This window comes from Sceloporus occidentalis, unplaced genomic scaffold, assembly GCF_023333645.1.
Source record: "Sceloporus occidentalis isolate IW3139 unplaced genomic scaffold, rSceOcc1.0.p SCAF_173, whole genome shotgun sequence".
Classification (NCBI taxonomy): Eukaryota; Metazoa; Chordata; class Lepidosauria; order Squamata; family Phrynosomatidae; genus Sceloporus; species Sceloporus occidentalis.
In genome coordinates, this window is record NW_028317153.1 from 941314 (window position 1) to 1085492 (window position 144179).

The 144179-nt window shown below is 43.9% G+C and overlaps 5 protein-coding genes and 1 pseudogene across 6 annotated transcripts in view; 2 read left to right on the forward strand and 4 right to left on the reverse strand.

Annotated features, from left to right (window-relative positions):
- Positions 1-1917: 1917 nt before the first annotated feature.
- Positions 1918-33589, reverse strand: LOC149279279 (guanine nucleotide-binding protein G(s) subunit alpha). 2 transcript variants are annotated; one of them, XM_089501343.1, is made up of 12 exons: positions 33475-33589; positions 13619-13691; positions 10085-10139; positions 9876-9995; positions 8153-8250; positions 4063-4117; positions 3678-3751; positions 3524-3582; positions 3247-3367; positions 2807-2937; positions 2403-2470; positions 1918-2064 (listed from the first exon to the last, which is right to left on the reverse strand). In XM_089501343.1, exons 1-12 carry the CDS (start codon positions 33566-33568, stop codon positions 1918-1920), a joined length of 1095 nt encoding a protein of 364 aa, XP_089357469.1. In that variant the 5' UTR covers positions 33569-33589. The 2 variants fall into 2 exon arrangements, with proteins under 2 accessions (XP_089357469.1, XP_089357468.1); XM_089501342.1 differs by lacking the exon at positions 33475-33589 and adding an exon at positions 18290-18428.
- Positions 33590-53434: 19845 nt separating this feature from the next.
- On the forward strand, positions 53435-82050 carry LOC149279280 (piezo-type mechanosensitive ion channel component 2-like; annotated as a pseudogene).
- A 795-nt stretch (positions 82051-82845) lies between these two features.
- Positions 82846-86864, reverse strand: LOC149279281 (putative aminopeptidase NPEPL1). The gene is made up of 12 exons (XM_089501379.1): positions 86715-86864; positions 85928-86113; positions 85608-85778; positions 85439-85528; positions 85101-85182; positions 84876-85018; positions 84623-84700; positions 84237-84337; positions 83774-83897; positions 83488-83664; positions 83235-83345; positions 82846-82998 (listed from the first exon to the last, which is right to left on the reverse strand). The coding sequence occupies exons 1-12, from the start codon at positions 86862-86864 to the stop codon at positions 82846-82848; spliced, it is 1566 nt and encodes a 521-aa protein (XP_089357505.1).
- A 2710-nt stretch (positions 86865-89574) lies between these two features.
- LOC149279282 (syntaxin-16-like) lies at positions 89575-94320 on the reverse strand. The gene is made up of 9 exons (XM_089501375.1): positions 94195-94320; positions 92740-92751; positions 92054-92161; positions 91705-91845; positions 91459-91621; positions 91033-91124; positions 90539-90682; positions 90272-90352; positions 89575-89679 (listed from the first exon to the last, which is right to left on the reverse strand). The coding sequence occupies exons 1-9, from the start codon at positions 94318-94320 to the stop codon at positions 89575-89577; spliced, it is 972 nt and encodes a 323-aa protein (XP_089357501.1).
- A 19603-nt stretch (positions 94321-113923) lies between these two features.
- LOC149279283 (protein APCDD1-like) lies at positions 113924-139688 on the forward strand. The gene is made up of 4 exons (XM_089501391.1): positions 113924-114305; positions 137794-137968; positions 138109-138640; positions 138936-139688. The coding sequence occupies exons 1-4, from the start codon at positions 113924-113926 to the stop codon at positions 139686-139688; spliced, it is 1842 nt and encodes a 613-aa protein (XP_089357517.1).
- A 4063-nt stretch (positions 139689-143751) lies between these two features.
- Positions 143752-144179, reverse strand: part of LOC149279284 (vesicle-associated membrane protein-associated protein B-like) — a 6616-nt gene continuing 6188 nt past the window's right edge. Inside the window, exon 6 of the mRNA XM_089501368.1 lies at positions 143752-143940. Coding sequence (XP_089357494.1) covers positions 143782-143940 — 159 coding nt within the window. The 3' untranslated portion in view covers positions 143752-143781. The remainder of the gene's footprint in view (positions 143941-144179) is intronic.

Consider the following 144179-nt stretch of genomic DNA (forward strand, 5'->3'; position numbering starts at 1 on the left):
GGGATTATTCTGGCAGAATGTATTATTAGGCGTAGGGTTGCAGTGAGCGTGTTATGGCCGGAGGGCGCTGCGTTTCTGTTCTACTAGAACCCCGCGAGGCTTAAGCCCACCTGAACCTCGGGAGGGGGAATGTTTGTGCTAATACGATGAATCACAAAAGCTGCGGATGTTAATTTGTAGCCAATTTCGAGATTTTTTTTTTTTTTTTTTTTACGCAGTAAAATATCTAAAATACTTTTAAAATTGAGGCCAGATTGGGAACGTGCTACACGATCTAACATTTATTACATTTTTTATTTTACGTAAAACACATCTTAAATCGATGCCCCGGCCGGCGAATCATTCCGAATACATTCAATGCTGCTTTAAGGTGGATTCCTATCTTTGTACGATTTGTTGGTTTTTTTTTTAGGGGGTCAGAAACGACCAAGACGAAGGGAAGGATAAGAAGACTAGCACTTATTTGTAGCAAAATTTGGTTTATGTAGAAACAAGCCAGGTTTTTGCATTTGGATAGATGTAAATGCGATAAAGCTAAAATAAAAATAAAAAAATGCACGTTGAAGCCGTATGGGGTCACATCATGAAGACCTCACTTAAGTGGTTAAGTTTGCAACATTTGTACAAGTTTTTGTCGTTTGCTAAACAGCTTTTTGCTTTTGTAAACCAGAAAAAAAAGTAGATATAATTAAAGAGTACAGGTAAAAGTGGCCCCCACTCCGAGCGGCCTCGGGGGCGCATGACACCGCTGTTTAGAGTAATCATACTTACATCTTAGCACAGCCAAAATCAAGGCACAAAAAAGATCTTCTACAAGTTTGTTTTTTTTTTCAATAAAGTTGTACAAAATAATACATTTTACAGTCTGTACAAGAATAATCCAGCAGTAAAATAAAAATAAAACAGAAAAATTAAAAAAAGTGAGGGGTGTTGTACAGAAGAAAAGAGGGGGTGATCATTTTCGTGAGGAGGTCGAACATTATGCTTATGATTTAAGATCACACAAGGATGTCTCAGGAGAGGAGGGGGTGTGAAGTGGAGGGGGTGTTGGAGAGGGTATGAAGGAGAGGAGAAGAGGGGGTGAGAAGGACAGGAGGGTATGGGGAGGGCGGAAACAAACAAAAAAAAAAATATTATATATATATTTATATATATATAGTGTGGCTAATTCAGCGACCAGAAGACGCAAACGTCCGAGACCTTTTGAAATAAATACGTTGATATGTTCAAATTCATATCCAAGTATTTATTGTTTTTTTTTTTTATTATTTAAAAAAAAAAAATGGCACCCTTGTGAAAAGCAGCAACCTTTCTGCCACTCCACTTCCCAGCGAGCGTTTCGGCTCCGCGTCAAGCCACAATATCAGTCCATAGTCCGTGTGTCCTTCCTCCAGCTCCAGGCAGCGAATGGATACGAAGTCGATAGAAGGGGTGAAGGGAGGCAGAAGTGATGCCCACGTCTCTCGCCGCCGAGGGGTGTCGGGAGAATGGACGGTCTCCTTCCCCCCGGGACACGCACCCCCCCTCGTAGAGCCGTGACAGCGTTTATTACGAAACGATCCTCTGCACTTGTGATGTTGCCGTCCGAAGGGAACCCGTTTGGGCCAAACATTTTGGTTCTGCCCCACGCTGTTGTAGGGCAGTGGGGTGCAGTAAGCGAGCAAACAGCTTCAGAATTCTCCGGCAGCAAAGAAAGCGCAAAGGGGGTGCAAACTGGAGAAGGCGTCTGTGGGCAGCCCCCCCTCCCCAATTTGTTTCGTTTCTTTTTCATTTTTTTATTTTTTTTTAAATCAGAATTCATTTTTTTTTTGTAGTTGTGTCTCTTTTATAAGAATTTGGAGTCCAGAACACAAGATAGAGAGAGAGGAGAAAAAAAAAAAATAATAATAATAATAATAATAAACTTCAAGCTCTCCATCACAAGAGCTCGTACTGACGCAGGTGCATCCTTTGGATAATGTCCCGACAATCATTAAAAACCCTTCGGATGTTTTCTGTATCCACTGCGCATGTGAAGTGTGGGTAGCAATAGTGTCTTCCGTCCCCACTCGCTGTGCTGATTCTCTGGAGAAAGGGAAAAGATATATTTTAATAAATCACTATCGATATTCAAAATAAATAAAAATAATCCTCCAAGCCTCTCAACTTTAATTTTTGTTCTTTTTAGACCCTGGAAACGCTGCTCATCTTCAAAACCCCCACACACCGTGTCAGGACGGCGGCAGAGACAGTAACGGTTCTGTACCCTGGGAAGGAGCGGAGCTTAAACACCCTCCTGAGTTTGAAATGGGGAAAAAAACCCTGCAGGGTTCAACATCAAAATCGCCCCCATCTCCGGTATCACCCCCCCACACACACACTTCGGGTATCTGAGTGCCACGAATGCACAGGTAAATACTTACAAGAAATTCATCCCTAATAAAATACTTGGCCCTCGTAACCCTTGGATCCTCTCCGGGCTCCGGTGTGGCTGAAGAGAAAAAAAAATATATATTTATATAAAAATCAAACTTTACAGACAGCTTTCAATAGGCCAGGATTGGAAAAGCTGCAATAATTTGGCTTTTATATAACCGGACGTCTTGTAGTGCGAGGGTTTCAGGGAAATCAGTTCTGCTGCCCTTGATTTTAGAAAGGTAGTTGCGACAGTGGAGCGCCTACAGGCTCTCCGCTCCCTGTAACCAATCTAGATCACAATCCTGAAATCATCAGGACGACGACTGGAAGGATTTTCCAAGACCGATTACATATAGACCCGAAGGCAAAAACGCAGACAGGTAAATAAACACATTTTCAGGTTAATTACCATCGTCCGGGGTGGTATAACGCGCAAACTCGGGAAAGTAGTCTTCGATTTTGGATTTCCCGGCCAAAACCTTCTCGGCCAGCAGGTCTTGTTTATTCAGGAAGAGAATGACTGAAATGGTCCGTAGCCACCTGTGGGAGAAGTAGGCCATGAGCGCTCTGGGGAAAAAGACCCTGCGATGTGACCGACACCAAGAAGCCGGACAGGAGCCGAGCCCCCTGGAGAGAAGAGGAATGCCGGCCCCGGCAAGTAGAACGACGGCGACTGAAAGCAACAAACCCCCGAGTCTACATTTCCAACGTGTGTGGATTTAACATGAATAGACTGAGTGTAGAGATTTGGATCTTTGTTCCCACCCATGCATTTTTTTTAAAAAATGTTTTACCAATATGCACGGAATGGGCCTCGGCGCGCCCCGTAATCCCCGCCGTGCTCTGTACCTGTTGTTCCAGATGCTCTTGAACAGGTTTAATGCTTCTTGGAGTCTGTTGGTCTGATTGTCCTCTCGAATCACCATGTTATAACTGCTGCTGGCGACCACAAATATAATCGCGGTGACATCTGAACCGGGGGAAAAAATCCAAGTTAGGTTTCAAACGGCTGATAGAACGGGACGCCTGTGCCTCATTACCCGGAACAACAAACTGCGATATAAATGTCAGATTATTACAGAAGGCCGGCTAAACACCCCGAGGGATTGGCTTTTTAGGGACATACCGTTGAAGCACTGGATCCATTTCCGGCGCTCATCACGTTGGCCTCCAACATCAAACATACTGCAGCAAAGGAAAGGAGACCCAGTTACAGCTAAAAACAGGAGCGCCGCAGAACAAGCCAGAATTTTTTTTTTGTTTGTTTTGTTTTAACTTACTGAAAGTTGACTTTGTCCACCTGAAACTTTGTTTCAAATATTCCTGATGTCAGTACCCTGCATCGCAGCAAGTCCTAGAACAGAAGAAACAAATGAGACCTTTCCGGGCACGGAGACGCAGAACAGAACGTCGCGCCTCGAAATCCAGTCCGAGGACATACACAAGATCTTATTCAACCTTAATGTCCTCAATGACGGTCATTAGCTTAAAACCGTTTCAGGCATCTATGACCAGGAGTTTCCTATATGCGCTCCGGCCATAATAAGTACTAGCTGGAAAAGATCCCACTACTGGAAACTCGTCATGCGTGTCTGGCGTGTACGATCCTATGTATGTTCAGGCTACGTGCAAAGGGACTAGTGACATACAGCAGGTGGCCTTTACCTGATCGCTTGGAGTGTAATCGTTCTGCTGCACAATGTCAATTTTGTCTAGAAAGCTGGGAAGAAGAAACAAAAACACAATCAGTTTCCAGGTATAAGAGCCCCCCCGATATTTGTAGCAATAGCGCGGCGCACGATTATAGCAATAGCGGGCCGGGGCTTTTATCTGCTCCATGTGCAGATGACGGCTTTATCCATTATAGATTAGAGCATATACCTGTAATGCCATACACGCACGTACAGGACATGCTAACCCCATACACACATGTACAGGACACGCTAACCCCATACACTAACACACAAGCTACAACATTATATGCCGACACACACTCACGCTAACACCATACACTAATACACACAACAACACTAAATGCCGACATACACACATGCCAATGCCATACTGCAACATACACGCTAAACACCACACTCGTATCCACATACTATACACATAACGTGTATTAGATGACCCTGGCGGGCATCACCCTGCCCCCACAAGAAAGCATACGGGGCCGGATTTACACTGGTGGTCCTGGGAAGTTTTTAAACAAAAACGTCCAACCCCCCCCCCCAGTATAGTTTTATGCTGGGGGGGGGGGGTTGCATGAATTCTTGGGGACGGCAGCAGAGCCGTTACCGCACAGACTCCGAGATGGATACGTTGTTACACCTCTGCTTCCGCTAGAACTCTACAGCTTATCTAGGATTTTGGGGTTTCGCAACCAAAGCTTCAAATTCAGCGGGGGGGGGGGGGGCATATTCCTCCCACACAGAGGCAAAAGAAAGCGTTCTCGCCTCATTATGATGTTTATATAGAATTCATCAGATGATGAAGAATAAAAGGAATCCTCTAGAAGAGCCCAGAGAACGTATATTTTACCCAAAAGCCCAGAAAAAAAAAAACCCCAAAATCGCCACGGAGGAAACGCTTGAAACTCATGCAGACGTGGATCGACGTTCCCTCCACAAGACGGCGGCCGGTCTTGAGTCGGACGCGTTCGAGGATAAACCAACTTCCCCGGTTTTACATTACAGGCAGTCCAGAAATAGCTTGCAGCCGCCCTGGCCTGCGGCTCGGTTGCCATGACAATGAGACCACATTTCTATAAATAGGCCGTCAGCACTAAGCCTTGTGAGAGACATCTGGAGCGCGGCCAAGCGGCACAACAAAGGCTCACCGTTTAGGTTTAGACACAGAACCGTAGCCATGCACAACCGCACACACACCCACATACAGACACACACACACCCCCGTACCCACACATACATACAGGCGCATACACGCACCCACACCCGTACCCACACATGCATACACTCACCCATACATATACATACAGGCATATACACGCACACCCGTACCACACACACCCGTACCCACAACCAACACATGCATACACACACCCGCACACCCAGACACATTCACACCCGCGCACGCACATACACTAGCCACGTACTGAATGCAGGCCTTGCGGAGCCAATCAATCATACAATGATTCAAAAGTGGACCTGAGCCTTTTAGCAGATGAGAAGTTTTGCTCGGTTAGGGCCACTGTTTTGAGCGATTAGAATGGGAAGGGAACTCATTCCGGACTCCAAGGAGTTCTGCACGTTCTGGCCAAACCTACAGCTTCTCGGTTCCAGACCGTTAAAAATTTATCGGCGCACGAGTTAAACACCATGACTGCTGGAAAGAATGGCCGTCGGACCGGTCCGACCGGCGCTGGAATACAGATGTATCGGCTTACAACAACCAAGCGGCCAGGAGCCTTCACATGTATTCAGGGAAGAGAGCGAGGTCAGGAGGGCAGCTTCCAGCATAGAAAGCACAGCCGGTGCTCCTAAAGGGATCCCCAACACACAAACCCACGAGGCAGGTTTCCATTGGTAAAATAAACAGCGGCAGGGCCCCGGGGCCCCCTACAAGAGCTCACACACGGAGCACATCATTCCAACCAGCCCCATATATGCCACCGGTTCAGGTCATAACGTACTGGATGTGAATGAGCGGCGTGCAGCAAGACCGTGGAATCTGTAATGCACCAAGCAGCCTGCAGGCCCCCACAGCGCTACACCCCACCACGAAGCACCCCCCCTCCACCGCACTGTACCCCACCGCAAAGCACCCCCCCTCCACCGCACTGTACCCCACCGCAAAGCACCCACCCTCCACCGCACTGTACCCCACCGCAAAGCACCCACCCTCCACAGCACCCCACCGTGATTCACCCCCACTCCAAAGCCCACCACTACAGCGTCACTATAAATAGCCCTGCTGGTTTTTGGCCGCTGGAAGTTTACATAAAGCTGTACGGCAGGAGGGGCCCCGCTGCAGGCTTAGGAAGAGTAACCCTGCTGGGACGGCAGGCTTTCTATAGTGAGAATAACCATATGGCTGGCGCTAACCAACTGCACACGGAATGCCCACCTGGCTAGCCCTGCCAAGGTAAACTATATCCGGTTCTGCCCTGATCACCAAGCAGCACACACTGGGGCAATACAGGCCAAGTGCTCCCTGTTGGGGCACATTTTGCCAACACACAGAGCTCAGGGCCTGGACTTCATACACAGAATCAACTCATTTCCACACAGAACCGGTTCAAAGGAATCTTCCATTAAGCAGGCAGGGGGTTCCTGGCCCTCGTTGCCATCCTGTGGCCGGTCCCAGGGCCACTACGCGTTAGACACATACGCCATCAAATCACATTAGTAAGAGTATTCGGAAGCAAATAGACCCCCCCCACACACCTGCAAACACAATGCCACACGGCCCATTATAAAGACCTTACATTTAAAATCTGGGAAGCCTCCCTAGCTGGGCCCCTTCCATCAGGAGGAGGAAGAAAAATGGAGATTGCAGCAGCCAATAGTATGGCATCTGTGCGATCAGCTGTCATGACATCAGCCAGACCAGCACGAGATCCACCCAGTGCAGAGGTTTGCACGTCACAGGCCGTGTAGCTGCTATCGAATGGTTAGCTCTGCAGCCAAGGCAGATCATGGCGTCCATCAGATCGCAGTGCGTTACGTACAACCGCAGACAGGACCAAAAACACACAAAACATCCCCCCCCCCAAAAAAAAACAAGCTCCATCCACTCAAACCATTCAGAAAACAAAACAGATGCGTCAGCATTTAGCAATAAAATGTGGAAATCGTGCCCATTTCCACAGGGATCGGTAAAGCAATAAAGGTGCGCCACGGGCCCCCCTCCACCGCTACCGCGCCAGGTGCACCACGGGCCCCCTCCACCGCTACCCCGCCAGGTGCGCCACTCTCCCATGTCTCCCCCCGCTGCCCCCTCCACCGCTACCCCACAGTCATTGACAACCAGCAAGCTTCTCATAGAAACATCGTGCTTTGTTACAGGGAAGTTTGAAATGATGAAACTCTGAGGAATCCAGGGTCACCCGGAACAGCCGGCGTATTTACACTCAGTGTTTATTAGAAACTGAACACACGGGGTGATTAGACCGGTATTTATCCCGCGTCAAGAGTTACTACAGAAAAGGCTTGTTTAAAAATTCATGGGGGGGGGGGGCTAATTTTATAAACTGAACCCTAATCACGTCCCCTCGGAATACGTCCGTCTGGAGATTCCACCAGAACAAGGTCATATGTGGGACAAAAATGTGACTTAATTTGCCCGAGACTCTGCTGCGTGATCCCCACGGCCGCGCCGAGAGCAGCCCACGGATCAACGCTTTACACTCGTCCCCGGCCAAAACGCGCTTCCAGCGGGAGAGACACGGGCCTTGTCCGCTCAACTGCGAGTCAAACCCAGAGCAGGGAAACGCGCACGGGAGGTCGATCTCTGTGCCGTAAAGAAACCTCTCCAGGGATTCTAGAAATGGGTAAGATTAAACGGAAAGCCGACTAAAAAGCTGGCCGAGGGTCATGGTATTTCTACTTCAGCAGCGGCCGACGGGCAACATTTTTTGGCCAACCCCGTTTTAGAGTATTCCAAAAATAACAGCATTTTCTGGAGAACACTGAAGCTGGATACAGTTTATATTCAGTATTTAGCATTAATAGCCCCCAGCGGGCTGCCGCAGGGCTACCACCCCCCGCCCCGATACAAACAGGAAGTCACTTACTACTGCGCGCAGTCGATCAGCTGGTACTCGTTGGAGCGCTCGTAGCACGCCCGCACTCCTTCGTCTTGCCAGAGGGTCTTCGTGTGCTCGTAGAACTCCTGGAGAAAACGTTGGGCAGAGGGTCGCACGTTAACGCAACTCTGAAATTGGAAAAGGGGCCACACAAAATTTTACCGGCGATAAATCTAGCTAACGGTCGCCTCGCGGAAGCCGAGATCAGTGTCCGAATGTGGCCCCCTCTCCCACCCTTACAACGGCTGTCTGAACCAATCAACAGCCAGCAACTTAACAAAAGGGGAGATTTAAAGGAACGGCAGCACCCTGTAAAACATACACACATCTTCCTTGTTTTCGTGGAGTCTCCTGAATTATAAAGGGGAGAATCAACAGGCTCACCCCGAGACCGTTATTGAACCCCAGAAAAGGAAGCCGGGCGGCCAGACGGATTGGCGGGTGCGCCGACGCATATTCCCGGCAGGGAGACGCGGAGGGGAGGGGAGCGAGGTTTCCGCCAGAAGAATGCTTTCTTCTAAATAGTTAGCATTTGGCCCCTTGCGGCACTGGTTAGACTGGTATGAAGCGTGGGTGGAAGACGGAGGGTTAGTTTATTGAGACGCTGCGGACGTTAGGGACGCGCTTTACTGGAAATGGGACCTCAACTGGCCCTCGTTTTCACATCTTTAGGGAGAACTCTATCTGCCGGCACCGTCGGCAAAGCTGGTTTGTCCTGCTATTTATACAGAGCTTCTCAAACCACTTTCTACGGCACAAACTAGGGGAGGCTGCAGTAACGGAAGGCAAGTTTCAAACAATTTCAGTGCCAGATGTGTTATAGACTTAGATAAACGTTAAAATAACCCACTAGGTTGAATGCTTCTAAGGGGTCACATGCTCCTTTTGGAGACCCCTGACCAAGAGGACACCATTTGGACAGCTCTTCAGTCGCCACAAATGTATTACTTAAAAAAACAAAAAACCTAAAGGCTGGAGTTTTGGGGAAGGTTTTCCACATTTATACACCCAACAAACGCACAAACGCAGCGTCCCGTGGGTTTTCTTAAATAACAATTTGGCGTGACATGTCACTTGTCCCCCGGCAGCACTTCGTGCAACATCTCCTGGGTTAATTAGATTCAATTAGTTAAAAGAAAATACTTTTTATTTACAGCCTAGGAATCCCCGTGTGCAACCTCAACGGCTAAACACTTACTAATCAACTCCCGGCAGATCTGAAGATGAGCGAGGCGTCCCTGATCCAGGGAAAGCAAAGAGCATACGCTATATATACACAGTACAGGAGAGAGGTGCATACGGCACTATAGAGGACCCCCCCTCTATCCCCCCGACCCCACAGAGAGCCCCCCCAACCCCACAGAGAGCCCCCCCCTTTATCCCCCCAACCCCACAGAGAGCCCTCCCTTTATCCCCCCCAACCCCACAGAGAGCCCTCCCTTTATCCCCCCCAACCCCACAGAGAGCCCTCCCTTTATCCCCCCCAACCCCACAGAGAGCCCTCCCTTTATCCCCCCCCAACCCCACAGAGAGCCCCTCTATCCCCAGCACCACAGAGAACCCCCTCTACCCCAAGCCCCACAGAGACCCCCCATCTATCCCCTCTTCCGAGTAACCCCCAGACGAGCCTTTCCGAGTAGCGCGCCAACGTTCGGCACACCAAGGAAAACGATAACGGAGCTGGAGAAGGTTTATTGCGCTGGGAACTTACCGGGGAGAAGTCAAAGTCCTTGTGACTGGGGAGGTTTAGGATGTAATCAATTCGGAACCGATTATCCGGATTCGCCAGCTCCACGGGGGGAACCAGGTTTCCCATGGCTGTGATTATGGTCTAGAAAAGAGACAGAACTTTTAATAAGTCCGGACGTCAAAAGACCGCTTTCCCCGTTTCCGAACTATCTGTAGGAATCAGCCCCTTACCTCTATAGCTTCTTTAATGTTGTTTTTTATATCTTGCACTTTTATTTTCTTTTCCCTGTAAAACAAAGGAAGGGGTGTTAATAACCGCGACTCCTGTATCCTGGGAGGACAGAAAAGGTTGAGACGGATTAAGATTACTGCCGGGCCGGACACGTTCGTGTAGAAGTAGTCATACGGACTCGCGTTATATGTTAAGAGCCAGATCTAAAAGTCTGAGAGCCGCGGCTGCCGTGTTCCTGGAACCTGCCGAGCCCCAGGTTACCGGGAGATCTAGCCGGTGGTTCTGATCCATTGAACGGTTAGCCTGAGCGTCAGAAGGAGCCCAAAACCGGAAAGGGAGCGGTTTATATGTTTTCACCGCAGCCAATAAAGCGGACGAGCGTTGGAAAGATGCGGTTGTCATTTTGGGGTCTCCCCCCACGGCCAAGGACATGGCCCGGCGACCAAAACAGCGGCAGAGAAACGGCAGCCATTACGGGCTGCGGGAGGGCCGATAATCGCACGTCGCCATCTACCAGCGGGACAGGACTGACTGCATTTCGCAATAACGCGGCGTTCGGGGACTAAACGGAGTTCACGCTCAGACCCAGGAAGGGACGAGCAGCACTCGACGGCCGCAGCCAAAGATCTTCCAGAACAGGTTTTCGACTCCATTGAGTAACCGAGCTGGAAGGAAGAGAGAGACACACTGTGTGTGGGAGGATGCAGACGGCAGCGACATACCGGCAACTTCTCTTGGCAGATCCACCGGTAAAACTATATCAATCTGTGCACCGGGAACAGAACACGAAACTGAAAAATACTTTAACCCTTTCTCTTACACTCACTACAAAACCAGAGCCACAGGTCACAAACCTCCCCCTCGCCGGCAGAGAAACACACGATTTGGGCGCCGGACCCCGCGCCCCATGTTTCCTGGTGGCAGTAGGAGTGCTGAAGCCTACGGGGTTAATCTCCGTGTTCCATATAACTATACAGGTTTGGCAGAACGCAAAGAGATTACTGGCGTGATTGAGATGCGTGTTGAAGCAAAAAGGCAAATATATTCACTAGCCGCTGCGGCAACTTAACGAGCCCAGCAAGTTCGTTCGAGAGAAAAGCCACTCGGCCCTTTAGACGGCATTAATATTCATGCTTAAAAAGGAAACTCAAGCCACCACATGCACACGATGGCTCAATAGTCCATTTATCATACAAAGGGCTCAACGAGCCGTGCCGATAGGTTGTTATTTTTCTGCCCAACGCAGAGATTTGGCAAATAGAATGATAGGATTCTACGCTTGCGTATGGCGGATCTTGGGTGCGTTCGCGAGCATCGTAGTTTATTTAAAGTCACCGGAAGTCCTCGCCTCCAGTCTGAGCGACCGCGAGACACGGCCGACCGCGAGACACGGCCGACCGCGAGACACGGCCGACCGCGAGGATGAATTTCCGGGGAAACACCCTTTTTTGCCATTAAACGGATCACCAAATCAAAAAGTAAAACCAAGACGGAAATGGCGTCTACAAGAGGAGGACTCTCTAAAAAGGGAAAGACCGAAGGCGACTTTTATACCAAAAGATTCGCGTGTGGGCAGCGTGGCCGGACACTTATGCGCAAGCAGCACCGACATGTAACCGGACACCTATGCGCAAGCAGCGCCGCCGTGTAATTCCTAAGGCATTATTTTCAGGTCCTTTTCTTTCTATATTCTGTGAATTAGTAGAAGTTGCGGATTCAATGCATTCATGGCGATTTGGTCGTCGCAGGCGGAGCGTGGCTTCTCCCCCCGGCGGGGCGTCGGGTCGGCAGCGTCTGCGTTATCAGAGATCCCCAGTAATGTCCAAGTCACGGCAACCAGACGAGCGTTTAGTAGATAAGATCCCCACCCTGTTTTTTTTGGGGGGGGGGCATCAGTAAGCAGGGAGTTTAATAAGATGATGGTATTTCGGGGAATTATATGACAAATGTTGGTTTCCATACAAGCCGGAGGGGCTTCCAGATCTTTGTGTGCATTTAAAACCCGCACCAGCAAGACACATCAAGGAGGAGACCACCACCAATGCACCACCGATCACGGACGGGTAAGGAGGACATCCTTGGGGGGCGAACGCTCGTTCTGTTCCACGGCGACCCAGAAAGACCGGCTTACGTCAAACGGATTTTTTATTTCTTTTTGGAGGTTTTCAGCCACCTTAAATAGTCCGTTTCCATGGAGCGAGTAAACAGATGGAAGATTTGCTCGCAGGAGTTGGCAGGACTTCTTTCTCAAGCCGGGGCTCTGGTTATTATTGCAATAAAAGTCAAACAAGCTTTAAAAAATATGCAGTTTGCAACAAAAAAATAAATAAAAACATCCTCAAAAACTACAGGGACCCTTTTTAGCTTGTTGTGGGGGATCATTTAGTGACCCACCAACGATACTCTGCTGTCTCATAAGCATCGACATAACCAAATGAAGATTTCCCATAATCCTCCTCTGTAACATCCCAGCTGGCTGATAATCGCATGATCTATCTGGCTGTCACTGACGACCCACTCCTAAAGCAAAACTACCCCAGGATAGCGAAGCCATTCCGACTGTAAGCTCTTCGCTAAAGATCTCGAACGGGATAACCGAAGGAGTTCCTCGCATGAAGCGTTTCGTACGCCCCTCGGACACAGCTGCACGATCCGGCCGTCCTAACACCCGGAGGGCACGGCACAAAAGCCAAGTGTGGTTTTAAAAGGAAGCGGTATCAGAAGTTTCAAAAGCTGCGATCCAAGATACAGAGAAGCAAAACCTAAAATAAACGTACCAACAAGACAACATCCACCAGTATGAACTTCCACGCATCTCGACGGAACGCAAGACTTTAAACCATAGCGGAAGGTCATTTACCGCCGTGCCAGCGACGGCCTAATCCGGTCCCGGCACGGCTACTGAACCGTCAGAGGGAGACGGCATCCCCACGACTGGCCGGCATCCCCACGACTGGCCAGCATCCCCGCCACTCGCCGGCATCTGCACAAACCGAGCGTCGCTCCGCAGCCCGGGAATAAAGACCCAGAGTGCTGGAGATCGACACATTGCCGACATTAGCCGAACAATCCTGCGGACTTCTTCATATCGGTCACGGGATTGTAGAATGTGAGCTTGCAATCAATTCATGTCCAGGTCCAGCGATGTAATGTTAGTTAGCGGACCCGCTCCGCAGGAGACCGAGAGATCAGGGGTAACGTTTAATCTTTACAGAAACCTTGCAATAAAACAAAGCTAAGCCAATGTCTCCCAAACCGAGAGCGAGGGACGCTTCAGATCCACCGAGGAGACGCCAGGGAAATCACCAAAAGCAGGAAGCAGGAGGCGGCTGATCCTCCTGCAGGTGACGGCCGTTCGGCCGGACGGGTTGGTAGACATTTCTCGCTGCGTGTCAACATCAAAATATCTGGCTCCGGCACCACGTCCCAAACACACCTAATGGTCAAGCAGCACACCATATAAAAATACCAAATACGTATGGATGTACGCGCGCTCGCTCACACACACACTTCAGACCACTAAAGGTACTTACTCGGCATTAAATCCATTCACATGAAGAATCCTCATCTGTTTCACGATTGTGCTTTTTCCAGACTCTCCTGCACCTATAAAAAAAATACAAATTATACATTATCACAAAAAAATAATAAATAGTAAAATAATCCAGTGATTCGTTCAAGTTACAGTTTGGGGATAAAAATAAAGATTTCTCTCCGATGGCATTATTATTGCAACAATAACACACAAAAAAAGTTCAAGCAGTCAGCCATGGGAGAGTTTGTAACCCCAAGTCTGCAAAATCTTCAAAAACACAAAATAATAAGCAAGAAATGTAAATGCCACAAAGGGAGGTCGTTACCTTTAACCCTTCGGTGAGGATGGGGCTATAAAATGCAGACATTAAAAACCGACCTACCCTCTTGGTATAAGTACATTGTTACAGAATATGACGGCGCCATATAAAATAATAATGTATGTCTCCAGTGCGCTCTTAATTCCGTTACTCCCTTTATATACGTCAGCCCAAGCCGAGCAGGCAGCGGCACGTTATCACTTCCGAATTACACGGACGGTGCGGAAGGAGCCGGAATATTTAGCCGAGACGCGGATCGCCAAACTTCCAGCATTTTAAAGCAATACATAAGGAATCAGAATCAGAGCCGGCCTTCGCGAGCCAAGCTGAGCTCGCTGCCGCCCCAACCCGCTCTCCGTATTATATCACCAACCGGAGAATAAGGTCCGGCCACCACGTCAGCCTCTTACCCAGCCTTTGTACAGTGCTGCGGAATAGGACGACGCTACGAGGATACCAAATAAAACCATGTCTAACGATGGCTAACAGCAGGATCGGGGGTCAGCAGCTCAGACTGCGGTTCCAGCTCTGCCGCGCATGGAACGGATGCACACAAGGTCCAAAACACCGAAGTGGAATACTAGCCTTGACGGACAGTTGGCGCTCAGGGTTTCAGCAATGCGTGATGAGGGGTACCTGTCCATGACACACGGAGGTTACTCCCCGAAAGGTGCTACACACAAAAAAAAAAAAAACAGCTTCATAGTAAAAAGGTACCCGGCCAGCAGGGCCATGTGTGGGAGCAGCAGTTAGTCAGGTGCAAGAAGACACCACTGAGAATGGAATGCTGAGACGGATTGGGGATAAGAGACATGCAGGGCTTGGAGGTCTCTCCGTGACCCCCATCCGCCCCATTGAAAGGCCCGTCCTGAACATTCCGTCCGCAGCAGTAAAAGGGCTATTGTGCTTCATGTAATCTTATCAGCGTCACAGGAGTCCACCAGCGTAAAGCAGTCGTGTTTGCTGCCGCCCGGCAACTTGTAGAAGACGGGCAGACTGTTAATCCAAAGCCAGGAGTAATGCGCTCTCACGAGCTCCCCGTGCAGGTAACAGACACCGGGGGAACGGAAGCTCGGCGGTAGGCTGCTATTAACACGTTCTAGAGGCGGTGATGGGGAGCCCAGAAACAAGATCAGGGTCAGAACATACAACGTGTAACGGCGGATGACAGGGTAGTTTTGTGTAACTTTTCACCCCGGCACAGAGATAGCATGTTTAGTAAGATCACAGTGCGTGTGCATGTAAATTCCCAAGGGTGACACGTTACAAAAGCAGCCCCGCACACGCTATCTGGCGACACCAAGCAAAATCATTTAAAGGGTTACTATTTATTTATGACAATCTAGAACAGGTGAGCAGATAACGACTCCTGAGCTCCAGCGGCATCCAATCTTCTAAACTGAATCGCTAAGGACTTCAAAAGGGAACTTATCCCAAATCATTCTCCGGACCACGGCTGCCACTGAGCCGGGGGTGGGGGGGGGGTTGCTTTGCCCCGCGCAAGCAAATCGGCTGGGCTCTCGAGAAAAGCCAGGCTTCAGGTTGGGCAAAAGGTTGGTTATTTCCAGGACCCAACTATCTACCAGCGATAATAAAATCCCTTTGGTGGTCCGACACCAAAAACACAGCGGTCTGTCACACCAGACCCAGCTCGGGAATACAAACACATCGGAAATAACCATTAGTCCGGACCACCCAAAGCTCTCATCGACAACAACGCAGACATTGGAATTTTTGGGACAAAAATTCAAATACCAGAAGAAATTGTTAAAAATGAGGCTTTGCCAATGAGACCGATCCACCGCCACGTACAGTTGCGCCATCTGTATTCTGGTAAGGGATGTGCAATTACACGTGGCTCCATAACCAGGGGTCCCTGTGCCATCACCTCCTCAGTGGGTCCTAGTAACAGAGTAATGTTATCCAAATCAGCCACAGGCCTGCATCTCGTTGCTTGACTAGACAAAGCGGGTTTACCAGACGGACGGACGGACGGACGGACAACCAGTGGCCGAGAGGTACGTGGAAACGCCACCAAAACCGTACGTCGGGGAGAGACAGACGCCGGGCTTTACAAAGACTACGGGCGATCTGCGGCCACCAAGCGAGCGCTCCGGGCATGTTTAACTTTATACACCTGGCCACGTTAAGCCTGAAACTCAACTCCGCTACCAGAAAACATTAGAAAAGAAGGAGAACTAAAAATTCCGCCACGGCTGCACGCGACTCGTAATGAATGGTGAGGGACATGCAGCGACCTCGCCAATAAACCTGTAAAGTGAGGCCGGAAACGAGGGGGAGGAAAACGGGACGACTTCACACCGATGCCAACAATCCCGGTGGTCAAGGCTTTCCTCGCATTAGATACTACGTCGGAGGAGGTCAGAGGAGACGGGGAGGGGGAGAAGGTGAGAGGAGACGGGGAGGGGGAGAAGGTGAGAGGAGACGGGGAGGGGGAGAAGGTGAGAGGAGACGGGGAGGGGGAGAAGGTCAGAGGAGACGGGGAGAAGGTGAGAGGAGACGGGGAGGGGGAGAAGGTGAGAGGAGACGGGGAGGGGGAGAAGGTGAGAGGAGACGGGGAGGGGGAGAAGGTGAGAGGAGACGGGGAGGGGGAGAAGGTGAGAGGAGACGGGGAGGGGGAGAAGGTGAGAGGAGACGGGGAGGGGGAGAAGGTGAGAGGAGACGGGGAGGGGGAGAAGGTGAGAGGAGATCAAGGGAGACGGGGAGAGGAGGAGGAGGAGATCAAGGGAGACGGGGAGAGGAGGAGGAGGAGATCCAGGGAGAGGAGGAGGAGATCAAGGGAGATGGGGAGAGTTAGACCCGAATGGCAGATTATCTAAACGGGAACTACCGTCCGAACTCTTTAACAGCCATTCTTAACTAAATATGTAACCTTGTAGCTGGTGCTGGACTCGGCACGGGACAACCCCCCCCCCCACAGAAACGAGATTACAGATTACAATTAAATCAAATCCAGGACAGGTTAAGGCGCATTCTGCGATCGAATCACGTCATTTATACCTCTTAACTGCTAAACCTTTTTAAAGAAATCGATGAGATTGAGATTGTTTCTCTGCTGTAACGATTAAAGTTTTCCTTGTTACGGGTCCACATATAGAATTTGACACGACCACGACCCAAATGTCACGACCACCACCCAAACAGCAATCAGAAGTCGATTTACCATAAAGTTAACGTCATAATTCATTTTAAAAATTCATCTCATTTACCGCTTGCTTTTAATCCCATTAATAGACGGCGTGGGGTCAGCGGGTCATACCATTCGGTTATCTGTGGGATTATCCAGTTATCGCCATCAATGTGCCACACAATCTGGGCCTTCCAATTGGCTAGCTGATTTTATTTCAGCCTATCGGAAGCAGACTAAACCATTAACAAGGGAGGATCTCCGCGTAATTCACCCAGTAAAAGCTATGACATCACTTTACAAGCCCCTCATACTCAAGGTTAAAAAGTATCATTTTTTCCCCAAATTCATTGAGATGATTTGAGAAAAGAAAATGGAACAATGGAAAAAAAATGGAACAGACTGAACAGAAATGAACGTTTTGGAGATTACAAGGGACACGCGGCATAAAGCAATTGGCATATCTGACCTGTCAATATGGGGGGGGGGGGAGAGATTAAGATGAACCACGGCAGAGCGAAGGGTAATTAGAAGAGCGGAAGCCAAAGGGGCAGGAAGGGTGTAAATGGTAGAGGTGGCAGGGGTGGGATAGGGGTACAGTGGACCATAACGCTAAACCAGCACAGGGGTGTCAGCTGTGTGGTTTAATGTTAATAGTATGAATGAGCAGAATACGGGGGGGTTACAAACGGTGGCTTGGTATGAATGGATTGACAGGCCATCAATGCTGTGAGTACTAGAGTGCTGGGGGGGGGGATTTAGAGCAGAAGCACAGTTTGGTTACTGATGGTCAGTCTGGGGGTGACATGCGGCTGAAGGCTGGGGTGTTGGGGTAATTGGTGGGGAGGGCTGGCTGGCTACTGATGGTCAGTCTGGGGGTAACATGTGGCTGAAGGTTGGGGTGTTGAGGGTCCCTTGGTGGGGAGGGCTGGCTGGTTACTGATGGTCAGTCTGGGGGTGACATGCTGCTGAAGGCTGGGTTTTTGGGGGTCACTTGGTGGGGAGGACTAGCTGGTTACTGATGGTCAGTTTGGGGGTGACATGCGGATGAAGGCTGGGGTGTTGGGGGGAGGGATGGCTCGGGTGGCAGGGTGCCTGTAAGGGGACACTGTCATGAGTAGGGGCTCCAGGTGAGAATCAGACTAAGCAAAGTGTTTGACAGCTTGGCATCAGCATGACAGCGGCCCCGCCCTGGCCCTTACCCAGCAGAAGTAGTCGATGCGTGGCCCGGTACACCTGCTTGTCCTTCTGCAGCTGCTTCTCGATCTTCTTGTTGGCCTCCCGCTGGGCCTTCTCCTCATTGCGCTGGTCCTCGGTCTTACTGTTCCCAAGACACCCCATCCTGTCCGTCTAGCGAGACTCCCCGAAACCAGACCGACCAATCTCGCCCGACACCTGCCGCTCTGCTCACTCCAAAGGCCGGCAGGCGTGTTCAGGAAACACCGGGAACGACGGAGGATGCAAAACAAACAACAAGGCCGCGGCCCTCCCTTCTGTCTGACACACCGGGGCGAGAAAAAAAACCCCACGCTAAAACTCGGCTAAAAACACGCGAGAAGCCCGGGTATGAGATAGTCCGACAGGCCCGTCCCCCAGCGAATTCGGATTAGAGGTGCAGAAGTGTTGGGGGGTAAATCAGGGGGCCAATAGAGCGCTCATTAGCCCCAGGGGCTTTAATTGGGGCTCATTAATGCAGGAGGGTGGGGGAGATCCCCGCGATGTAGGGGTCACAGGCCCCTCCCTCGGGAAGTACAGCAGGCTGGAGTCACCCCCCGAGCACCATTTGCCTCCGACCCCCCAATATCGGCGAGTAGGATAAATATTAATGTATATGTCAGGGTGCCTCCCCCTCTCTGCCGCTTCCTGTCTTAAAATGGTCGCCCTGTGAGTCCTCCTCCTTCTCCGTCTGCTCACAGGGAGGAGGAGGAGGTGGGGGGCATGCCTGCTATACCGGGGGACTGGCTCGGGGTGCTGGGGGTCCCCGTCTCCGGCACGGCCAAGCCGATCAATAGGGACTACGCCAAAAATATGGAGGGAGGGTCCCCTATAACCCGCCGGCTCAACGACAGCTAAATAGTGGGGTGCACCGGGGAGCTCTGTACCCGACGGGTTACCGCGCAGCGGTGGTACCCCTTAAAAAGTGCGAACCCGGATTTAAGACGGGGGGCGGGACCCCGGTAATCTAATGAGGTGGAGGAGGGGTCCCCGAGTTACGGTACGGACTGTACCCCGAGATCCAGGTGCCGTGCTCCTGTGCGCGCTCCCGGTAGTGGCCGGTGACAACTCTCGGGTATTGGGGTGATTTTCCCGGTATTCGGGGCGCCTGATTGCTCCGGAGAGACGATCTCGCCGCGGCCCAGGCCTCTGCGGATGGCTCGTCTCCCCCCTAGAAGGGGCAGTGGTGTTCCCCGGGCTACTGAGCGGGGGATGCGGGGTGCCCCGGTCCCAGGGGTGCAGCAGGGTGCTGGGTGTGTGCCCTGGCTCTCATGCAGTATTTTTGCTCTGTTTCTTACGGCCGAGACGCGGGGTGGGGCAAACCGCTCAAACTGCACCATGGGAACTCGCACACTATTCGCATGATGGCCAGCGTCAGGACATGCACCCAGCGGGCGGGCGGCCCGGATACCGGGACCTCCAGCAACTGCCCCCCCAACTCACCGAGAAAACCCGGGACCCCTGCAACTGCCCCCACATACCGAGAAAACCCGGGACCCCCCCCCGGGCAATTACCCCAACAGCGCTCTTTTGCGTGACCCAGCCAAACTAAGGGGCACGCTCCCCGATCGTGCTGCCCCATCAGAACACGCTCCCCGATCGTGCTGCCCCATCAGAACACGCTCCCCAATCGTGCTGCCCCATCAGAACACGCTCCCCAATCGTGCTGCCCCATCAGAACACGCTCCCCAATCGTTCTGCCCCATCAGAACACGCTCCCCAATCGTGCTGCCCCATCAGAACACGCTCCCCAATCGTGCTGCCCCATCAGAACACGCTCCCCGATCGTGCTGCCCCATACACCCCACGACTCCTGTCACTACCCCAACAGAACACACTCCCTGATCATACTGCCCCATGTACCCCCTTACTCCGCTGCACGGGGGGCATTTGGGGATTACTAACATGTTCTGTAACCATACTGACCGATACACCCCGTTATTCCACTGCAAATACCGGGGGGTACATAACGCTGAATTACCAGTAACCAAGGGCTTTATTCGCTCGATGGCTGAGCCATCTTTGGGAGCCGTGCAAGTTCCGTTCCCTGACTTAATTACAAAGGGGGACAACCTCAACGAGCGGCCCCTACGGGGGGAGTTTGGTGCCGCATATAAAGTCCCCTCGCTGGTTATCTATGCATTATCCAGGGCCACAGCAGTCCCACCATAACGTACAGTCAAAGAGTTTGAGTTTAGTGAGTAAACCCCACAGCGGCCAGAGTACCCCTTATACAGCACGGCGCCCAGAGGTGCCGACTCACCCACCGTATGCCAATACAGTCCTGCCATTCCATGTACCTCATGCCAAAGGGCGTCGAGGCAGCTTATCGCCCATTTCCTTCCAAGCAAAAAGCTCAGTGAGCAGGGGAGCGCTCCTTAATTATCTATTACTGTATCTGGTGAGCGGTGGGGACGCGTTACCGGCGCTAAAATAAACATCAATAACTGAGGAGCTCTGATAGGTGTGCTTCTCTTTCCGGAGTTACTTGCGCCCCCCGGGTGGGTATGATACCCCATGTCCGGTGCTGGCGATTGGGTAAGATGTTAACGGCGCGGTGGCCCCGTGCCGGGATCCGGGGTTTGTTTCGCTGACAGATAGACAGGAGCTGCGGGGAATTCTGCCAACTTAATGAAGTCTTAAGAGATCCCCAAGTGGAATCCCACGCGGCGGCAGCCAGGTGTGACACGGAAGCCCGCAGGAGTTCATTCACTCGCAGCCGCGGGATTTCCTCTAATTGTTTCGCTGCAGCAAGCTGGTGATTCTCTCGCTATCGATGCCCAATAGAAGCCGGAGACACGCCACTCTCTCGATAATCCATTGCGCCGCTCGCTTCGCACTTTCTCCGTCTCCCGTGGGGGAGTATGAAGTTGTATCGAATGTAACCCAATCACGCAGCGAGAGACACATTCAGGGGGCAGTTATAGGATTCGGGGCCCCCGGGGTCGGGCGCATAGAATCATCGTTCTTATCCAAGCGGCAACAGAACAGCCACCGCACTACCGAAACAACCATCCGTTTAATGGGGACTGGCCCCAGGCCTTGGGTGTCTGGGATGACTACTCCAGCTACTCGCCCGTGGCCCTTGATTTCGCGTAATGGGGGCCCCCTGTCCCAAAATAACACAACGTGATACAAAATTCCTGTTTTTATAGACAAAGTAACAGCACGTCGGGGGCCGAAACGCGAAGCGGGACGGATTTATAACATGCAGCCGACAGCAAGTGCTTATAGGCAGCAAACAGAAGTATTTATTCTATGTGCATGCGCATACATCCAGGATGGCAGCTTTCCAGCTCGAGCTGTAGGTGCCACTTAGATAAAAATATTTACAAAGTTCTCTGGTGGAACGTCGGGGGCGTATGAGTTTTTGCCCTTCGCTTCTCCTTGATGGCTTCATGGAACGACTTCTGGTTAGATATTTGAGAAACATCCTTCAAAATCAATTGACACCCAAAAAAAACACTGGTCCCAAAACTGGTTTATCCAGCTTGGAGTTACTCCAGAGGCTCCATGACTTAACGGGCAGTAGATGTGGCTCCCATATGGCTGGGATACCCCATCACCTTAATCATTATATGATAATAGGGCCACAATAATCCTAGGGCAGGGGGCTACATGTGGGGCAATCACCATGGCAGCCACTGGAATGCCCCTGCTGATTCCTCTTTCCATTATATTCATGTATAAGGCCATGTTTGTCCCTCTATCACGTGGCGCAGGGTTAGGAGGGAATGCCAGGCTCCGTGGGGGGCATGAGTTTCTTCGTGGGGTATCGCCCCCCCCCTCCAGTGATGCTGGTGCAGTATCACGGCCGCTGTCGGGCCGGCGAACAGGGCTTCTTTAGCCGGATATCGACCCGTTTTGGCAGTATTTGGTCTGCGCTCCTGATGTTTTTCTATCGCATCGATTGTTTAGGCTGCTTTGGTCACTTATCAGAGCCGGGCACAGAAACTAATCAGCGCCAAGCTTCCAGACACTTTTTTATACGGCTCTGAGTAACCTTCAAGATACTAAATTAGGACAAAGCCAGCACCTTCATACCCGTTCTCCGTGGAACGCAGCAAACTCCCTCAAAAAACCCCCAAAACATTCTAAATATAAAGCTTCTGGGATTTCTGCACTTTTAACGTATTCCGGTTTGTGTCGGATTGACGGCACTTACAGCCCGTGTACCCAGATGCACCTCCGACCGCGAACCAAACGCACGGTGTATATAGGGTCAGTCATGTCACGCAATGTAGTCTGGAAACGCCAGCTGTGATTGGCTAAAAAGAAAAGAAAAAATATTCAACCGGCGAAAAGAGATATCAAGGCTGTATTTTCCTTTAGAGGACTGGACAGGGATTGGTAAAAATGTCCAGGTTTACAACAAGGGCCCGGCCGCGCGGTAACCACACGCGGCGCTATATATAGAATTGTTCAATTAAATGCCCAAACCGCACCCATTTTAAATAACCGCAAAACAAACCGTCCTTCATTCCGTCAGAGCGTCGTTATGGTGATGTTTATATGTATCTCCCTTCCTCTATCTATGCCGATAGTATCTGAGTCACGCTAAATAGGCCGTCGGGTAATCGGACAATGACAGCCTTTTGGCACAAACTCCAATCGTAAACAACAACAACAAAGGTACGACGTAATTCCACGTCACGAAGAGCCCCACGCGACCGAGCTGATTATACCCGTGTGATCAAACCAGCTCGATCAGAAAAGCTTCACACATCCCTATGTACCATGGAATAACGAGTCACTGTGCACGCTCTTAACAGGAAGTGAAGTTGTGACATCACTTCCAGGGTAACGGTGACCCTACGAATGAAAGGTGTATGTCTCCAAAGGCCTGGCTGGCTGACGGCGGCGGAGTACGCATCAAACGTTATACCGGACTGCAACTCCTACAATTACTTTCGCCATTGCTCCGCCTTACACGAAATAACGCTGAGGCTTTGGTATGTTTGCCAAACCACGCGAGCCCAACTAGCACGGCCAGGCCCTAGCCCCGCTTATGTGCCCATTTTACTCACCCGTGCTTTGCGGGTTTGTTGTTCTTGTTGCCACCTTGCCGTATAAAACCCCTTAGCCGTTGGCACTCCCAGACCGTTAACTGTTTTATTGTCTATTAATAATTAGTGCAAACAGTTCCATCTAGATAAAAGGAAAGAGAGACCCCCCCCCCAAAAAAAAAGTATAGCCCGGTGGCAAAACGTCTATCACCCCGATTTATGATGCAGATGAAATAGACGCATTTTAAGCGGAACTGACGCCAAGCGTTGAACCCCATACATGTATTTGTTATTGATTGGTGTGCCGGGGTCTGGGGTCCCCGTACGCTGGCTGCAGGTGACTTTATATAAATATAATTAAAAAGCAGAGGGAACTTAAGGCTCCGACTCGAAAATCGGTGCACAAGGTCTTTCCAAATCAGGAGTGAAACTTAAATGTCTACACAATATGTGTACATGGCGAAGAAGGAAAGGGTTAACAAACCCTAATCACATGCTGGACGAGGAATCTGTCTCTCGGCGGGACTTTGCTGTTTCGGCAAGTAATGAAATTGTTCCTTGGTAACTAGAAACGTACTTCGCTGTCCGGAGACTCGCCCTCGGCTCGCGGGATGAGACAGGATTAAGCTGCTAACAATTCATTCAGAAATTCATCCCGAACCCCCTCGCCCCGCTGCACAGATATTACATACGTCTACTTTCCATTCAGAAATACTAAATCTCTAGATTGTAAGCTCCTGTGTGCAAGGCCCTTCCTCGCCTGATGTTTCTGCATGTCATCTTGTTAAGTTATATACTAATTGTCCTGTCTGCCCTTTGTACAGCGCTGCGGAATCTGACGGCGCTATATAAAACAATCAATAATAATAATAACCGGCATTCATTGGCACCAAATACTGGCATCCAGTTTAAGAAACAGGAACCCCCCCACACAAAAATAGCCCGGCAACCAAACCTCCCGCGGCACCTGGTCAGCGAGCGAAAAGCAAACTTTTCCATTTTACCCCCCCAAAAAACCCCTCCTGTTATCAAGATTCGCAGCTGGAAATGAGTCACGACTGCAAATATCCCGCGACCTTCTAAATTTGGAAAAAAGAATAATAATCGGGAGTATATATTCCAATTTTACCCTAAACTATAATTTCATAAATTATAATCTGGCCCCACGCAAGCAAAAACGGGCTGGATGCGGCTGAATCGATTTATGGACGGAATCCAAATTCTGTATTCAAATCTAAACTTTTTTTTTTAAAGTTCCTAAACTTAATACGAGATAAAACAAGTAAAGAGGATATTTTGTGTTTGTGTCAAATTATTGGGGATAATCTTCTATTTTTTCCTCCAAAGAAATACCACATTTTCAGTAAATTTACTGTTATGAAAAACAGTTGTTTTTTTTATCATTGAATATTAAGGTAAACTACTTTGGGCTTTATATTCTCAGCGTTGTAAAAGTCTCCTAGGTTTGAAATCTATCCGCTAGATTCTATTAAACGACATAAAATCGCTGTTTTATTATTGTTATTATTTTTAATTATTATTTTATTATTGGGGGGGGGGGTTCTCGCTGATAATAATACCAGTATTTTCTATACTGTATCCATTCATATATATTCTCCCTATATCATGCATTCCAAAATTAAACATCACTTTATAAAAGTCTGTAATCACTGATTCATATATATATATACAGTTGGAAAAAATGTAATGTTTTAATGGATAAAGTTGGCTTTTCTTTCAAAAACATGAAAGTTTCTAAGTGACCCCAAACTTTTGAACAGTATTTATATGTAATATATATTTATATATATATATATATATATATATATATATATATATATATATATATATATATATATATATATATATATACACACACACCCTGAAACACCTTATATATATATATGAGGCTGTCACATAATAAGATTAAGAATTTTATGTAGAAACAATGTGATACGGACAGGGTTATTTACCTGATCTGGGGCCTGATAGAGAATTTATTATTCTTAAAATTATATGTTACCAGCATAAAGAGTATGAAGTCCACGGAACAGTATATTATACGGTCACCTAAAACATACGCAAGATTGCGTCTAGTAAAACCCTAATAATGAGAAAGGAACAAAATGTAAGTCTGCCATGATGCTGTATACGGAACTGTACAATCTATACTTTCTCACTGTCTCTAGATTAGATAGATATATATGCTGTATATGGTAAGATGATACAGGGTGGCATCGTATATATATATATATATATATATATATATATATATATATATATATATATATATGTACAAACAAACAGAGTATTGCAGAGTATGCAGTGATACCTTTTTTATTGGACTAACATAATATTTAAAAGACAAGCTATTGAGAGTTATCGTCTCTTCATCAGGTCGGAAGCAGATATATATATTATATATATATACTGCATATGGTAAGAAGATACAGGGTGGCATCATATAGATATATTTATATATAGATATATATACTGCATATGGTAAGAAGATACAGGGTGGCATCATATAGATATATTTATATATAGATATATATACGGCATATGGTAAGAAGATACAGGGTGGCATCATATAGATATATTTATATATAGATATATATACGGCATATGGTAAGAAGTTACAGGGTGGCATCATATAGATATATTTATATATAGATATATATACGGCATATGGTAAGATGATACAGGGTGGCATCATATAGATATATTTATATATAGATATATATACGGCATATGGTAAGATGATACAGGGTGGCATCATATCCCCAGGTATGTATTGGCTTTAATCTCCACGCGATGTATATTATCTTAATAAATACATAGAAACACAGCGATGGGCTTTGTGCTGCAAACACCGCTTCGATGCCGCGAGCAAATCTGGGTTAAAAGCCTCAATTGTAAGAAATAATTATAAAACACACCAAAAATGTTTTTCTTTTGTGCTCAAGGCCCCAAAACAAAGTATTAAAAATGCTTCTGTTGCTATGTTTGATACTTAATAACTCTTTTCTATTTACAATCACGAGCTAAAATTAGCTCTGCCTGGTGCATTAATAACTGCAGGGAAAAGCCAAATACTTTCTACCTGAGATCATAGCTCCCCCACTCCTCGACTTTAACCCCTCATCTGCCTGGACACTGCAAAAACAAGGCAGACCAATCAGCGACACGCTGGGCGGCCCACCTCTCTGCAGCAGGGTAAGGGTTAGGAAAGATAACTCTAAATGTGAAAATGCACAACTCTTTCAGTGCCAAGCTGGTGACATCCACTCACTTGCCCCTGACACCCAAGGGGTTAAACATATCTATTCCTAACGCATATGGCAGCAAGGAAGCATCAGCTCCCAAAAACCGCTATATTTTACTCTGTATGTATATATACACACACATATATATACATATATATATATATATATATATATATATATATATACCGTTATAACCTACATAATACAAGATAAAACCTTAACTTTAATCAGGAGAAAATAATAATATTTTAATTACAGTTAAATAATAATTATAATTAATTATATGTATTCATTTAAATACAAGTATTGTGAATAAATTATTTATTATCAATAAATTGATTTTAAAATCTAATTATAAGTAAATAAATATTAAAACAATCATAAAAACAATTAAAACCAAAATGCTTAAAAAACAAAAACAAATAAAACACGGAAATAACAAAACGAGGACGTATTTGCCTGGAGTTTTATTTTTAATAAATGAAATCAGGAAAGCACGAGAAGTCTCGGAGTAGCGTGTATCACAGGATGATTATGTAATCACCTTACAAAGATTAGAAGGGGTTAGAATTGAGAGGGGGGCAACGTCTTTGGGATTCTCTCGGGAAACCACAAGATATTTTTACGCTAGGGAATTGCATTTTAAATACAAAATATCACGTGGGTTTTTATCTTAATAAACAGGTTAAAAGCCGATCCGTAGGAAAGCGGTAACCTATCAACGAAGCTCCGGGATCCACTACTAAAAACACTCCTTTTACGCAGATAACTAGTACTGAAAATTGAGATGATCTTTTATTTAATTTTTTAAATTCATCGTCACTTTAGCCAACGATACGGCATTAACACATGATTTATATATATATAATATTGTTTATTGCTTCATACAGCGCTATCATAATCTGTAGCGCTGTAGTGCATCATATAGCAGTCTGGATTTACAGATACAAAAGGTGAGAAGGATAACTTCTCGGAGGAGCTTGCAATCTAGACGCCGGGCATGTGAGTGAAGTCTGATGGAGATCGCTTTAGAGGCCCCTACGGTTGCGGAGACAATTCCTGTAATATGATACAGGGTGCAGGCTACAAAGACGGATTGTTCTTCCTCGCGGATTTATCGCTTGTCGGTAAGAGCTGGAATAACCGGCACAAACACGCCGCTGGCTTCCAGATCTTGTGCCATATTTCCGATTCTAATTTACTGCTTGACAAACGGCTATCAGAATATTAGCCATTAACAAAAAAAATGTATCGATGAAAACCTCTGAAAGGTACCTCTAAACAAACTCTTTCTTCCGACCTTCTATACTTGGGGTCTACCTGTCCCCCCCCCCCAATCCACGCGTGGCCTGAGGCCAGATGCGAATGAAAAGTTTTTGCCCTCCTCCAAATACCCCAGTTGACTTTCTGGGATCACTTAGGGGTGCAGTTTTTATCCTGTAAGGCTTTTTATAGAACGGCTGAGACGCTCCTCTTATCTCAGCCGCCGGGGTAAACATTGTTTTTTTTTTAAATCTCTAAAACATTCAAGGTTGTACCAGATAAACCATCGAGTATTTACCAGGCCGAGGATAAAAATAAGGAGATCTTCTTGGCGGATGAGCTCACTCACTTTACACTTTAAAGAAATCTGAGGATAATTGTAAATACTATCCTGTAAATGACGATTGTGGTCCCAGAAAATGGCCTCTGGAGAAATCACCTGATTTCGCCGGCGCTTATATGATTATTCACCTTCATCGTAACGCAAGTAACGTATGTAATACGGACTGTCTTTTCCACGTGTCGGGAGCACTGGCTGAGAATAAACAGAGGCTCCTCTCTGGATGAGCTGGCAACACACATAATCACAGACCTTCAATGCAAACGGGATGGAAAAAGTAGAAATAGCCCAAGATTTGCCCTCCTCTGGTCGGCAGTTGAGATTCCGTCTTGGGGAAGTGCCAGTCACGGAGTTCACTGAGGATACAGGAGATTTCCGAAGCAGAGAACCTGATAACCTCTCCAGAATCAAAGCAGAACCTGCCACGGATGCCACCTCACGTCCACGCTCGCTCCTCGGACAGGCTGTCGTGGTTAAAGATGTAGGCAGAGTATATTGAGACTCTTACAGGCTCCAAATTAAGTCCATAAAATAGACTCTTGTATGTTGAGTGAGGTGAAGCTCCGTATAAACCACGTTTAGAAAATAATTCCGCGACATAAAAAATAAACGTGGGGAAGACGAAGGTGCCCGTTACGGACAGGCAGTTTGAGAGGGTATTGCCACGTTCAGCGAGTTAAGACTTACTGAATAGCTACTAATACTCCTAGGACTGAGACGGCCTCCTCCTGACTCAGTTTTCCCCAAAATGATTGAACAGCCCCCCAAATCCCACATCTCTTATTAACATATCCACCGGTTGCTGCACCTGATCCTATCAAAGGGGCTGTGGGCAGCTAACCTAAATGAGTACCGGTATAATGTGCATTGGGGTCCTTCTGATTGGATCATTCCATTGGTTGCTATGGTGATAAGGATGCTTTTCAAACTCAAAACACTTTAAGACACCAAATGAGGGGTCATCAGGTTCTTGAAGGAATAGGCGGGTGAGTGTGGAGACACAAATGGAATTATAAATATGAACCAATAACAATTTCCCGATTTTTAAATAAATCCATATTAACTCATTTTTTTAAGGAGCGAACCCAACCCCCCCCCCCACGGACGTTTATGAATATACTTTGTGCAGAAGACATATGACAAGGAATTGTATCTCGTGGTGGACGAGATCGCAGCCAAACGTAATGGGACGTAAAGCAACGATGAGAATTAGACGGCAGAGAGGGATTTTTTTTAGTCTTAACCACCGTGGGCTCTGGGAAAGAAAAAAAATGTAGCCGATCGAGACAAGGCCACATTTTCGACATCGCAGAGAATCTGTAATAGGACTCTGAGACCCCCTAGCGCCACCTGCTGGTAGACCCCATGCACTACCGCTCAGCCAACAGGCACTTCAAAACAGTACCAGCCGTGCACTAGCGTCACCGAAAATCTATTCGTTTATCATAATTCTGTGGGACACTGCCCCTTACGTAATGTGTATCACTTAAACCAGCTTTACAACAAGAGCTTACAATCTAAAACTAGAGGGTTGGAGATTTAGATGTAACGTAAGTGTGGTAGATAAGTGGAACAACCTCCCAGCAGAAGTGGTAGAGGGTAATACAGCGAGGGGATTAAACATGCATGGGATAGACATACGGCTCCTGAATCTAAGACGAGACCAACGACAGATTAAGGTTTGAGTCTTTATAGCAATTCAACTACTAAATACATGTGATGGAGAGGAACAAGGTCTCTGGAGGTCCCCGCTTGTTGTGGAGTTTGCAGGTTCTTAATAAATAAAACATCAGAATGATATAAAATGACTGTAAACGTTATTATTATGTCTGTCTGCGTTGAGACAAATTAAATATCACATCAGAATCTTATAAATCATCTTTTTTTTTTAAAGATTACAATTGGCAAGCTCAGCAATATTTTATTGGTTTCCATATCCGTATGTACAAGTTTGCCCCAGAACTGACCTTCAGAACCCACAGCCCATATTTTTATAAACATTTTAATAAATAGATTAATACTGAACATTAAATAAAATGATTATCCTTTTTTTTTTTATATAGGATCAACTATTTTATGTAGTTATAAATATATATTTATAATAAATATATATAAATAATTATTTCATCACGTAAAATCTTGCCTGATTGTATCATTTTATTCAGGAACTTTTAATAGTCACGTGACACAAAAGCAGACGCTAATAAGTTGTTGCCGTAGAAACGGAATTACGGAATTTGGATGTGAATAAAGGCAAGAATCAAGCGACGGACCTGCTACGGTTTGTTTGCTTAGCATCCGAATGCTTTGACTTAGTGGAACAGCACCTTTAAATCGTTCAAACTAGTCGTTCCCTGCGCCATATTTCACAGATAGGCGTACTTTGCGTCGTATCCTTACGTTAAGGACAGGAGCGCCACGCGCGGGGAACACTTTCCACAGGAGCGCCACGCGCGGGGAATTTAACACGGTAGATGAGGTATCTAGTTAGAGAGACGCGGCCGTCGCTTGGCTGTCACTATGTCTCTGGCGGAGCCGACGCTCACGGAAGACTCTCCTCTCCAAATGATACTTTTTAATGATAGCACCGGGAACACGATCAATATTACTTCTAAATGCCCAAATCCCTCAATTATAACAGTAACTGCTACCGTGTTATCCTTTTTTTTTTTATATAGGATCAACTATTTTATGTAGTTATAAATATATATTTATAATAAATATATATAAATAATTATTTCATCACGTAAAATCTTGCCTGATTGTATCATTTTATTCAGGAACTTTTAATAGTCACGTGACACAAAAGCAGACGCTAATAAGTTGTTGCCGTAGAAACGGAATTACGGAATTTGGATGTGAATAAAGGCAAGAATCAAGCGACGGACCTGCTACGGTTTGTTTGCTTAGCATCCGAATGCTTTGACTTAGTGGAACAGCACCTTTAAATCGTTCAAACTAGTCGTTCCCTGCGCCATATTTCACAGATAGGCGTACTTTGCGTCGTATCCTTACGTTAAGGACAGGAGCGCCACGCGCGGGGAACACTTTCACTCTGTTCTCCAAACTCCTGCAGACAAACTAGGTCTGTTAATATTTAACACATGATGTCACTTGAGACTGTCCAAATATCCCCGGGTGACATCACCGTAAATATGAACGGGTCAGCCCACACCACGAACATTCGTAAGGAAAGGTGTATGTCCTTGGGGAATTTAACACGGTAGATGAGGTATCTAGTTAGAGAGACGCGGCCGTCGCTTGGCTGTCACTATGTCTCTGGCGGAGCCGACGCTCACGGAAGACTCTCCTCTCCAAATGATACTTTTTAATGATAGCACCGGGAACACGATCAATATTACTTCTAAATGCCCAAATCCCTCAATTATAACAGTAACTGCTACCGTGTTGTCGCTCGACGACGCAAAGCGTGCAGATAACTCGAAAGGCTTTGTTGCCGTAGATGCAGAAAACAGTCTTGGTGTTTTGTTTTTTTATCAATAAAACCTATTTTAAAAAAAACAGCCTGCTGAGATGTGGATCGTGATTCTCGCAGGACGTTGCCCGACTTAGGGCATGCGCGATCGGTCAATCTGCCTTCAACCAAAACCTTGGAGACAACAATATATCTGAACAGCAGATAGTTTGAAAGTAGAAATATGTATATCCTGAGGGAATGACGGGCACATGTCCTGGGTCACACATGCCGTATCATGAGCCACGGGATAATGTTAAAGGCGTCTAAATAATATTTAAGAAAGAAGCTTCGCTGATGTCGGGGGCTGGGGGGGGGGGGGGAATAACGTAAAGGAACGGACCTAATAAAACACAGAAAGTTACATGATCTCAGGTTTCTGCATGGACCATCTGCCCTGTCCTTAGGAGGAAAGCGCAGGAAAGCCCGTTTCTCCTGCTGTAAAGACTCAAACCTTAATCAGTCGTTGGTCTCGTCTTAGATTCAGGAGCCATATGCCTATCCCATGCATGTTAAATCCCCTCGCTGTATTACCCTCTACCACTTCTGCTGGGAGGCTGTTCCATTTAAATACCACCCTCTCCATTTTTACACTGCATGTGTATTTTTTTTTCATTGCACATACTTTTTGTCGTCGTACGAGCTGTTTATGATATACTGCGTACATAAAAGGATGCACCTGAAAATGCCAGAGCACATCAGCGAGAACGTAGGTGAAACATTACGGCCCTTTAACGGTTGGGGGTACGTATGTACTTAACACATAGGCCGTAAAAAAAGGTGATGTATTATTAAAAACAATGGGAAACAAAGAAAAGCCAAGAGGTAAGGAAGGCAACAGGTTCGACATCTCAGTACATTAGTGCCGAGTAGTCACAACAATTGCTGCTTACGACGCATGCAGTTATTGGGGGTCCGTAATAATTAATTCTGGTTGTTCCAATGAAATGCGTTAGTAACGAGGATCCTTTTATCGTAATCCGACGCAATACAGACTGATGTCCGCAAAGTTAACACGAGCCAAGGAGACCAAGTTTGTGAAAGAAATTCTCCAATGCGGTTGGCAATTCCGCGGGATAAAATTCTCAGGGCAGTAAAGGGTGCGAGACAGGCGATATATCTGATTTCCAGTTTTAGAGACATTAAAGGGGCAGATATGCTGTATATATATATATATATATATATTACATATGCATTATATATTATGGGCTAGATTCCATTATCTGGGATCCAAGATTTCCTATTGGAAAGCCAGGTGTTAATTACCAGCGATATATTTTTATCTCAGGCCTACAGCACCTCTCTACTAAACAGGATAGGTGGTATACGCAACCAGGGCCCTTTCCTTCTGTACACAGGTCTGCGCAGGTTCATTGAGTTTGCGCTGTTAAGCAGACAGAACCCTCAGAAATACTAGTTGCAGCGACTGAAATGACACTCGGTAACTGATCTGTTATCAGCCAAGCAGCTAAAACGGACGGCGATGCAGAGGAACGAAAAGGGATTTCTACGATACAAGGAGAAATAAAAGGCTTAATAATACAGTGAGATAGCAACAGTTGGTGCCAGGAGTGGTGGATACATGGCAGGTACTCCACATGGACAGTTTTTATAACCCAGCAGGCATGACAGACAGGGAGCGCCAACTGGCTCGTATCTCTTATCACATACTATGTTTGCAACTCAATTACGGGGCAATAAAATATTGGAAATTGGGTATAAACCACAGACAAGTTTTGGCAAGATATATGCACTTTGCAGAGTTACAGCCTTTCGCTCCTCTTTCTGCCGGCCGAAGAGCTTACATCTGAGATGGACCTACCTAGAAGCAGCAGCCTGTGGATCTGTTTGTATTCCCGTTTCTCTGCCTTTAGGGTTTTGTCGATACTTCTGCTCCTTTTTATATCCGCTTTCATCCTGGCTTTTATTTCGGCCCGCACCCTGGGGTCAGACGGGTCCAAAGCGCCCAGATCTTCGCCAGCCCCAGTCCCTGGGGGGCAGTTGGTGGCCGTGTAGGTTAGCGAGTTGTGGTCGCCTATCAGCCGGGGCCTGAGACTGTAACACATCCCCATGGTGGTACTGGCTCGGGACTCGATGCAGGGAGGAGATTAGATCACCATAATCCTTAGGAGCTGGGTGCCCCCCAGAGATCACCGGACAGACCTCCGCCGGCTGAAACACACACGCCTGTCTCTCTTCTGGACTAAAAACAGCTCTATAACGTGCTTATCTCCTTATACAGAGCTGATACTATACACTTCAGTATCTTGATCCCCCCTCTATACTGCCCTCCCCTCCTCACAGAGATCTATACTGTGCTAATAAAGTCGTATACTGGGCTCACCCCACTCTATACTCGTCTATAGATCGCTCTCTACTCTAAAGCCTTTGCAGAGCTTTGCCGTGCTTGCAGGTATATATATAATAACCTATCCACTTCGTAAACAACTCTATACTTTACTCTGAACAGTATATACGGTCCTATACTGGTCTGCCTGACTAGCATACATGCTGCGTACGACCAGCTCCGTAAACAGCTTTAATAACCTGTAGTTTGTCCGCGTCCCTCGTCCTCTCCCAGCTGGAAAGTTACTCTTGAGCTCCCCTAGCACTCGCTCTCTCTCTCTCTCTCCTTCTCTCTCTTTCTTAATTTGTTTTAGAGGAGAAACATACGCTTCGGAGTCACGTGATTGGAGATCACCCTGTTTACCGTAATGTTTAGAAAGACAGGTCCCTGCAGAGCTCCAGGTGGCCTCTGAACCAGCAAACACAGGGGCTTCATTTAAATGACACCCGAGCCCCCGGCGATACCGCTTCTATTTACTGTGAAAATACACAAACTTAGCAAACATGGCCCATCTCAACAGGACTTGGAGCTGGAAGAAAGGTCACACAATGTAGTCCCAGCGAGGTTGGGACCGACCAGCAGGATCACAGTCAGCCAATAACAGACTAAATCCCTGCTTTACTTGGCTCCTATTGGCCACACAGCTATTCTTCCACTTTATATATAACATATTAACGCAACATTTCTAACACACCAAGCAATACAAGGACACATCTTGGTATTGTTTTTTTCCATTTTGGGTATTTTTAACCCCCCATATCCTATTTAATAAATAGAGACGTTAGGACAGTATCCTAGTTGTGGATACAAATTGCTTAACCCCCCCTAATAACAAAAACATAACATAAATTTAAAAAGCAGCTATTACTTTGTTTCGGGAAAGAGTATAATATATTAATTCGGATATTTACGCTATGACGCTGTCGCTCATTTGCATTGAGGGTACCCACAAATAATGTATAGAGTAGATCTATTTGTAACTATATTACAGAACAGATATACGAGTATCACGGCTCGCGCGTCACTCTTCCACTCCGTAAATCTGGATACATCGCCCCAAATCAGACTGCGGGCGATACGAAGACCCCCTTTTAATAGCGCTAAAGTAACAGTATCAGTAATATCACCTGATACAAGTAATAGCGGCACGCACACTCCATATTATTCCAAACATCCATACTTGCCTTTTCTAAAACAGTCACTCGATAGGGGGCATCCCCAAATTGAAGCCGTATATTATATATATATATAAGTCCTAATTATTTATTTATTAATCTTGGGCTGGCTAGTCGCTCTGGCTGCTGATAACTTCCATGGAATACTGTAGCACTAGATGAGGCGTTATACGCCCGGACGTTACACAGAAGCCTTTGTCATGCGCTGAATGGCCTGTCGGGGGCCAGCATGCAATAAGTAACGTGCTGGCTGAATGCGCGGTTTGTTTATAATGGGAGTCCGGGAAACCCACTTCACAACACCGGGATATGTACTTTAATGTGTCATAGCAAGCGCTGGTAAGAACGCAGCACCATTTCAACAATGTACACACGGCAAGCCCCCCTTTTGGGGGTACAAATGGTGCGCAATGCTAGAAAATGACACAGTGCCCTAAATGACACATGTATGTTGGTAAGTAGCACGGATAACAAATTATATTCACAACCTGAAACTAAGGAGGTTATGCGTAAAAAGCGATCCAGGTGCATAGACCGGGGGTCACTATTCCATACAGACCAAAAGAGTGATCCATTCGACACGCAGTTCCACTGCTTCACTAAAAAAATTGTTCACCGCGATCACTTGGCATACGTAACGTAACTGCAGACAATCAAACCGTATCGTACCTTTACCATTACCTAATTGTTCATCCAAACGCACAGGAGGATTCCTTAGTATCCTCTTTATACATCTGGCAAGTTTCCCCACCCAAGAACCCCTTTTCCCATGCTCAGAACTGTGCAAGACACCCTCTTCCACCCCTCACCTGCACAAGTTTTCCTGGGGGTCTAACAAGACCCCCCACCATGCACTTTTGGCCCTCCTGCTGATTTCAGTCGCTCCGTCTTCCTCTATTGTGATTGGCTGCATTGGGCAGCGGAAGCCACGGAGAGGGGGTGTTTTTTTTTTAACCTGAAAATCCTGTAGTTGGTGTCGATTTTTCAGATATTACTTTATCTCGAGATGTCTTTTACCAGGAAAATATTTCTCTAACAGATACTACGAACATTTTCTTTCTTTACTCCTGAACATGCCAGCCTTAGGTTTTTATTTTTCGGTTATTAGAGTACATCTTGTTTTTTCTTAGAATCATATAGTTATAAGGTAATTCTCTATAATATTTAACGCTGTTAAATGTTCTCGTGCAATCCTTAGAAAATCATCTGCGTCGGGAACCAGAAAACATAAGGGGGGGAAATATCAGTGAGGAGGAAAAAGAGGAAAGTTCAGATTGAGGAATACACAGGCTCACAAGCCAGTCACAGCCATTTAAATTCTTCTGGTTCGTTTTATTATGGCAGTTGAGGTTGAGTCACAATGAAGAACTAGCTTATCTTAAAATGCTCCTAAAATAGACGCTTGTTTGCATATTATGATTAATAAGTTAAAGTTTTACCAGCGGCTCCATCTTTTAACTCCCTGCGGCTGAGAACGTAAAAAAGAAACTCCAGCCGTGTGCGTATTGCCTCCATAGAGCCCCAGCGCACAAACGGTTAAAAACAAAATCATGGAGAGACAGTCCTATACTGTGCAACACGCAGCCAACGGAAACGTGACGATGCAGACATGGAGCTGCGCACCATAAAACCGACTTAAACGCTAAAAAACTAAAGTAAACATTTTTACTAACAGTCAAAAATATCCTTTAGTATTCAACAAACAGGATGGGTACAGAGCCAGCTCTCCATATTCACTACGGAGCCCCTTCTTTATATGGAGCAGAGATATTCATTACAATGCAGCCTCTTTCTATCAGGAAGTCACATTCACTATAGAGCATCTTCTTCCTATGGAGCAAACACATCCACTACAGAGCAGACATATTCACTACAGAGCAGCCTCGTCCTACAGAGCAGACATATCCGCTACAGAGCAGACATATCCGCTACAGAGCAGACATATCCGCTACAGAGCAGACATATTCCCTACAGAGCAGACATATTCACTACAGAGCAGACATATTCCCTACAGAGCAGACATATTCACTACAGAGCAGCCTCGTCCTACAGAGCAGACATATCCGCTACAGAGCAGACATATCCGCTACAGAGCAGACATATCCGCTACAGAGCAGACATATCCGCTACAGAGCAGACATATCCGCTACAGAGCAGACATATTCCCTACAGAGCAGACATATTCACTACAGAGCAGCCTCGTCCTACAGAGCAGACATATCCGCTACAGAGCAGACATATCCGCTACAGAGCAGCCTCGTCCTACAGAGCAGACATATCCGCTACAGAGCAGACATATCCGCTACAGAGCAGACATATCCGCTACAGAGGAGAAATATTCACTACAGAGCAGACATATTCACTACAGAGCAGACATATCCGCTACAGAGCAGACATATCTACTACAGAGCAGCCTCGTCCTACAGAGCAGACATATGCGCTACAGAGCAGACATATCCGCTATAGAGCAGACATATGCGCTACAGAGCAGACATATCCGCTATAGAGCAGCCTCTTCCTACGGAGGAGCCAAATCCACTAAGGAGCAGCCTCTTCCTATGAAGGAGCCAAATCCGCTATACAACAGCCTTCTTCCTACATACCTGCATTCTGCACTGATCTAACACACAGTTATGTTGGTGAGATAAAATGTCCAAACTCACCATATACTGACTACTGGCCATAATCCTTGATTCCAGAGATTAACCCTTAAAGAGTGGGGTGAATTAGAAATGCCTTGATTAGTATAAATGTACCTTGCGGTCCCTATGCGCAAATCTCTGATTAAATCTCACAATTTCCACTCAATTTGTGAAAGTTTCACTTTGACAAAAAAAGAATATGGCGGACTGGATAGTTCCACCATTGCTACCTGCTGTCAAATCATACTCCTCTAGGATATATTTGGAAAGTCAAGCAGATGTTTGATAGATTAAACATCCGCTGCAGGATTATGTACAAACTGGCTGGCTATTATAGCTCTTGTGATAAATGTTCAAAAGAGGGGGGTGAGAGATTTCTAATTTCTCAGACTATGTATTCCAAGAACGGCCCCTTGTAACAAATTTCAATCTCCGGCGTTTGATGCGATTTCTTTTTCCTGGGATTCTGATTGAAGTGAGACTATCCATTGGCTCATTTGGCAAACTCATGACTTGTTATTGAGGTTACATACACTATGTTACGCTGAAACTTTGGGTGCTTACATTAAAGATTAAATGCCTCCACCCTTCATCCTCATATGATGCCTTATATTAAACGGCATGTTTGTGAATCCAGAAGAAGTGTACTTCCCTCTTCAGAACATCCCCCCTCCGGCACTGAATGGGTGAATGTGAACAGTGTCTCAGATTTTTTATAGCACTCGTGTTTTTTGATTCTTTACATTTTTTCTGACGGCATCTTTACTTGAGGGGATGCTTTAAAGGGCTTATTTACTGAAAGGTAATTTATTCATTAGAGGAAGCATTGAGCAGCGATAAGAAAATGAATGTCATATGCTAGAAATATTAACCGTTCGATGTCATATGCTAGAAATAATTACCATAAGGAATAGTCCACTGACATGCTTACGTTCCTTCTTTCTTTCTTGCCCTCTACAGCCAACATTGGTCGCTCTGTGATCTAATATGTATCGGCAGACTGACCTATAAGGCTGCGGTGGAACTTGGTGGCCATATCTGCATAGACACAAAGTAAACTAGTGGTCCATGGGTATCACTAACATTTATCTATATAAAGACATTTATATGCTATGCAATAACATAAGAACAAACACATTCCTAGTTAGAATCCGTTATATCAGAAGCTTACACAAAAAGTGTCACATTGTGGAACGCTGCGGTGTTTCACATTTTAAAGAGGTAATGATTATAATGTAATCCCTTGGCTGCTAAGCCATTTCCCACCCTGGTGCTAAGCTGGTTTGCGGCATTTTGGTGCATCTCAAGTTTAAACGCGTTTATAAGTAAATTTCTTGGGAATAAACTATACAAACCATATATTGTTTTTTTCAGCACACCCAGCAGATTCCAAATATACCATTTTTATATGTGTATGTCTCATCAGGTTTGCAAAATACAGCCAAAAATGAGAAAAAAGTGTAATTTTTCACTTCCGACTCAATAAAAACTAGTTTGTAATTTTATTTTTCTAAACTCTAATATCAAAAGCTGTGCTGCTAAATATTTGTAGTAGGTAACCGGTCTAAAATAAACAGAAATTGAGAACAGTAGACTGTGTTGGGTAAAGGGAGAAAAAAAAAAAATCACTTTTACAGCAAAAATAAGTTTTGCAGTAAAAATGCAAGGCGCTCTAGGAATGAGATGGTTACTCACTTACCGCACAGGTTAAATGGCTGATTTTAATAATATTTGCAGTTCATCAGGGTTTCAAAAATTGTCTCCCTCTACCATTGGCTAAATTTAACCCCATGATCAAAGGGATCATGGGGTTAAAATTTAGTATCGGCCATTTTTAAAAAGGGAATGTGACTTTTCATAGCTATATGATCACTGTGGTAACACATGGTGCCGTCGTTAGCACCTGACTGGGACTGCTAGCGACGGCACCATGCCGTCGTTAGCAGTCAAGGGGTTAATGGAAGTTTTATCCATTCTTCGCTGCCTAAAAGTAATCATCCCACAATGCACCTCTTTTAAACCCATAATGCAATGCACGCGCCAATGGGTTACACAGGAGTAATTCATACTTGTAAGCCTACTGCCTGTAAAGACATAAAGCCATATACACATGAGTGCAGAAGTCTCATCAATCTTTTAGAAAGCAGAGGCCTTTTATTCTTAATAGAGGTCGTTTGTGAATTTGTCCTTTGAATTATGGTCCTCTGATAGTATCATATGCCAGCAACAAGAAACTTCTCCAAGAAGCAACGTTTCAATTTTAATTCCAAATCTGAAGTTTTTCTAATAGAATCTCTATCGGGGGCAAAAGGCTCGGATGGAAAAGTAGACACTGTGTTACAGGATCACAGAGGAATTGGCGAGCTGATTAAGCGTATTTACTCTGTGTGTTAAAGCTTAGTTAATCTGTGCATGTTTTATCAGTATAATTCATGTTACAGATAGTGAAAGAGGCCAACAACTGCTTGCTGCCTGGAAAATAATGTCAGTGAGGGGAGACGCTGCCACACACCCATGGTGCTGTGGTTACAAGAATCAAACATCCCTACGCAAGCAAGTGACCTTTTTTATATAATAAAAAATGGATACAAATATTTAAAGGAGAAACATTTTATGGAACCATGATTGGAAAGTATCCAAAACCGCACACGAGAAAAACATAACAAGTGTACAATATAGGAACCTAAATAAAGATACAGACACTGAAGTTGAGGTCATGCCTGGGAATTCTTAGGGTTTTCCACCAAGTCTCAGGGTTTTTGTTCCATTGTCAGGGCGAAGGGGCAGATTCTCAGGGTCACACAGCCTGGAACTGACTCTTTCTTATTCTACTCAGCTGTGATCATATATATGTAAGACTCCTAATTGGTGCTTATGCTACCAGTATGTTACGCCTGATATTCATATTTTGAATACAAGTAAGTCAAAAAAGTGTGTTTTAAAATAATGACAAGTCAAAGAAAACCGGTATTAGGGCCATTTGGTTAACAAATTTGGCGTGTCACTGTGTAGAACTTACATTATGGGCTATTAAAGAGTTAATATTTCCAGAGTCTCACGGCCAGCTTGTTGAGAAAGTTCTTAGGTATGGATCCGGTCTGGACTGCTATAGGAAGGATGTCCTTAGGTGACAGAGAATGCTGCATTAGATTGAGCAAAGTGACTTTGTGGGTTTTATGGTTGTTGCGTGATGTGTGAAGGAGGGGACGGCATGGCTTCTGTGTCGTAAATGGACGGAGGGAGTATTATCAATTTCCCGTAACAAATACTGTAGTTTGGGGTAGCCGTATTAGTCCAGTGTATAAGAATGCAAAAAAACAGAATGTTGCAGAATCTTGTAATACCTTTTTTATTGGACTAACAGTATTTAAAATAATAGACGAGCTTTCGGGAGTCCTCCCTTCATCAAGTCAAAAGCATTTCCGTAACAAATACAAACACATAGTAGATGCTTAGCTTTATCCACTAGAGGATGCTGTTATTACACATTCCAGGAGCTGAAAATAAAGGCAACACACACTACCATTATTTTTCCCCTTCCAACCTAAATTGTAGCGAAATAGATTTAGATTAATATGGACGTCAGATTTCAGAATACCCAGAACACCATAACTCACTGATGTTGTTTTCTTTTACGAATTGTCGGAGTTCCCATTTCTGCATCTCTTCACCCTATAAAAAGAGGTATTGGAAATGTATCTGATTACATTATTGTACGCAGCAGGGCAGCCCTGGTCTTAAGACTGTAAGAAGTGGTGGAGTACAGGAGGAATAATATATTTCAAAACCATAGGGTTATGTAATTCAAGCAATAAGTGAAAGATTTGCAGTCCTTCTGACAGTTTTATGGTTATTACAAAATTAAGTTTACCAACAAAGTCAAAACATCAGAAAAATAACTGCATTTATGTCGTTTAAACATTTTTACTTACAGTAAAATATTTCCACCTTCTAAAAATGTTTCTCACCATGCAATGTCTTTACCATATAGTACCATATTTGCTTGAATATAAGAATAGTTGTTTTTAGAAAAAAATGATATCATAATCATATTTAGACTGCCGATCCTCCAATATAGCACTTCTGCTGATCCACCAAATCAGCTCTATACCTGCTTGAATGCAGGTGACTCATTGAAGTGAATCCTTAAATAATGATGTCAAGATTTCCATGAGGATCATGAGGAACCGTTTGGTTAATACATTTGCTACACAGAATCTTTACGATGGGCAATTAAAAGGTGAAAATTTAAAGACTTTAACACAGCGCATCCTCACCAGGGTTACTGATAACATCGACAAGGCCCACGTTTATTCAGGTTCCTTTACACGTTGTGATAGATGTACGTCTGCAGTCGTATCAGGACATCACATTTTCGTATTTCAAGCAAAGAAAAAATATTTGCAGAACTCTCCTCCAGCAAAAACGCAAGCATCTCCCTGTGCTATTTGATGGGGAAAAGATTAATTCATTAGTAAATAACAAACAGCAATTCTGTTTGTTTTAAGCATTTTAAGCATGTATACAGACACTCATTGCACTTAATGTTCGGTGGTTAGACTCAGACTTTCCCATCGTTGTCGTTTAGACATAACAGAGAATGAATTGGGTTTAGTTGGTGGATTTAAAATCAATTCGCAATCAGAAGGTAAGAGAAGGTAATATGTAATTCCCATACAGTTCTATAACTATATAGAATATTATGTAATATTCTGTGCCGATACTTCCATAATAAATACAGAAGTGATTGTAACTACCTCGGCTGTTTCTTTAACAATTCCATCCTTCGTCGAGTGATAGCGGTACATATGGTGGACAGACAGCTTGAAACAACTGAACTATCACGCATCAGTTAGGGCCACTACTTCTAAATGTAGGCATATCCGAAACGTACATGGCGTAGCATTTTGCCGCGTTCAGTGGCAAGTGCCTCAATGAGCGCTTCTGTCTAAAGACCCCGGTACTCTCCAGGGTACTCAGCAATCCATCAGCAGCTCCCGAGAAGAGGCCTTTGGGACTCGCTCAGGATCACTAATCTTTAAGTTAGTTTACAGACCTCTTAGTGAGTCCCCAGACATTATACATTCAGATACAATGTGCTCGTCGTAGACAGTAAGGGGAAAATGCAGCGACAGCAACAATCTACCACTAATATTATGGACACTCAAGAGCCATTCTCTCATTTCTTCAAGAGGTCTCAAGTGGGTCGTTATGGACTCTCCAGTCAATCTCCTGTCCATGAGGTTAACCCCTTCACGCACTGAGGCGGGAGCTTTTCAAACAAGGATGCACCTGAATTTAGATACAAAAAAATATTTGAGCACAATGAAAAACCTCTCTCTCCCTTTACTTCAAAGTTATTATATATTAGAGCAGGTTCTAATTTAAATGCTAGCAACGGCACAAAAGAGACGATCTGATTATTTTAAAGAGACAGTTGAATATTTGTTAGCGTCTGTAAATTATGTGTTTCACTTACTTTATTTTCTTTAAAAACAATTCCACAGGAAGCACTATACACATACTGGTTGTGACGTACTGGTGGTGCCATCTATCCAATGGTGGGGTCCAGTTGGGGTAAAATGGCTCAATGTACTCACAAAAAGGGCTTAATCTGGTGCTTCAGGAAACAAAAGTAAAATCAGTTCAACGAAAGCCAAATGATTGATATCTGTGTTACGCTTCCATAATCTTCTAACATCTGGAGAAACAGAAAACAAGAAATTGCACTCAAAAGGGACAAAAAAGCAACAGAAAGTGAATCGTCGATCAGCGAATATTATAGACCCCACACATAATGCCCACTCTGTTATCTACCCCACACACACATAATGCCCACTCTGTTATCTACCCCACACACACATAATGCCCACTCTGTTATCTACCCCACACACACACATAATGCCCACTCTGTTATCTACCCCACACACACACATAATGCCCACTCTGTTATCTACCCCACACACAAACATAATGCCCACTCTGTTATCTACCCCACACACATAGTGCCCACTCTGTTATCTACCCCACACACACACATAAAGCCCACTCTGTTATCTACCCCACACACAAATATAATGCCCACTCTGTTATCTACCCCACACACACATAGTGCCCACTCTGTTATCTACCCCACACATATAATGCCCACTCTGTTATCTACCCCACACACATAATGCCCACTCTGTTATCTACCCCCACACACACATAGTGCCCACTCTGTTATCTACCCCACACATATAATGCCCACTCTGTTATCTACCCCCACACACATAATGCCCACTCTGTTATCTACCCCACACACATAATGCCCACTCTGTTATCTACCCCCACACACATAATGCCCACTCTGTTATCTACCCCACACACAAACATAATGCCCACTCTGTTATCTACCCCACACACATAGTGCCCACTCTGTTATCTACCCCACACACACACATAAAGCCCACTCTGTTATCTACCCCACACACAAACATAATGCCCACTCTGTTATCTACCCCACACACACATAGTGCCCACTCTGTTATCTACCCCCACACACATAATGCCCACTCTGTTATCTACCCCACACACATAATGCCCACTCTGTTATCTACCCCCACACACATAATGCCCACTCTGTTATCTACCCCCACACACATAATGCCCACTCTGTTATCTACCCCCACACACATAATGCCCACTCTGTTATCTACCCCACACACACAATGCCACTCTGTTATCTACCCCACACACACACATAACGCACACCTACCCCATCACACAGGCCCGGACTGGGACAAAAAATAGGCCCGGGCATTTAAGCCTGAGCAGCCCATATTTATTTATTGTTAAAGCCCACCCTTCATGTACCATCTTTGCATTTAATCATTCACACAAATCATTAAGACATTCATTAATGCAGTCTCACAAATCATTCAAGCAATTCATCCACACATGAATTCATTAATTGTCATACGCATTCACACAATTCATCCACACATTTATTCATTCATTCTCATACGCATTCACACTACCCCCTCTCATCATCTTATCTGCCCCTTCTCACTATGTTCCCCCTTTTCACTATGTAACCCCCTTCCCCACTTCTCAATATGTACCGCCTCTATCTATCCCCTCTCCCCCTTTCTCACTACCTAACCCCCCTCTGCCCCTTCTCACTGCAGCCCCTTCCCTCACCCTATTTACCTTGTTGCCAGAGCAAGCAGCAACTGCGACCGCGCCTGTGGCAGGGCAGGATTGACTTAGGGGCTGATGGAGCTGCAGCTCCAGGCTCCTACCTTAAAATAGGCCCAGTCAGGACCGGACTGACTGGGCCTATATGGCCGCATTAAGGCAGAGCCCCTTAAGCCCGCCGCAACTGCAACCGGGTCCGCCACTCTAAGGCAGAGCCGGCCTTAGGTGTTCTGGCGCCCTGTGCGGACTACTCCTCTGGTGCCCCCCCATCCCAAAAAAAGAAAGGAATAAAAACTTGTAACAAAACTCCCCTTTCTCACTATCTATCCCCCTGTATCACTATCTACCACCTCTGCCTCTTCTCACTGTTATTATATACTGAGGCAGACATTGACGGTGGTACAGCATAACACCTACCACTATATACTGAGGCAGACAATGACGGTGGTACAGCATAACACCTATCACTATATACTGAGGCACACATTGACAGTGGTACAGCGTAATCCCTATCACTATACATTGAGCCAGACATTGACAATAGTGCAGCATAACCCCAATCACTATATACTACGCCAAACATTGTTGTGGTGTAGGCCTACCACTTCATTGTCTGGCTTAGTAGTAGGGATGCACCGAAACGAATTCTGGACTGAAACCGAAAATGCAGCATTTACCTGTCCGAAACCGAATATGACCTCCCCACACCATAAAAAAAACCCTTTTATTTAAAGTAACACACCAAAATAGGACAAAACAATTAAAAAACAATATTATATGTATATATATATGATTGTTAACAGCAATCACATTCCTATCATGCCCAGGCATACCCAGATTCCAGGATGTACTCGCAGACTTGGCATGATAGGAGTATGATTGCCCTATCTACCCCTTCTCACTCCCTTCTACCCCATCTACCCCTTCTCCCCTATCTACCCCCTTTCCCCGTCTCACGCCCTTCTCCCTATCTACCCCCTCCCTCTTTGAAGTTCACTTACCTTTCAGGAGTCCTGCGGTGAGGGTGCAAGGCCTCTGCCTCCCAGCTCTGCCACTGTATGGAACAGTATAGAGTGATGGGAGTTATGATGTACTTTTAGAGCATAATTAGATCATGAAAAAGACATTGGAAATGGTACAGCATAACACCCATCACTCTCACACACTTACCAATCCACACATATATACCAATCCACGCGTATATACCAATCCACGCGTATATACCAATCCACACATATATATATATACCAATCCACACATATATATATATATACCAATCCACACATATATATATACCAATCCACACATATATATATACCAATCCACACATATATATATACCAATCCACACACATATATATATACCAATCCACACATATATATATACCAATCCACGCGTATATACCAATCCACACATATATATATACCAATCCACACATATATATACACCAATCCACACATATATATACACCAATCCACACATATATACCAATCCACACATATATACCAATCCACACATATATATACACCAATCCACACATATACACCAATCCACACATATACACCAATCCACACATATATACTAATCCACTCTCACTGAATATTTTCCTACCTTTCCTCTTTTCTCCTTACAGCTCCTTTTCCTCCTCTTCAGTTCTTCTGTCTTCTCTGTCTTCTTCCGGGTCAGAGGGCACGGACAGCGGTGGGCGCGGCTTCAGTGTTGTGCGCCGGGATCTAACAACAAACCCCGGCGCACAGCAGCTGTTGCCGCGCGGATCATAAGGGAGCGGTATCGGAGGTCTTTAGCAGACCTCCGGCTCCCTTGAGTGAACCCGGCTTAAAATCACTCAAGGGAACCGGAGGTCTGTTAAAGACCTCCGATACCGCTCCCTTGCGAGCCTGCTCCTCCAGCGGTGGACATTACTGTCCGTCTCTGGAGGGGTGCCGTGCGGACCGCCCCCTAGAGTGGGTCGCACACCCCAAAGGCCGGTCCTGCTCTAAGGGGCCGGGAAGCCCCCACCAGGGCCGGCCTTAGGGGTTTGCGGCCGCACAGGGTTTAAATTAAAACATCGGGGTTTTTTTTCAACTTTATTTAACATCCTCCATGTTAAATAAAGTTAAAAAAAACTTTATTTAACATGGAGGATGTTAAATAAAGTTAAAAAAACCCCGATGTTTTAATTTAAACCCTGTGCGGCCGCAGACCCGTAAGGCCGGCCTTGGTGGGGACTTCCCGGCCCCTTAGAGTGGCGGACCCGGTCGCAGTTGCGGCGGGCTTAAGGGGCAGGTGCCCCTTATGCCCTGCGTTAATGCGGCCGTAGGTAGGGTAGGGGCCTGGAGCTGCAGCTCCATCAGCCCCTAAGTCAATGCGGCCCTGCCGTGGCCCGGCCCACCGGGCAAACGCCCGATGGCCAGTCCGAGCCGTCCTCACACATACCATTAACACCTCACTATGAAGATCAAAGCCTCACCCATTGGTTTACGGGTAGCCGTGAGGGTCAGTTGCCCGCAGAGCATGCCGGGAGCTTTCCCTCGCGCACAGCCTGGGAAGCGGGAAACTCTGGTTCATGGAACAAGATCCGCAGGCACGTGACCTGTCCCGCACACCCCCTCGGCGAAGTCACTTCCAAAATGGCGGCACTGCGTGTGAGGATATGGCACATTCAGAGGGGGATATAAAGCAGGGGAGGGGTGATGTCATATACAGAGGTGTATGTGACATCCATAGTGGGTATATAGCTTGAGAAGGTGATAGACAGGGTACATGGCTAGTGTAGGTGGTAACATAGTAACATAGTTCATAAGGTTGAAAAAAGACCAAAGTCCATCAAGTTCAACCTATATACATATTGTGTCCCTACTGTGTTGATCCAGAGGAAGGCAAAAAACCCTTATGAAGCAGATGCCAATTGCCCCATACCAGGGGGAAAATTCCTTCCCGACTCCAAATATGGCAATCAGAATAAATCCCTGGATCAACGTTCTGTCCCTATTAATCTAATATCCATAACTTGTAATATTATTGCTTTCAAGAAACACGTCCAGGCTCCTTTTGAACTCTTTTATTGAGTTTACCATCACCACTTCCTCTGGCAGAGAGTTCCATAATCTCACCGCTCTTACTGTAAAGAACCCCCGTCTGTGCTGGTGTAGAAACCTTCTTTCCTCCAGCCGTAGAGGATGTCCCCTTGTTATAGATACAGTCCTGGGTATAAATAGGTCCTGGGAGTGATCTCTGTACTGTCCCCTTATATATTTATACATAGTTATTAAGTCCCCCCTAAGCCGTCTTTTTTCCAAACTAAATAACCCCAATTCTGATAATCTTTCTGGGTACTGTAGTCCTCCCATTCCCCTTATTACTCTGGTTGCCCGTCTTTGAACCCTCTCCAGCTCCACTATATCTTTCTTGTACACTGGTGCCCAGTACTGTACACAGTATTCCATGTGTGGTCTGACTAGTGACTTGTACAGGGGTAGAATTATTTCCTTGTCGTGGGCATCTATGCCCCTTTTGATGCACCCCATGATTTTATTTGCCTTAGCAGCAGCTGCCTGACACTGGTCGCTACAGGTAAATTTACTGTTAACTAAAACTCCTAAGTCCTTTTCCATGTCAGTCGTCCCCAGTGTTTTCCCATTTAATACATATTCCCAGCCTGGATTTTTCTTCCCCATGTGCATAACCTTACATTTATCTGTGTTGAACCTCATCTGCCACATCCCAGCCCAAGCCTCCAACCTATGCAGATCCATTTGTAATCGTGCGCTGTCCTCTATTGTGTTAACCACGTTACAGAGCTTAGTATCGTCTGCAAAGATTGATACTTTACTATGCAATCCCTCTACAAGGTCATTAATAAATATATTAAAAAGAATAGGACCCAAAACTGACCCCTGTGGTACCCCACTAGCAACAGTCACCCACTCAGAGTATGTACCATTAATAACCACCCTCTGTTTCCTATCACTGAGCCAGTTACTTACCCACATACACACATTCTCCCCCAGCCCAAGCATTCTCATTTTATGTACGAGCCTTTTATGTGGCACCGTATCAAATGCTTTGGAAAAATCAAGATATACGACATCCAGCGATTCACCCCGATCCAGTCTTGAGCTCACCTCCTCATAAAAGCTGATCAGGTTAGTTTGACAGGACCGATCCCTTGTAAACCCATGCTGATATGGAGTCATACACTTATTTTCATTGAGATACTCCAAAATAGCATCTCTTAGGAAACCCTCAAACAGTTTACACACAACAGAAGTTAAACTAACAGGCCTATAATTCCCCGGGTCACTTTTTGTCCCATTTTTGAATATTGGCACAACATTTGCTATGCGCCAGTCCTGGGGAACAGACCCTGTCACTATAGAGTCCTTGAATATTAGAAATAGGGGTCTGTCTATTACATTACTTAACTCCCTTAGAACGCGGGGGTGAATGCCATCTGGACCTGGTGATTTGTCTATTTTGATTTTTTTTAGGCGGCACTGCACTTCTTCCTGGGTTAGACAGGCAACATGTACTGGGGCATTTATCTCATCCTGCTGTATATTACCTGGCATTTCATTTTCCTCTGTGAATACAGCAGAGAAGAATATATTTAATAGATTAGCTTTTTCCTGATCCCCATCTATAACTTCTCCCTCATTACTTTTTAAGGGGCCAACGCTTTCATTGTTAACCTTTTTACTATTTATATAGTTAAAGAACATTTTGGGGTTTGTTTTACTCTCTTTGGCAATGAGTCTTTCTGTCTCCAATTTTGCTGCTTTTATCTGATTTTTACATATTTTATTTTTTTCCCGATAGCTTTTTAGTGCTTCCTCACTGCCTTCCTGTTTTAGTAGCTTAAATGCCTTTTTTTTGCCATTTATTGCCCCCTTTACATTTTTATTTATCCACATTGGTTTTCTCTTGTTCCTGACTCTTTTATTCCCATACGGTATGTACCTTTCACAGTGAGAATTTAAGATATTCTTAAAAATCTCCCATTGAGCGTCTGTACTCTTGTTTTTGAGGACATTTTCCCAATTTACAGTGTTAAGGGCTTCTCTTAGTTGATCAAACTTTGCCCTCCTAAAGTGCATAGTTCTTGTGGCTCCTCTAAGAGTTCCCTTATTGAAGGACAAGTTATAATGCATCATATTGTGATCACTATTTCCTAGATGTCCCCTGACCTGCACATTAGTTACTCTGTCAGGTCTGTTGGTTAATATTAAGTCCAGTAGGGCGCCCCCTCTGGTCGGGTCCTGTACCATTTGGGACAGATAATTATCCTTACTTATAGTCAGAAACCGGTTTCCTTTATGAGATTCACAGGTCTCGGTTTCCCAGTTTATGTCGGGATAGTTAAAGTCCCCCATAATAACCACCTCATCGTGATTAGCTGCCTTGTTTATTTGCTTTAATAATTGATCTTCTGCTGCTTCCATTATATTTGGTGGCTTATAGCAAACCCCGATCAGTATTTTATTATTTTTCTTTCCATATATTTCTACCCATAATGACTCCACATTATCATATGGTAGCATATGGCATATATACAGGTGGTGTATGCCTGGGGTATTGGGCATGTGGCTTACAGAGGGGGTAAAGTAAGGTGTATATGTGACATCCATAGGGGGTAAATAGCTTGGGGAGGGTGAATGTGATATACAAAGCGGTATATGGCTATTGTAAGGTGTATGTGACATCCATAGGGGGTGTATAGCTTGTGTAGGTGAGAGAGAGGATACATGGCTAGTGTGGCTTACAGAGGGGGTAAATATCTTTAGTGTGGGGTATGTGACATACACAGGGGGTATATCATGGTCTGACATATTACCTCCATTCCCTTTCTACATCTCACATTGATGAGCATCTACTCTTAAACATTTTCTGGCCTGGGGGGCATCTGGAAATGTTTGTAGGGGGTCTTGTGACATTTGAGGGGGGGGGGTTGTATTTCCAGTGTTTCCAATAAATAAATGTCTTTTAACTTCTTTATGTTCTGTCTTATTTTTTTACAGTAAGCCTGGCTTAACTTGACGTAACCAAAGCTGGCTCGTCGGCTGGTGGGCGCCGGGCGCCAGTCCACCCCAATGTTTATAACAGTTTTCCTGGAATACTGGAAATTTCCATCCTTTGCTAGAACACTAAAAACTGATAAGTATAAAACTTCTTCTAGTGTGTATACCTAGTAATCCCCAGTGATTTCTGACCATTGACTGTTGATTGTATATATATATATATATATAATATATATATATAAAATATGTTTTATTTTTTTATTTTTTTTTATGACATCCTGCGATGTTTCAAATAATAACACAATGCTATGTCATCAATTATAGGAAGTTTCTGGCAGATCCTCCCCTCTTTACATTTACCCCTGGGGGGGGAGCGGACGCATACTCTGTGTATTCGGCAATAAATGTTCTCATTAGCCCACCCGTCATCTCCGCCATCCTCCGGTGATGGGAGACTTAAGTTTGCTTTCCATTTTAAAATATGCTGTATCTTGTAGCTTGTCAATTACATCAGAAGAAGCCGATGCTTTCTGATCGTTAGAAGTCTTTTCTGCTGATTAACATTTATCTGAGATCTGTTATTACAGCTATACAGACATCTGGAGCCAGAAGAGGGATGCAGTCACTTACAGGATTTTCCAATGCAATAATTTCTATAAGGAAATAATATCTATATTAACAATTCAATATGTTTTCCTACAAACAGGCGCAGTAATGCAGACTTTTAATGCCCTAAGGTAAAGTGTGTCCCATAAATAAAGATGGCCATCAATATTCAGAATCGTGATTACAGAATTGTAATGTAGCTCGATTACACTTTTAGTAATTTAAGATTTTTTTTTAATGTTCTTAAATTGAAATGTAGAGTGGAAGTGACAGAAGGTACGTTCACTAACATTCAAAAGTTTAGGGTCACTTACAAATGTCCTTGATTTTAGAAGAAAAGCAAATTTTGTGCGTTAAAATAACATGAAATGGATCAGAAATCCAGCGCAGACGGGGTTAATGTTGTAAATGACTATTGTGGGTGGATTTTTTATGGAATCTCTTCATAGGTGTACAGAGGCCCTTTATCACTCCCATCACTCCTGTGTTCCAATGACCCTTTATCACTCCCATCACTGCTGTGTTCCAATGGCCCTTTATCACTCCCATCACTCCTGGGTTCCAATGGCCCTTTATCACTCCCATCACTCCTGGGTTCCAATGGCACGTTGTGTTCGCTGATCCAAGTTTAAGTTTAAAAGGCTAATTGATGGTTAGAAAGCCCTTTTGCTATTATGTTACATGCAGAAATGTCTTTGTTTTCCATGTAAACAGCTCAGTGACCCCAAAGTGTATATGTTTTCCATATATCGTTTTTGGGGATATATAGCTAGTGCAAAGCATCAATAGTTTTTAAATCTTTATAATTTTATATTACATTTTTTGGCATAGTCCCTATAAATCATTTCAGAAACAAAAAAGAAATAGTGCTATTAAGGGCTGAGATTGTGTCTTTTTTTATACATGAACTGTGTTTTTGATTGGAAAGTATGCCACATTGTCACAAATAGCTAAATGAATCTTATTTAGTATTATGGTCTGGGTCAGCATACAGCGGCCATAATCCCAAAAATGTAAAGAAGAAAAGCTTTGAAAAGGCAGCCTTTAAGTGATATTTTTTCCTCCGTAGTCAGCTTCATCTGTAAAATAACAGATTCCAAGTACCTGAGGTATTGTATCCACTTTTCCTGTAATGGATACATTGTTTCCTGATAGCAAGCGATCAATAGCACAAGATGCTGTCAGCACTGGAGTGATTATAACACACCTGACTGTAATGCATCACCTGGAGATCCTCGTGTTACCTGCGATGTGATGTTCTGCCATTGGAGGCGATTTCCTTGATCCCCGTGAATACATTATCTATCACAAGAATACTATATACTTGTGCAAGTAAACCAAAAATTATTCAGACACATTTTTCATTTTGCTTTTGGTCCATTCAGTTTCGAATGAGGAATTTCGCTTCCTGCCCTTTCTGTTTGGACGGAATTCGGAAACGAAATTCGTTGTCACCCACGCTACTTCTCTCTCACACACACGCACTCATGCTCTCTCCTTTTCCACAGCTCAGCTTCTTTTCTTGCCTCTTCTTGTTCTGTCTTTTTTCTTTATCCGCCTCTCCCCGGTATCAGCTCCGTTATCCTGGTGCTTCCGGAAAAGGGTGGAGCCTCCGCGCATACTCTCTACCTTGATTGGAGGAATGGGGGATAAGCTGTCCCTCGTGGCCCCGCCCTTTTGCGGGAGAACTCCAAGAGGCCAGAATAATGCAGACAAATTCCCAGAGGAAGAAAGTTGCAAAAACTTTTCGTCCGAAAATCCATCTGCGATGGATCCGTTCTGGCCTCTTAGATTACTTCCGCATTAGGGTGGACACATGGCGCTCACTGCAGGGCAGCCTCTCCCTTGTTTCTCCGTTCTTGCACAGAAGTATCTGGATATCAGAGCTAATACCAATGAGGAGCAGACGAAGACAGAAGATCAAATAGAGGCAAGGGAGACACGAAAGTGGTCCATAAAAAAGGTAGGGAGACATTGAGAGAGAGTGAAAGAGTGGCGTGAGTGTAATAAAATACAAACAAAAATTCCGAGCTCTCAATGTTTTCGGACATTCATACAAATTAACGAAATTGTCAAATTTTGTTAAAATGCACAACTCTAATATGTAACCATTCCTTTACTTTGCCCTGATTGCAAAAACAAATGCACAAACCATGTATATATATATATATATGTGTATATATATATATAGCGACATTTTTTGTTTTCTTTTTTTCCTGCATTGTGTTTATAACAAGAATCTTGGCATATTTCTCATTTTTTTAGGAATATGAATCTTCACATCCCACCCTGATGCTGCCAGATGTCTTTGGGCTCCAGCTGCCTGGTTATGGACAGAGCGGAGTGGATGATATTAATAAGATATGTGAGTAGGAGTGAGGAGCTTATAACCGTTGGAATAGGAACTGTTAATTAATTTCCTTTTTCATAACCAATTTAAAATGGCAATAATAATGTTACATTAGTATTTTTTTCAGTTTGGCTAATGTAGCAATCTTAAAAGACTTAATAATTGTCTGATGTTCCATTTTTAAGGACAGAATTACACTCAAATTGTCTGATGAACGACGAAGATTCGATTGGATGAAATCTATTTTATTACTTTTGGCCAGTTTAGTGTATAAGAGCAGATGTCTCTGTCATACCCCGGGATATGAGTAGTTTTTCCTACTAAGAAAAGCATATTTACTGAAACCCAGGTCCCAGTTACAGCAGAATTTGGCACTGTTTAGTTACAGCTTTTATTCACTTGTATTTAAACCTCATTATGTGTTCAGCGTTCGTTAGACGCGCTAGCCATGAAAACTGGAGATTTAATAACACGTTCCAGCAGCACAGAGTGAGAACAAAGCTGTGGGATATGTTGAGAAATAAATCAATAAGTTTCCATCCCGAGGCCACTCCTTCCATTACTTTCAAGTACTCTCAGTCCCAGCTCTGCTCTGACCAGGATGGGCAGCCAGGTGGGGTGTCTGCACAGAGCCCACTGTATTAATGTGTGCACAGCAAACCTGGGACGTCCTGCAATCACCAATCGCCACGACACCTCTCGCGTTATTCATATTTATGGTTTCTCTTTTCCAGATGCTTGATGTGCAGGGATTCTTATGACCTGTGGTCCGGGACTATGAATATGAGCAAAGATGGCTAATGAACTCTTATCTGGGCTACTCTTCAGGTTCATCCTCCCTGTTTGTTTACTGACAGGTATGTTTTTTTTTTTGGTGCACTATTCTCTCTCTAGATATACATGGAGGCTTCTGTGTTAACAAATGTACAAATACACACACACACATATATATATATATATATATATATATATATATATATATATATATCCACACACACACACACACACACACTATCGAATAAAGGTTTGGGGTCAGTCAGCTGTTTTCATTGAAAACACAGACATTTCTAGCTGAAAGAAGGGTTTTAACAATCAATTAGCCTTTTAAACTTAAACTTGGATCAGCGAACACAACGTGCCATTGGAACACAGGAGTGATGAGAGTGATAAAGGGCCATTGGAACACAGGCGTGATGGGAGTGATAAAATGCCTCTGTACCGCCTAGGAAGATATTCCATTGAAAATCAGCCGTTTCCAGCTACAATAGTCATTTACAACATTAACCCTGTCTGCGCTGGATTTCTAATCAATTTTGTCTTATTTTAATGGACAAAATTTGCTTTTCTTTTAAAACCAAGGACATTTCTAAGTGACTCCAAACTTTTGGACTGTAGTATATATATACCATATATATATATATTACATACAGTACAATTATTTCTGAAATTAAGCAACCATTTTATTATTTTGCAGCTTTGCTTTATATTAACTTTTTTTTTACTACAAGTAATTATCAGGTATATTTCAAAGACGGTGCTAAAACCTCTAATAATAATATTATTATTATTTAATAAAAAGACTAGCTACCTAACCTCCGAACTTATTAACCCTGGCACTGAGAAAATTACACTCATCTCTAACATATGAAAGACAGTATTTTTTATTTAAGAGTATATCATTTATATCACTGTAAGCTGTGTATACTTTTTACCCTTTTAAATTGGTTTTAAAACTAATATATCCTGAGAACAGTAACATAAAATATATATAAAAATTTTTTTAGCCGTTTCATTTTTTTGGATCACAATAAATAACCAAAACCTGTGTGTTTGCTGGAGTTCGCTTGTAATATCGAGGCACATAATCTCCACATGTTAATTATTTCTGTCTTTCAGCTATTTGTGTCCGGTTCAATGGATTCTCTGTCATTTATTTCACCTACTTGATGTTAATTCCACTTCTGCAGAGGCCAACATACACCACAATGAAAGGTAAATTGTCGTTCCCATCGTGTAACACATGTAAGAGCAACAGGAGTGACTCACTTTTGGACATGGAGTAGTCTGATTACATATGATGAAGTAAATAGTTGTTTGTTGGAAAAGAAGTTTGGGATGTTCTGAAGGCTGTAGATTGGTTTGGCCAGGTGGACTCTCCGATGGAAGATTTTGAGTTAGGAAGAGAGAACTGAGACATGTTTCTCTTACCAGTTTCCACTATTATATTGTAGTGGTTCCCTACAACATGTATGTCCTATAAGGTGAGGGGTGTCAGCGAAGCGCGGCTTGATAACAAGTCTGTTACTAAATAATTATGTGCCTCAAAGTAAACTATCTCATCTTACTGCATAAACAGTTATAAAGAGCCAACCACAGAGTGTTTCTCCAGCTTAAAGGGCCTTCTTAAATCAGGGAGATATAACTTTCAGTATGACTTGCGGATAACTCACTGTTTAGTTGATCAGCCCAAAAGCTTCATAGGTTTTGTGATACGCTGAAATAGCCGTTGTCTGCAAAGAGCTTGTTGTACACACCTTGTAAAACAGGTTGTGTGTAATAAATCTCAGTGGTAAATGTACCTCGGTAAATGAATTCCGACTCGAATAATATCTTATTTATAGTGTAACACAACTTCAGTAGCAAAGCAGTACAATAACCCTGTTGTAAAATCCTCCCTGCTTTCCCATTCAATGCAGGACACACGGGAAGATTCTTAGAGATCATCTACTACACCAGCTTTTTCTTACTCCTGATACAGTCCTCATTTCAAATAGCCTTTCACTATGTCCCACCTGATGGTAACTTGTTAAAATATTTTTCTGCATGCATAGAAATGCACATGTAATCCTCCTAAATTGCCCAAGCTTGTTTTAAAAATAAAATTATTAAGTTATATAGCAGACCTGGCAGGGGTTGTGAATACCTTTTGTGATATGATAATCTTTATTGTGATGACCTGTTGTTCTGTCCTGTAGATCATCTGTGGGAACAGATCCTGAGTCATTTTGGAATAATCCGGTGAGTGGATTTAGGTGCAGACGTACAAATTAAGGAGAGCGGTTGATTTGATAAAAGCGGTATTTTTTTTCTGTTGTGAAAAAATCAATACTCTTCTCAGGGGACTATTATCTCCTTTCTGTCAAAATGTGAACATTATTAAAATATATGCAAATTATGTTAATATATATGTATTTGTAATAAATATGTATAGTTAACAGATACAGACCCACTGTAAACATGCATCGTAAGTTCCTTTGGACTATATTCAGGAAATAAAATTAATTGTGTGCTCCTCAGTACAGTGCTCAGAAATTAAAATAATTAATATGCTCGTGCAGAATATATAATCTGATAAGCACATTGCTATGTCAACTACCTATTCTTTGTAGCTGATGAAAGAGCCATCTGTCCTGTTTATAGCCACTAAAATACAGCCTGCTATCCGGTGCTTCTTGAGGGTAGTCAGGAGCAGAGTTAGACCTTATTTGATACTTGAAGTTACATGTTAATGCGTTCTTCTTCATATACATCTCTCTTTTCCACCTTCAGGCTCAGTAATGTTGATGCCTGGAACATTATCCGTCTCTTGGCCTCAGATATAGGAATGTTTTTCTCCGCAATCTTTATCCGAAGAGCTTGCAAGAAACTTGTAAAGTCAGGAGCCCCAAAGATCAATCTTCGTGTGAGCAGCCAGGAGGAAGAAGAGGAGGATGAAGAGGTAAGCTTTCCTGCCTTTCACATACACAGAGGTTTCTTCATTTAAAGTGAATGAGGACCAAAAAAGAAATAATAGTAAATGCTATATGGCATTTTCCAGCATTCAAGACATACAACAAAGTGTTATTTGCTGTTTTGATAATTTTAATTTTAACCCATCAGGACACTGAGACAGAAAGTGAAATGGAGGAAAGCGAAGAAGAGACTGGGTTTTCTACTGATGACGACACTCTGGACAAGGAAGTGAACGACACTCGAGCCAAACTCATGGAAAAAATCGCAGTGTTCATCTCTGGAGTCAAGCTACTGTTTGAAGCTTTGTTCACCACGGCCGGAAAGGTGGTTGTCACTCTCCTCCTCTGCGTTTCAGGTATCTATCTTACCCCCCATAATTTAGGTAAACTGAGTAGGAATTTATCATTAAAGACATGGAGGGTGTTTGTGGCCTGGTTAGGTTGGATAATGTATGGTTCAGATACCAGAGTTGAACAATCTTCATGGCTCACCAGAGTAAAGGAAGGTTGTGGACTTGGTAGTGTTGATGGAAGATGTTCAGGCTGCAGGGGTTGCTTAGGGCCTTTATCAGTCTCACTGGCTACCTTGTCTCTATTTCCAGGCATTACAGTACCTTCTGTAACATCTGCCGTGTACTTTTTCATCTTTCTGTGGTTGTGTTCATGGTGGGCTTGTAATCGAAGTGTCAGCCTGTTGCTGTTCAGCAGCTTGTGTGTCCTGGCGGCTATCTTCAGTGCTGGACATTTAAGCGCCATTTACCTATATCAGCTGCCATATTTCCAGGAGCTCATTCCTCCAGAAGACCTGCTGGCAAGGTGAGATACCTGACTACATGAACCCTAACACTAGAACTGTCACACATTATACCCTATTAAAGCCAAGGGCAACAGTTCTTTTATATTTAACAATTATGTTATTAATATAGGCGGCATCTTTAAATGGTACCTTAGCTTTAGATAACAATATTGCACGGAGAGGAAATTCCCGGCATAAACTGTTAGGCTGCTTTGAAATGTGTTTACATTAATTATACATAATATTTTATTACTATCTTTCTGTTGGGTGATTAGGGTTGTTAAGCTGCCTGATGCTTTATAATACCTCTTTCTATCTCCATTTTCTAGGCTGTTTGGGATGACAGCCATCATTAGGACCAATGGCACAGAAATGTGGCAAATGCATATTCACCAGGGCCTGACGTGGCCAGTTGTCCTCAATCCCTTTATGTTGCTTGTGTTGTACTATACCCTGGTCATGCTGCTGCATCAATGGGCTCCACTTCCCATGGTATGCAGATGATTCCTTTATTCTGAAATAACCTTAACACTGGGCATTATTTGGAACATGTCAGGCCATGTCCAGTTATAAGCTTACCTCTAGATGTTATGTGATGTCTGCCTCTCCCGATGGATGAGGAACAACTTGCCCTGAGCTGCAATTGAGGTTTTATAGTTAAAGCTGTGTGGTCACTGCCCATCCAAATCGCTGTGGTTCAGCCTATACAATGGAGCATCACTGAATCCTTTCAATTGATTGATTCAGTCCATGGCTTCAAGAGGCTCATCGGTGACCTGTAATGGCGTTGCGGCCGCTAATTCTTTCTAACACATTTCCATGAAATAGAGTTACCAGTAACAACGGGGCATTTGTTTAGTTTTAATATGCCTGAGAACCAAAGATTTGGGAAAGGTAATATTTTTTGTCTTCTACAGGAGGAGCATGTGGATAAGAAGGCAGAGCACTCCAACGGACAGGGCATTTTGGATGGGATGCTGTGGGCCTCAAACACTGAAATGATACAAGTGAGTGTGTAGAGCAATAATATGGTATACCCTTACCCTTGATTGGCTGAATCAATGCTCAAAGTCATAACACATTACTTCCTCTCTAGAGTTAATGCAGAAATCTGAAGTTGTTGGTGTAAAAAAATGGTGCTACAGCACGAACGCCTGATTGGAGGGGGATAAAAATATAGGGATCTTCAAATCATAAGTGTGAAGTTACTAAAAACATAATTGGCATGCTAATCAGAATTGGCTTATATTAGTCCCCAATAAACCATTTTTGCAGCATAGACCTACTTTTCTGAAAACAGTTCCCCATTAAACAGCTGTACGACCGGCTTCTGACCCTTTTGTGTTACTGTGTGACTCCTCTCTCTCCACCTTACTCAGCCCGAGTTCCTCCCACACAATGGGTGGCAGGAGCTGCCCTTACTAAAATGTGAACTACACCAGGGTCTCCAGGATTTCTCTGTGCCCATCTACTCTAAGGATGAGAGAGTCTCTGAAGGGTCAGGTCAGTAAATGGAAGGCAATCAGATATCAATATGTATCAAATTATTATATATTGATTATTTATGTAGCCAGGGTAACAGAAAATAAAAGTTGGTAAATGAAATCGTTTGGAGACTTCTAATTCCTGTAAAAATGTTTTTTTGCCTTTTTATTGTTTAGAGCCAGAGGAGCCAGTGGAAATCCCAGATACAGAGAAGGAGCCTGGAGGAATGGCTGTACTGGGTCAATTTATCATGAAGCAAAGCTATGTCAGCGCGTTAATCGTCATGATGGTAAGACACTATAGAGTTTTACTACTTCTGGTATAAACATTAATTTACGGTATGTGTTGATCTTTCCATTTGTCTGTCTGTTTTTTCAGGTCTGGAGTATAACACACAACAGCTGGCTAACCTTCGTGCTTCTGATATGGTCGTGTGTCATCTGGATGACGCGTGACCGCCGGCGATACGCCATGCTCAGTTCCCCATTCCTGGCTTCATATGCCAACCTCTTAGTCGTCCAGAATTTTTTCGTGGGGCTCAATATCTCTCAGGAGGAGCTCTTCCCAGGGATCCCAACTTCCGTTCTCATTGATTTTGACCTGAAACCATACCCCATGCCTTGTGTGCACCTAGGGATCAAGGTATAGTTTGGTATTAAAATCATACTCTTATGACGGTTAACACTGCTCTTCATTTGCTATTTATTGTATTTACAAAGCACCAAACTTCCACATTGCTGTACCATTAGCAGACACAGCGCCCAAGCTGGGGACATAAAACGTATACGTAGAAATCTTAGTGTAGGGCCACGAACATTAAGGTGGTGAAATATTGTTACTCACACAATGTGGAACAAACATACATAAGCCATTAAAAGCTTCTTTCCACTAAAATTGTGCAAGATAAACAAATTAGTTAATTAATTAATCCACAATGGCATGATAATCTACTTCCAGATATTTTATGCATTTACATTTTGGATCCTGCTGCGGCAGAACCTTAAGGAGAGGCAGGAGCAACTGGAGGAAGACCAGATGACCTTAAAAGAGGTTACGGTGGAAGACAGCGGTGAGTATAACTACAAAAAGTTAAAAAACTATTTATTGCACCATTTTAAAATCATTAAAAAATACCCTGGCATGTTGGGTAACTCACTCTCCCATGATGCTTCATGTCTTGAAGGAACATTTCAGGGTATTTCAAAAACATATCTCCAGAGATAACTCTTCAGAGATAAATATAATAATTATAAAATATATTTCTGCTGACAATTCTATGTTTTCGTCTAGAAACAGAGCAGCCTTCCAACGCCTTTGTAGAAATGCTGGGTTCTCTGGTCCGCGGCACGCTTGTTAAGTACTGGATTTACTTCTGCGGAGTCATGTTTTTTGTCATCAGTTTCAACGGCAAAGTCGTTGTCTACAAAATTCTGTACATTGTCCTCTTTCTGTTCTGCGTCACCCTATACAAAGTGAGCAGTTTTCCTGTAATAAGCTGTCTGCATGTTCAGTGATTCAGTTGAGTTTGGAGATGTTATAATGTTAGTGTTAATTTACTCTCTCGTCTTTTGTAGTAGCACCTCAGAATCTGATGCCACTCTATAAACAAAATGCAATACCCCAGGGGAGGATTTTCTCTATTGTCCTTTACAATTTCTAATTATTTTACAGATTCATTATGAATGGTGGAGAAAGATCCTCAAATATTTCTGGATCACGGTCGTCTCGTATTCAATGGTGGTTCTCATCACTCTCTATGTTTACCAGTTCAAAACCATCTCCGGATTTTTCCTCCAGATCCTTGGGATGTCAGAGGATGGGTGAGAAATACAGTACTATAAAAGCATTAAAGAGAATTTAATTGAAAAGAGTATTACAGTTTAATTAGTTTCTATTATAATTTTTCCATTGTTGTATAACGATCATGAAATGAAAGGTCCATTTAGGAGGACCGGGTTAATAAGAGTGTCCTTTGTTCCCCCGGCAGTCTGAAGGACCTGGGATTAGAGCAATTCAGCACTGTGGAGCTGTTTGCTGGAATTCTGCTACCTTCCTCCTTTCTCTTGGCCTGCATCCTGCAGCTCTATTACTTTAACGATGACTTCCTAAAGCTCACAGACCTCAATAATATCCCTGTTAACCAGGGAGGCATCGCCGACAGGTCAGTACCAGGCTGTTTGCAAATTAATATTGTTCTTGTTCTAATTCGTATAAAAAACTGTATGGTTCATTATTCTCCTTTTCTACTTTATTTTAAATAGTAAGAAGAAGATGGAGAGAAGGGTCCTTATTCTGGCCGGCATGTAAGTACTTTCCCCAATCTGTCTATTTTTGCTCCATATTTTGGCAACGGGAATGAAGTAAGTCTATGCTGCTCCCAAATCACATAAAGGATCATCACACAATTCCTATTCTTTAATTCCATTTAACATGCTTTATCTGTGTAAAAGTATAAAAGAACATATTTTCTCTCTCATTTTTTATAGATTGAAGCAAAACATTGGGAATTTACAGAAGAAGTAAGAAACCTCAGCTAAGACCTGAAGCTTCCATAGACACCCCCACTTTTTCACACCCCTATCATACTATAAGAGATAAGTCTTATTAAAATGTAACTTGCATTGGACAGGGCCGTCAAAATCCTTTCGCTAACATTCTTTACAACCTAGATTTGGTCCTGGGCTGTTTGAATTTTAAGTCTTGCTAACTTGAGCCAAGCCTTCTATTCTTATAACCTGCTGCCTAAACAGTGTTTTGGATCAGAGAGTAACCTGGATAGATTTCTAGGATAAAGTGTCCAAAGCAGTTTTTTTCATAAATAATCCAGAGGCTGTAGAAGTGACCCTGGTGTCTCCTGTAGGTTGGAAGATGAGAAGCAGGATGCTGCAAGTCAGAGCACTTTGGACAAGATCGAGAACATCACTACAGATGCAGATGGGAGTAAGGAAACCCGGTTATCAACCGGTAAGAGACAGAAAAAGGCAGACAAATCCAGAAGTCACTAGTTTGGTGGTTAACGTTTTTTTCTGTATATCCATCAAATATTTTTATTTTCTAGACTTGTCAGATGAAAATCCCGCTGACAGGGAGAACCCATGGATTCTGGTTATTGACAAATTGATTTCCATTCTCCTGAGCTTCCTGAACCTCGTCCATGACACGCAGGTGTTGATCTGGAGGCTGCTAGAGCTGCACATCATCAAGATTGTCTCCACCATCATCATCTGGATCACGCTTCAGGAGGTATCAGGGCTAGAGGACGAACACAATGCATAGGTTTCTTTCTGGATAACCAAACTGGAGACTGTGATATTCAGACGCCAAACCATAGAAACCAAGTTCTTTCCCTTGTAGGTGTCATTGATGAATTCCCTCTTCTACATACCCTGGGTCTTTGCTCTGCCGTACTCCCACTTACGACCGTATGCTTCCAGCATCTGCACTGTCTGGTCCTGCTTTATGGTCATCTGCAAAATGATGTATCAGCTTAAATTCATCAAACCTCTGGAGTATTCTTCCAACTGCACAGAGGTTAGCTGAACTTTTTAAGTGTGCGTGGCAGGGGTGGCAGGGATGGCGGGGTTAATGAGGGAACGAAAACAGGCAACAATTAACAGAGTAAATAGTCTGGTTTTTAAGGAAGTGAGGGGGAGACATTGCCAAAACATTTGTGCTAGGGGCTCAGATATTTAGGACAGGAGACTAGGAACCTCCATTGCCTACCTTGTTTTTGCATATGCCATAGTGATCATCCTTGTAACAGCTAACTGCTACTTAGGCATCATCATAAAAGAAAATGATTATGTTTTGTAATGGGCTATTTCAATAAAGTGTATTCATTAATATTATTGACTGTTTCTTGTTCCCCATGCATAGTTTTGGAATAGACTTACTTATATAAATTCTATTCCCCAAGGGCCTGTACCGCAATGGGAGCCTGTACAGTACGGTGTCTGATGAACTTCTGCAGAAATCCATACTATATACAGCTCCTGTGGACCCTGCATTGTGGTGCGGGGGTCTCCGGAAATGTGCAGATAGCGTCTTACCCTGTCTCCAGGTAAGAAAGACTTAAAAGCCAGTAGAGGCGGTGTTTTATGGTTAAATGACCACAGTAACTAGCTATATAAGCAGGACAGGAACCAACTGATATGAGGGATTGAGTAGTTAGGGTAAACCTAACCCCTTTTGCGTTTGTCTTTCATTGCAGAATCATCTCACCGTTCTGGCATTAATGGCTATAGAGGCCACGGTCTATCGTCACCAGCTGTATTACCGCACCCATAACCAGCTTATCACCCCCATTACGGGGAGCATCTTTGAAAATATAACCCGGAATCATCTCGATGAAGGGCTTTTGCAGTGCATCAAGTATTTTGTCAATTATTTCTTCTATAAGTTTGGGCTGGAGGTGAGTTACTAGAGCATTGGTTACACTATACGAAGCTCATCCTTATAGGACCATACGTTATAGGACTATATGGATATCTAGGATTGTATATCTATATTCAAGAAGCATTTTAGGGGCAAAATTCTAAATATGGAGCACTAGCCATGGAAACCAATGCAATGTGTCTGCTGATTGACCCACATTTAGCACTGTCTACCAGGACAGGATACGATGTGTTTTCACAAAGTTCTCCCTCTCTGTTTCAGGTCTGTTTTGTCATAGCTGTGAATGTCATTGGACAGCGCATGGATTTCTATGCGGTGCTACATGCATTTTGGCTACTCTACCTGCTTTACCTTCGTCGTAGAAAAACCATTGCTGAAGTCTGGCCAAAGTACTGCTGCTTTGGGGCCAGTATCATGACTCTCCAGTACTTGCTGTGCATTGGAATCCCTCCTGCATTCTGCACAGGTAATTCATGAAACCTACAAAGGTTATTTTACAGAAAGTGGGTCACTTTTAGAATTGCTACACATACATACTCTTCAAATATTAGGCCAAAAATATATACCGTATTTGCTCGATTATAAGACGAGGTTTTTTTCAGAGCAAATGCTCTGAAAAATACCCCTCGTCTTCTAATCGGGGTCGTCTTCTAATCAGACCTCAAATAGAGTCTGATTAGGAGACTAAGATCCAGATCCCCCGCACCGCTGCAGGGGACCTGGATCCTCCTGTCTCACCCCCCCCCCCATCATACACACACTTACCGGTGCTTCCTGCTGTATTGCCGGGGCAGCGGGTTGACGTCTACGCGATCCGCGTAGACAACGTCCGCTGCAGCCGGAAGGAGGTGTGGCTAGCAGCGGGGGTTGTCTGCGTCCGTCGCGCAAACCTTCCCCGACTGTCAGAGATCAGAGTTCCCCGCACCGGTGCGGGGAACTCTGATCTCTGACAGCCGGGGAAAGTATACGCGACGGACGGATACAAACCCCCGCTGCCAACTCCACCTCCTTCCGGCTGCAGCAGAAGGCGACGTCAACCCGCTGCCCCGGCTGGAAGCACCGGTAAGAGAGGGCTGAGAGGGGAGGGGAGGGGAGAGTGTGTGTGTGTGTGTGTGTTAGTTAAATGGGGGTATAGGGTGTGTGTGTGTGTGTGTTAAATGGGGGCATAGGGCATTTCTGGAGTGGCGTTAAGGGGGCATTTAATAGAGCACTCTGCCTCCTGAAATGCCTTATACACCTATATGCCACTCTGCCCCATAATATGCATTTTAACCCCCTAAATGCCAGAGTGGCATATAGGGGTATAAGGCATTTCTGGAGGCAGAGTGCTCTATACAATGCCTTTTAACTCCCTTAATGCCACTCTGCCTCCTGAAATGCCTTATACCTCCCTATATGCCACTCTGCCCCATAATATGCATTTTAACCCCCTAAATGCCAGAATGGGATATAGGGGTATAAGGCATTTCTGGAGGCAGAGTGGCATATAGGGGTATAAGGCATTTCTGGAGGCAGAGTGGCACATAGGGGGTCAAAAGGCATACCATGGGGCACAGTGGCATATAGAGGGTTAAAAGGCATATCATGGGCCACAGTGCCATATTGGAGTGGCAAGCCTGGGGGCAGATGTGCGTAACTGGGGGACAGGTTGGAAAATACAAGAAATAAAAACAAAAAAAATATTTTTCTCAATCATAGCTTTTATTAAAAAAAATAGTTTACATGAATTAACATTTACTGGTAAAACTTTTTTCCTTTAGGGTCATCTTATATTCAGGCTTTTTCTTTTTTTCCTAAGTTAATATTCAGATTTTGGGGGGTCGTCTTATAATCAGGGTCGTCTTATAATCGAGCAAATACGGTACATTGTTAGTTCTATATGTCATATGGTTCACTGTGAGTACAACCTGCTCACCAAAAACAATGGCCAAGCAGAGTGATTCAAAGTGTGATTTTATTTAAGTTAAAATGTGTTCTTTGCATGGTACTAACTACTGTCATGTGATTTAGTTTTACTTGGCCATCATTTTTATATAGGTTGGGCTCCTGTGGGGCATGGCTTGAAATAATGTGTCTGATTATTTCCTACAGATTACCCGTGGAGAACTCTCTCTCTAGCACCCGGCTCCAACCTCATAAAGTGGCTGTATCTCCCCGACTTCTCCAGGAAACCGGACGCTGGATTTCTGCTCTGTATGTACACTTTTTATCCTACAGCCTTTATGTTGCCTGTTTGACTTGGCCAGTGAGTTATTATTATGTATTTATGGGGCGATGGGCGTTTAGAACCCTGCAAAGTGCAACAGCCCCATTATACAGTATCGTTATATTTTTATCATGTTGTATATTTGTGTGCAGTTCTGGCGGATATGAAGTGGGAATTACACAAGATTATATTTAATTAGATTTCTGTGACAACATAAAGAGCAAATGGGGTATTTGGGGGAGAGCAGTAAGGTCTATAGGGGGTGATTAAGAGCACTATAGAATAGGTTTAGTCAGGTGACCAGTAAGAGCCACTGAATGATCCTGAAAGGGAGATGATGTGCACTGATGGCTGAGGTACATGGGCAAAAACAGAAGACTATAACATTAATCCTTTAATAAAGGAGATTTGCACCATCTTTTGCACTCATACATAGTATTAGCTGATTCAGAGAACATACGTTCCACCATTCTGTAGATGAGTATTATTGGAAGTGACATGATGACGATTATTGGGCACCTGTTTTTTATGGTTTTATTTATTTTTTGCAGATGACTTCTTGCTTTTGCTCTGCGCGTCTTTACAGTGGAAGGTGTTTGAGGATGAGAACCGGGCCTGTGTCAGGATGTTGGCAGGGGATAACATTGAGATCAGCAGGGACCTGGATCCAGCAGACCTGAGTCAATATAGTCCGGTACCCAACTTCTTGCACTGCCGGTGAGTACTGACCTGCACGTCCCTCCTCACACTGTTTTAATACATGCCAAGACTCAACTTCTTGCACTGGAGGAGTGCTGGCCATCCTTTCCGTCCTCACACTGGGCTGCTACAAGCCGGCAGCTTGTTTTTGGAATGTCCCCTGACAGCGGTCAGACTCCCCTCCATTTCTCTTCTGGCTCCTGTTCCTAGTTGTGTTCTACCTGGCCACAGACTGCAATTTTCTATGACATGGTCCCCTCCTTTATCTTCCATTCATTCATCCTCAGGTCGTACCTGGACATGGCAAAGGTGGTCGTCTTTAGCTACCATTTTTGGTTTGTGCTATGCCTCATTTTTATAACGGGGACTACCCGCATTAACATCCTCTGCATGGGATACCTGATGGCTTGTTTCCACTTCATGCTGTTTGGTGGAAGCCTCCTCCTGAAGCCTGTCCGACATTTGCTTAAGCTTTGGAACTATCTCATCACCTACACTGCCTTTGTGATAACCATGAAAAACCTCTTGTCTGTAAGCACATAAAGCTTTTTACTCCTCTTTCTGCATCTGTGTCCTGTCTTTTAGATAAAACTGTGCGTTCACAATCTGTAAGTGTGTTGACAGGTATCTTGTATGTTATTTCTAGATCGGGGCATGTGCGTATCTGGATAAGCTAATGAAGAATAACTGCTGGCTGATACAGACCTTCAGCATGTTCTGCACCATCAAGGGATATGACCTGAGTGAGTTCCTAGAACACAAGAAGACAAGTCTAGTGGGTGCTTCTTGGCTGGGGGAAATTGTTGTTTTTAGAAATAATTGTTTTTATTTGGAGAAATCCTGAAAACCCATCACTCAGAAACAGTTTTCTATAGTAACAGCGATTCTAAAGTATATGTTCTCGTCGCACAGCTATCCCTTCCGAAGAGGAGTGTGAACTGCCAGAAAACGAGGCAGGAATAGTTTGGGATGCTATCTGTTTCACCTTCCTCCTTATCCAGCGCAGAGTGTTCACCAGTTATTATTTCCTTTATGTAGTGGCCGACTTGAAAGCATCGAAGCTCCTCGCCTCTAGGTATCGCTTTTTTTATTTAATGTTATGTTCCCCGCCAATAAATAAGGGAAGGTAAACAGCTCCCAGTACATAAAAGTTACCCAGTAGCACTCTAATGCCTGGCGCTGCCTGCTCACACGGAAGCATGATGGCCTCTGGGGGCTTTATTTTTCTGAGTTTACCCTTTTAGCTTAAAACTACATATTCAACAATGTTAAGTGGATATTTAAAGATTATTATTAAAGTTAGCATATTTTGTATGTAAACATTCCATTTTAGTGAAATTTCTCCAAAATCCCCAAAATGTTCCTCGGTATTGGCTGTGACTCACTAGTTTATTGAAATGTATTTCCATGACACGACCACACTGAATTCTGCAAGCTACAAAGTAGCATTTGGCCCTCTTGTGGTTAGGACTGATAACCCCCGTTATATTGCATGGCGATCTGCGATCATTTATATATCCATAATTGCATATTATTATTATTGAAACTTACAGAGGAGCAGAGCTGTTTGAGGAGAGAATTAAGAAGGTAGTAGCCGTGCGTCTGGAACAAGAGAAGAAATGCGCACAAGCCATGAAGAAGCAGTAAGTGGCTCATGTTAGCTTTTGTTGGAAGGACCCGGAAGGTGCGTTTTCCAGCTACTTGTGAAACTGTTAAATTCTCTTTACCTGAACCCAGTTCCTAACATATTTGGGAGGCATACAAAGTTTTGCCTACAGAAGGGTGTAATAAATGCCACGATAAATCAATGGCTTGGTGGCCGCACACTGCAGACTTCGGACTCACTGTTTACTGAATTATCTACCTCTGTAAAGCATTAGAAGCCATGTCGGTTGGTAAGGACGTTGACAGGCACTGGGGCAGATGGTGATGAGTATTTACTTATTGTGATGTGTTTACTGTACCCTGACAGGATGGAACAAATCAAACTAAAACAGAAGCCCCCGAAAGATGTGAAAAGAAGTGACGAGACTACAGAAGGGGACTCATCTGAGCCATCCCCAAAAGACAAAGGTAACTGGATATGCCGGCAGCGGAGCTGGGGTCGCTGCGATTTATTTTATGTTACACTTTATCATATTTTACTTTATGTAAGTGTATGCAATTAGAGAATGATTCTCTCTCCAGATGATAACGATAAAAAAGACGCAAAGAAGAAGTGGTGGCAGCCGTGGGTTACACACACATCAGGTTAGTGGTATGGCCGTGAAGGTCATGCATAAGCATTGTTACTCATTGTTACGCTCTGATGTCATATTGCGACTGTGGTTTGCAGTGGTCCGTAGTGGGAACTACAGCTTGTTTGACACAGACAGTGAGGATGAGGAAGAGGAGGCACGAGAAGAGAAGCGTGAGGAAGAACCGCCGAAAAAGAAAACTGCATTCCAGGTGCTTTTACCCTGTACTGTTTAACCTCTTATTGGGGATGATTACTGTCCGATAATACTTACAGACCGAGTGCCGTAAAGTGTGCAGTGCGAGCAGTCTCTGTATAATAATTGCTTTTAAATAGTTAAAATGGGATTTCAGCGTGGAAAATGAACTTTGGCCGGTGCAAATCACCAACAAAACATTAAGTGTTCTACTGTGTATTTTCTAGTTGGCATATGAAGCCTGGACCACAAGCTCCAAATCTGCACTGAAACTACGGAAGAACGATGAGAATACCATCCGAGAGCAGATCCGCAAGGAGATGGAAAAGCAGCAGCCAGAAGGTTTGCCTTTCCTTGAGTTAGTGGGTTTCTAGAGAGGTGAACGCTTAGGTGCACTCAGCTCAGGCTCCGGGTGCTTGAGTCCTGTCTGTGGTAATGTTCTGTACAAAGACAGGCTCTAGACTGGTCTAAATTTATTGCAGCGATATGAACAATAGTGGATTCGAGATTATTCATTATTCTGGGTCTATGCATGAGGTGTAGTGAGACTTTGATTTTCTCCCAAACACAGCAGAACAGGAAGACTCCATTCACGAGGAAACACTCTCAGAAAGCGAGGAGGAGACCGCGGATGGCCCTGGTGAATGGTTTAACTGATTCTTTCCCAACATAAGCCTAGATTACATTATAACTATTCCATTTCATTTAATGGGTATTTTGTGTGTTTGTAGTATATGACTGTGATATAGGGGGAGTTTTTTTCAGTTCACGTTCTAGATAAAAGCTCCATGCATAAAATGCATCTGTGTAATTGTACAGAAGAAAAGTGTGTGTTTTATTTTTTCACAAAAAAGCGTGTCTGAACAGATTTCCAACTTATAATAGGAACATTGCACGTTTTGTTATAGAGCCCTATACTTCCTTTATATCTGGTTTTATATATTTGTCATGAAACAGACAACATCATTCAGAGAATCATCAACATTGTTAAATTTGCCATGGTCTTCATCCAAGCCCTTACTGATGATACCATAGAATCACTCAACTCTTTCTGCAAGGACAGCTTGGATATTGCAACTGTCCTTAGGATGGAACGGTGCATGCTCCAAAGGAACTTGGATAAGGTAAGGCTTTGGTAGAACTCAAGCAATGTAAAGCTCCATAGAACCAAGCATAAGCCGAGGCTTTACATGAATGCAGCCAAGGTAAATCTCCAAATCTTCAGTGGAGCATGGAGGTAAGGTTTGAGTGGGATTTGGAGGTAAGGTTTAAGTGGGATTTGGAGGTAAGATTTGAGTGGGATTTGGAGGTAAGGTTTGAGGAAGATTTGGAGGTAAGGTTTAAGTGGGATTTGGAGGTAAGGTTTGAGTGGGATTTGGAGGTAAGGTTTGAGTGGGATTTGGAGGTAAGGTTTGAGGAAGATTTGGAGGTAAGGTTTAAGTGGGATTTGGAGGTAAGGTTTGAGTGGGATTTGGAGGTAAGGTTTGAGTGGGATTTGGAGGTAAGGTTTGAGTGGGATTTGGAGGTAAGGTTTAAGTGGGATTTGGAGGTAAGATTTGAGTGGGATTTGGAGGTAAGATTTGAGTGGGATTTGGAGGTAAGGTTTGAGGAAGATTTGGAGGTAAGGTTTAAGTGGGATTTGGAGGTAAGGTTTGAGTGGGATTTGGAGGTAAGGTTTGAGTGGGATTTGGAGGTAAGGTTTGAGGAGGATATGGAGGTAAGGTTTGAGTGGGATTTGGAGGTAAGGTTTGAGTGGGATTTGGAGGTAAGGTTTGAGTGGGATTTGGAGGTAAGGTTTGAGTGGGATTTGGGCAAGGCTTTCGTGAACTTTAAAAATGGTAAAGTTCCAAGTCTACAGAAGAACGCGCACAAGATAAACCTCGAGAAAAAAGTAGACACGGTAAGGCTCCAGAAATTTGGACCTGGTGATGTTCCAGACATTAAAACCAAGCAGCTTATATGCCTTATATTTCTTAAAAGTGATTTCATTTTCTCCAAGACAATCAATCTTGTGATAAATTGCAGTTCCCTCTTTGTGTTTAATGCAGTTGGTAACTAATGCTTCAGCTAATGTTAATTATTGTGAACCCACAGGGAAAAGAAGCCTCACAGGACAGCATAGCCGAGTATTATAAAGCCAAACAGTTGTCTCGGACTCACACATTGTCCAGTGAGGAGAACGAGGAGCCCGTGGAGCCGCTCAGAGAGGAGATCATTCAGTCTAGGAGACTGGATATCTGTAAAATACTCAGCATAGAGTCCCAGGATAGCTACCTGTCCAGGTGAGAGACACAAAACTTAGATTATGGTCTGTGAAGACTCACTTAAAGGATATTGTTCCCTTTACTTTGAGTAGTTCTATAATTCTGTTCCAACAATGTGATTTTATATCATTGCCAAGATAATGTCTGTCTCCCTGGACAGAAATAGGTTGAGGAATGAAGAATTGGAGTAAAGTGGTTTGTTTGGTTTTTCTGACAGCTGTCCTACAGAAGATATGGTCCTATCCTTCGAAGAAGTTCTTGAACCTACAGAGACACCAAGAAATCGGAGACCCCAACGAATGCAGGCTTTCGACTCCACCTCTGTGGACAGTCTTGATTCAAGATACATTCCCAGGTAAGAGAAAAAAGTCCAAAGAATAGGGAAAGTAGTGTAAAACATATTAGGAGCCGTTTATGGAGCCACTGTTTTTAGAAGTTTTTACCCTAAAATAGTTCACTTTTAATTGTTACGCTCTAACCAGCAGGAAAAGTAGAGGAAGCCAATAACAGTTCACGCTTCTGCTTTCTTGCAGTCAGGACCTATTTGCAGAGCAGGATGGAGCGCAAGAAGAAGACGCAGAAGCGACAGAGCCCACGCAGACACACATCCCACCTTCCTACAGCACAGTGATTGCCACGGGAGAGGTACAGAGCTCCGAGGCTGAGGGGACCTTCCAGCAAGCAGACATGGGCAACAGGCAACTATCAGAGGTCCCGGGACTGCTGACGGCTAGTGAGCTTCTACTCAACAAGTAAGTATGTGAGGGGGTCCGTTATGTGGGAATCTGACAAGGTTACTGGTGTAAACCAATGCTTCTGTGTCACATACTGTCCTTCAGCAGGATTATTAAATCTAACATAGAATCTAGATTAATCAAGATATCTGTAGTCTCAAACAGTAATGCATTTGCCAATCAAACGCAGGCTTCGATTGAGGACCAGCAAGAGGTGAAAGTATAAGACTGGAATGACTAACTGGTTCTGACATGGACAAGTGTACCGGCAGATTACATACATCCCAGATTTCTCAGTCTGTCCCCGGACAGATGACTTTGTAGACCTCACCTCACGTTCTGGGGCACTCAGTTTTCTCTCTCTTTTAATTTCAGGATGTATTATGACGAGGAGTTAGAGGAATCAGAAAGATTTTACCAGGCCCTCCCACGTCCTATCCGCCTGTGCTTCGCTTTGTATAACACGATTGTGTCAAAGTCTGAAATGCTCTGTTACTTTGTCATCATCCTTAATCACATGATCTCGGCCTCCATCCTTTCGTTGATTTTACCAATCCTGATCTTCCTCTGGGCCATGCTGTCTGTTCCGCGACCCACGAAACGCTTCTGGATGACCGCCATCATTTATACTGAGGTCAGTGGCTCACAGTTTGGATTATAGTAGCCAAAACATATGACTGTAGCTTGAATGGAATAATACTTTGATGATCGTCTTTCGACTGTCCCTCTAAACAATTTCCTTTTCAGTTGTGACTGAAGTGACTTGCAGTTCTTTAATCAAGTAATTCCCTTTCATATTTGTTACCAGATCACTGTTGTCATCAAGTATTCCTTCCAATTTGGCTTCTTCCCCTGGACGTCCACCGTGTACAGGAGTATGAACGCAGACAAACCCTTCCAACTCCCGAATATTATCGGCATTGAGAAGAAAGATGGCTATGTGCACTTTGACCTAGTCCAGCTTCTCGCCTTGTTCTTGCACAGGTCTATCTTGAAAGTACGTAGAAAGTAGAAAAAAAACTCCAGGTCTTGTCACATAAATCCTTAAATATAACCGATGAATGGTCATATATACAATATTCAGTTACTGAAATATATTGACTTTGCACCACTGATTGTTTTTCATTTTTGTGATTTTGTTTCACTAAAAGGTGGGGTAAATTTATTAAAATTAGTTTTTTATTTTATTTAGAAAGGGATATTATAATCTACCTAGACATAAATCTTTTTGATAATATAGAACCAGCTTTTCTCACACGACTGTAGCTTGCAGAGGACAATGAACTGTGCATTTGGATATTGTTAATACCTAATCTTCTGTGCAGTGCCACGGTCTCTGGGACAACAAAGATGTCAATCTGCCCGAATCCAAGAAGAAGAAAAAGACCAGAAAACAGAGAAAGCGAGGAAGCAGAGGCGAGGACGACACCGAATCGGGGCTGGCTCCGTGGAAGCTTTTCACCCATCCGAACCATTCCAAAAACGTCTTCAGAAAAAGGAGGAAATCTCAGAAACCCGATACAGAAGGTACGGCATCTTGGATGTTCGCTGTGTTATAGGCAGTCTGTCTTTAATGTTCTGTAATGCAACACGTGGCTTAGTGCCATGTTTGGCTCACACTGTGTTGCAGCTGAGCTTTGATTGATAAATTAACTTTCTTTCTGGTCTGACAACTTAATGGATGTTGGAGTATTGGTTATGATATAAAACAGATATAAAGCAATTTCTTTGTTTGCAGCCCATTTGTGGTTTACATTTATGTCATTAGGTAACACAGAATAAAGGTTTGCCGAATCACTATTCAATATTGAATCTGGGTTCTGTTTTAAGGTGCTTTTGTTTTAGTTTAGAATCAATGCCGTTTCCGTGCATCTCATTGTATTTTATTTTCGTCTTCAGCGAACACCCAAAAGAAAGAAACCAAACGGTGGAATTGGTTCAGACGGAACCCCAAAAGGAAAAGATTAACATTCAAAGAGAGGCTCAAGCAGCAATGGAACAAAGTCAAGAAGCTGGCGGTGAAAATGTACAAATCATTAGCTGGGACCAGAGTACCTCTCCCCACTTCCACATCTCATACAGGCTATTAAATAAGTCCTATTGTCGTGTAAAACACACAATGGAGACATGAGCTTGTAATACATGTAAAAAAAAAATACCTGTAAAAAGTTGTGCCGTAATACAACTGATAACGGCACGATCTCATAATACTCCTAATGATGAACCCTGAGGCGCTGTTATCATATGATGCTACAACCATATCTTCTTACTTTGTAAAAACAACTTTTTTGTCCTATATTTCTTTTTTTTTTTTTTTTTTTACAGCGCTCTTCAGATCTATCTGCCAATCAGGCAGTTCTTCTACGACATCATTCACCCCGAGTACAGTCCTGTCTGCGATGTTTATGCCATCATGTTCCTGGTTGATGTCATCAATTTCATCATTGTCATCTTTGGCTATTGGGCATTTGGGGTAACTGCATTTTATGTTTACAGGGCTCAGTCTGTTACCAGTGAATGAAATAATTCATACAGAAAGATCACATGGTGATTACATACAAAGAAGCCATTCCAGAACAAAATTAGAGTTAACCCCTTCTGTAAAGACCTGTAAAGATATATGTGTACATCTGTTGGCTTTGTTAATAGCTCATCTAATTATTTAATTAATTAATTAATTAATTATTAATTATTTAAGAGATCCCCATGGGTGAGTGGCGTTCTCATTATTATCTTGTTATCAGAAACATTCAGCTGCTGCCGATATCACCGAATCGCTGTCTGAGGACCAGGTTCCAGAGGCGTTCTTAGTGATGCTCCTCCTTCAGTTTGCCACCATGATTGTAGACCGGGCCATCTACTTGCGCAAGACCATGTTCGGCAAGTGCGTCTTCCAGGTGGTCCTTGTTTTTGGGATACATTTTTGGATGTTCTTTATCCTCCCTGGAGTCACTGAGAGGTAACTGTGTTAATTTCACTCACATTTTCTTATAAACTACAAATTGCAGTTTTTGTGCTGAATGTTCTTGCAGACGGTTTGTTTTTGTAAATGATCCCCAATCTACTTTAGTTTACATTCTGATACATCCTTATGTTTGGCTGAGGAGCACAGGGTCCCCCGGGGGCAGCAGGGTGAGCGAGGTGTGAACATTGGGATTGAGGACACAGGGTGTGAAGGACCCTAAATTGTTCCTGGAAGATCAGGTTTTGATGTTGGTGTGTCCTTGGCAGACGGACTTCCACAAATGTGTCGTGTTGTCTCCGCTGGTTCCTCTTTGTCTTTCCTGCTCTGTCTCTCTCCTCATCCCGTTCTCTCTCTTTCAGGAGATTTAATACCAACCAGGTGGCTCAGCTGTGGTACTTTGTGAAGTGCGTGTATTTTGGGCTGTCTGCTTACCAGATTAAATGCGGATATCCCAACCGTGTCCTGGGCAACTTTTTGACCAAGAGTTACAATTGCATTAACCTATTCCTGTTCCAGGGGTGAGTGGCTTCCCAGCCTAAATCCAGTTCACCGACAGCCTGTTTTACGCATATATGTGCAGAAGCTGTCATTTTTGTGGCCAGGCACATACAATACATCTTTGATCTTTAATAAATCTTTAAGACACAGGAGAAACCCTCTTCAGATGGGGACATCTTTTTATTTTATAATTACGCAAAGTAAAGAAAAGGGTCCTGCGTACAGAAATGAGTAAACCCAAACTAGCCTCATATAAAGGCTAACTAAAAACATATATTAAAATAAATAAATATGGAGGTTCATAGGATCTCCAAGCTTAACAAAACAACACTTAAAACAAAGGGAAAAATAGTTACAAAAGGTTTTTAAACGTACTACGTAGCCTGCGTCCTATAATAGAGAAAGAGAATTATTTTTATCTATATAGAGGTAAAGTAAGATGTTGCTCTTGCTTTCAGATTCCGCATGGTACCATTCCTTACAGAGATGAGGGCCGTGATGGACTGGGTTTGGACAGACACCACTCTCAGCCTGTCCAGCTGGATCTGCGTGGAGGACATATACGCCAACATCTTTATAATGAAGTGCTGGCGTGAATCCGAGAAGGTGCTATACCATTTAAGTTTTAGACAGAGTGGTCCGCAGTACGTCTTATTTCCATGTAATTAATCATCATCAGATGCATTTATCAGTTTGAAGCAGAGATTATTGGATCTGCAATAAAACTGTTACTAGATTCCTGGAAATGACCAGTTATTGACCTGATATGTTTTGTGTTAGAGATGTTTTCAAAGCTGGACCTGCCAGGACTAGGTCAGTAGGGAGTTCGAAGCCACCCGGCTCTATCTTGTATCCACTGCACTGTTTCCATCTTGTCCTTGCCCCTTTTTAGAAATACCCAGAGCCTCCAGGGCAGAAGAAGAAGATGATCGTTAAGTACGGAATGGGAGGAGTGATTATCTTTGCCTTAATTTGCATCATATGGTTTCCGCTGCTTTTCATGTCGCTGGTGAAGTCTGTGGCCGGGGTGACAAATCAGCCCTTGGATGTTTCCATTCAGATTAGCATCAGTGGCTACGAGGTAACGGCCCATTAATGCAGAAAATTCCCAGAAACGTAATTTCATGTTAATTACTAAACGTTTCATACAGCAACGAGTTACTTCAGAGCGGTCCGTGGCTCTCCGTCTTTGTTCTACAGCCCCTGTTCACAATGAGCGCGCAGCAGCAGAACCTGGTCCCATACTCGCAGGCTGCGTACGATGAACTGACGTACAGATATGCCCTGCACCCTGTGAGTAGCATATCGTCACACAAAATACTCTAATTACATTTTTATTTCCCTTCATCCTAACCTTCTCAGCCACATTGTCAAAATACCTCTTGTGAACAGGCCAGATGGGGTGGCTGTTCATTGCTGAGGGGCCGCAATGCAAAAAATAACGTTTTTTATGCCCCTAGCCCCCTGTACATATATGCAGATGACGTGCCATATTTACACGTAGCGTGTGCCGGAATTATATACATCTCTCAATTCACATATCATGCTTCCACTCATGGTTACCTATAGATTTGGCGTCTGTTTGGCTGACACCGCAAGAGGCCATGTTTCTGATCGGCTCTTGTTTCCACTCCCTCCCTTTCTAGTCAGCAATGCAGTTTATCGTTAATTATATGCCAGAGGACATTGTTACAGCGAAGATCAAAAGTAATGCCAGCCTGCTGTGGACTATTAGCCCAGCCAGTCGTGAGGCCATGATTGAGGAGCTGTCTGCGTCTACACAGATATACGTCAACATTTACTGGAGTATTCTCAGGTACCGAGTTCCCCTTTTATTGTATTTGTCTGGCTGTGTGGAATATCCTAGGTTTAGAAGCCACCAAAATATTTTGCCACAGTATACATGTTTAGCCGCATTGTTCAAGCCATGTTTTGGGTTTCTTTAACCCCTTGATGACAATTGCCGGTCCGGGCACGTCACGGAAATTCATGTCGATAACGACAAATGACGTGCCAGGACCGGCACGTCATTAAACGGGTGCAGAAAGCGGTCTATTTTCGCTTTCTGCACCGAAACGGCGTTGCTGTAATGCCTCGACCTCGAGGCATTCAGCAACGCCATTATCGGCACAAAGGGGCCATCTCTGGCCCCTCCCCGGGGCGTCAACATCCGCCATACTTTGTATGGCGGCGGACGCCCGTTTTAAAAGCGTTTAAACTTAAATGGTGTCGCTGGAATGCCTCGATCAGGAGGCATCCAGCGACACCAAACACTTACCTTTGGATGGGCTGTGACCGCTCCGGAGAGCGGTCACAGCCGCAGCTGCCGGTGATCTTCGCCATCTGCAAGATGGCGGCGGTCCGGGAAAATTCAATAAAGAAACAATAAAGTCTAAAAAGTTCGCTAGACGGTCTCCAGACCCTCTAGAGAACTCTGGCTCCACTTGCAGGTTGAATATAGGTACTGCATTCAACCATGCAAGTCAATGGAGCTCAGCTTTCTAATCACAGTGTGATTAGAAAAAATAAATTAAAAATAAAATAAAATTAATAATAATTAGAAAAAAAATAGTAAAAAAACAGTAAAATGTAAAAATAATTTCCCACTGATGTCACTATCAGGGGAACTTTCAAGTTGAAAAAAAATGTTAAAAAAATAAAAAAAAAAGGCAAAAAAAAAAATATATATATAAAAAATATATTTTTGTGAGCAAGTCCTAAAATTAGCATATTAGCTTAAAACAATTCTCGCATGGAAAGAGTTAAAATACTGGCATATTAAATGCCCATGGGGTGTCTACTTTTAAAAAATGTATGATTTGATGGGGTAAATTGAATTGGCCGGGTTCAGCAAGGTCCCAATTAACACGGGGGGGAAGGATGGCCACACATCTAATTTCCAATTAGAAAAATGCACACGTACCAAATGTGGCCTTTTAGTTCCCCCCAAAAATGACAAACCCATGCATGTGGGGTATCACTGTACTCAGGAGATGTTGCTGAACACATATTGGGGTGTCGTGTGACAGCGGCATATACCAGGAGCTGTAAATTCATACATAAAGTAGGTATGTGTGGGAAAAATACACACACAAAAATACTACTGCAAACTTTAAAAAAATGCTGGTGGTAAAATGTGTGCATGCAAAGAGTTAAAATACCAGCATTTAAAATACCCTGGGGTGTCTAGTTTTCAAAAATATATGGTTTTGTTGGGCATACTGAAATGGCCCGGCTCAAAGATGTACCAAATAGGGCATGGGCAGTGGATCCCCAAATGCCAAAGTTCAACATTGAAAAATGTGCATGCCCCAAATGTGGCTCTTTTGCCCCCGAACAGCCAGGCAAAATCATTCATGTGGGGTATCACTGTGCTCAGGAGATGTTGCTGAACACATATTGGGGTGTTTTGTGATAGTGACATATACCAGAACCTGTTTATTCATACCTGAAGTAAAATGTGTGTGACAAAACAAATGGAAAAAAATGACTATCACAAAGTTTGACAAAGACTGGTGGTAGATATGGTGCATGGAAAGAGTTAAAATACTAGCATTTGAAATACCCTGGGGTGTCTAGTTTTCAAAAATATATAGCTTTATTGGGCATACTGAAATGGCCCGGCTCAAAGATGTACCAAATAGGGCATGGGCAGTGGATCCCCAAATGCCAAAGTGCAACATTGAAAAATGTGCATGCCCCAAATGTGGCCCTTTTGCCCCCAAACAGCCAGGCAAAATCATTCATGTGAGGTATCGCTGTACTCAGGAGATGTTGCTAAACACATATTGGGGTGTTTTTTGATAGTGACATATACCAGAACCTGTTTATTTATACCTAAAGTAAAATGTGTGTGAAAAAACAAATGCAAAAAAATTACTACCATAAAGTTTGACAAAGGCTGATGGTAGAATAAGTGCTTGGAAAGGGTTAAAATACCAGCATTTGGAATACCCTGGGCTGTCTAGTTTTCAAAAATATATGACTTGATGGGGTAAATTGCATTGGCCGGCTTCAAAGATACCCGAAATGGCACATGGGGGGAAGAATTACCAGATTTGGAAAAAATGGCTTTGAAATAGCAAAACGCTACCTGTACTTATTGCTCCATAACGTGCAGAAAAAAGCAAAAAAACATAAAAACATTGGGTATTTCTAAACTCAGGACAAATAGTAGAATCTATTTAGCAGGTTTTTTTATTACCTTTTATAGATGAGTAAAAGATTTTTCAACTAAAAGTTAGAAACAGTCATTTTTTTCTAAATTTTTCACCATATTTTATACTTTTTTTAATAGTAAATAATATGATACAATCAAAACAATGTCATCTAAAGAAAGCCCTTCTTGTCCTGAAAAAAACAATATCTAATGTGTGTGGGTTCAGTAAACGGGAAAGAAGAAAATTACAGCTAAACACGAGCAGCGCAGAAATGTTAAAACGGCCATTGTCACGAAGGGTACAAAAAGTAAAATCCGCCTTTGTCACGAAGGGGTTAAATGAAAAAGACAATCAGTGTAATTTTGGCTTCTACATCAGAACGAGATAAGAAAACCGTCCAGTGAATTCCGTTTGCTTTATCTGTCTCTGCAAGACTCTCACATGTTAAGGGGTGTTGGGGGTACACAGGCCACAGGGGCCTCCACTAACGGTTTTAGGACTTTTACAAGTATGTATATTTTACAGGAAACGGGTTACGTCTTAGTACTTTGATCACGGGCTCTGCTATATAGTTTTACACATGACGTGTCGATGTAACGACCGGTTACTTTTAACGTTGCTTTTCCTAGGAACGCATCTATTGTTAAAAGTGCGGAGACCTCTGGGAAGCACACGGCGTGCTACGAAGACGCGGAAACCAGGGACCAGATCGTTCAGATGCTCAGAGGGGACAGAAAGAGGCCAGTGTATGTGAATACATCACATATATATATATATATATATATATGTAAAATACATAAATATATAAATAAGCTTTAAGGGGGATCCTGTAGCGGAGGCATTGATTGGTAGCAGGTCTTTGCCTGAGCTGCATTATCAGGGTGACTCTTGTTTGAAAGTCTTCGCTTTGCATTTTTTAGCTATTAAAGTACATCATTTGACCCTTAGAATGCTGCCGAATATTTTGCCAAAATATCTGAGAGCCAGCGCTGGCCCCGAATCCAAAACGGCACACCGGCTGCAAACAGGTGAGACGAAGGTCAAAGGCGTTCACGTTTACGTCCGTAGAAATCTTTGTTGCACAATATTTTAGCTGCAATATGTTTTGTATTTTAACTAAAGAAAAAAATTCCCTTTTTGCTGTCGCGTTTCAGCGTTCTCCGATAAACCGGAGGATATTCAGAAGTTCGCCTTCTTCCGCAATCTGACCTTGAAATTACAACAGCTGTCCCAGAATTCCTCGTCGGACCAAGCGACCGAATGGTGGTTGGTTCAGGAGTGGATTCCAGGCTGCGCACCCGCGGGCTGCAGCCAGAACATTGAACTGGTTATTTATAATGATAAAGCCAGTCCGCAGAGCCTGGGCTTCCTGGCCGGATACGGGTAAGTTACCAAACTATATACGGGTACGTTACCAAACTATATACGGGTACGTTACCAAAATATATATGTCTCTTTCAGCATCGTGGGTCTCTACATGTCCGTAGTTCTCGTTATCGGAAAATTCATCAGAGAATTCTTTAATGGGATCGCCCGCTCCATCATGTTCGAGGAATTACCCAACGTAGATCGCATCTTAAAACTCTGCACCGACATCTTCTTGGTCAGAGAGACCGGAGACTTGGACCTGGAGGAACAGCTGTTTGCGAAACTAATCTTCCTTTACCGCTCTCCCGAAACCATGATCAAATGGACCCGAGAGAAGCAGGAGAACTGACGCCGCGAGATACGGCTTCAAACAATCGCTGTCCCTTCACGTGAGAGACTGCTTCACACCCCTATCGTTATAAAAAGGGCGGCAGACTATAAACAGAGCAAACGGTAGAATAATAAAGACTGATTTAAGAGCTTATATCCTGGAGAACAAAGGAAACCGCAAGTAAAAACATCTTTTTGTATTAAACCCTGATAATAAACTGTACAGATGGTAAAAGAGAGCCTGTGGGGTTTGTTGTGTTGCATTCGGGACTGATACTTAGAACCGGGAATAATTTCGGAGCACGGCTCTCCTTGGAATCGGTTACACGGTGAAAGCACCCAGCGGAGATCCTCCGCGTTCGGTTACAAAGACTCCGGGGCAGGAATGCAAACAATTTTAATAAAATCATTTTTTGCAGCAGAAAGACAAAAGAAACAGGGGCCCTTCGGTTCTTACAAGACATACCGAGACCAGAGTTACCGAAGGGGAGCGTAATTCTGATATAACGTAAAGCGAGGGGTGTTTATTGCCCACCGCTTAAACCAACAGGGTTCTGTACTTTTGGGCCCCCCCCCCCCCAAAAAAACCCCAATGACAATTACACACAGAATACGGCACAGGCTTAATTAGTGGTATGAAATATATTTTATAGAATATCTGTTACTTGGAAGGCCGTGAAGCCGTTAGAGGTTGGGCTGGAGCCACCTTAAAGAAAAAGGAATCCCAAAGTTAGACCTGTTCCCCTCTGTGTCAGCCGAGCGGAGACAGACGGGGGTATAAAGAAGAGACAAGCAGCATCGGTGGGAACGGAGGTCAGACAAGACGTCTTCTCTTAGAATCTCGCTCCGGGGTGTCCATGACATCATCCTCCCCCAGGGGGGAAACCAGATTGAGCAGGGGGTCCTCTGAGGCACGTCCAAACAGGGACAGCAGCAGCGCTACCCCAAAACCTGTGGCTCTTTCACCCTGTTGGGGCAGATTGTGGATAGTTTAGAACGAGGAACTTTAAAATCACGGAATATATTTCAAAGTAAAAAAACAATCTAAAATCATCAAAATGAACCAATCGCTGGGATTTATTCTAGTATAAGCGACGCCAGGTCCAGCGCTTTGACTTCTGCCTGTAGTCCTGCTGACCCAGGAAAAGTCTTGGCTCTCCGATCCTCTCACAGGTGAAATACTGAGTTTCCGTTAATACTCACAGCGTGAACGGGGGACGCGATGTCCACGTGGACCCAGACTCCCGGCCAGTCGAAGCCGATGTGGGAGGCGATGAAGAGGCCGGCGCAGGAGCTTTGAGCGTTCTCCCGGTCCTGAGAACAGCAGAGGGGTTTCATTATAACGGTGGAGGGGACTCCAGACTCAACGAGACGGGAGAAAGTCGCCATCACAAAATGTAAAAGATGGCCGACACGGTGAGGATAAGCAGCCACCACGTTAGTAGATTCAACTTACAGCCACGGAGTTTTTCATGTCGGCCACAGCAGACGAGAACTCATTAAAATGCAGCTCGGGGCAATAAACCAGCGGATGGACAAGGTCTCCGCACTTCCTGCCTGCCTTCACGCAGGCCGCCTCCCACTCCTCGCTATTGGTCAGCACGGCCGCGTGATACTTGCCAGTTGCGATCCCCTAAGCGACGACAATTTACAAATACCGAAAGAAATGCGCGATACCGAAAACACCGATACAGAGTGCCGCAAACAAAGGGTCAGATAAACCCCCAATTCTCCTGGCTTACCTGGGCACCCGTCAGCGTTGCCATGTCAAGAATGATATCAGCACCCAAGTCCTTGCAAGCGTACGAAACCCCGTCAGCCAGCACCAGTCGGCCCTCGGCATCCGTATTATTTATTTCAACCGTCCTGGATTTTGGGAAAAGAAAATTATATTTTGGGGTTATTGTCATGATATTGTCTTTGTAATAAATGAAATCAAATTCAACGTAACCTCTACCCCAAGACGCAACATGTCCCAGATCCTATGTGGAATGTTTAACGGCGTCACTTCCTCCGTGGTAGTGACATCACTTCCTCCGTGGTAGTGACATCACTTCCTCCGTGGTAGTGACATCACTTCCTCCGTGGTAGTGACATCACTTACACGTTGACAAAATTCAGCAATCGGTAACCTCGTATTACTTTGAATATACAGACAGGGAGTTAACAGCACTGAACAGAACGGAGCGCAGGGCAGATCCTTACTTCCCAGAGTACAGCAAGTGGATGTCGTCCGGTCGCGTGGCTTTGGGGCCGACAGAATTCTCTGCCAAGCAGAACAGAGCATGGAGGTTGTCTTTAAAACCCTAAATTGGAGACAAATAAAAGTGTTTTAATGATTAATTTCGTAGGTGAACCGTACAGCGACACGCCGTGTGAATAGGGGAGGGCTAGGAGGTGGTTAGAAGACTCTTCACGATGAGGTCATCACTTTAAATGATGAAGCATCATATATTTAGAATAACTTCATCGCCGCAGGCCACAGGTCGTGTCATGAAAACACATTTAGCAATGGGGTCCTTGTGTGACCTCCATTTTCAAGCAGGGGCAGTTATATCACCATAGAGGTTTGGTTTTTGGGAACAACTAACCTGCTTTACGGCAGCTTTGAAAGCCCCTAAAACAGCAGCAGCGCCCCCACAATCTCTCTTCATACCGGGCATGGTGGTCTGGAACAAAACGAAAGCAAATGAATCCTCAGTATAATTTCATGGCACCCGGCATGGGGGGGGGGGGACACCGGGCGTCGTTTGGGGTGGAGTGAAAGGGGAGGAATACGACACGTTACAAGGTACAAAGACCACCGAACAATACCAAGCCCCGATCGTACCGCCAGAAACATACCTTTCCCTTAATGCTCAGCCCCCCTGTGTCATACACGATGCCTTTGCCAACCCAAGCTATGGTCTGAGTTGCCCCAGCCGGGGTGTGACTGACTATCACCAGGGCCGGGGGGTTCTCCGCAGCCTTCCCCACACCATAGATCCCTGGAAAGTAAAAAAAACTAATACGTTTGACCCAAAATCTGCGCTTCTGGAAATTTCCCCAGAAACCGCAGAGAGCTTTTACCTCCGAAGCCTTTATCTTTGAGTTCTTCGCCCCGTATAATAGTTGGAATAATTCCCAGGTCCTTGGCAACGGTTTTAATTTCCTGAAAGATACTTTCCATAAATTAAATGACTATAAAAAAATAATAAATTAATTACATTTCTCAACATCGATATGCTGATCGAATAAAACATATCGCGTCTGAAGACCCCGGCGGTAAGGAGATATCCGTTTCCATAGAAACATGGAATTTGATGGCGGAGGAGAACCTTTCGGCTAATCTAGCGTCGTGTTCCTGGACGGTTTATTGTCGGGATAGATTGCCCCCGTTCCCCGCACGCCGATCGCCCGGGACTCACCTCGATGAAATGTTCTGTATTCATTTCGTTACAGGGGGTATCGACGATGCGAGCCGCCAGCCTCACCCCCTCTGAGGCGCTCTCCAGGCACTGGCAAATAAACACAGACAGCGTCAATATCAGGGACCACCGGCCGCGAGACGCCGATTCCGACGGCGGATCAGACTACCTTCAGCGTGGACGTATCCAGGGGTCCGTTGTTCTGTCCGGTCAGCAGAAATTCCACAGCGACGGTTTTCTTCTCCGTGCGACGAGACGCACTGGAGCGGCGGGTGAAGAGCGGGAAGGCGCGGGAAACGGCACAAGCGCTGGCAAAAACCTCCGACCGCTCGCACACCATCTGTCAGACAGAAAGACCCCCGCTGGATTAGGATGCGGTGGGATCGCTGGACCGATAAGAACGGATGGGACGCTACGACCTGTACCGCTGGGGAATACGGCTGAAACGCGGCAGGTAACGGAGACACGTCTCCTCTTCACATAACTTACCAGAATACACCTGTGCGCCCCGCCTGGGAGGCAATTTCGGATGAGGCGGGAGACAAAGTGTGCCGACGAGGGGCTGTTGTGTCGACTGACTCTCGAAGGCAGGGCTGCCACGGTAGCAAAATTCAGGTAGAGGGGGCAGCTGTCTGTGGGGTTGGGGCTGAGTGAGTTCAGAGCCGTCTGCCACGCCTGAAACAGAAAAATACGAAACATCAGCTTTCCGCTCATCCCGCCGACAGTCGTCATGGCGACGACTGAGCGCCACGCGTCTCGTACCTCAAGGGGCAGGTAGCAGTCCCCAAACACCCAAATATATATATATGGGAGATACCCAGAGCTATACAGACACGGGGCACACGAGGACACATATTCCACTTGTAATTATCTATCTGGACAGTGGCATCGAGGGGCAGTTGTTAAGCTCCTGATATAGATAGGGGCACCTGGAAGGGCAAGTATTCAGACCCTGATGACATGCAGGGGGAGGGGCACACTAGGGGCAGGCATTTATCTCCTAATCACCTGTATGGAAAGGGGCATCTCAGGGGCACCTGGGAGGCAAGTATTCAACCCTCAATGACCTGCAGATACTAAGGATACCTACAGACAGGGATGCATGGGGGCCCCTGATGATCTATACAGGCAGAGGAACAGATATTCAGCCCCTGATGACGTTTACGGGCAGGGGACCTGTGGGGCAGTTGATCAGCTCCTAATTACCACCCTGGGGGTAAGTGCCCCCACCCTGGCACCCTCTTTTCCGGCCTGCGGCCTACTGAAGGCCACTCACCTCTTCGGTAACCCTGGGATGCAGTTTCCCTTTGAGTTCGCTCCAGGGCACCCGGTGGAGATGGGGTATCTGCCCGAGGACCAGCACGGGCCTGGTCTGGGGGTCAGCATCCCCGGCGCTCGCTTTGAACTCCAGCCACACATTAGCCATGACAGCCCGGCTCCCCCTCCTGTCCTGACTGTCACTGAGTCTCAGGCCTCACTGTCATGCGAAGCCCCACCTCCACCAAGCAGGAGCCAATCATATCACCGTACAGGCTCATCTTTACCGAGGTTTGGGAACGCGTGGGTTCCGAGGAGCAGCAACCATTCGTTCCTACTGGAAACGTCAGCAGCAACATTGGTTCCCAGGCACAGTCAGCTCCAGACATACATTCGTTCTCCATCGCACACAGCCCTGTGACCGAATATTACCAACCCCATTTCAATAAAGGCACTGACGTCATAAAGTCTTCACGGGTTTACTGATCGTACATTAAAAGCATGACGCAAGCAAAACAGACAATATTCACAGATAAGCAGATAACCTGATCAATTCCATTTAATTACATAATCACCAGTGTCTGCCAAGAGATTTCACATCCCCATTAAAACACACCAGGATCCAAGGGGTTAACCCACTGGCCGCGGCAGGACTATGTACCATGAGCAGGCGTTCGCACATTGAGCTCGGGGCAATGTGTTAACGCCTGGTGGCTAGAAGCATTAAACTAAAGGCTTCCTCCGCCATCACGGAACAGAGGCGCATGTAAATAACAAGGCCCCGTAGAAATAATTTGGACCTCTGCCTATTCTGACAGTAAATACAAAGTACTTATTGCTAAAGGACAAAATAATAACAAAAATTAGTGTTGGTGGCCGAGGTGCCGTTTAAGCTGTGCACACAGCACTGGAACGGTTAACCTGTAGAGAGTGGCATGAAGAAGATTAAAGGGTTAACAAAAGAGGGCTTTTAAAAATGTACTCCACGGAGATATGGTGGAAATCTACCTGAAAAAGCAATCGCACAAGTTGAGTTTCGTGTGTATTCTGGGTTAATGGTTATACTGGGTAAGAGTGGGCACAAAAAAAAGGGTCCGTTATAGCAACAGGGAGTTACCGGAAGGGTTAAAAGTCAGAGGAAAAATAATAAGCAGCCGTAAAATTAATGAGACACTCGGTTTTGCAGCATAAACCACATTTATTTGACAACACTTTTCCCTAAACAGGAAGAACTAGACCTTCTTAAGGGGCGCCCACCAGGCCTAGTGCCCGTCCAACCAGGGGCCACGGATCAGAGAAACAGCAGCAGCGACCAACAGACAACCCCACCGAACCATGAATATGACAAACGGTCAACGTTTAAAGTGTCCAGGCCTTTAATGCGGTCCGTATTATTAATTACGCTCATTGCAAGCAGAGTATTCTGACGACGGCTTTGAATAGAAATGTGTGTTTAGCTGTAAGACAGGCAGACTGTATTAAAAACAATTGTTACAACACGTTTGGCCCTCACCTGCATCCCGAAGACCTCCCGGTATAGTCCAGGGGCTAATCTTACCCACCGCTAGAACCGGACGGGCTGCTTTATTACCCCTTTTAACATTCCAGAGGATCATGTTGGCGAAAAGAAAACCTTCTAATAAATTAGAAAGAGAACCGCTAAACTGGAAGGGATTGGGTTAATTTCAGTGGGGTAGAATTACGCGTTCGCGCCGTCTTTTATTACACAAAGGGCCTGATCACCTTACCCGTGGCTATTGTTTGAAGAAAAGCACTTTCCATGCACGTGCATCACAGCATGGCTGGCGGGGGGTGATGAAAATAGACATTTTCTGTACAGTCTTATAAATTACAAATATACATACAATTTATACAACACGCATTCTATGAGAAAGTATCCGAGAGCGCGCGCCCCGACGTTCATTTAAATACCGCTGATAAAATAGTCTTGCTGCAGGAAGAAGTTAAAAGCTGACGGGCGGCTGCTGTTATTTGGGAGATAATTACGGTAATTGGCGACATGGCCTTCACGCTATGACATAAATATTATCGTAGGAAAAACACCCAAAAATGATGGGAAGAAGTGAAAGGAAACAAAGTGATTGGTTCACCTTTTTAAACATGATTTCAGAAGATGCAGCGATGCAGTCTACCCAACTACCGGCTTAATGTTGTGGGAGTTGGAGGTCCACAAGAGCCGTACAGCTTTCTGATGGCGAGCCCGATGCAAACCCTTATTCTTAAGCCTAAATAAACGCACAGCTCTGCCGGGGCTCCCGCTGGGTGATAAGCGCCGACACACTTTTAACCGTTTACGACAAACAAAACAAAAAATAGGGCTATATGAGGTATGAGAGGCTCTGGATTACCACGGTATTCACTATCGCTCAGCCCTGGCAGGCGCTGCGGCATGCTGTGGCCAAATGTGTGGACGCTGCCAACGTGAACTTGTCACCTTGGGCTAAACGCGTGGGGCTCCGTACCCTACACCCAATTTGGGGTTACCCTGCTACTGCAACATACAGAATGATGCCCACCCCACATAAATGCATGCCCAGCAGGGTAATGGATTTGCTTTTGTCAAAGATTTGATCCCAAATACCCCAAAACCATTTTTTTGGTCCATAGTGTTCTGTTTTTTAACGAAAGGCAGAAGTTTTACCTTTCCAGACAGCAACAAACTAGCAGAATGTAGCTGGGGAAGATACGAGCGAGTCACGTCTTCCCTATTAGAGCACACAAGAGAAGAGCGGACGTGTTTAAAAAAAAAAATCGGTTAACTCCACAAATCCCCAACAATAAATTCTGTTTTACACACAAGAAAAAAAATACATTCACAGAAGTCCAAAATAATAAAAAAAAAAATAAGTTAAAACTCGCTAATTAGACTTCACACCGATTAGCACTACGATGAGGACGAGGAGGACGACAAACAGGATAAGGATGGCGAGCATTTTCCGATTCTTCTTCTGATACTGTTCAGCCTGGAAAAAAACAAGAGGAAAGGCTGTCAGTGTTATACGGGTCCAACAAACGCGCGGGGGGGTTATCTGCCCGTCACGCATGATGCACGCGGTGACCAATCAAAACAGAGCTATTCTGTATTAACGCATTCCCGCACAATGGCTATTATGTCATAGCAATCATATTAAACGGACAACAACATTACAAATTCGTTACTTTAAAGCCGACCAATCATCTCTTTCAGTTTTTCCATGAGACAATTTGATGGCTGAAAAAGTGTCCTGCGCTTATATTTACAATCCCTAAATAATAAAACATATATACCAATACATCAATTAACCAAATAAATAAAGGCCATCAATCAATATGAGTAAAATATATATATATATATATATATATATACATACACACACACATATACTCGGTTATATTGAGTGATAAAAATGTATACTAATTGATGTATTCATTATATATTTAAAAATTGTAAAAAATAAATAAAAATTATGGGATATTTTATTAATTGATATTTATCACACTTTTTGTTGTGCTTTTAGCACATATATTTTCAGAGTTGTATTTTTTTCCCCAGAAGAAATATCGATGTCTACCTACCTTCTGCAACTGTTTCAATCCCTCTTCTGTTTTGATACACGACTGTTCTACGTTGTAGTCAATTCGATCCAGAACCGTACCCTAAAGACACAGGTTCCATTAAGTCTAAATATATTACAGTATAGTAATTCTGTATGAACATTTTACTAGACCAGGACTGACCAACTAGAGGCTGAGGTTGTGGCCCTGAAGGGCTTTAATCGTGGATTCCATCTTATTGAAGATCTACAGCAAAAATGTTGCCGACGACGCAAAACGTGGCTTTACCTGCTCGACCACCATTCCTGCTAACTCTCGGAAGATTTCATTCAGGTCAGAGATGGACTGCACAACCTGGCGGATTTCCCTCTCCCTCTCTTCCACCACCATCGTATTCTGCTCCACCAGGGCTAACTGGTCATCAGTAAAACCCTACAGATTAAAATACGTTGGGAGAAGATAAGTATTCGTTCATCACAGGAAGAAAAGGAGACAAAAAATAAGATTTCTCCCCAAAATATTCCCTAGATGCTTACAAGACATGAAGAAGTATGAAACAAGACAAATCTGACAATATTGAACCGCGATGGGTTTGTAAAATGTTTGAGGAGACCGCTGTCCATTATCTTGTTCTGAAGCTGGGATGGCCCAACGGAAGTCCTTTACCTGTTATGGGACTACATATCCCATGATGCTTGGTGCAAACCTTAGATTTCACTTATGCCTAGCTGAGGGTCATGTGAGTTGTGGTTGCACGACAGCCCTGGCAGATAACGTCTCACCCGATCATACAGCGTAGTGTCCTCTCCATCGTCCATCAGGGGGACGGACGTGTCGAAGAAATGCTTGGATCGCTCCTCTCGGTTCTTCATTCCTGGTTGAGAGGCACATTGTGTCAGAGAGTCGGCCGTGCAATCTCTTTGCTCTCACATTGCATATCAGTGGAAGAAGTTACTAGTCGTTGGAGAAGTTACTATTCTATAGAACATTGCGTACAAATTCTACTTCTCAATTGATTTTTTATACATGACCCAGGAGAGTGGAAATTTACGAACCTGGTCATGGGTGTAATCTTTCTGGTGTTAAATCTCAATGAGTACCATAATGCATCCCTATGGAAGTCATCCTCACGCAGCTGCAGCCTTTCACCAATCAGGATTCGTTTAGAATATTTGTGGCCCCCAGAATGCAGCCAGGGAAATGCTTACGTTTCAGATACCCAGACTGCCCGTGCCGGAAGTTGGTGGAGAGGTCCTGAAGAGACTGTGCCAGCGAAGACACAACATTTCTCAGAACTCGCTCATCCTGCTCCGTACAGCTCCGCGACCGGCTCTGGAGTGTCTGCACGGCTCGCTGGCAGCGGTGAAACATCTGTAGGAAGGGGTATAAAAGTCCGTCACGGGTTTCACTCCCCCACCTATCCCGTTCCAAACGGCGGACGGCCCTTCCGCTACCTGCGTGATTTCCTGAGTCGTGATCTCGATGGCGTGCTCCTCCTCTGTGCTGTCATCTAGAGTGGGTCTGTTTAAATGTTTATCATGCAGACTGGCCAGTTCCTTCATCTTCTGTTTAATCCGTGTGATGTCATACTGGATCTATGGAGCGACAATCAGTCATAAGCCTGGAGAAAACCTCAAACGCTACTTTGGAAGAATTTACAGGTTTCCATGCAGTTTTAAAAATACACAATTTTACCCAAACAGCGCGAAGACGGACAGAACAGGTGCGTTCAACTTCAAAAAACATTTTACAGATAATAGTCACGCAGCACGTATGGAACTTTCTGGAAGGGGCTTCACTTACTTCTTCTACACCGTCCACCCATTTGGGGGGCAGACGCTTCGTCACACCGACAGCTGCTTCTGGATCCAGGCTAAGGCCCGACACCAAGGCCATACGATCGTCCGCTATCTAGAAAAGAGAAAAGCAATCAGTGAATATCTGGAGCAGAGGCCACCAAGCTATGGTTACCATAATTCCCTCACTGCGGAAAGAAGGAAAGAAAGAAGGAAAGAGAGGAAGAGAAAGAAATAAGCAAAGAGAGAGAAAAAGAAAAAGAAGAAAAGGTAGAAAGAGAAAGAAAATAATTTGGAAATCCCTTATTAAAAGACCTTAGTAGTCTGGGAAGCTCAGGATGCATCTCAATGAACTGTTGCAATAAAAATACTTAAGTAAAAAATAATTATATAAAAATGACCCTCTTGCCCAAAATCACTCTACAGAGAAATGTATGGTTTCTGCCGGTGATCTTATTGGTTGCCGCTACATTAGTCGGGTTTTTAAAGCAGTTTGCCTGAATTGTCACACGGATACATCGTTTATCCTCCCGTGAATGAGCAAGGAGGGTTACGGTCAGAAATATGGCCGACATGCAGCACCTGCCCCACACCTATCCCTTCCCCAAAGGCATCCGCAAACGATCCAAGAAACAATAACCAATGACATCGCACATTGCGTGTGACATCATGAACTAAGCAGGGAGATCATACCTCATCCAACTCCTGGCATGCAGATTCATCAGATCCCAGAAAGCAAAGAGGGGAGAGAGTAAAAATCATTATTAATCAATGGCGTACCCGCCTTAATTAACGGCACCAATCCCTGATCCCACATCGTTTGATTATCTCTATAGAAGCAGCAGAAACATTAACTCCGATCGACAGATTCACAGATTAAATAACTCGCAATTTATTCCCGTTCCTGGTCAGAATGCTGCAAAAAAACATTACCAGAAGTGATAAAAGCAGAACATCCCCCCCCCCCCACTCCCCAGCTGTCAGGACAAGCCGATGTTTAAAGGGTTCAAATAGCGACGAAAATCATTATTCTTTTCCATCGCAGCGTGCAGGAAAAGTTGTGCATGCGCAGTAAACCACGTCACTGAGCATGCGGGGGGCGTGCGGGAGTTAAACGCTCATGTGAGTGCAAAAAAAAGAAAAGAGGGGGATACCGGGGTCAGCAATGTTAAACCGGAGATCCAGTACACTCATAGTGATGTCAAACTAATGTACACACACTAGTAGTGATGTCATATACCAACGTACACACACTAGTAGTGATGTCATAAACTAATGTACACACACTAGTAGTGATGTCATATACCAACGTACACACGCTAGTAGTAATGTCATAAACTAATGTACACACACTAGTAGTGATGTCATATACCAACGTACACACACTAGTAGTAATGTCATATACCAACGTACACACACTAGTAGTAATGTCATATACCAACGTACACACACTAGTAGTGATGTCATAAACTAATGTACACACACTAGTAGTGTTGTCAAACTAATGTACACACACTAGTAGTGATGTCATATACCAACGTACACACACTAGTAGTAATGTCATATACCAACGTACACACACTAGTAGTAATGTCATATACCAACGTACACACACTAGTAGTGATGTCATAAACTAATGTACACACACTAGTAGTGTTGTCAAACTAATGTACACACACTAGTAGTGATGTCATATACCAACGTACACACACTAGTAGTAATGTCATATACCAACGTACACACGCTAGTAGTAATGTCGTAAACTAATGTACACACACTAGTAGTGATGTCATAAACTAATGTACACACACTAGTAGTGATGTCATAAACTAATGTACACACACTAGTAGTGCTGTCATATACCAACCTACACACACTAGTAGTGCTGTCATACTAATGTACACACACTAGTAGCGATGTCATAAACTAGCATACACACACTAGTAGTGATGTTATATATAGTATAGACACACATTATATATATATATATATATATATATATATATATATACACACACATTATATATATATATATATATATATACGCACTATAAGTTTTAGAAGACGCACAAGATATTTAAGACATAGGAAATAAAGATTTAAAGCCCAACACAGACGGGGCCGGAAAGGTCCGGCACGGAGACTCACCACTCCGCTGCTCCGGGCACTCGCCGGGCGGCTGTAATTACTCACTTGCTCGGCCAGTATGTGCCGGTTTTGGGCCGCATTGTTCCGCAATAACAAGAAGGCATCAGTCAGTCGGCGAGTGGCCATGATTCCCCAGCAGACACCTTACACTCTCACACCTGTACAGGGGGCACACAGCCCAGAACAGGGGGCACCGTGCACTCACACTCCAGAGCTGACAGACACCATGCACTCGCACTCCCACTCCTGAGAGAGGGGGTCACTCGGCTCTCAAACCACAAACTGGGGGGGGGGTCAAGCTTCACAATAAGGGTGACAATTGCCACTTACACTTAATAAAGGGAGTGGGGGCACACCTGACACTCACACCTCAGAATGGGGGGTACACCTGACACTCACACCTCAGAATGGGGGGGTACACCTGACACACTTCAGAATGGGGGTGCACATCTGACACACACTTCAGAATGGGGGGGCACAGCTGACACTCACACTTCGGAATGGGGGTCTCCCCTCACTCACACACCTGTCTGAGGGGGGCACATTCCACTCACACCCCTGGGAAACCCGGATATGGCAGCACCGACTCTCTGCATCACCGGACAACTACTTCCGCCCGGAAGCGGGAGAACCATAGAATAGTGTCCACTACTTCCGCCCTCAGTGGGGTGGGCACCGTCTGCTGATGTCTATTAGGGATGACACTGTTTAGCTTTCTGGCTGCAACGCAAATGGTTTCCTCCGGGAAACACGCCCTCCGCAGAAAGGTTCCGGAGGAGGTGGAGGGGGTTGAGAGGAACATACTTGCCAAGTGTCCCAATTTAGTTAGACCAGTCCCTCTCCCCTCCCCTGATGCCCCTCTTTTCTAGTATCTCAGAATGTTTGCTGGGTATGAGGGTATCGCAGGGTTCTACAGCCCTAAAAGCCCCAATAATGTGTATAGAAACAGCAGGAAACGGCTTAATAAATTAAATGGGGCAAATAAAGTACATTATCCTTCTTCTAAATGCCTCCCTCATTTATATAAATATCATAGCTGCTAACAAACTCAAATTTGCTGCAATAGTCCCAACTACATTTATTCACTACATGGCTGTTTATTGGCACAAACGGCGTTCAGAACACCGTCTGACATCCCAACCACAGACGTATTGCACAGATATTGAAATTCTATATTAATAAATATGAATAAATGGGTTAATTCCAGCCCGCAGGCCTTATTTAAAAAGAGAAGTTCTGGTATTGTCAGGAACGCCCCACTAGTTTCCATGGCAATTGCCCCACTCTCACCAGTTTGCCTCAGCATTTTTTTTAAATAAAATCAATCCCCTGCCTTGCATTAAAGTAGGTGTCCTCCAGGTGGCAGCGCAGGGCTGCGTAACCAAGGACTCGGGGTGAAATAATATTATTCCCGTCCCATCGCGTCTGGGAGCCGAGTCCTCTGTGTTGTGAATGTGGTTGTTGAAGGGTTAAATACATGACAAGGTTCTATGATTTCTACACGTGAGACGGGTAATTCCACACCTGGGGTAGAAGTCGAGTGGCCTGGCTCAGGCCCAGGGTAATATCTGATGCCACCGCTTTATAGCATGAGTCTTGGGGCAAAGTCACCATTTATAGCATCACAAAACAATGCAAATGCATAATAATAATATGCATTCTCGGATAACCATAGGCTGTTTTCATGGAAAACGAGAATATTTCTGGCTGTAACATAATTACAAAAGGGTTTCTAACCATCAATTATCCTTTTAAACTTAAACTTGGATCAGCGAGCACAATGTGCCATTGGAACACAGGAGTGATGGGAGTGATAAAGGGCCATTGGAACACAGGAGTGATGGGAGTGATAAAGGGCCATTGTAACACAGGAGTGATGGGAGTGATAAAGGGCCATTGGAACACAGGAGTGATGGGCGTGATAAAGGGCCATTGGGACACAGGTGTGATGGGAGTGATAAAGGGCCTCTGTACGGCTATGATGAAATTACATTAAATATAAGCCGTTTTCAAGATACAATAGTCATTTACAGCATTAACCCCGTCTGCGCTGGATTTCTCAACCATTGCATGTTATTTTAATGGACAAAATGTGCTTTTCTTTCAAAAACAAGGACATTTCTAAGTGACCCCAAACTGTTGAACAGTAGTGTATGTTTACTACCACGAGAATATTTGTATAGGTTTTTGGGGGTTCCCCCCACTGTGAAGAATGCCAGTAACATCACATCACCCCAACACCACCCCACTATCTCCCACTCAGCCTGATGGCAGGGGGCAAACTTCCCCGAGGGCTGATCTGGTTTCAATCATTTAATGTACACCTTAAGTTTTTTTTATCCTACTTGCAAGTCCACACATGGCCACAGGGGGCAGCATACAGCCTCATTAAAATACTTAAATTTCTCCTGTGCTGGATCCTTTCTGTGCTCCGAGCATTATTAACCACCCCTCCCGGATACGTTGGATCAGAAAGAGCTTATGGCCGTAGTGCTTTGGCTGCATTAAATCAGAGCCATTAGGCTGGAGCTGACCTCTGAGACTGACAGTTGGCAGCCTACCCTTCTAACTCCCATCAGGAAGCCGCTGAGCCAACCCTGCCACCTCCGCTAAATGAGCTGTCGAATACAGCTCGCCACTTAAGTTCTGACCTACGGCTGGCACTGAGAGTGTTCCTGTACATGGTCATCGTCTGCATCGGACATCAAATACTTCTGGCTGGAGCCGAGACAAGATAAATCCTCGTTTTCCCAAATATTTCCTGAAAGCTAGAATTTAAACCAATTAATCCTTAAGACTCGCGGAGTCGGGGAAACTGGCTGTAAATTATACAAATGAATTTAATGCAACAACCCCGTCGCCCCCAGCCCCCCTTAGCCGCCCCAGGGCAAAGACACCACTTAACTCCATCTCCGATCGTCCCAGCGATAACTCAGCTGCTGCTTTAAATAGAACCGACTGTACTCCTAAGTCACTCGCTGGCCGATATTAAACCTCTAGTCCGGCGGCTTAAAGATAACGGAACCTAACTTCCAAGATTCATGTTTCAAAAGCTTTGTATCGTTGGAATGGTCGCTGATAAAATATTTATTTTTATTAAATTTATGGAATTATACAGGTTATTGATTTTAAATAGCCCGATAAGAGACATAGAATTAGGCGAATAGACCTATTATCTTCATGCAGTAGAAATGCCCCTCCTAGTAATCCACCCTTATATGTATGCCGGTACTTGGGCTACAATAACCCCATGTGAAGGGTCAAAAGAACTCATTGGTGATACTTTAGATCAACCCAGTCCTTTGTGAATGGTAGCCCATGGTCCACGTGATACATATGTATATATTCTTTTTGAATTTGGGTTAGAAAGCTTGAATTTTGGCACTTTATCTGGCAAGTTCTTCCGGACGCCGCCAGTCCCAACAGGCCGACCCCCAAATTAACCGAGAAATATAACATGACCAAAATACATGTTATGCATTTGGCTCTATCTCAGCTCAGGCTATGCGCTAATTGCGGAGAGTTCTTGAACGTTAAGCCTGGCGGGGGAATGATTTATAAGCCGTTTAGAGTGTTTGTGCTTTTTGGAATATTTTGAAACGGAGCTCGTAAACTGTGAACCAGGCCCATTAATTTTTTTAGGTTGGGTTTTAATGGATTTGGAGCGGGCACACAAAGTGAGGTCTCCGGATTTGGCTTCGCTCCAAGTCAAGGTCTTAAATTCAGAAGCTGTACGCCGAGGGATTTAGACGAAAAAAAGTCGGATTAGACACACGAAAGGCCTTGGAGGGGCCGAGCGCGTCTCTGCAAAGGGACTATTTTTACAGGACCTACAATTAAGTGAGTTCTGGCAGCAGTTATGTCTTTCAGACTTGGCGTCGTTGGGTTGTGAGTTTGGGAACGTTGTAAAAGTTTGTGATAATAGTGAGGACTCCCTGCAGCCCCCCACTACAGACGGGTAACATCCAACTAAAATGCATATAATATAGAAACACCTTCAAGGTCAATAGAACGGTTTCTCCGGGCGAATTGTCCATTCTAAGCCAAGAAAAGAGTTCTCTGCAGGAAGAGCAGGAAAGGTCCAGAATCCACAAAGAAGAGATTTCGTGACAATTACATTTTAACTCGAAAATGGTAATGTATGTTTTTAATTGATTTGAATCCGTGATGTTTTCATTGGTCCAAGCAGCAGAATTACAGTGAAATAACACCGGCCGTCTTAAGGGAATCCTAGTAACCCGGCGAGGTTGTAAAAAGGTTAAAATCCGAAGCCAGAGTCTCCTAACCTTTCCAAGGCAAACGGCGTCTTTTGCGGTTGCCAGATTGGAATAAACACCTTTTTTTTTTCAGAAAGCGACCCGCGACTTTACAATCCTATAAAAGTCTTGCGAAAAAGGCAAATCTCTGTAACAATAATGACTTTTAAGAATAACAGGTCGCAACTCACGGTCAGGATTCGAAGGAAACAGAAAAGTAAATATTTGATCAAGTTGAGAGGGGGCGTTTGGCAACTTCGGGGAGCCGCAAGCCGTAGATTGTCACGCCAGGTACCGGAGCACTTTGTAAATTCACGTTAATCTCGGGTATTTGCCGATTGCCGAGCGAGATCCAGGAAATGAAACGAGGGAAAAGCCAGTGTTTTCTTTGTAATTATGAGATATGTTTTATGATCAGTCGGCTATTGTAGTGCCTACGTCATATGAGTTATGGAGTGTCTAGAGTACGATGACATCATCGCTGGAAGATGAAAGTTCAGGGAGAGGAAGCCTGAATAACGAGTGATATTTTTCAATCCGGGGGTATGATGGAAGGTGGCGGCCGGGCTAAATTTACAGACGTAGAGTTTGTAGGCTCGGGTCGCGCTTTTATAGACTTGTTTATTAGTCGTCCAAAGAATGAGGTCAAAGTTACAAATTCCGTGGAAAAGAAAGAGCGAAATAATAGATGAAACCAGAATTCTGAATTGGAATAGCTGCCAAGTGTCCCTGTTTTAGAGGATGAACCCTTCTTTTAAACCAAAATCCATCTCTCTCTCTCTTTTTTTCCCCGTTGAGAGGTCCAAGAAGATCCTGGACAACGTAAACATTGCGTGTTCGGAATATTATGGCCACCACCGGCCCGCTGGCAGCTATTATTAGGGTTTCTAGGTGTGATACTGTTGGCCATATTATTATTTTCTTTGCCCACACAGGAAGATATTAACCAAAAAAGGGTAAATTTCAATAAATTAATGTTTATATGCTTATAAATAAAAGCTACAAGGATGGTTCCCTTTTCTCCACGTTTGGCCGAATTCTCGTTATACTTGTTCAAGTAATTTTTTGTTGATTACTTGAAAATGTGTTATTTTATAGTCAGTTATAAATTCCACTTTAGAATATATTTTCTGCGTAACAGAACCTGGTAAAATAAAGCGGAATGAAGGATGTATTTGGTAACAGTAAATATTAGGTTGGAAACCTGATGGCAGAATTTTGTAATTTCGAGGCCAGAAAGCACAGAATTAGGTCATTGCCAGACTTATCACATTTATTGGAGTGGGGAGTGTATAAATTTGTGGACGTAGCCATATTCTGGAATAGTTTTTCAATCTCCTGTGTGTTGCGTTAAATTCGACTTCTCTTCGGAAAATAAAATTAACTGCTGACCTTCTGAACCATCTGCGCGGTCATTATCCAGCGATGTCCGCTTCTTCCATCCGTCAAGGCAAAAATTATCTCCCCCCCCCCGCACATGGCTGGTGTATTTACCTAGGGAGCTGCCCAAGATGCGACCCAGCCGCTCCGCAGTTGGCATCCAGAATGCATTAAACTGCAGTCTATGGAGCCTTCATGGGGTAAGTAGGCCGGTTGGGGGGATTAAAGACCTTCCCTTTAACTGGTTCCTTGTGCAGCGAGATACCGGGGGGCTTGATCTCCATACCTGAGGACTCTGCGGGATTCGGTCTTCCGAGTGGACACTCGAATCCTCTGGGTCGCGGGAGCCCGATCCTGACATGCCCCACTCCCTCACATTTCCCCCTTCAATGGGAACCCCCATCAACGTCAGTGGTACCCCCACGACGTAAGGGGGATCACCCACTGACGTTAGTGGGTAGTCCTGGTTGCTTACCGCAAAGGAGGCTCCAGGTAGCCAAAAAGTTCCCAGGTATGCTGATAGCCCAAGACAACGATCTGCATTAAGGTTTTGTGGCAGGGGCCGCTGCGGCCCCCTAGTCCTAGATACGTCACCGACAGCGATTATCCTTTAATAGTCCATTCCAGAAATTCTCTCCCTCCAATGCTGTCATTATCCGCTGATATTCCATCTCAGAAACACTCCACCTCCAGTCTGGTACAGGATGATCTTTCTTTACTTGGCAAAACTCGAGATAAACATTTTGTGTTCTGAAGACCATTAAATAGAAGGAGACGGATCTGAATGCTTTAAAAGACATGGCTGCTGAGTTGTTTGTTTCTTTGAATTAATGTGGAGGTTGATTATTTAGAAAATTTATAAAAATGACATCACAAGACCCTTAAAGGGACTATCGCATCATCAGCATGTATTACATCATCCTCCCTACGGCTTGTGAATAAGATGAATAAGAACGTTAATAATGTCCGAAATAATTTCAAGTTGCTAACTAGACACTATTTTTAAAAGTTTAAGATAAAAAAGTAATAAAAGGCGTGTATTTAGCTTGTATATTTCTTGTACTACTGTAGGAGTACCGAGACACTACGGTGTCTAATATCGTTACAGTGAATGCTTCCAGATTCCTCAGGAAATCCAAAATTACTAGGTATTTGTTTAAACTTATGACAAAACCACTGTAAGAAAAATAAACTATGGCATTCATGTTAGTCTGAGTTATCACCAAGTTTCCCTTTAAGATTAAAAATTGGAAACGGTCATTAGTAGAACCAACTATACGTTCCTGGGGGAGCAGTAAATCACGTTTGCAGACTGAGAACCAAGAAATGGGCTTTCCAGAGCCAGCTGCAGAGAAGAGACCCCATCGTTACTGTCATGGGTTCCTTCCCACGTGAGAGACGGGAGGCAAGCATGCATCTACAGATCTGACCACGGCCACGTATGGGCCAAGACCCAAGTTGGTGCTTCATCGTGCATTCTTTCCTGCCCAAGAAGAACCTGTGAATTATACAATGTGTAAATAATGTCGCGAGCCAATGGTGTCCAATCCAATAAGGTTGGAAGTCCACCATGTGTCTCCAATCTTCTCTGGACCATAACTATGGTCCGTATCTCATATTGCGTCAGGTTTGAAAAGTGGCTATAGAACAAAGCCTAAAGAATTCTAATTAGTGTTGCAAATACGTAGTTTCCGCCTAGCTTCTCAAGACATTCATCCAACAATTATGGCGGTATCTTCACCAGGGGTTCTCCTCTAGAACCTACGTCGACAAAATCATTTCTCTGTTCGAAAGACAATCTTCTATGTTTCCTGTGGATTTTTCCATCACCTCCTTGACCTGTTCTCCAACGCTTCTTAAGAGTAACTCTTCTTTCCTTATTCAGTCTCTGATCATGACTAATGTCATTAGGTGACTTGGTCGGAGATCTTTTGCCATTTGAAGGATCAGCTGACAAGCGTGTCTTGAAATGAGTGCAAATGCTGAATTTATTAACGTACCGGCACATCAAAGAACAGTTTGTAAAAGGCTGAAAATCCGTAGGCAATGTAAAAACGTGCAGAGATATTGTAGACATATTTATGGAACGCGTGACACCAAGCGTCTGGATCATTGGTGACGTTATTTGTCCCAAAAAAAAAGGACTGGCTTGGTTTTCCTGACATTTTTGTAAACCACCCACAATCACCACCTTGTCCAAGCGGGACTCGAGAAAGAAGTGGCAACAGAAATGTCCATTATGTATGAATCGCAGAAGGTCGTGATGATTTCCTGGATCTGCCGAGGGGATAAAAGCCCACCCAGAGCGCATCTGACCGCAAGCCATAACGACATTTTCCAGAGAAAGAAAAATAAACAACCCTGGAAAAAAAAAAGTACAAAGCCGCTGTCATCGTCATTAGCAGAAGAACACACCTGTGCCGAGCTTCATACTAAAGGAATAAAGCTAAAGGAATTTTTGTTAAAATAGGGAAACATTTTGGACGTTACCACGGTAACAGCTTAGCTTAAGCCAATGGTTCCGGAACGCGTGCCTGGACTGGGAGGTCCTGCTCATTCCGTCCCCAGATCGGCATGGCAAATTCATTAGCAGTTTTCCCGAGCGTGTACATTGTAGCCATTTACCCACCGGGACAGGTTTCGACGAAAGGTCAAGGTTAATATTTATGTCGTAAAATAATTACTTTGTTTCCAGTGCGGTGATGGCGGTAATTATTTCCCTCTGTGCGGAGAAGAATTTTCATTATAGTAGAACGTCGGGGGTTTTGGGGGGAAAAAAACACCATAATACAATAAGATACGGTAAATTTTGTGGCAGCTCCAATTTTTACCGGCAGGGGAATTGGCCATTGGAATATTCTGAATTGGCTGAATCTTCGGAATCTTCCTCCCAGATTTGAGTTTCATTTAAAATCAAATCAATCTGAAATTAGATTTTATAGGATAATGGAAACAAACTGGAATCAGGGGTTGCCTGGCAATAGAGACCTGTAGTCATCGGCCCATTGGGTGCTCTAATTCTTATAGAATTTTAAAGAATTTGGGGTTTCTTTATTACAGGGCCAAGTTCCAGACTGAAAGCTGCCAGCCTGCTTGTGATTCAATTTCATGCATTTTGGGTTTTCTATGAATCATAAAATTGTGTTCCGCTACCTAAGGCTTTCTTGGAAGTGAAATCTTCTTACGCGACAATCTGACGGTGGATTCCCTACGAGGGACAAATTGGCAGGTGAGGTCCTCGTGTGAACTCAGCAAGTAATGGAGCGCGCCGGGCGCCGCACAGCGCCCAGAGTTAATTAGATCCCAATTAGCCGGTTCCGCATCTTCTCCGCCGGTCGGCGAACGGTATCCGCGAACGTAACGGGCGGCTTCCTATCAAACCACGTGCAGGGATAAAAGCGTGCTGGTGGCGGGCGGCCGCCGTCTGCGTCCCGAAGAGCAGATCATCAAACTGCCAGCTTGCACATAATTCATTTCTGCTTCAGATCAAACCGCAACGGCTCCGCTAACATGAGTCTCCGCTGGTTTCATGCTCCACTTACACGAAGCTCCATTAACCCCTGGAACACAGCTGGTTCCCATTTTATAGGAACAACGTCACTTTGCCGTTTCCAAAATACACACGCGTTATTTTATTTGTACAGACTGCGTCAATTAACCCTGTATGAACCAAAATAACTCGCCCTTTGCTATCTTCAGAAACACACAATTGATGCTAACCCTTTGCTGACCACGTGAAGGAAGGGTGTTTACCAGCCCATAGGGATAACTCTCGACAAGCCGCGTGGAACTAACCCTTAGGGGCTACGTTCTGTTAACCCTTCCTTAACCATGTGCTCTCTCTGTCAGTTCAAAACAAAACTGATAGAAGCCAGAACCTTTTACAGGCTGGAGATCCGGGTCATAATGAGATTCAGGGCTGACGACTTGGAATTAAAACATCTTTAAGGTTATTATGGGCCCTAGAATAGGGTAAATAATTGGAAAAGTGGTTAAATCTTCAATTGTAGTTGTTATACTTGGGAAGTGTGAGTTTAGCCCTCAATCTCATAGTTTTTACCCCGGTGTCAAGGTGAATGGTGGAGGTTTTATGGCGTGTTACCACAGTTTCAGGGTCTCGGGGTGAATGGGCCGAGTCATACAGTCTAGAGCCGACTACTTTTTATTGTCCCTTGATTTATTGATATCTGAGCATCCTAATTGGTGCTTTTCTCACTGCTTTATCACAGCTAAAATCCTTGCTTGAATACAGGTGACTTCATTCAGAATATCTTTATCTCCTGACAAATCATGGTTTCTGTAAGAACTGTATCCTGAATCCTATAAATTGGAACCATTTGGCTTCTCCCATTAGCGAGTCGCTGCCATAGGGTCTTCTCGATGGGCTATTAAGGGCTTAATATTCTCAGGGAAGGCTCGTTTAGAAAGTTCTGAGGTAGGAATGTTGAATGTAGCGTCTGAGAGGTCTTCCTATGATAACGCTTTGAGCGACGAGCTGTTTGGGGCCCTCGCTTCACAGCCTTTTGATTCTGTTGAACTCCGTCCAAAGAGCTTCATAATGTTTATACTTTCCACGTCTTTATCTCGCCCAAGTCTTAAGATAATGGTGCCTTAAGTGTGGTCGGCTGGAGTAATGTCCAAACAGGACGTTGCGATCCCATAAACAGAATAATCTGATGCGCAGACAGGACGCAATAACCCCCTCCTCTCCCAACAAAGGGGCAACAATGTATCCGACCGCGGAACCTGGATTAATGCACCATCTCGCCTTTGATCTAGCTTAACCCCAACCACTCATTGGGCATCCAGCGGCACGACATTAACAACCTCTGGCGGAAAATAATCGAGAACTAACCCCCTTGTTTATGCAGCGCATGAAAAATGAGCAGTTTCGCTGCTGCTTAATATCTCGAATAGCGATCCTAAAACCATGCACCGATTAGACGCTGAGTTAAAAAAATACTTTGTGTAATACTTGACATTAATAGTGTAGTCTGGCAGGCACTTTACGTGTGTTTAAAAAAAGCTGCTGGATTCTCAGTCAGTTCTTCTGACAAAAAGGGCTGTTTTTCTTAATAGATACAGATTTATAACACAGGCCAGAACCCCTAGGTCTTCAAAGTGTTTTGAAAACCCCCCGATTACCTTATTTTTCTGGCCCAAAGCAAGCATGTTGTCCTTATCGCTTAGCTTAAGCCTGTAAATTTCTGGAATTTAATATCTTTGCTCTGTCTGAGTTACCGAAAAAAAGCAACAGCGGGTCGGACGTGGGATTCCAGAACCTCGGACATCATCCATCAAATTCCAAACTAAATTTCTACCCTTCTGGAGACTATTACCCACACGGCCTCGTTCTTACGGAAAGTTCGATTGCCCCTTCAGCCTTTCCAGAAGGAAAGATCAATGTTGAGGAGAAGAAGAATCAGGAAGACAGTTTGGGGAACCCATCTTCTCGAATTTTTCAAAAGCTTTACTATAATATTTTTACATAAAGCACAAAAATATAAAATTCTTCATTGGTACCGTCGCCCCTGTGTGTGTCTCATACCGAGTCCAAGGTCTTGCTCGAGATTCCAATATTATGGCTCCAGAGAGATCCTGGTAATCTTGAAGACAGTCGTTTAAGTCAAAGCAGGTGGTGGAAAGAAAACTGCATTTTTAAAACTAGGATTTTTTTTCCATTTGGGTTTTTTTTTCTCCATTTCATCAGCTGACACCATTTTTTAGATGTATTTTTCTTTTTAAGGCTTGGGAACTCCCGTGATGTTTCCAACAGAACAATTTCCAAAAAGAATATCTTCTAGATGCTCCAGAAGCCAACATGGGTCATGTCTGGTCTTCTCAAGACCGTAGGGGCAATATGGTGGCTTCGGGCGCTGGGTAGTAAGACCAATCAAAAGGTGACGTAATAGAATGGTTAAAAAATGCACTCTGGCCAATCCTACGTTACGCTCAATATCTAGAACGCTTTGGATAAAATAATTAGAAGGAACAGAAGATGGATGGAGCATTGGAAGCGATATCGTCTATAAACCTTCATCTTAGTCGTCTTCAGCTTAATCTGGATGTTCCCAAAATTATGTATAGCATTTTATTAGTGTAATAATAATAAATAATAATAATAATTATTATTATTATTACACTAATAAAAAGTATTATTAGTTATTAAGTAATGATTTTATAAATAATATGGAATCCTAAAGGCCGGACCATTCCACCAATTGCTTTTAGCCTTGCCACATCGGACTCGAGGGTCTTGTGAAGATTCCGTTCCTAGTAAATATCAAGTCACTTGTTCTATTAACTCTTAAAGGACCACCCAGTTCATGACATATTTTCTTTTGGGCTAATCAGAGAAAACTGCTTCAAGCAATTAATAAAATATACCAATGCGGGGGAAAAATGGAGACTGTCCAGACCACAGGGGCTGAAGCTTTTAACATCTCGGGCTTTGTTCTATTTTCTTTGGGAAGGTAGCTCCTCTCTGTTTTTTGGAAGCGGTTTCTTTCCTCCTTTCGGCAGAGCATCCTACGGGAAACTCGGCCAGGTTTTCTTGCCATAAGATGCATCGATGACATTCTTAATAAATTGCATGTTTGTACAATTTGATTCATAGACCAGGGAAATCTTAATGAAGATATTGTTATTTCATATTTCATATTTTTCCATTCTTTCCCGCTAGGAGCCAACATTTATTAACCGCACCGTTCAACGCGGTTCACCCAGACGTCTGTAGTTGATTGTAATGCAAATATCTCAATTAGTCGATCGTAGGGTATGTTAGCGGGAACCAAGGAATACAGAATTTGGAAACCGATGAGCACCATCTCCCAAAATGTCATCCCAGCCGTGGGGAATGACCAAGAATTTTTAAGGGCATTTATGGCCTTTTTAATAGTTTAGAATAATGTTTTTGCAAATGTTTCTTTAATTATTTACCCCCCCCAGAAAGGTATGTGTCGGGCTTAACATTGATCTTTTCCTAGTAGCAGAGGCGGTTAAAGGGGCAGTTCCACTGAGAGAAAATATGACCTAATATTATTAGCCTGGAATGTTAGGTAAATCTGTAGATTTATGTTTTCCACACATCAATAAATTAGATTTTTCAAAGGGGATTTTTCTGCTGCTATGTCAATCCTACCCTCCAACCTATCAGTTCTCTCTCTTTGAATCACTCGACTGAACGGCTAGAATGGATTAGTGCCAACGAAAATAAAAAATCATGATTAAAGAATTAATTCTTAACAATGACTCTTCCAAAGCTAATAGGGTTTTTATTTTCTCTAATATCCTATTTAATCATAAAGGTGTTTTATTCATTTATTTCAGCCCACATACTCCAGTGTCACATTGTTCTTAGCCATGTTATTTCAAAGCCCAGCATATGAGGGGGTCACAATGTTTTGGGAGCCTCCAAGAGAGAATTGGAACCTATATTGTAGGAACCTGGTTGGTTGGCACCTTTCCACTCATTCATAGTATGTGAAGAGGTGGAAATTCTGACCTTAAAAGTTGACCAAAGTCCAAACATAAGAAGGGTAATCTGGCAAAACGAGGTTATGGTCCGGTAATTTACTGGATGAATGAAAATAACTCTGCATTAATTTTTAACGACGTTCTGCTTCTAGGAAGCCTAGTTCTTCTCTAGCATAGAAAATCCAGATGTGAATTGTGAAAAAAACCTCTTGTTATTTGTCAAACTACACATTAATTTTTAGAAAAAAACCTTCCAGCTCTGTGAGCTCTTTATTCGACGTGCTGGGAAACAAATTTGGTGTCATTCAGCAGAACTTGGTAAGAATTGCAGAACCAGTGTGTCGGATGAGTCAACTCAACTGTGGTCTAAAGTCAGGAAGGCTGGTAGAACCCATCACTCAGAGAAGTCATCGGAGCTGTGGTCTAACCTCAGGAAGAACAGCAGAACCAATCACTTAAAGGAGTGAGCTGAATTGTGGTCTAGAGTCAGGAAGGGTAAAAGAACCGATCACATTGCTGGGGGGAGTCAGCTGAACTGTGGACTAGACTCTTGAAGGATAGTAGAACCCATTGCCCGGGGGAAGTCAGCAGAACTGTGGTCTAGACTCTTGAAGGATAGAAGAACCCATTGCCCAGGGGAAGTCAGCTGAACTGTGGTCTAGATTCTGGAAGGGTAGAAGAACCCATTGCATGGGAAAGTCAGCTGATTTTTGGTCTAGACTCAGGAAGGGTTGGATAAATCATCAGTTGGGGAATCATCTGAAGTGTCTGTTTTATTTAGAATAATAAGGGTCTCCAATGTTGTTTAGAACCCATTGCTCAAGGGAGTCAGCTGAACTGTGGTCTAGACTCTGGAAGGGTAGAAGAACCCATTGCCTGGGGAAGTCAGCAGAACTGTGGTCTAGACTCTGGAAGGGTAAGAGAAATCATCACTTGGGGAATCATCTGAAGTGTCTGTTTTATTTAGAATAATAAGTGTCTTCAGCAGGGCCGGCCCGACAATGGAGCCGAGTGGGGCAACCGCTCCAGGTGGCACTTTTGGAGGGGCGGCACTTTGCCGTCCCAAGCCCTTTTTTTTTTTTTTTAAAAGCGAAAGAGAGAGAAAGGGGCGCCGAGTGCTTTTCGCTTACCAAGCTGTCAGTACTCGCTCGGCGCCCCTCTCTCTCTCCTCTGCAGCGAGTCTTCCTGTTCGGTCTCGGTGCCGGCTTGTAATGCTGAGCGCCGGAAATCTTCACCGAGACCGAACAGGGAGACTCGCCGCAGGACTGCTGACAGGTAAGTACAAGGGGGGGCGTCAGGGACGGAGGGAGAGGAAGGGTAGATGGGGGGGGCGGCATTTTAAAATTCGCCCCAGGCGGCATTTTGCCTTGGGCCGGCCCTGGTCTTCAGGGTTGTTTATGTCCCACATAATGTAAGACCCGCAAAAAAATCTTAGCCTTTTAAAGACACAAGAAATATTTACTGAAAGCTTTTATTACCCTCTTTCTCCAATTTCGTATGAAAAAAAAGCAGATGATGCCATTTGGTCGTATCCTGACTCTTCAGGGGCAGCTCATTTTCCTTTTTTGTGTGTGTTAGATCAATCTACACTCAAACTTAATAATTTTCACAAAATTCTTCCTAAAACATTTGATGGAATGAAACCCTCAATCTCTCTGGAATCCTCGGGGATAGAAGATAAAAAAATAAATAAATTCAATTCAAAGGCAGTTTGCAAAAATGTCTCATTAATCACCCAGCAGGTGCCGCAGCAAACAGTGTCTGTCAAAAGGACTCCTTACATCTATGATCCAAAACGGAGGTGAGACGTGTGGAGAAAGAATCCAATTCATGGAGAAAAAAAAAATGGATGAGTCTGATGTTAAATAAATCAGAATTCTGAAGAGTGAGTCCCTCTAGTCAAAAATCAGTAGGGTAACAATGTATCGCAAGTCAAACCATTATCAAACGGTATATTTAGCCAATTTTCCTTCCAGAAGTTATAACGCCTACAAAAAAAGTTGGGGGGGGGGATCCAGGTGAGCAGCAGAATTCCCTGGTTGGGATATTATTTTGTATCGGAAAAAACAAACAATCCAAAATAATTTCTAAAAATATTTATAATACTAGAAAATGAAAACACCAACCGCAAAAAAAAGGAGATCTTATAAGGTCAATCATTTATGTTTCAATGTGAATGGAAGGAGAGAAACTCTAGTGGGATATGATGTCACTGATTCTGGAATGGAAGTGGTCCTGTTCTCCCACCGGTGAGCCTCAATCCAGATGAATGAGTTATTTGGACGGGAGCCCTAACATACCGATGCCAATAATTGCATGTGGCTTTTCACATTTCAATCCTATATAATGGCGAGCGGAGTTCGCACTTCTACACACAGCGTGGGTTTAGTACCCACAGTCAGACAGGAGACCTTTCACTTTAACACCTCTTCGCGACTTTCCTAATAAAACGTTATTTTCTGCCCCGCACTTACTCACATGTCTTTCACTCTGAGAAATATCCCTGTCGGAGGTCAGGTCTGCGTAAACAACCAAGTTTGTAAAAAGAACAGAACCCAGAACAGAACTTTTATTTGTGTTATCAGCATTTTCCTCACGCGCGGGTAAAAAAAAAAGTTTTATTTCCCACACTGATATACAGGAAAAAAACCGATGATATTTGTTTTGGCTAATTTCCTACAATTCAGGACTGTGAAAATGAGTTCTAATTGTAAATCTCGATGAGCCGTGTCATCAGGTTGGGATTGAAAGCTCCGTCCGACAATACAAGTTTTCATTGGGTTCTATCTTTTCGTCAAATAATGGTCAATCGACATTTCCTTAATATGAAAATAGAAACTGTCAAGCTCTATGTCACCACAGCGATGCCATACCTCCCAAAAGTCAATCTTAAAGATGACCATTACCTCTTGGGTCTCCAAATCCCTGATGACCCTCTTTCCTCCTGATGCCCCTCTTTTCTCCCCTGATGTCCCTCTTTCCTCCTCTGATGTCCCTCTATCCTCCCTGATGCTCCTCTTTCCTCCCCTGATGCCCCTCTCTCCTCCCTGATGCCCCTCTTTCCTCCCCTGATGTCATCTTTCCTCCCTGACGCACCTCTTTCCTCCCCTGATGCCCCTCTTTTCTAGGAGGTCAGAATGTTTGCTGGGTATGAGGGTATCGCAGGGTTCTGCAGCCCTAAAAGCCCCACAAATGTCTATAGAAAGCAATGACGACCACCTACTCCTGAAAACCCAGGGGATGCATTTTGTTGCCAAACACCAGCGAGATGGGAACCAAACAACATAATTGTATCAAGTTCAGAATGGGTTTTCTGGTTTAGAAATTAGGTTTCCTGTTAAAATGTGATCGTTCCTCGTGTTCCTGGTGGGAACATTCTTGCGATAGCTTTACCCTGACACTGCGTGGGTCTGCTTTTGTTATCTTAATCTGTAACAGTCAGCATAATCTGTTATTTTATATGGGCTGCCTGCACCCAGTGCCCACGGCGCTGGTAGCAAAGATTATTGAGGTCTTATCGGAACTTCATACCTCCCAACATTCCTGAATGCAAGAGGCCAGTCATGGCCGAGCCATGGGGCTATTAACAAGACTTTGTCACCTATCGGTAACTATATATTTAACTAAGAAGAAGAAGAATGTATTTTATTTACACCGTTTAATAAATAAGCCCACTTTGGCTTTTAAGACTATAGAAAGAGACTGGCCAAGCTAAACTGGGACACTTGGGATATATATATATTTGTTTGTAGATGTATTTTGAAAGAATAAAAAAGGAAAAGCGTGTATTTTGGCTCGCAATGAGCCCACACCATTTTTCTTGAATCTAGGATTTGGAGAATTTGTCATTAAATAAATATTTAATATGTTTTATAAACTTAGCAATGTCATGTTTGGAATTTCCACTGGCGTAAGGAAAATTATAGTTTCTTAAACCCGTGTTACTGCCAAAGAAGTTCGAGTGTCTTTGGGGCATTGCCATTTTGGAGTGAAAAAAAAAATAAAAATCTTTTTATTTGTAAAAGTCTTTGGACAACGTGATGCGAAAAAAACAATATGTGGGGGTTTTTTTTCAACTGGAAATTTGATTTAATTTATTAAAAGTCTGATTATTAATATTAGAGATTAAAAAGACTAGACATCCTACATCAGAGGGAAAAAAGTTTACAAGATCGACTATTTTGTTCCAATGGAAAATGAAAAATACAAAAAATAACACTTATCAATTCCAAAGGGAATTTCCATAAATCAAAATTTTTCCAATTTTTTTTTTCTAAATTCTAAAGTATAAACTAATGGAAATAAAAACCTCCTTGTATGGTTCAAGGAGAGAAAGACTAAAATGTTTAATATATCTTATTTTCAAAAAAAATTAGACATAATTTTTTTTTTTTTAACAAAATGGATTTTTTTTTTAAAATTTGTATTTTTGAAACAGCATTTTCCCAAATTTTAACATTTTAACAGATATCAATAAATGATACATTGTGTTCCACGTTCGGTTCTCCTCATGGTAGAGCCGAGTAGTTTGGGGAAAGGGCGTATTTATTTGGGAAGGTTTTGTGCCAGTTGGACACACACAGTCTTATTTAGGCTGCGAGACGGTCTTACGCAGCTTGTGGTGGGTGGTCTAAGACAGCAAGGGTGGAACTTGCAAAACATTAGAAAGTTGAATGTCTTACCAGGGTGTCTCTCCAAGCAGTCCTCACGCAACCCCGAGTAGACCCGAAAAAGTCTTCTGAACATCATAACATGACTAAGACTCCATCTGGGTTAAAGGAACCATCTGTGTCGGCTTTTACCAAAAACTTGTTTCATTTAATAAAAATACCAATAGCTTCATCTTGTACTTTTTGGGAGGGAGGGTCCAATAATCCCAACGTTTTCAGACATATTTGGTTTGAAAGTAAGTAATTATCTGATAAATTTCCTCTCCTTCTCTCTATTCTCCTCCCCGCCCTGGCTGCCTGAACCAAACAGCAACAATCAGCAGCTTAACAAAGGAGGGATAACTTAATGGGGGGAAATAACCATGCAGATCCTGTGAACAGGAAGTAAGATGGCCGCTCCCATGGTATACATATACGGTGGGCTTGTAATATATAGATACTGCTTATTTTACTTGGTAACATAGTTTTTTAGGTTTACAGAACTTAAAAATTTCGAATTTCTGGAAAATGGTGGATTTGCTTTAAATTACAGTAACTGTCCTGATCTGGTATCCAGGGTCCGTAACCCCTGGTAACAGTGACTTTAAAGTGCCTAAAACGTGTTGCGATGACACAAACCCTTATTATACAAGTTCTGGTGAAATCACCAGGGATTTTACGAAACAGGAAGCTTGTATCCACCCTGAGGGGAAACAGGAAGTTCATGGTAACAGGAAGTGGCCATCTTGTTCTCATTCATCGAGATATAACCATGACTTGGTTTTATACTTTCACCTGTGCAGCTCCTCTTTTCACATTTTTTATAGTAAAATAAAATTGTTAATAATTTTGTGCTTATAAAGAGCAGGGAATGGTTTAAGAACTTCTTGGCCTCATTTTTAGTGGAAACGTCACTTCTCCATGAGAGGAAAGAGAGGCATCAGGAGAGGAAAGAGGGGTGTTGGGGAGGAAAGAGGGGCGTTGGGGAGGAAAGAGGAGAACCAGAGGAGGAAAGAGGGGCATTGGAGAGGAAAGAAGAGTATCAGAGGAGGAAAGTGGGGCGTTGGGGAGGAAAGAGGAGAATCAGAGGAGGAAAGAGGGGGATTGGAAAGGAAAGAAGAGTATCAGAGGAGGAAAGTGGGGCGCTGGGGAGGAAAGAGGAGAATCAAAGGAGGAAAGCAGGGCATTGGAGAGGAAAGAGGGGTATCGGGAGGAGAGATAGACATTAGGGGATATTGGTTCTAATTAGGGACTGGCTATAGTAAACTTTTTTTCCAGGGACTTCCAAGCGCGTGCGCGAGGCTACAGGAACATTGCACAACCGTGACACACATGTGCGTTCCAGGTGCAGAAACCCCACGCCGTTGGCTGCCCCACGTCTAAGGATCCAGACAGGTAGAGCGTCTGAAATCCAGGGCTGGAACGTCATGTAAACCCCGTGTTCTGCAGACATCACATTTGGCTATTACAGCGTGTGCGTCTAGTGTGGAACAGGATGCCGGGGAGGAAAAAAAAAAAAAGGTTTTATTAGTGCAATAAAATCTCTGATGCAGTTAGTTTTACAGAAGTTTATTTCATGGCTCACAAAATACATGTGTTTTTGGGCAGGCAGCCTGCGTGTGGAGTCTGTTTTAATTATTAGCAAAGGTTCCATCAAACGGAATTGAATTTTCCAGCCAACTAGCGGCGTTCGCACACTGGGCCCCGAAGGGTTAACGTTAACGCGTTCTCTGGGTCTGTCTGCAGCCAACGAGTCAAAAGGTCGGCCAGCTCTTCAAAAGTACCGAACAAACCGGTCCAGGAATGAGACCTCCTGCGCTTATTATTTCTGTTCAGAGCCACCACTTTTGGGAGTTTTTACATAAATCTACAGATTTCCTACAAAAAAAAAAAAGATAATTTTCCCCATCTCTAGATTGTAAGCTTCTGGGCCCCTCCTCACCTGTTGTTTCTGTAAGGCAAATTGTTATGCTATATAATACTTGTCATGTCCATACCTGGGAACTTCTTCCCTACGGGACGCGGCCAGCACTGCACACTGACGGAGTTCCCGCTGACATCGGGGGTGTTCCCACTAATGTCGGGGGCGTTCTAGCTTACGTCGGGGGCATTCCCGCTGACATCGGGGGTGTTCCCGCTTATGTCGGGGGCGTTCTAGCTTACGTCGGGGGCATTCCCGCTGACATCGGGGGTGTTCCCGCTTATGTCGGGGGCGTTCTAGCTTACGTCGGGGGCATTCCCGCTGACATCGGGGGTGTTCCCGCTTATGTCGGGGGCGTTCCTGCTGACGTCGGGGCGTTCCTGCTGATATCAGCCAGCAGCAGGGGGGGATCCACCATCACTCCGCACCGTTTGTATTATCTTCGTATCAAACACCAGGCGCCTTTTTTTTTGTTTGCAGCTCACCTGCCTGGAAAGATATTTTTTCCACCCCAAAACGTAATCACCTGTTGACCGAGCATTCCTCCAGCCGCGCCGGCCTCGTCCGTCTGTCTGAGACAAGCTACCTAAGTGAGCTTCATTTGCCAAGAGCCTGACTCACCCTTATCAGACGTATCTACACACAGGCCGGGGCGCAACAAAAAGACATATTTATTAACTTTTATAACCTCACATTAAGAACGTTTCATCACCAGGGTGGCCCCTGCCCCACGCCGGCATCCAAACACATCAACATTCTTCAGATAATGATAAAGAAAACAAGTTATTTTGCTGGGTGATACACCTGCTACCTGCTAAGTGTCCCTGTTTAGGAGGGACAGTCCCTCTTTCCTCTTCTGATGCCCCTCTTTCCTCTCCTGATGCCCCTCTGTTCTAGGAGGTCGGAATGTTTTCTGGGTATGAAGGTATCGCAGGGTTCTACAGCTCTAAAAGCCCCAATAATGTGTATAGAAACAGCAGGAAACGGCTTTATACGTTAAATAAAATTAAATAAAACCCAATTATTATTCTTCTAAATGCCCCACCCAGTTACACAAATAACCCGCAATAGGGCACAAAGTCACATAAAAAGTCTGGGGAAAGACTCCATTACAGCTGCACCTCTACCAGCACCCCTAAAAGAACCCGATCTCCCCTTGAAATTGGGGGGGATCTTGTATTTCTATACATTATTGGTCATACTTCTTCACGCCAGGATGTATACATGATATCATCAGTTGCCCCTGCGTGTGCCCCCTGTGGGGGCTTTTTTTTTTGTTGTAAAATGTTTTTCGCTCTGTTTTTTTCACCTTGTGCCTCCTACTCGCGGCTGGGTTTCTTGCTCTCTCTCTTTCTTACTTCACTGTTAAGACGGACATTCACACCCCATAAAAATGTATGTTGGAGTTTTCACACCTATTAAAACGGATCTGAGGTTGGGCGGCCCCGCTGGGCAGGGCTGTTGACTGGGTAAAAAGAGTCAACTTTCCTGCCCGGCCAGTGGGATCGGGTGCCACCGGAGCAGATGATGAATGTCTCATCCACAGGAGGGCTCGCAAATCAGCTCTGTTTGTCTAATGCTTGAGAAAGTTTGGACTCCTCTGAGTGTCGTAAAAATCCCAGCAAAACACCATAAATCTCTTAAAATGTGAAGAAAAGAGGCAGCCACTTAGCAGCTCCCATTCCCCCCAGACCGTTACTAAAAAACGGCGACAAGAGTGGTGGTAAATTTTCACTTTGCAACTTATATTTACGTGACGGGCAGCGGTATTTTCAATAAACCTGTGCGTTTTCCTCTTTATGTTTTTACTTTTCCAGTTCCAAAGGCCAATAAAGTGTAGCTTTTGTACGCAACAGCCCAGGGTCATCTTATGTGACAATTGAGGCACCCCATCCAATAAGTTGGTCCTACTAACAATGCCATATAATACGTAACAATCGAAATTCTTATAACCACGCGGTATACTTATAGGGTGTAATATCTAGCAAAAGTCAATGGCACCCCCACATTAACCATCACTTTGAGTTGACCTTTATGAGGTCCTCCAAGAGCTCTACTGGAGGAGGTGTAACAGCTCTTGATATATTGTATCAGGGTCTATCGGAGGAGGTGTAACAGCTCTTGATATATTGTATCAGGGTCTATCGGAGGAGGTGTAACAGCTCTTGTTATATTGTTTCACCGAGTGTGTGGGGTTGGAAAAATGTGACTTGTCCAATGGTCCATCCTTTTAAAATTAGGTTATTTATCCAATCTGAAGAAGACACGCATTGATGTAAAGTTTTCTTGCAGTCCATGAGAGAATTGGTATTCTGTTACCGGGGATAAATATGTCTCAAGTAACAGATTCTGTCACTTAATGTCTTAATGCTAGCCAGTGACATCATAATAATTCACTCTGAGATGCTCAACACCTTCCACCTGTATTCTGTGAGTGAGCTCCTTCCACATGGAAGACCTACTTTAGTGCCATAGTTTTAAAGATCCCCCACTTATATCCACAAAGCAAGGTTCTAAGATGGTGTCCACAGCCTCAAAGGTGCAAATTAGCATGGGGCAAAAAAATGGCCCTAATTTAGAACCCAAAGAGAACTCAAGGTGTCTCTGAACTCTCTTGCTGCCCAATGAGAACTGCATTACCCTGTCTGTCCAGCAGGTGGTGCAGTAGACACTAGTGGCCCCTCTCCCCAGGACAAGGTGTTTTGTGGATCATTGACAAGGTATAACCCCCCATGGTGCACTGCAGAGACATGCGTGGAACACGGGTTTCTTCTTCCAACATGTATGTATTTTACAGATGAGCTTCTATTATTATTTAAAACATAAGAATGCATATGAGTGACTTCTACTCTACGGCGTTACTTCGCATGCTGCTCCAAGAAAGGCACCTTCTTGTTTAAGAAGCTTGCAATTAAACTACGGAAACCAAGTAGGTAATAATACCGAGTGTCAAGGGTAATGATATATTATACTGACGTTTGCTGGACTAAGATTTTTTTTTTAACTGTTGCAATTAATTGATCTCTGCATCTAGGGACTGAGTGAATAATAATAATATTTATTATCATTATTATTATTATTATTATTATTGTATGGCTGAGCCTCTAGATCCAGGGAATTCAATGAGACCTGATCAGGAAGTCCTGCTGACATCAGTGGGCGGTCACGCCGATGTTGGTGGGCGGTCCGGCTTATGACGGCAGGCGGTCCCACTGGCATAGGGCTGAAATGGGCGGAGAGTGGGATGTGTCATAAAGCCGTTCCCGCGACCCTGAGGTTTCAGGCCGTGACAGGGAAACCCCCGAAGAACCCTGGAGAAACCCCGGAGAAGCTTCATCAGGAGTCTTGAAAGATACACTTAGTTAAGTCACCTGTATTCAAGCAGGGATTTCAACCATAAAGCACAAATTGGGAGTCTTATATATTATCATAGCAGTGTAAAATAGGAAGAGTCAACTGTGTGAGAATCTGCCCCTTCACCCTGAGACTCAGGGACCAATCCTGAGAGCTCCCAGGTATGCTGATCTGGGAATCCCATTATATAATAAACATGCCAGGAAACTTTGTGGCGTGATTGAGATGTAGGCTTTACTATTTAAACGTTAGCCGCGATACCACCTCTCCAGGAACGCCCTTCCAGGAAAATCTTAGGACTGGATATCTCGGTTTTTCATGCATTCCGAACAGATAGTAATCACTTTGCCACAATACGCCATTGTTCACTTAGTACTTTTTACATTCTTTGGCCCTCGGCGCCTGAGTTGATATCAGTACTTGTGACATTGTTGCCATTAAAAGGTACGTACACAGAGCGGCAGCCCCTGTTTGTCTTGGAGACGCTTCAAAGACATTTTTTTTTATTGGTTCTTTAATTTAATAGCAAAATAAAATCAATGACTAACTCATTTAACCCATTAGATTTGGCCATAATTTGTAAAGTAAAGCAGCGGAAAAATAAACCTTATTAAAAAGTAACCAGAACAGATGTTTCCTGATAATTCTGATGTATATAAAAAAAACTCCAAAATTACGACTGTTTCCCTTTAAACAGTGAGAAGTCAATAAAAAAAGGTGAAAAATATATTTGTTTCTGTAAAGGAAAGGGTAGAAGAGCATTCTTCCAGGACAGGAAGTGCCTATAACAGGAAGTGCTTCTAACAGGAAGTACCATGGGCGAAAAGTACTCAGAAGCGCAACAAAAAATGCTTCCCCCGATACTGTAATTTTAAATACATTTTGTTTGGAAGCGAATATGTCGGTCTTTGAGCAGCAGAAATATATGATTTTTTTAAATGTATTAATTTAACTATTTTGTCACTATTTTGTCAACAATTAGAATACCCCACATCATGATACGTTTGTGTTTCAATAAATAATTCCCGCGGATCGATGATTAACGCGCTCTTTTGTCCTCTGGTCCAACCCGCGCAGGCTTCTTTGCAGTTACGTTTTTTATGTCTGGGGCCGTGTAGGGAGGAGGCAAACTAATAAATCCTTAAAACACATGTGAAAAGTCTTTGAAGTCCTTCCCTTACAGCCGCACAAGAAAATGACTTGTAATTATCCAAGGGGAGTTAATGACTCGGTGTTGGACTCATAGTACCTGGCGAAAGCGAGAGGGAAACCTGTTATTCTTATCAGAGATCTGGAACGTGGAAGACAGAAATATAAAGACGTGTCACGGGATCCATGAATGTGCACAACGGGCCCTTTTTCACGGGAGAAATGAATGTTAAGACATCAGAGGTCTGGGAACATGTCGAGTAATCCCTCGCAAGCGGGGATCTTGTTACTTTTCATTTCATGTAATTATTTCATACGTCAAACCCGTCAAATTGTACAGTGAAGCACTACTAGGTAGCAAGAGCTGTCATACCCATAGCTGCCAACGGTCTAAAAGTTGTTGCCACGTTCTTGAAAACTAAGCTTATACCCTGGTCCAATTTGGTGGTATTGCTGGTAGCTCAGGATGGCATCTATAAAGAGAGGATGATGAGGTTCTCCGGGGCAGGAGGTCCTCTGGTATCACAACCCCACCCATATAGTATACTCGGACGCACAGCTTCCCATATATTTTAGCACCACAACCAAAGTATGCCAACCTCATAGAAATAAAGTAATTTTATAGACGGAGCGTGTGAATTAGCCTACCAAAAATAGCTTGAAAGAGGTCAAGAAGAGCCAACGGGTATGGCTCCAGCTATTGTCAAACTTCAACTCCCGTGATGTTTGACCACCCCTAGGAAGTTACCCATGGGCTACTCTTGATGTAGCGTCTCTTGTGATGTCAAACTAACTTGACGGCCAACCATAGCTGAGAAAATTGGATGGAAATTCTTCTTTTGCTCTTCTGATTTCACACGTGATGTGAACAGCAACATGGCCCTTAAGGTTTCACGTTGCTCCGGCTCGGAAATACCTACAGACTCGTTATGCATTGTAGCGGGTTAATTCAATGTTTTTTCCTCCGTAAAATTTTTTTACAAAAAAAAAATAAATAAAAAACATGTACAAGAGGCCTATTCCTCAACCTTATTAACAGAAAGGTTTACTGTAAAGTCTTGGCTGCCCAGTGGATCCTTAGTAAGGAGCTCCTGCTGAATACGGCCCATTGATAGATCATTCTTCCCTTTTCCTTTGAGTGGAACCTTAGCAGTTCGTCGAAAACCACTTTAGAACAATGTTAACTATTACTTAATCTCTGTGTATTTCCCCTTTTCAGTTCACACATCCTCAGCAGCTGGGTCGAGTACAGCTTCCCCGATCCAGCACATTGCACTGTCAAAATATGACATTACAAGCAGATGTTTTAAATACAAACGTTGACGCTGACCACATATTAACACTTTGAAAGACCATCAGTCATGGTTGATGGGTTATGTCAGACTTCCAGGCTTCTCGAGAGGTTTATATCATTTTGGGGGTGGTTTAAGGCAAATATTACAGGGCATGCAGATGTTGAAGATGTTAGCAGAACAGACACCAGGGAAATGTCCTTTACCGACCGCATATTAACACTCTGAAATGTTTTTGCCTAACACCAGGGCGCCACGAAGCAGCCAACTTTGTAAAGTGTTATTGTATTTCACAGGGGCTACATGAAATGCTTCATGACTTAGGTATGCTTTGCTACAGCTATAAACCATTCAACACAAATTCTTTAACCTCAAACACAGAGCCAAATCTTTTTGCAGGACTTAAAATTTTCCTCCACTAAAATGTGTCCTCCGTAGTTCTGGATAGAGGCGGTTGGATCGCCGCGCGACGTTCAGGAGGTGGTGGTTCGAATTCAATTCCCCTCGAGACGAAGAGCATTCAAATGAAATCTGGATGGTTGTCCGCCGGCTTCCTGTTAGCGAGCCAGTTAATGACGACGGTAGAAATAACTCACGGTGATCGTTGTAGGCAATTCTCGTGGGCTGCTCTGGGACTTAAGCCCTAAATTGGACAGCAAAGTGACCGTGGAAGGATTGGCCAAACCGAAATAAAGAATGGCAAACCTCGTGAATTTCAATAACGCTTTTGTAGAAGACCCCGCCACCTTCCAGTTGACTTATTGTCACCCATCAGCTCCATGTTCCATCACGGTTACAATTGCTGCATTTCATATGCTTTGGAACTAAACTGGCAGAGCTTGACATTGGAGTCTCTGATTCCGCAGCTTGATAGACCTTGTTCTTGTAAAACAATTGTATTTTTTTAGATTAGAATCCGTCAAACACATCCCTAAATGGAGCAAAATCATGGAATTAGGATGACCACCCCAAAATTGACACTGCCTAAAGTGATAGGAACTCTAGTTTCACCAATTACCATTGGAACAACCAAGACTGCACCTTCTTGTCTTCTTGAGATGGGGTGGGTTGATTCATGGTTGAAGGACACAATTTTAAACCATCGAGATTCATGATTTTTAAGTTTTCCTGTAATTTAGGGGAGGCCAACACAGTTGTCAAGGTTGCAATTGTGAGTCTTTAGGATATTTGTATTGGTATATATCGTTGTGTGTCATCCAAATGTGTCTATGTATCATCCTGAGGATCCAGACATGAGCTGGATATCGCTTTTTCTAATTAACTACTTAGAAGGCTCATATTTTTCTCTGTATTTTTACAGATTCAAAGAGAGTTCGCTGTGATCGGTGTGGATTTAATGCTTGCGCCAACGCATTAAGTGCTATGTTTATTGTGAAACGGAGTAAAACATACGGCTCTTATCCTCGTGTTTTAAGTGAATTTAAGGTCGAGATTTACGAGCGCCTGTAAGATTAAAAGCCCGGCTTAGCTGCGGGAGCGGGTTTCTGCGGAGACTTGAAATGTTTCTCCCTCCTGTGAAACGGGAGAAGTAAAGTATCACATCACATTTTTACGATTATCAAATATTATTTAACAGAAAGGCGACCCAATTTACAAGGAACAGCTGGTGGGTTTCTCGACGTAGTGTGTGAGGGCACACCTAAGGTTTAAGCTAGACATGAGTAGGATTGATGAACACCGGAAAGAGTATGGTATTGCAGACGCTGCGTGAAAGACATCAAAATTCTCCCCATACATTAAACATTTGTGTAACTCGACAAGGAAAGGCTTTCATGTAAAAACAAGGGGAGTCTAGAAATATGCGTGTGTGGAGGACTTGGTTTGGCAACGAAACCCAACAGGGCTGTTGTTTTAACCGTGTCGCTGTCAAGTGGCCCAAATGAAGTATCCTGGAGAATCGCAAACACGTTATTAACACAACCTTCTGATTTGAGTGTGCGCTACGGAATCTGCTGGCGCTCCATAAATATAACGCTATGTGTCCTTGGTCATGAAGACTAATGAGGAACGGGCTGGGGTAGGCTTTCTCATATATATCATATCATGACCTCCAGCCTTTGTTACATCCTGCACACCATGTCAAACCCAAGACATCTATAAGTAAGGCCAGATGGTTTCAAGACGTTCCTTGGGGATATATATGCCAGGAGAGGAAAGGAATTGAACTGGTATAGAGACTTGGCCAAAATTCCCACCATGCCCAAGACCTGCTGGTCACCACATTCCTACAGCTACCCCTATAGAGACATCAAGGTAAACCAAGGCATGAATACCTTTATTTCGTGTCCTTGTCTCCATGAATGGAAAGATTTGGGGGCCAATACTATATATATATATATATATTTGTTTATATATAAACATATATCGCAGATACGCACCTTCTCCAGAAGGTTTATTTGTCGTGAGGCGTTACCGTTCCTTTAAATGTACTAGAAATTCTAAAAGAACGCAAGTTCACATTCTAACGTAACAAAAACTATCAGAAAATAAAATGCCAGGATGTTTATCAGGAGAGGTTTCCAAAGGTACGGAGGGGGGAAAAACCCCAGTAAAATTCTCTCGTAAGAGCTGTAATTACCCTGAAATTTAGACATTTTTCCTTTTTTTGCGTGATACAGGAACTGTCTCCAAGGGTTAATTGACCGTTTGTCCCTGATATTTAGATGACACGGTCGCTAATTTGCATGTCAGGCGCTAAAGACCATGTTCCAGGCTGGGTTAAGTTAGATTTAAATTGCTATCACATGGAGTCACTCTTTGAACCCCGGGTTCCGCCGCCGCCGCCGCACTCCGCTGCGGGATCAGACCAGAGCGACAGATGTTTTCAATAAGTTCCTCATTGATGAAGTGTTTGCTTTATCTGCATCCAGACATTGGGGGGCATTTACAGATCTACACGGGGATGCTTTGGAGAAATATTGGTCCTTGTTAAGAATATGAACGTTTCGGTCGGACTCCATCGGGCCCCGCGTGTCACGGAGATAGAAATGGTCACTTGTGCGACCGTCAATATCAACAATAAAATAAAACGTCTGCTTCCTAATGTTATAATAAATATGTTCACCCGATAAAAAGGCAACTTTCCATTTTACGCCCCACATTTACAAGACACTTTGTTTTAGGGGGTGGGGTTAGAGGCGTGGCTGGGGCTTTAACGAAACCTTTTATGTGACTTTGTGCCTCATTGCGGGGTATTTGTGTAAATGAGCGGGGCATTTAGAAGAAGAATGAGGGGGTTTATTTACCCCGTTTAATTTATAAAGCCGTTTCTATACACATTATTGGGGCTTTTAGGGCTGTAGAAGCCTGGGATACCCTCATACCCAGCAAACATTCTGACCTCCTAGAAAAGAGGGGCATCAAGGGAGTAGAGAGGGGCATCAGGGGAGAAACAGGGCACCAAGGGAGGAAAGAGGGGCACAGAGAGGAAAGGGGTACACACAGGAGGAAAGAAGGGCATCAGGGGAGGGAAAAGGGAATTATGGAAGGAAAGAGGGGTATCAGAGGAGAAACAAGGCAACAGGGAAGAAAAGAGAGACAACAGGGGAGGGAAGGGGGCACAGAGAGGAAAGGGGTACACAGGAGCCGAAAGAGGGGCATCAGGGAAGGAAAAAAGGACACAAGGATTTGAGGGACCTTGGCATGTTCCACAACCTTTGTCCAATTTGGTGTTCGGATTACGTATCCACCAGGATCTCGAACATTGAGGACCTCTCCTTATTCCATATTGGATTCCGTTTTTAGCTTTTTTTCAGCATTTTTATTATCCTTAATAACACTTTCATTTATCCCTTAATCTCTTAAGTACATAGAAAGGCGCATGACCTGAGAACACAGTGTATTGAAAACAAAATTATATGATCTAAGGAGGATTGAAAGGTCACGTCTTACAATTTACATCTTAATTCATGTCCAAAATCCGGAGGTCGGCACCTTTTTTTTTAGCATTTTTGGAACAACTGATAAGAAATGATTTGCCTAAATGCAACCGTGGGGTTAGCATGGAACAATTTGTCCTTAATAATTGAGGAGGAAAAATAATAAGAGAAAATGAAAAAACAGATGAAGTTACGATAATTTGACAGTTCTCTTAGATGTCTGAAATAAAAGCGAGAGGAATTTTCCAACCATTCTGGCAAATCTCGACTTTCCTTTTAAATAGAGTCGGGTAAAATTACACACAAAATTACTTGCGTTTGGCAAAAATAAAACAAAAGATTAACTCATCATTCAGTGGCCTGTCATTTTCAAATAGATTTAGCGTTTTTTGGATAAATGCGTCTTCTGTAGCAAAAGAACGGACATTGAATTTGAAATATCTCAAGAGTGAGAAGACCATAGATTACTAGCTGCTGTTCTTCCCCTAAAAATATAGGAATTGGAGCGCAATAAAAAAAAGGAAATTTGGATGAGAATTTTAAAGATATTTTTTTAATGATTTAAATGTGTGGATTCGGTGTTCTAAAGCTGAACCTTTGAAGAATTCTGCAGTAACCCAAGTCTTATTTTTTTCTTTGTTTTTGATTCAGTCCGTAAATGGTAAAATTAACCGGTTTGTTTATTTTCTCATTAACAAATTACTCTCCCAAACCCATAATTTAAAGCTTAGTACATGGAATAAACCTATAGAACGGTGCTTAGAAATTAAAATAACCAATATAAATATATTAGAAGCCCAATTTATGGGTATCCAACAGGAGCAGACATCTTAACTTCCTGTTCGCCTTGTGCTGCTTCCTTTCGGTACCAGAAGCGTTGCTTCACCGCAAAAAACCTCCAGGTGGCGGGAGTGATGTTTAGCCACCCCCATTCTCCACCCATTTCCCCTTATAATTTGAATGCATTTGGGGCTAGCCCTGCCCACAACATCATCGTCCCTGCCCACTGATGGCAGAGGGTCCGACCATTGACGTCAGCGAACCGCCACTCACACCCAACCACATGCTGAAGAGGAGCCTGGGTGTTCCCAGGTATTATTATATATAACCCCAAAAGTGCTACACGCTACAGAGCTAACAATCTATACTACAGCCGTCACAAATAAGAAGTTATCAGGGGTTAGTAATTGTAAATTGTAAATAAAGACATCAATTATAGGACAAAAAAATCTTATTTTCACCTTATTTTTCCTGCTGCCAAAGGTTTTCAGGCACAACTCTCACACTCTCATACCCCAGGCCCGGAGCAAAATTTCTGATGACGTGGTGCCAATGGGGCATTTGTGAGCTCATTAACCATTTACCAAGTTCCAATCTTAAAGATACCCAAGAGGACGGCCTTTATGATATCTTGGGATAAAAGTATGACATCATAGATTTACTGTACGAGGGGCAGCTCCTGACAAAACAAAAAGGAAACGCCAACGGAAACTGTTATTGATCAATCTACTATTGGCATCAGTTCCTCGAACGTCCTATGGCGTTATAGGTTGCTTGGAAGAAGTCTCGCATGGCTTTCTCTCTGCGGGACGGGCCGATCTGCACATAGATCTTTAATGAAAACCACTCAGACCCTGGAGGAACGGTTTGAAAATACACAGGCTCAGCGGGTGACGGCGTCGCAGGCACCATGGTTTGTCCGTGGCTTGGCACGAGTGGCTTCAAAGGCATGTTGTTAGTGTGGGAAAAACTTCAATTCGATTGAAAATACCGAGCGCATAATTTTATAAAAATTGTTGTTATTTAACCAATACAGTGAAAGGCGTTTTTGGACAAAGGGAGGAAACTGTAAACATCCATGTGATCAGAGAGAAATTATGTGTTTTTAACAAGATGGCGTCCGTGTGTAGGAGTCCCCATTCTTCAGTCATTGCTGACTTCTACTAAATCTGTTCATTATAAATCTTAGCATTGAAAAATAGACTTTGACAGCAGATAAGAGTCATGTTACGCCCATCTTATCTTGTACGGAATGCAACAGACAACGGTAAAGTGAGCTGCCATGATAGATACTGGCGGTAAGAGGCAGACCAGAAACTGGGTTGCTATGCACATTGGGCTATTGATCTTCAGATGGAGTAGACCCATGAAGGCACCATGTTTAGTACTGGCAGTAGGAGTCAGACCAGAAACTGGGTTGCTATGCGCAATGGGTAATGGATCTTCAGATGGAGTAGGTCCATGGAGGCACCATGTCTGGTACTGGCAGTAGGAGTCAGACCAGAAACTGGGTTGCTATGCGCATTGGGTTATTGATCTTCAGATGGAGAAGGTCCATGGAGGCACCATGTTTGGTACTGGCAGTAAGAGGCAGCTCAGAGTTTGGGTTGTAATGCACATTATGTTATTGATCTCTAGATGGAGTACGTCCACCATGTTTGGCACTGGCAGTGAAAAGGCTTGGTTGGAACGTATTATATGGTTCGCTGCCTAGATTAGCAGGAGAGCTCCAGTGCGGATTACGATAATGTTCTTGAAATGAATTTGCTAGTTGGATTATATAATGGGACGTGGCGTGAGAGGTTAGGTTTGCGTGTCCTGCCAATATCATCTTTGTTTTGGAAGACCCTGCTCTTGAAGTTGAATTTAGAGCAGACACTTGTGAGGGCTCCAGAACCTCACGGAAACCGAATCCAGTGAACTATAAAGCAGTACTGAGCATAAACATTCAGGCCAATTTCGAACATTTAACTCTGTGCCCCTCCAGCAATTACTCCATGTTTCAGGTTACTTCAAAGGCAACGCGAGACCCACACGGAGCAAAGTAAACACGTAGGAAAGAGCCATTCTCCTTTTATGATACCTGCAAAGAACTCTTTATGTTTCCTGCATCCACTCCTTTTGGTGACATTGATGCCCCCGCCTCTGTAAAAGTCTTTTATGCCATTGCATACCTCCAAAGTGTCTCTGTTTAGTTAGTCCAGTCCCTCTTTGGTCCCCAAAGGCCTGATTCCCCTCTTTCCACCCCTGATGCTCCTCTTTTCTCCCCCCAATGCTCCTCTTTCCTCCCCCGATGTTCCTCTTTTCTAGGAGCCCAGAATAAAACTATGTAAATTCATTGTCTCTTGAAACGATTACTTTTTTATGTTAATAACGTCCCCCCAAAAAGTCAATGTACGTTGGCTGCTCGCGTTCCGCAGATTACAGACGTTCTAAGAAGGATACATCGTATATTGTCGCAGGCCGCATACTGTAGATATTCTGTTTGGAAACAGGCCTCCCTGTGTTCGTATATAAACATATTGTTTAAATTAGACAGATCTCAGAAAGGGTCTCTAGTGTGCAGCACGGCCCCATGGGAAGAGGTGCATTTGCATACGCGACGGTAACTCGCGGAGTGCGGCGCTACGTGATACATCCATTCCAAACACAAACGTCTTCCCCTGGAGAGAAAGCAGAAGGAGCAGCAGGATGGGCAACGGGGCTGCTTTGTGTCCCGCCAATCACTTCGGACGTTATTCAGCTTTAATGCTCATTTCGGATCATATTAGACAGCTTTCATTTTAACCCGTTTGACCTCTGACCTTTAGCATACATTAACGACCCCCCCTCCCCGTCTCTACCCCATACTCACATAACTTTCCTTTTTCATATTTGGGCGACGACCAGGAAAATGCAGGTATCTGGCACATTTTCCAGACACCAGGAAGGAAGTAAAAAAAAAAAAGACCCAAAATTGCCTGTTCTGTATTAATTTTTTTTTTAATACCCCCCAAAAATATATTTTCTTACATTCCAAAAACACAAATATTCTACATTCGGAAAATGTTTTCTTTCTCGAGGTTCTCGGATCCCCCGGCGGTGCCAATACTTTCTGGACGTGCCACCCGCTGCCTTTGACCACACACCTTGATTTTTTTTTTCCACCCCCTTGGTGGCAAAAAAAAGTGCCTTTACGTTTCCCAGTATATTGGTTCAAAACCCTACCTGAAACCAGTAAGGAAATCCAAGAATTTTTTCCAGAAAAACTGGGTGGCCTGGTAATGTTACCCTTTTTGCCACGGCCAGCGTGCTCGTCTTAGTTCTTACCCCGGCCACGTGACGTCTGCCGTGGCTGGGGTGTTGTTATTAATGGTGGAGCGTAAGGGAGCCCTTATGGTGGGCACGTTATGCGTGCCACAGACCTTCTGTTTTTAATCCAGGCGTGGCTCGGTGGTTAAGGTGCAGGCGTCCTTGTGGCTTCGCTTCCCACGTCGTATCCAAGCTCCTTGTGAGACCCTGGCACGGCATTAAGGACACTCGTGCCAAAGCGAGGATTAAATAATCGTGGACACCCGGATCTGCCAGGACTTCAAGAAAATCATTTAACCTCTTCCTTCCCCTGATCACTTTCCTGTTTGTCTTGGGCCGCTCCCTCCGAGGACATCGCGCGGACGGCAATAAATTCTTAGCCAGCTCCGTGAGAGCCAAGGTCAACAGGTAGCAGCCGAGACTGATCCCCCCAAACGCAGCGTGCAGAATAATACCGGCGGGCTCTTTATCACAGGAACGCTCGGAGATGGAGGAAAACACATCAACGCGGGTTATCTGACCCGCTAAGGAAGGGAAGAATTTTACACCCCGCATTCCGCGCTGCAGAGCGCTTTATCATCGAAACACTCCGGAGGGAGACGGAAGAAAAAGAATTTCCAGCAGCTTTCTTAATGGAGTTTTAAAAAAAATGTCCTTAATAATACCCCCCTCTCCGTGGTCATTTACTGTATCACATGGTCAGTTACTGCGCATGCATAGGCATGGGTTGCAATGGAGTTCTCATGAGGACCAGCTTTCCACCAATGGTGAGGAACTATTCTCCCAATCTGATCCATTGTGGTCCAATTTGAATCTCTTTTCTTAGGGCCCCTATTGGCATTGAGGACATAGAACATGGCGACCAGGAGCCAGTTCGTGGTGGTTCTTCAGAAGGCTGAAGAAAGTCCAGTGGAAAAGCAGGGAAAGATCACCATGAACATGGCTCTCAAAAGATCCAAAGCCAAAGGGGGGGCCCGGGCTCTAAAGGCTTTGGTCGAAGCTGCCCTCATTAGTGACTACACCAGCATCCTCCATGAAGCCTTCCTTTCATAGATTGACCGGTAGCAACAGATTAATGTCTGTGTAGGAAAGCGTGGCGGGAGGGTTGTCTCTTCTTGGGACACCTTCACGGAGCACAATAAGAGAGACGATGTTATCAGTGACACCTGACAGGTAGCTTTCTTTTTCCATCCCATGATCCGAGCATCCAGAGTCTGTCACTGAAAAGATTAAGAGAGGTCGGTCGGCTGAGTAATCTCTTTGAGGACCAGCTGGAGAGCAAGAGACAAAAGAACCAGCAGAGATAAATGCTCGGAGGGCAGAAGAGGTCCACCAAGAAGCCAAAATAAGCCTCTTATCACTCAGCAGTTTGAGTTGTGTGATTGATACATGTCAATGAGACAGCGACCCCATCTCCTCACATCTCTGCTGGGGGTCTGGGAAAGTTCTTTACAAGAAAGACATGCGGAATTTGCAAGTCCATGTCTTCTGCCATCACAAAAGCACCAATGTGAACCCTGAAGGACAGTCATCTCTCATGTCTGTTGTCCGGGGGGGGGGGGGGGGTTGGGCGAATCTCAGATCACATCACCTGCTTTTCATTGCTGTAACATTGTATTCTCTTTTTACTGTTTACTAAAAAAATATAAATTCAAAAATATTTTGTAAAATGATTTGTTTTCCCGTCATGACATTGAATATGGTGGACGGAAGCCTCTACTAGCCTGTGGCTACAGCCTAGAATCTGACTGAGAAGAGATACATAGATACATAGAATGCGACAATGGCCCATCTAGTCTGTCCGTTTTTCATGGTGTATTCATTTCTACCACTTCTGCTGGGAGACTGTTCCATCTATCTAAGGACATGGCGCTGGAGAAGTTTTCAGGAATTCCAAACTCACTGGAATTTCAATGGGTGAGAACAAACTCAGGTATGTGGATACATAATACCCAAAAGAGACACAAAGATTCCCAGGGACAGAAGTACAAAAGACTTTCCGAGGGACATCCAATCAAAGACATTTCTAGGGAACGTTCCAGTTTGTTTCTGGATTTACGGACATTCCTGGGAACAACAACCCGGAATCCATGGAAATACGTGGCGCAGAACACGGATTGTTCACCTTATCCATCACCTCGACTTCAACCTCGATGTACTCTGCGGGCGGAGAGGCGGCTACAGAGAAGAGGTTATTGAAATGAATTATAACCCCAACAGGGACAACTATGATGGAGGCAGGCAATGCTTGGGGTGGGTATAATGGGTAGAAGTTTTTGAAGAACATCACAAGGACTTGATTTGGGTTCTACGATCAAATTCCGTTCCGTGCATTTTACAGCCTACATGGTTCCGGGCTTCAGATGATCGATGAGCTTTCGAAGAGTCCCACCAGGCTCTGAAGACACGAAGGACCCCAGTAATAGGACAATACGGTCCTTTCTCTCGCATTGTTAATGCGATTATTTTTTCATCCACCCATTACTTGAGGCTTAGTAAATTCCCCCCCTTTTGCCATGATATGTGAAGAGGTCCTACTGGGATATATTAGCTGTCGCCCCATGTGATGCAATCAGAATATAGAAAATTAAATCTCAATCAGATACTTAGATCTGATGTAAATAAGCTTTACATTACATCGAGGTGGTAGATAAGTGGAACAGCCTCCCAGCAGAAGTGGTAGAGGCTAATACAGCGAGGGAATTTAAACATGTATGGGATAGACATACGGCTCCTGAATCTAAGCCGAGTGTCTGAGAGCGTTGACGGACACATTAGTGTAAAAGGTATGAATGGCGAGCGCAGACACATTGGAGTAACAGCGTGCAGGCATCAGTCCCCAGACCCTGCAAGTCTCCTCCTCTCCTTCCAGCTTTAACCTATAACTACCGAGCGGAGGGGAGGCTGCCTCCAGCAACTCGTTACAGAGAGAGAGGACTCGTGCCGTCCCAGCCCTGGGATTATTAACCGGCCAACAGACGCTCTCGCAGAGAGACATCTTTACCCTCGGCGGACCCTACCTACTGGAGACCTTATTACCCCCCATGCAGGATGAGCCGCACGTACTGCCTCCTGGGATGCTTTCTAGGTAGGTGCCAAAGTCTTTTCTAGACCACGTGGGGCAAACAAATGTATCGAAAAGCTTCTGATTTGTTTAGAAACATTCCGGGACACTATCCCCGCAGGACTCCTCACCTGCACACCCTCCTTTAGGGGAGAACGTACAGCGTCCACCAAGACAATCTTTTTGGGGGGGGGGTTATGTGAGAATTAGCGAAATCAGGCAATTTTTCCCGATTTTGGGCAGGCTAGACGAGCCGAAGGCTGACACTTCATCATCTTTAATTTATAACAGATTGCGGGAAGGGTTGACCATCCGCTAGGTGTTTACCTGATGCGTCTGGGTTTCGGTGGAGACCGTCAGCGCGTTCCTGTCCGTATCACGTCGACGATATGCGGATCTTAGAACCGATTAAAAAAATATATATATTTTAAACATCCCCAAAAAAGTAGGACCTGTTATTTCAAATTAACCATTTTTCGACGTTATATAGAATAATAAAACGGAAAAACATTTGATTAAATAAATAAAAGAACAGCCTGCTTGGGGTCAGGCATTTAAATAGTTAATGAATTGGATTCAATGTATCGGATATAAGCGGCTGTTAAATCGGCCTCCGGCCCCCGACCATCACCTTACCGTCTGGAGTAACGTTAGTATAATGAGCGCTTTGTTTAGAGACCTGACCCGGGCACCTTTTCGGTAAAAATATTTTGGCATCTTCGGGATGCGTTGGAACGAGATCCGCTCTCAGACGGCACTTTTCACACACGCGCCTCTCAAATCCTCATCCTATTCTGCAGTTTCCCCCCCCCTTTTTTTGCCCCCCCCCCCAGGCAGGCAATTTAGAGATTGTAATTAAAGGGAAATTATCCCTTTGAAATGAAATTAAAGGAGCCGCGTCACCCCCCACCCCCCAGCCATTTCATCTCGAGTTATTTTTACAGCCAGAGGCTGCTGAGGAGCCCATCGCTGGCCGCAGTAAATCAGCTTTCAGTTCATACATTACAGTATGAAAGGCGCTGTATGGACCCCCCATGTCCCCTGTAACGGGGGGGGGGGGGGGGACGGGCTGTCCAGGGTGCCGAGGACTGTACTGCCCTGGGGATTGGATTTTAGATAAACGTCCCAGATTAGAGCAAAAACCGTAATACGTACAAACATAGAACCTGCCGGCAGATCGCCCCATTCAGGCCCCGGCTAGTCACCTGTTTCTCCTGCTGTAACGACTCAAACCTTAATCAGACATATTATTTTGCCAATACTGCCCTTTTATCAGATGTAGAGTGCTGGGGGTTATTACTGTTTACAGCGCTGGGGGGTTATATTACTGTATACAGTGCTGGGGGGTTATTACTGTATACAGCGCTGGGGGTATTACTGCATACAGCGCTGGGGGGTTATATTACTGTATACAGCGCTGGGGGGTTATATTACTGTATACAGCGCTGGGGGGTTATATTACTGTATACAGTGCTGGGGGTTATATTACTGTATACAGCGCTGGGGGGTTATATTACTGTATACAGCGCTGGGGGTTATATTACTGTATACAGTGCTGGGGGGGTTATTACTGTATACAGCGCTGGGGGCTATATATATTGTATTACTTATTACAGGACTTTATGTCATCAGCACTGTCATCTGAAGTCATGCATCGAAGTAGAAGCATATAATGTGTCACGAATGACAGCACTCATAACAATGTATCGCCCCCACTTGCCGTGTAACGCAGGATGGCGTCTGTGTTGTCATCGATGTATCGCACTCAGCACAGCCTTTCTTGTCCTTTACCTGTTTCTCCTGCGAACCTCTAAAGAATCTGCAGCACCCGCTGACCATCGCTTCTCTATCAAATGTTACAGCCCAGTCCTAAGCCGTCCGATAAATCAGACCCAAAAGACTGACGATCATTAACTTAACATATAATGAATAATACTAATAAATAATAACTACTAATAATAATACAAACTAAATAATAATAATAATAAATAATACCATAAAGTATAATAATACAAATAATAATACATAACTATCACAAATAATAACATTCATAATATTAATTATAGTAATAATAACAATTAACTATTGATGATAATAAAATAATAATTAATAATACATTATTTAAAATAAAACCATTAATAATATCATAGTAATAACAATAATTAACTATTGTTAAGTAATAATAATAATGAATAATATCCAGAAAGTATAATAACAATAATAATACAGAACTATTAAAAATAATAACATTCATAATATTCATTATAGTAATAATAATTTTTCATGATGATAATAATTGGTTTTTTTCCTTGTAACAATAATTAAGTGCAGCGTCCGACACCGAAAGGGTTACTTTTACCCCTCGCTCTTGTAAGAAGCACCGTGATTGGAGGCTTTTAGGTTTGCGCTGAGACCTCTTCTCTGACTCTAAACTGTAAGAAAAACACTTTAAGTTCTTAAGGGACCTGAAATGTTTTTATAAGCTGGAGGCTGTTGTGATTCTGATTAATCAAGCTTTGTTTGGGGTGTTTTAGTAACCTGGCCCTGAGAAAGCCGTTTATTCTGTGGATAATAATGATGCATATGGCGTTCCGGTAAAGTCACTTTCATTGGTTGAGTCAACAACCCCAGAAATGTATTTAACATATAAATATAAAATATACTTGTATTATATTATATATAAATATAAACATATCATAGATAGACTCGACCCCCTGTAGTCTCGAATTATTTGATTGCTGGGATCAGTAAATGACTATCCGTGTCTCTGGGCAGCGGTTTGCTTACCTGGTGGCTGCCTCCTGATGTAAGCGCTTGTGCACGTGCATCCACATCTCTCAGAAGCTTTCATTAACTTGCTTCTACTGCCATGGTCGGTCTGGGATCAGGATTCCAGTCTCTTAACGGGGTTCAGCTGCATAATAGCCATTTGTATGAGTTATCTGAGTCTTAATCTACTAGACAAACAGCCCTACTCCTTATCACACTGCCTGTGGGAAGCAATAGACTGACTCAGTCTTAATCACCCAGTCTGACTTTCTAACTAATGAAAGTCTATGGAGGAATGGACTTCATTAGCATTGCCATAAAGCATCAGCTCAGTGTGGTATTTGAGATGGGAAATTCACCCAAAATATCACATGACTGACAGCAATGGCGGCTCCAGGTCTGCAGATGGGGGTTATATTACTGTATACAGTGCTGGGGGGTTCTATTACTGTATATAGCACTGGGGGCTTATATTACTGTATATAGCGCTGGGGGCTTATATTACTGTATATAGCGCTGGGGGTTATATTACTGTATATAGCGCTGGGGGCTTATATTACTGTATATAGCGCTGGGGGTTATATTACTGTATATAGCGCTGGGGGCTTATATTACTGTATATATAGCGCTGGGGGTTATATTACTGTATATACAGCACTGGGGGGTTATATTACTGTATACAGCGCTGGGGGGGTTATATTACTGTATATAGCACTGGGGGCTTATATTACTGTATATAGCGCTGGGGTTATTACTGTATACAGCGCTGTGGGTTATATTACTGTATACAGCGCTGTGGGTTATATTACTGTATACAGCGCTGTGGGTTATATTACTGTATACAGCGCTGGGGGTTATTACTATATACAGCGCTGGGGGTTATTACTGTATACAGTGCTGGGGGGTTATTACTGTATACAGCGCTGGGGGTTATATTACTGTATACAGCGCTGTGGGTTATATTACTGTATACAGCGCTGGGGGTTATTACTGTATACAGCGCTGTGGGTTATATTACTGTATACAGCGCTGTGGGATATTACTGTATACAGCGCTGTGGGTTATATTACTGTATACAGCGCTGGGGGTTATTACTGTATACAGCGCTGGGGGTTATTACTATATACAGCGCTGGGGGTTATTACTGTATACAGTGCTGGGGGTTGTTACTGTATACAGCGCTGGGGGTTATATTACTGTATACAGCGCTGTGGGTTATATTACTGTATACAGCGCTGGGGGGTTATTACTGTATACAGCACTGGGGGGTTATAATTACTGTATACAGCACAGGGGGTTATTGTGGTATATATAGCGCTGGGGTTTATGCTCCATGGGACCTCGCCTGTAAAGAGGAAACATATTCACATATTTTTACACATAACATATTAATGCATTTTCCCATAATATCCGGCTTTTAATGGCTCTGCTTACATGCAAAGAGCATCTCTGTTGACTAGGAACATGTATGTTGTTTGAAGGGTTGTATGAAGCCATTTAAATCGGGTGAATGACTTTTCTTTTAGAGACACATACGTGTTACAGCGTTTATCTAGTTATTTTCACAATATTTGTGGGGGAGCAGACCTGCCCGTAACTCCCTCCAGTAAGTCCTGCAACTGATTACGAGGCCAGCCGTCCCCAGACTGGATTTGGAGGCTGAATCCCTGGTCTCGTAATAAAATGCGTCTGCTACGGGACAGATTTATTGTGACAAATTCAGCTGGCACGGTGATAAATCAAAGGGCATATTTACTCCTCCATCGCAGAGGATTCGCTCGGAGAAACTCAGACTATACAAACCTAACTGAGCGGATTTATTGACCGAGGGAACTTGGCGAAATTGGGCGGGAGCAGTATGAAAATATTTTTGGAGAATGAGACATGGGGTTATGTGCCGCCAACAAACTTATCTTAGACTTTTCTTCAGTAGAAACAGGAGGTCCACCAGATTATGGACGCAGACAGAAAGTTCTGCTGCCTAGAAGTGTCCAATCAGCATAACACTCAGATCATGGAGTTAATTTACCGAGCCTATCCTATAGAAAACTCATTGCAGACAAACGTTGACTACCCCCATGGTGTAGACCATACACCTCGTGGTGGCTCCAACACCTGATGGAATCCCGCCGGTGATGGACCAACCATTGGGATGTTATCTCCAAACCTGTAGACCTCTAAATTGTGTCCTATAGTGTCTGTGTCAAGGTCAAAGCATCTTTCACCGGCTAAGAGTATGAGGAGGGTATTTAAGTTACAGATGCAGAGGGACACGCTTCATAATGCATACGTTGGTGAGATACAATGTCTCAACTTAGTGAATAAACCTCAAAATACCGTGGATACCGTTAACCATCGTGAAGGCCCAGCTCGATGGGATTGCCCTTCATAATGCATAGAGACGTTGGTGAGATACAATGTTTCAATTCATGATCGGCCCGTGGCTCCCACCAAGTTGTGAACCAGGGATCCAAAAGAAAGTGTTTATTTGAAAAGTTCCACCCTTTTTTTCGGGAAAGGATTACGCACACGCCGGAGTAGTTTGTGTGCAATGCTAACATTTTCCTTCCATTTTTGTTTTTGGAAAGAACAAGTTGATTAAGTTGACTGTTTCAGGACGCGGCCCATTTCCGTATCGCGGGGAGCGATGAGGTAAGTGGTAGACTTGTCTGAAGTTCTTGATATTGAAAGGAAAGTGTACATCAAAGGCCTCGTACAGGTCCCCAATCCCTATAAGTGACCTCTGTGTCTGTTCTGCGATGAATTTAAAATAACACGGGAAATACACACGCAATCTGTTTCATGTCCTGGACCGGAGCAAGAGAAGGAAAAAAAAAAAAAAAAAGAAGGAATCCACGTGCGGATTATCAGCTCAGGAATGATTTGCTTCAGATGATGCGTCCAGGAATCAAAACCCAGTGCGGAAGATGTGAAGAGGAATTCAAGATAAGATTAAACTCCCGAGTCTTATCTGAAGAATGGGTTCCATGTGGACCTATTTAACCTCCTCTGAGAAGACGCCACTGGAAGCCTAACATGTATTCTCATATTTAGCGGAATATATATCAAAGTTACCTTTAAAAGCATGCAGCATTCTTCTGGATTGACAAAGATAGCCTATCAACATTCTAATGGAACAGAACTCATAGTTCTCACGCTACATGTAGCTCTAAGAACATTATATTCCGCTGTCTAGATGGGGTGCGAAATAAAGCCATATTTTCCAAACTAAAATGGAAAAAAAAAAAAATTCTTCCCTATTGTATAAGAATGATGTAATTTATTGTTTCACTGCAGTGGTTTAGCTGATAACCCCAATTAACAGCATGGCCCATGTGGAACATCTTCTACCAAGTCTTTGAAGATGGTTCTCGATGGTCGGATTCAATTTTATTTAAGAAGTGGATAAGTGGGATAGCCTCGGTGCGGTGGTGGAGGTTCGATTTGCCCAACAAATGCTCTGTTTTGATGGATAAACAATTCTTGAGATGTAATGAAGGTCTTGGAATAACTGGTAGTGTAGATTAGCCAAGGAAAACGTTCACACAATACCCTTCGACGGGCAGGAAAGCAGATGAGACCACGATTTTCCACGTTCCCATACAGTTTTGTTTATTAATCATTTCTCCTGGAGAATTGTGGGGAGGAAATGATGTTGTGGTCAGAACTGGTCATTTTTTTAACAATTTAACGAATCCAGGACACTACTACAGAGGTGTCTTTGTTATAAAAGAGACTTCATGTTGTGTCGTAATGACTCTCTTGTTCACATGCATGTGAAAGTTATATAGTTGGTTATATAGAGCAGAGACGTGTTCTCGAGAGCAGAGACGTGTTCTCGAGGTCCACCAGAAATAAAGTATCACTCTGAGGTTCTGTGAGGTTTCTTCTCTAAATAGCTGAAACAGAGTTGAAACATTGTATCTCACCAACGTCTCGAAGCATCAAGAAGGGCAACCACTGCTAGCTGGACCTTCACGGTAGTTAACGGTATCCACTGAGGCTCTCTGAGGTTTATTCACTAAACTGAAGGCTTTTATGAATTGAAACATTGCATCTCACCAACGTCTCTATGCATTATGAGGGGCAACCACAGCTAGCTGGGCCTTCATGATGGTTAACAGTATCCCCTGAGGCTCAGAGGTTTATTCACGTAAGTACGTAACTTACGTAAGCTGTAACTGATTTGAAGCATTGTATCTCATCAATATCTCATTCTCTATGCATTATGAAGGGCAACCACAGTTTTTTCTCCCCTTTGGAATTTCAATCACACCGCTCTAGATGAGATATTAATCGCTGTTTTGTTTTGTTTGCAGGCCTCGTGTCTGGGAATAAGCTGTGGTACGTACCGGAGCCGGTTGACTCAAACCCCAGCTCTGAAAGACTGAACTGGGAGCCCCAGTGCCAATACCAACTGCGCCACCTGCAGGACAGAGCCCGTATTACAGCTCTGTTACCACCCAACATCGAAGGGCATTGGATTTCGACAGGGTGAGCTGCAACACGCGTGATTCTGCATATGTGATTCTACATATGTGTTCTTGGTGCATTGCGCAACGACGTTTTAGATCTTTGTGAAGTATACGTTGTTTCTGCCAATTCGTTAGAATTTGTTTTTCTTTCCTCCTTAGATGTGAAGTCCGTCCAGGACCAGAGTTCCTCACCAGATCCTACATGTTCTACCCAAATCGTTTCTTCAAAGCCCTCCAATTCTACTACAAAGACCACAAATGCAGAGAACCCACCTACACCTTGGTGATCAAAGGAAAACTGCGTCTACGGCAGGCGTCGTGGATAACAAGGGGAGCCACGGAAGCTGATTACCAGCTGCACAAAGTCGGTATTGTCTTTCACAGCCAAGAGGCCATGAGCCACATCCGAGCCCAGATGAACCGAACGTGCGCTGGGTTTGTGTCAACGGGCAGGTCTTGGGCTCCTGGCAGAGTGTACGAACTTCTCAGCGACAAGGCAAACAGGGATTGTACGGCATCCATCGGGTTCACCATGCATGAACTAAGCTTGGTCAGGGTGGAGAAGCAGTATAGCATGCAGCACGTGGGGATGCTGGTGGAGAAGCTCTTTCTAGGAGACATTCACACCGAGAGATCGGAGAGAATCCACTACCGGCCAACTGGATACCAGCAGCCGCTCCAAAATGCAATGGTGAGTGTCCACGCGGATATCATTGAGAGGGGGGTATAAAGATTGTAATACGGTATCTCATGTTGTACTACAAGCCACACACAACGAATGTTGGGTCGATTCACGTTCTGTTGCTATCTGTGGCATCATGGTGCAGAATAGGCAACACTCCAAAAAAGAAGAACCCTTGGGTCTCCTGAGTTCCAGGTCCTCCAGAAGGACATAGGTGGAACAAGGGTATAAACTCCTACCCCATTAATAATCCAGAAACAAAATGTTTGTGCTCTTTAATTAATTGGCTTTTGTCTTCACGCAGCATCACGTACATCCATGCCACGTCTGTGGACTTATACAACGGTCCGACGAACATCATCCTCCTGTCTTACCACACACCTCCCATCCGCCGGTGCACCTCAGCGGGAAATGGGTCAGCAGCCAGTGTGAGGTGCGGCCAGCCGTCCTCTTCCTCACCCGGTACCTGACTTTCCACGGGGAGAACCGCAGGTGGGAAGGATTTTACTACCACTACGCTGACCCGCTCTGCAAACAGCCCACGTTCACCTTGTACGCCTCAGGGCACTACACAGAAGGGGTCCGTTCGGATCGTGTCAGAGGGTCCACGGAACTGGTGTTCAAGGTGAGCCAAGCTCGGGTTAGACCGCTGAACCATTCCATCTTGAGGATGCTCAACAGCTCTTACCCCGGGAGTTGCGGCGATTCCGGAAACTGGACCATTGGAGAAGAGCAGGACATCAGCGGCACTGGGGGGTGCGAAGTGCTGGGTATTCGCCTACCGCACACGGAATATGAATTGTTTAAAACCGAGCAGGACAGCGGTGGACGGTATCTTCTGTATACAGGCGAACGACCCACGGACGGGTCCAGCCCTGATACCCCTAACAAAAGACCTACGTCTTACCAGCCGCCTCTTCTCCAGTGTGCCGGGCAGCCCTCTGTCCCGGCCAAATACCACATGGACATCTCGTTCAGCAAGGCGCCCTTATTAAAGCCGCAGCTGCTAGTTTTGATCTCTCTGTTTATTATAACACATATTTTAAGGCAGAACTGATATAATTTGGCTGTTTTTCCAGGTGCAGCCGCCTGACCTCCGCAGGGCTGGGACACTCGTACAGTCAACCGAAAGGATAAAAATGTCTCCTCTTTCTTGTTTATTTTGCTAAAGATTTTGTACATACTTCTATATGGTTTAATGCACTTGCTAAAAAGATGTATTTTCTATGAAATCCAACATATTGAAACATGCTTCCCCCCTCCCGACTTTCCGAAACGATCCACACATTTCTAAGTCGGGAGGTCTGGCGGAAAAAAAAATATTCCTCTGGCTTCGTTCAAGGGAAACTTGGAAGTTCTTAATATCGACAGAACCAGGACAATCCACGATCGGAACGTGATCAGCGTGATTTATTCTTAAAACGTACCCGTTTGCGGCAGGGGAGCTAAAGGACGGATATATATCACGGACAAAAAGTCCTGATCCGGCTCCCTCCATAACCCGGCGTCCGACTGGTTAAAGTGGATTTTGTGTATATGTTACAGTAAACAAAATGTAAGATTAAAAAGGGATTTTTACAGTTAAATGTTGTCTCTTACGAAGGTCCATTCTATAAATGTAGCGTGTGCTTCCTAAGCTAATCTTCTAATGAATGCATTGAAAACGCCAAAGGTAATGTTTGTAACGATAGGCATACCTGGGGACGCTCTAGATTTACCGTGGCCGATTTATACGGACTCCAGCGCAGTTATTTTTTGGGTAAAGGCAATGGTGTTTGACCCATGCGATACGATGTGGGCTAGCTGCACTCACAACCGGACCACCTCTTTCCCGGATCCAACATGGGGTAAGCGGGAAGAGGTGCAGGTCCAGCTCCTTGGGAAGTTCCCAGGCAACCGGGAATACAAAATAAATAATAATTTGTAGAAAAGAAAAAAAAAAAAGGAAACAAGAAAAAAAAATTCCTGAAAGTCTGTCGAAGCGTCAATTTGAAATCCGCAGTTATCTTAGAACGTAGGAAATCACAGAGGGTCTTCTGCATCGTCATTGGCTGACTGCATTAGGGTCTTGTTCAAAGACTTACTCTCGATACCAAGGCCCTCCTGTTTCTTTTTAATTTATTTTTTTTTACCCATCTCCTGCACTCGACAAATTCTTTTCATCGTATGTCTCTCAGTGCTTTTATTTTCCTGGAATTCATATTTAATTTTTAAAAAATTATATTTAATAAAATAAAGGAATATTTAAATCGTAACAAAAAAATTATGCCTTGGTGCTTCTGAAGCAATGAGAACTTTGCAGTGAAAAATACTCATCAATCCCGTATATTACATGCTTGTGTTTTCTAAAACGCGCCCTAAATAAACCCTTTATTTGGGACTCCTATTTTGAATTTAAATATTTTGAATAAAAAAAACATGTACGATCAGGATTAATGTATCCAGTGTTACCATCATTTTAGATAGTTACATTGCGATAACCTTAAGGTAAAATTAGTAAGAAAATGCAAAAAAAAAAAAAGTTAAATAAAAATATTAAATATTTAATGGCTGTCGACTACTGCCACCTACTGGTATCTGCGCAGAACTGCAGGCAAGACACTTTCGACAGAAGTTTGGTTCTAAAATGATGTTCCTTTGAAGAAAAAAAAAAACAAGAAAAAAAAAAACAACAAAAACAAAAATACCGCATGTAACAAAAGTCTGAACATCTAGGAGTAATGACTCGGCAAGTTCTATTTCATTTGATTTTCTGGTCGAAATAACCAAGTTGCGTACCCGGCCGATGCCATAGACTTGCAACGGAGGGTTAAAAATTAACCTGTGGCTAGTAACTGGTACAGAATACTGGTGAACATCTAAAACAGAACCAATTTCAGACAAAAAAATCAATTCTTTTTCTTTAATATTTTCACAATTTTAGAAGAGGGCGCTGACAATCCTGTTTTGTGAAGACAGTTTTTTTTCCCCTGGTATATTAAAATGGAACAAACCTTTTAATTATATATTTTTTCCTACGTTAATCCCCAAAGCCGTACAGAAGCTATTCGAAGCCAAATTATCAGATAAATCACTGCCTAAAACGAGAGGAAATATTTTGCGGGGTCTTCAGAAAGTAAACAGACGCCGTTTCCCGCACTAAAAGCTGCTCGATGAAATCTGTCATCTTCCGACAGCGCCTAATACAACACGAGGCAAACCGAGCCTGCGACGTACAATTTAACCCCTTCCGAAAACAAAAGAGCCTTATTCCGTAACACCGAGCAAATGTTTTGGCACAGGAGGAATCAATTAAGATGAACAAGCGCAGATTTTTTTTTCCTCGCAAAACAAAAGTTTGCAGCAGAAACTGCCCCAGAACTTTTAACGGACTGGAAGACTGCAGGGGTGGGAAGTGTTAACGTCGGACGCGCGATACCTTTAACGAACGGCGCCGGCTGGAACGCAATACCCTACGAAACAAAAGAGCGTCTTGGAATCCCCACGGATACGCGCAGATGTGCTTGTGTTAAAGACCGGGGTGAGGGTTTTTTGCCCAGGCTGTTACGTCGGGTGCAGAATACGCAGAAACTTAATACGTCGCTGGGGGCCAGAAATGTGATTTCAAAATCTTTCATTACAGGGGAGGAAAACAAAATAAGAAAAAACCAGATACACGTCTACATATATCGACAGGTGTATGAATGCGTCGGGTGGCTTTTAAACACTGGCGCTGGCTGCCGTTCCTTGCGGAGACACTAGGGGGCAGCTGAGCGCCAAAGAAACCTCTGACGTCTTAACGCGTGCGACCTGCTCATTCGGGCCGTTACCGAAAACTGCCTGAACCTGTTTTTGGCCAAAAATATCTGGGAAATGCCCAGGGTTATAAATTCTGCCCCCTGGCAGCTGCAAACCCTAAACAATCGCACATAAAAAAAAGACAAAAGAGGTGAAATATTTCCGAAAGGTTTAATGTACACGAGGGTCTTGTAAGAGGGGATGTTAACACCTATTACCTCGTGGCCCCCCGAAATAAAACGGGGAGATAGACAGAACTGAATGCTAACTCTTAGCTACCGCAAAAGCCAAAAGTGTGTATATACATGTATGTGCGTACACCGTATATCATGAAGACATGCACCGTGCTTCCGCGGCTCCTATGTGCATACGGGGGGGGGGGGGGGTGTTTGGTGAGCTTAACCCTTAAAATACAGGCGAGTCCAACATCAAAGGATAAATAAAGCCACTAGGCAACCCTTGCTTGGTCCCTTTGAAGGTAGTCCTATATGTAACCGATAACCGTATAGAAAGGCGTGGACCAATTAACCAGGAACAATTAACCTCGAGGCGGTTTGTGCGACCGACGCTTCTTCCTAAAACATCTTTGCAAACTCAGCAAACGGATCTTTCCGAACTTCAAACTCGGTACAAACGGCTAATCTATAAAGCAACCGTAACGTAAAGCGAAGAACCCGGACAAAGAAAGTAAAGGGATGAAGCGAGAACGGAGAGACGTGTTTCTAAAAGCGGGACGGGGAGAGAAAGACCGGAAGCGTTATTTTTTTCTTTCCTATTTTTTTGAGTGCGGGGCAGGCGTCAAAGCCGGGATTAAGAAGGTGGACAAAATCCAGATCGACTATGAACATTTTGTACACAAATAATACATGATTGTTATAATTTACAAGTAGCATGTTTGATTAATATATTTATATATGTATAGAATCTGGAAAGGGGGGGGGATCCTACCACCTATAACCATTTGGAAAAAGCGCAAACGCGGTGGGCGGATACGCCAGCGGCCGGGAAACTTTTTTTTGTTTGTTTTTAAGGATTTATGTATACTTTTTTTTCTTTAAAAGAGGTTAACCCAGTAACACATACCCAGAGGTTAAAAATGTGTGTTTTTTTTTTCTTCTTCATTAAAACGACATTTTACAGTATGATGTTAAAGTATTAGTCATGTTGGTTATTCGATCTAATGAATCATACCGACCCTAGAAGCGTTACGTTATAATTGTGCAGGGAGGAACTTAGGCAAGACCTGTGAAATGTTTTACATTTTCTCTCCATCTTTTAAACATTATGAATAAATTTAATCGTCTTGATATGGCTACACCATTGACAGTATGTTTTCAGGTTTTTTTGTTTTTTTTCTCCCCCGCATGCTCAGTCTACAAGGCCACTTTCCCTATGAGGACGCCGATAAGGAAGAAGAGGATGATCAGGCCGATTGTCCGGTTGCTGAGGGTCTCCTCTTTTACCATCCGGGACGACGGGGGCGCTGGGCCGCTTGTTGCCTGGAGTTTTCGCAGCCTCAAGCCATCTTCCTCCTGCAAAACGATGACAACCATGTTTATTGCTTATGATCATTGCTTTTCAAGATCCCTGATATTTTCTGCAGGTTATTCTTTATGACTTAAACATTATGTTGTTCTATGTCCTGCATCATGTAAGTCCTGCATCATGTAAGTCCTGCATCATGTAAGTCCTGCATCATGTAAGTCCTTCTGTCCCTGGTAGAAGGTACCAATTCTAGACACACCACATCATAGAGAAGTATCTCAGGCTA

What these genes read in the sequence shown, in the direction of transcription:
- LOC149279279 (XM_089501342.1), bottom strand. Translation starts at nt 18,428, where the DNA reads ATGGGGTGTCTTGGGAACAGTAAGACCGAGGACCAGCGCAATGAGGAG. An exon ending in ATGGATCCAGTGCTTCAACG is followed by an intron (nt 3,368 to 3,523) that starts GTATGTCCCTAA and finishes CCCCCGGTTCAG; the next exon opens with ATGTCACCGCGATTATATTT. An exon ending in AAGAGCATCTGGAACAACAG is followed by an intron (nt 2,938 to 3,246) that starts GTACAGAGCACG and finishes CTTCTCCCACAG; the next exon opens with GTGGCTACGGACCATTTCAG.
- LOC149279281 (XM_089501379.1), bottom strand. Translation starts at nt 86,864, where the DNA reads ATGGCTAATGTGTGGCTGGAGTTCAAAGCGAGCGCCGGGGATGCTGAC. An exon ending in ATACAGAACATTTCATCGAG is followed by an intron (nt 85,183 to 85,438) that starts GTGAGTCCCGGG and finishes AGTATCTTTCAG; the next exon opens with GAAATTAAAACCGTTGCCAA. An exon ending in CACTTGCTGTACTCTGGGAA is followed by an intron (nt 83,898 to 84,236) that starts GTAAGGATCTGC and finishes CCCAAAATCCAG; the next exon opens with GACGGTTGAAATAAATAATA.
- LOC149279282 (XM_089501375.1), bottom strand. Translation starts at nt 94,320, where the DNA reads ATGGCCACTCGCCGACTGACTGATGCCTTCTTGTTATTGCGGAACAAT. An exon ending in GGGTGGACGGTGTAGAAGAA is followed by an intron (nt 91,846 to 92,053) that starts GTAAGTGAAGCC and finishes GTCGCTCCATAG; the next exon opens with ATCCAGTATGACATCACACG. An exon ending in CAGGAATGGTGGTCGAGCAG is followed by an intron (nt 90,353 to 90,538) that starts GTAAAGCCACGT and finishes CTGTGTCTTTAG; the next exon opens with GGTACGGTTCTGGATCGAAT.
- LOC149279283 (XM_089501391.1), top strand. Translation starts at nt 113,924, where the DNA reads ATGCTATATAATACTTGTCATGTCCATACCTGGGAACTTCTTCCCTAC. An exon ending in ATCCACCATCACTCCGCACC is followed by an intron (nt 114,306 to 137,793) that starts GTTTGTATTATC and finishes TTTTGTTTGCAG; the next exon opens with GCCTCGTGTCTGGGAATAAG. An exon ending in GGGCATTGGATTTCGACAGG is followed by an intron (nt 137,969 to 138,108) that starts GTGAGCTGCAAC and finishes TTTCCTCCTTAG; the next exon opens with ATGTGAAGTCCGTCCAGGAC.